Source organism: Mustela lutreola, chromosome 5 (assembly GCF_030435805.1).
Source record: "Mustela lutreola isolate mMusLut2 chromosome 5, mMusLut2.pri, whole genome shotgun sequence".
Classification (NCBI taxonomy): Eukaryota; Metazoa; Chordata; class Mammalia; order Carnivora; family Mustelidae; genus Mustela; species Mustela lutreola.
Window position 1 is genome coordinate 706,931 of NC_081294.1, and position 108,986 is coordinate 815,916.

The following is a 108,986-nucleotide window of genomic DNA, read 5'->3' on the forward strand; positions in this document are numbered from 1 at the left end:
GCCCCGACGGGCTCGTTCTGCGTGACCCCACATCCTTGAGGCGGCTAGAACTTCGTTCCCTGGGACACACAGACCCCATGGTTTCCCCCTCACCAAGGGCTGATGCCGGCGTCTGCACCGTTTTGGCTGCTGTGAACACGTGGGGACACCAGGTCTCCCGGCTGCAGGGAGTGGGAAGGTGGGAGTCGAGAGAGTCTTGGGGTTCAGGAACAGCGGTGCCTGCACACGCCCCCAGCCACGAGGGCGGGCTCCGGGAGAGCACGGACAGCACCCATGCCTGGGCCTGGACGCTGGAACAAGGGGTCCCCTCCAGTGCCACGCGAGCCCACCTTCTGGGAGGTACGACCTCGGCACATGGCTGCACCCCATTCTCTCGCTGAACGTCGACGTTCTCGGACTTTCCCGCGGTCCCAGCCTTGCTCTTCCCTCCTCTTGCACCAGCGACGCCGCCTGAGACAGCGGTGGTCAGACCAGGACACCCGCGGGCCAGGGACCCAGGCGCTGTCCCCGCCGGCCCGTCTACATGAGACCCGTCCACCAGTCCAGGTTTTGTACATTTATTCTTCTAATAACAAAACCATACAAAGCCAAGGCAGCTACAGAACCCCATGGGCCCTGACCAGAGGCTCACAGGCTTCCTCGAGGCTCAGTGTGGACAGGGGTGCATGCAGCCGAGTCCCCACCCCCACAGCCGCACAAGGTCTAGGTCATGGGTACAGGGTAGGGGTCCCAGGGGTCCCAGGGCCGTGCCTCCATCCCCGACACGAGCGGGACCAAGGGCCAGAGAGATGGGTTTCGCCACTGACCCCGGTACAGACCTACGGCGGGCGAGTATGGACTCCCCGAGCCCGGTGTGTTGGTTTGGCACACGCTCTGGCCATGGTCACTCTGACGCAACGAGGACCCTCCGTGCCACACAACGGCGCCTCAGAAGCATCTGGACACACACACTTAGCCTCCACCCAACCTGAAATCTAGGGACCTGGCCGACTTCCCTGGGGGTCCAAGGAAGCCAGGAAGAGCCCAGGACGCAGCCACGGGCTTGTTCACAGAACCAGTCTCCTTACAGACATCCCGAATTATCACTGGAGAACCCCGAGGTGCTTTCATGAGTAAGTACACTGCGCAGTGAGGCCCGGGCACAATGACCACGACTGTCGACAGCCTCGGACCATCCCAACAGCCCCTAGTGCCCTGCACATGGCTGTCACATCCTGTGTGCTGGCCAGAGGGGACAGGCATGGGAAGACAGGCACACAGGCTCCGGTTCAAGTCCCCCAGGACCTCACGCAGCCCCGCAGCCCCTCCCTGGAGCCTGGTACGTGGCGATGGAGGGTGACGAGTGTGTGTATGCCGGTCGGGGAGCCGTGGGGTGACTGCGCAGAACCGGGCACGATCGCCTGTGCAGGACGTGGCTCACACATCCCAGCTGCAAACCCAGCCTGGGCCTCTGTCCCTCAGGCAGCTTCCTGTACCCGGAACTCCCAGAACAGCCCATGCGTGAGGACCACCCGCGTCCTCCTGTAGACGCTCCTGCAACGGGCAGGCATGCTGACCAAGGCCACCCAGCTGAGCCCGAACGGACAGCTCTCCTCGGCCGTAACTTACAGGAACACAGACGGGCACTCACAGGGACAGGCACTGAGGAGGCTGACCGAGGGACTGAGGCCCTCCGCCACCTTCCTGAACAGACCCGTGGCCCAAGACGACCGTAAGTCTGAGCGGGATTTCTGGTGAACGTCCTGGGTGGGGCAGAACTTAACCGTAACCATAGCAACCAGGTAGGTCTGGCCACAGAAACCACTTTTGGAACCCACAGTCTGAGCGTGTGGCCAGTGTTACTGGTCCTGTTCCGCGTCATCGTGAGCCTCCCTCGGGGACGCACGGCATGCTGAGGGCATCCACGCCTCCCCTCCACACGAGGAAATCTCTGCAGCTGCGTGCTGGCTCTTGGCCTAGGGAGCAGAGCTGTGGGGCTAATCTGGAAACTTCTGTAGGAAGCCACATGTGGCGCGATCCCCAGCCTGCCCAGTGTGCTGTGGGGTGGGCTGAGGGTCAGGAGTAGATGGTGACCACCTCCCGGCCACTGCCCCGGACCAGAAGGACTCTGTCAAGCCCCTCGGTCAGGACCTCGAGGAACTCCATATCTGGGGTGACCCGAGTTAAGGACATAGCTGGCTGTGCCTATGGCACTCCCCGGCAGAGAGATCAGCACATGGGAACAGGGCCCCACCACGCAGCCTGCGACGCCAACCCCAACCCACCACGGGCCACAGCCAAGCGCCCCACAGATGCTCAGGGTCAGTGGCTCCCCCGCCCGCCCAACTGGGAGTGGGAGGCTGCTCGCACCCTGGGGCTCCAGGAGCAGACAGAAGAGTCTGCCAAGAACTCAACCAGCCTGCCAGTCCCAGTCTGGTCACCAACCAGGCGCAGAGTCCTCCAGCTTGTGGTCACATCAAGGCTCGAAGCCCAGGAGCCACCTGCTGGGCCCCTCCCCCACCTCCCGGTGTCCGAGGGGAGGGCAGGGGCGTTACCCCGGAGGACACACAGTTAAGGGCGGGATCCCAGCCTCCGGGTAGAGCCAACCTGTGACCTCCAAGGTCAGGCCTGGCAGCCTCCACCCAACCAGGAGGGACCCCACCGGAGAGAGGCTGTGAGCTGGGGAACCACGGGTACTGGGGCTTGTCTAGGACAAATGGGACCTGGGGCCCCACATCTCAAGGACGACGTCCAGCATGGGAGCCGGCCAGACAGAGCTTGAAGCCAGCACTGAACCCGTCCCAGGCCCAGAGGTCCTCACTGTGCCGTGGCGGGTCGGGTCCGGGGTCAGGGATGTGGTGATTGGCCCCACGGTGGGCATTTCTGGCCAGGGCTCTGTGTCTGCGTTCTGCTCACTCGTGGTCTGAGGCCCTGCGTGTCCCAGGGTCTCCACTGAGGGTCTGAGTGGCCCAGGACACCCCACAGTTAATAGACACTCGAAACCAATCAAGAACCATTCACCTAGGGCCCCCAGATGCTGCTTTCTGGCACCCAGACCAGGGATGGGGGGCCAGTCTGCTCCCCATGACTCCGAGGTCACAGGTCCAGCCCACGCGTGGAAGCTCTGGGCCCCCTGCCCCTGCCCCCACCCAAGAACCCTCGAGCAAGAGAAGCTGCGCCCCACACGCCCCACCCATCCCCAGGGAGCGGGCTGAAGCACAAAGGATACAGTTCTCGTCCCCCTGACGGTTCCGGGGAGGCCCCGGCATGTTGAGCAGGACCAGCTGTGCACCCCGGGACCTGCTGAGGACGACCCCGTTGAGCTTCACGGCCGTGTGCATTCTCCGGACATTGGACTGGTTCCTGCAGGAGAGGGTCACCCAGCGCTCCAGCCCAGCCCCGGGAAAACAGCAGTGCTGAGTCAAGTGGGGTCAGCTCCCCACAAAGACCCACGGGGGAGTAGCCTCCCCCGCCCATGAGAGGGCTCTGGTCTCTCAATGTTCTTGGGGGGGCATCACCCAAACCCCAAGCTTCTGCAACTACGCATGTCCCCCATCGGACACTGCGTGTTGCTGGGCATGAAGGGCTGTCACTCGTGCACCCCAGCCAGAAGGCCAGGCCCAGCCCTGCCGCGCATGTGGCCTTGAGCTAAGCTCCCCAACAGAGCACACAGGGGCTTCTCACTGGTCCCAACAGGGGCGGGAGTCCCAGGAGACCCCCAATGCATCACGCAGAAACAGGCCAGGGGTCCCGTCAGAAATGAAGCCACGAGGGTCCACACCGGGTCTTGGCCACCTGGACGCTGCTGCCCTCGGCAGGGGAGGGATGGACAAGCCTTCTAACCCCTTGTCACATGCTTCCTGCCCCTCGACCTCGCCAACTGCGTGGTTCTGCGCACCTGGCCACGCAGGCCAAGTGCCCGCTGTGCACCAATGGTCCTCCAAGCGTGCCGGGCAGACTCCTGACGGCTGCCCGCACTCCCTGGCGCTCAGGCACCCAGGGGGCCTCGTCCTGGTCTATCCCACGTGCACCACACGGCTACGGCTCCCCGCGGTGCTGAGCGTGTCCCAGGAAGCACTCAGGAGACGCTGCCATGGGGGCCGACTGCCCCCTGAGCTGGAGAACCCTGGGAATTCTGCCGGTTCCCGGGGGAGCCGCACGACAGGATCCACGGGCCCAGCTGCAGCCCTGCCGAGAGCAGCTCACTGCGCCCGGCTCCGGACGGGCGGACAGAGGCCACTGCACAGTGTTCGTCGGGGAGGCCACACCCGGTCACCGGCTCGGCCATACACACCCGTCACAACCACCAATTCCCAGGAGGAAAACAGGAAGCCGGACCCCCTCTGTCCAGTTTCTCCTGATAAAATTACAGACTGGGCACCTGTCCACGGCACAATCAGGGACCTTCCGTTACAAGAAGCACGAGTTAGCTGCCTGGATAGACCACAATTACCAGTGTTTGGGGACAAGAGCCTCTCCAGAAATGAGCATCTGTGATACGGAAGGGTCCCTTATGGCCAAAAATCTGAGAACACATATAATCTTAAAATCAGGGGTTTGGGTCTGGCTCGAAGGGCCCTTGACTCCAGGATGACGTGCCCTGTTGAGGTCACAAGGGTGCGGAGATGGCCAGCATGGCCCTCGTGCTTCCAGAAGCCAGCAGGAACCTGCTTCTGCTCCTGGCAGCCGGCCGAGAAACCACCAAGTAAGGGGACTGGTCCCCCTCGCACTGAATGTGACATCGCAGCACTTTCAAAACAGCCTCCAAGTGGACTCTGGGGGTGCTGGGCCGCCTGGGGGGGGGGCCGGTGGGGGCCGTGGCGGATGAGCAGCTGTGTGCACAGAGGCCCCAGAGCACGGCCAACCACCCCGCCCATCAGTCCCGTGCCACCTTACAGGCCAACCTCTGCTCCTCCTGAAGCTTCCCCCAGCCGAGCCCTCAACCAGGAGCCCCCACGGACCCCGGCGACAGCGTCAGCAGGCCCCCAGCTCACACGGTGCTCTAGGGAAGAAACCCTGTGCTTTTGTTCCCTTGAGGGTTCACGCAGGGAGCGCGCCTGGCTTGCAGGCGACCAGAGCAGACGGGGAACCGGGCGCCCGCCCACCCTCCAGATCCCGCCACACGCACGGCTTCACGCGCTCCACGCCCACATGCGCCCATCTGCGGGGTGCGTGCTCCATGGGGGCTCCAAGGGCTACAGAAGGAAGGGCAGCCACCCACCGCCCCTCCGCAGGGGACACGACTGCAGGTGCTGGGGGCAGGGGCACGGCAGCCTCAGGCAGGTCCCCCGCGGGCCCGCCCAGCTGACCCCGCCGTCGAAGCGTGCACGCGGTCTGCCCACGCCCCTCCTCATGCCCCAGCCAGCAGCTTCCTGGGTGAATAGGACCCAGGGCTGCAAGCAGGAGGTTCTGCCCCTCCAAAGTGGAGAGACTACCCACATGCTCCAGCTCTGGGGACACTCAGCACCCCAGATGCGGACGGAGCCGCCAAACGCACCCACTCTCTGCTCCAGCGCCGGCTCAGGACCCGCCCTCCCCACGGCACCGTCCGTGCCCTCCTGGCAGCGTGGAGCCCGGCTGTGCCCTGAGCCGTCGGGACAGACGGGAGCCAGCGACGGCCCAACTCCGCCCCAGGCACATGCACACATGCACACACGCACACACGGCTGCACACGCGTGCACACATGCTTCACAAGAGCCACGGGGGCTGAGCATGCGAGGGAGCAGGTCCGAGAAGCACCCTAAATAAGCAAGAGCACTTACAGGCTTCCCCATTCTCTAGGCAGGAGAGAAAACACAAAGAACTGGTCACTTCGGGAGTGGACGTGAGGAACGCTTGTGAACACCGGGCACATCCCCGCTGCCTCCCCCAGCCCTCCTGGTCCTTCTCCGGGAGGGGGCCTGACCCTCAGGGCCCTCCCCCTACCTGGGCCAGCCCTGGTGGTGCCACGGGCCAAACTCTGACCCCCGTGGGCAGCTGCACAGATGGCGGGGTCACAGCTGGGAGTCCCCAGCCCCCATGAGCCCTGACCGCCAGCTGCTGGGACCCAGCAGAAGCAGACGCGGGGACCCCCGTGAATGCTGTCCCCGGGAAGTGCCTGCAGCCAGTGACCCTGAACCGTGAACCCTCCCATCCCCAGCCCCCGGGGCCCGTGGGCCAACACTCACGGCTTCAGGCTGAAGAGGTCCTTGAACCCGGAAACGCCCGGCTCCTTGTTCTTGTACTTCTCCGCAATCAGCTTCTCCTTGGTCCAGGTCATCTGCACCTTGTCTGGGGTGGACGGGGCCTGGGTTCTGGTGACCACCACGGCATGGGATGCGGTATTCCTGTCGTGGATGAGCTGAGCCTGGCGGGAAAGCAGGGCACGGGGACAGGACCCATCTGTGACCTCTGCGCTCTCACTCACTCCCAAGACGACACAGGAAGAGGCGATGCCAGGACCCAGGGAGCAGCCCTCCCTCGCAGGGGACACGATGCCACTCCCGCCGCTGGTCCCCCTCCCCTGGGCACCAAACTCAGCCCTCTTCCTGCCTCAGCTCGGAGGGCCACGGAGAACAGCCCACGCCGCCGTGGCAACACGAGGGAACACCTGCCCCCGAAGTCTGTACTTTATACAGCGCCACACACACAACCGCCTGACCTGTCCATCTGTCCCTTGGTCCTTTGTTCCCGCTTTTCCGTCCACCCACCTCCCATCGCCCCCGCCCCCCGCCCCCCACCCCCTCACTCGTCAACAGCACAGGCAAAGTCAGGGCACCCCGGTCCCGGGTGGGGCAGGCGCGGGATGAAAACGCTGGCGTCGCCAGGACAGGCTGGACAGGCCACGTGCAAACAAGACCACGACCCAGAGGTGCACAGAGGCGGTTGGGGCCGAGGGGATGACAGGAACCAGGACAGGGAAACCGTGGGGTGACGTAAGGGAGGTCCAGGACGGCGCCCGGAGGAGGCCTCAGCAGGCTGGCGCTCGGGCTCACTGTGGCTCCCGGCCAGACGAGCGACAGGAGGGAGGAGGGAGGCCAAGTGGGGGCCGCTGCGGTTTGGGCAGGAGCAGGGCTGGGATGGCCAGAGGACACTGACTCTGAGCAGACCCATGTTGAGTGGACAGGGGCCCCGACCCTAGCCTGGGTGTGGATCACAGGGGCCCGGGAGCACACGGGCAGGGAGAGGTGGCAGGGGCAGAACCGAGCCTACCAGACATTCAGAAAACCAGGTGCGGGGACAGACAGGTTCCGGGGCCCCCAAGACCTGGTCCTGTAGGTCAGGCCTACGCGGTACGGCTGGGCACTCCAAGGACGCGGCTCGGGGGGGGCTTTCGCCGCCGTGTGTGCGTGGGGTACCAGGCGCCCATCCCCACCCTGCACGCACCTCTCTCTCCTGCTCCGTCTTGGACAGCTGCATCTGCTTCAGCATCTGGGACCGCTGCTCCATCAACAGCGTCTTCTCGTACGTGAATGCCGAAATGTCGCTTTCAACCTTGGCAGTGGGGGAAGCGCACAAGCGAACATGTGCTCGGGCTCCCAAGCGCTTCCGCAAACGTCCGAGCTGCACCCAGTGTCTCCTGCCCCCACCCATGTCCGCGGCTGCACCTGGTGCCTGTGCCGGCTGCCCCCCGCCCTCAGCCCCAGTGGCCCCTGAATGGTGCGTGTGGGTGACCACCATAGCTGCACCCATGTCTGCTCCTTCGTCCACTCCCGACGTGCGCCACAGCCCGTGGGAACCCCACACCAATGTGCACCCCACCCCATCCCACATGCAGGAGGCACCACGACGGACAGACGCCGTCTTTTGCACAGGGCAACCAACGGCCTGCACAGGATATGCCTGGCGCTGGGTGTACCCGGGGACCACAGGGCCAGGATCCTCTCCAGCCCCTGGCCTGATCCTAGGCAGGTGGCCCTGAGTCCTCCTCCCTGTCCTGGGTGGGGTCGGTGTCGGGCGAGCACCACCTCAGCCCTCTTTGGCCCGAGGGCATGGAGTGCCCTGAGGCCCTCCGCGGAGCTCCGAGCTCCGGTCCAGCAGGGCCACCCACCATGATCTGGCTCCCGTGCCACAAACGTGAGGGGAGGGGCTCTGACATGTCGTTCCCGCATCAGTCCACCTTACTGAACTCAGTATCTTCTCGGGTCTTCCAGAGAGTTGCGGGACATCGTCCGCACAAACATATCCTGCCTCCGACACTTGGGCTCCAGCACCAGCTTTCCAGAAAGGGAGATGGGCATGGGCAGCCGCCTACTGCCGACCTCTGGGGACATTCGCGGGGGCTGGTTGTGGCCCAGGAAACCAACTCTGCCGGCCAGAGAGCCACAGACCCGGACTCCCCAGGAGCTCCGTACGAGATCTGCGAACTCCGCTCGTTGGGAAGCAGGTGTTAACGAGAAGCCCAAACCCTTCCTGCCCACACGCCCTGGTTCAGACGGGTTTTTCTAGTCACGCTGACCAGAGCCATCCCTCATTAGGGGCTCCGGCTGGCATTCGACACTGGCCTCCCCTTCACCAAGGGGCTCCCTGCCTCCCAAGAACAGCGCCCTGGGCCCCCGCTATCCACGGAGGTGGGCGGGCTGTGCAGGTGAGCAGGGCCCGGGGTGGAGGCTGGTCCAGAAGCAGCGCAGGGACCCTGCCCGCCTCCCAGTGGAAGGACCTGGAGAGGCAGGTTCCAGCCACGGTCTGCTCACGGCTCCCACAGCCATGTGTGGCCTCGTGCGGCAGGACAATGGCCCCGACTCACGAAAATAATTAACCCGCAAATAATTAACGCACCAAGTACAACTTGGGAACCTGAGTGAAACCAGCAGCTTTAAAACCCAACTACAGGGCGCCCCGGGGGCTGCAGGGAAGTGTCTGCCTTCGGCTCGGGTCCCGGTCCCGGGGTCCTGGGGTCGGGCCCTGCATCAAGGAGTCTGCCCCTCTCTTCTCCCTGCCCGTGCTGCCTCACCATCTCCCTGCCCGTGCTGCCTCACCAACTGTCTCTCAAGTAAAAAAAATCTAAGTCTTAAAAATTAAAATAACAACCACCGTTACTGTAAAATCACGCGAGTTCATGCCCCACGCGATCCGGTCACACCCACCCCACAACTGCCTCCACCTTGGTCCTATCCAGCTCCCAGGACCCAACGTCACGAAAGACACTGAACACAGACAGGAAGGGCTAGCAAAGTGACAGCAAGGGGCAGAGGGGCATGGAGCCACCTCGAAGACGCCTATGAGATCCCGGCAGCACAGCGCAACAGAACTACCACATGGTCCAGTGTAAGGCCTGACGTGGGGAGGTCGCGTGAGTGCACGTGGACATGACCAGGGGAGACACCCTGAGAGACGCTGCTGGCAGGAGAGCACGCCCCTGCCCCAGGGGGCCCGCTCCAGGGCACCGTCTACAGGCGGGGACACTGGGAATTTGCAGACCAAGAGCCAGGACCACAGGTTCACGACCTGCGATGGGCTGGCTGCCACGGCTGCCACGGTTGCCCGCAGGACACGCTGAGGAGGGTGCGTCCCTTCAGGATCCCTCTGCCCTAAACCCGTCAGCCCAGGGCAGCCCTGAGCCCGGCCAGGGTACACAAGGCGCCACAGCTCTGCAAACTGGCCCAGAGGAGCCGGGGAGCGTGGGTCCCGGCTAGCGCATGAGGGCAGCGGGCTTGGAACCCCTGGGAACCCTGCAGACCGCCTCACCATCTCCACCACCTCCACCTCCGCGCTGATCCTCAGGTGGTACAGGAACATCTGCAGGTCCTTCTTCATCTGGATGCTGTTGTCGTCCACCTGGGCCACCGTGAAGATGCGCATGCGGCACTTCCTCCACACCTGCGGGCGGGGCGGGGCGGGGCGGGGGCGGGGGCGGGGTTGGCATCCACGCGGCTGGCGAGCCCCGCCCCCCGCCGCAGACCCCGCCCCCAACCAGTCCCGTCCCCCGCCGACCCCGCCCCTGGCCTGCCGTGGGACCCCGCCCCCGTCCGCCCCGGCCCCGCCCACCTTGTGCTGCCGCAGCAGGAAGGGCAGCAGCATGAGCAGGCCCCCGTCGTGCACGACCCACCACACGTCGATGTCCCCGTCGCTGAAGCGCTCCTGGTTTTGCGGAAACAGGTCCACGTTTTTGGCCACGAGCAGGGCCTGCTGGGCCGCCGTCGTGTCTCGGACGGTTTCTGTGGAGAGGCAGGTCGCCCATGGACTGGCGGGCTCCGGCCGGCAGGGGAGACCGGCGAGGCCACCAGGTCCCCGTGAAGCCCCAACTGGCCGCACGCTGAAGGCAGCCCACCCCCGGCCGGCCACGGTGCCCCCGGCCCGAGAGCGGCGGGAACCCCGGGATCCGCACACCGCAGGGCTGGCCCAAACCACGGGGTGCTCTCGCACGGGACCCCACGTGGCCCACGGGCCTGAGCGCAGTACCCACCCACGAAGTTCTTCCAGGAGAAGGTGTTGTCCTCCTGCTTCCAGGACTCGGGCCAGGCCATGAGCACCGTGTTGTGCCTCATGCCCCCCAGGCCGGCCGACTGAATCAAGTGGGACATGCCGTCCCTCAGGCTGGAGGACACCACCAGCTGGCAGAAGCCCTTGGTCTTCTCCACGCCCATCAGAGAGCGGATGTTCTGGGGAGACAAGCTGGGTGGGTGCCTTCTCGGGAAACTGGGGGGCCAACCGCATGTGGCCCCAGCCTCCGGAAGACCACCTCGCTCGTACCCCCAGGGGGTGGGACGAACTCCCCCTCCCCCACACGCTGGCTGGTCCATGAGCCAGCTCCACGGAGGCCACATCCCAGCAGGAACCAGCCTGGCCCTTCCCCGAGAAGCGCCCGCTCAGCCAGCAGGGACACCAAACAACAGAGGGCAAAGTGGGGGACAAGGTCAGGCCCGGCCAGCTGCTGCCACTTATACAGCGGAATGAATGCCATGTGCCCCCCCACCCAGCGGAGATGCTCCTGGTCAGTCCGGGAGTTGGGCCAGGTGGCAAGCCTGGGTCCTCGTCCCGAGACAGCCACTGCTCCAACAGGCTCACGGACGGGGCTCCCCTCCCCTCGGGGACACCATATCTGGGGTGAAACCCAGCTGGACCACCTCACACATGCTCTCTAGACTCCCGACGCGGGGACAGGGCCAAGACACAGCAGAGCGGGGCCACAGGAGTCCCTTAGACGTGCTCACACAGACTGCCAGGTGCACCAGAAAATGGGAATCTGGCGCAGACTCCGGAGTCCACGCCACCACTGACCCCACAACGTCCCCCTACAAACAATCCCGTGGCAAACGCGACGAGTCCACGGGCTACTTACCACACCACTCACACGCAGAGACCCCAGAAACCCTCCCAGCACAAGCGCAGGGGCCTCGAGGCACAGAAGCCCGGACATGCACACGACCCAGGCCGCGAAGCTGACGCCAATACACGCGGCCCTCACGGGGGAAACCGGCGTCTCACGGCAACGCCGCGGGAAACACGATTTTGTGGGCAAACCAGAGACGTCCGGGACTGTGCGTGTGCACGGACAGCAGTCCCTGGTCTCAGGGGGAACGGACGGGGAATGCAGCCACACCACAAGTGACCCAGGCCGCGGACTCGCCACACCCCCACAGCTGCCCAGAACAGCCCCCGCGTGGAGAGCTGCAGCCTGCGACCCCACGGCCCTCGTGCTCTGAACCGATGCCATGGCCTCTCACACCCCGCGGCGGCTTGGGGCCGGAGCTCGTCGCCACACGCACGAGGCCATCCACGTGGCCAAGGCACCAAGTGAAGTGGCCGTCCCGCCCAAGGACAATGTCTGAACCCACAGCTGTGGTCAGCAACCGCCAGGCCAGAGCCCACGGGCTTAGGGTCCCGCGGAGAATGCCAGAGCTTCGGGGACATGGAGCAGCACCGACCACCCGGGACCGGGCTAAACCCGCAAGCCGGCGGCGCAAGGAGCTGGCTGTCTGGTGGAGGGCGGTGTCAGGAGGGCTGCATACCACCGCCCTGCACACCCTGCTTAGACCCAAGGAGCCTCTGGCTGCAGCCTGATTGGACACACTGACGTGGGGACACAGCAGCCCACTCCGACACGGGGCAGCTCCACCATCCACCGACAGGGACGCACCCGAGAGCAAGAGACTGAGCTGCGCTGCCTGCACGGTGAGAGGGGAGTGCGGGCCAGCAGGGGACAGAGTGCAGGCCGGGCTGTGGGGGGGGGGACAGGGGAGCGGGCCGGTGGGCGGACGTCTCCAGGGCCAGGGCCTCGAGCCTGTGGACGCTCTGCCCCACGTCTCCATGGGGCAGTCCTGACAGAACCCAGAAACCACGGTCCTCCATGAAACCAGACGGCCAACACACAAGGCCGTGCTCAGCAGCGTAGAGCCTCAGACGTGCAGACCCTGCCGGTCCGACCTCCCTGCGCAGGGCAGGCAGAAGACGCCTCCCTCACCTGCTCACCGTCCCCTCCCTGCTGGCCGGCCCCACCGCGCCTGCCCACCTCCTCGGCCCGCTGGGCCTCCGTGTGCTTGTCCAGGTAGGTGCCCTCCAGCACGGAGCCCACGATGGTCAGGCCCTTGCCGGCCTTGAGCTGGGCGGTGAGCGACAGGAGGCGGGGGTGCTTCACGCGCTGCTCCTCATCAAGGCTCAGCATGACCAGCACCTGGGGCCTGTGGTCGGGGCGACGGTCACCCCGTGCTCTCCAGCAGGGGACAGCCCAGCCCATCTCCGGGCGCCTCTCAGCACAGATCTCCCCCATCCTCCCAGAAGCACGGACACGCAGCTGGCGGCCCACACGCTTACTTCCTTCCTTGGCAGGAACCCAGGGAGGGCAACTCATCCCGTGCCCCACCTACCACACTACCTGGGTCTGGCCTGGTGCCCAGAGGCACGCTGACCACGCCCCAGCCCACCACTGTGAAGTGAAGGAAGGTGCTAGAAGCTCTCGAAATAACCACTCCCCAAAAAGCAGCAGCAATGACTTCTGTCTCTGAAGCGTAATGCTACTAGAGACAACACTCCGTGCCTTCACAGGGCGTGAGGCCGGTCGGGGAGACTGGGGCGCTCACCTCCAGTTCTTGGTGTGGGGGGGGCCGTGCTCCACACGCAGCAGGGCATAGTGGGCTGCATTTAGGGACAGTCCCCTGATGCCATCACCCCACTCCTTCTCGGCCCTGTGAGGAAGGGGCAGCAGTGAGGTACTCGGGAAGGGACCCCAGGGCCAGGGCCCAGAGCTTCACTGGACCACAGGCCTCCTGGGGCAGCCTCCCGGAGCAGCCAGCGTGGGGTCTGTGTGGACACGGGTTCACTGACAAGCGCAGCTGGCTCGGTGGCCCTGGCCTCACCGGGAATGGTCACATCGTGACACTCCTTGACCAGCCTGGGAAGAGCTGGAGGGGGCCTCCAGGCAGTGGCCAGGACCCCTCCGACCCCGCCCCCTGGAGAAATGCCCCAGGGATGGACCGGTGCGCTGGGATGTGCTCTGGGATGCACTTTTGGGAATCCTGAAATCCATCACACGTCCCTTCTCTCGATGGATGGATTTCGAAGTTCTCGGAAGTGTCACAAATACCAAGGAATCCATTCAAAGTAACAAACGTGGGTCTCCCCCGCTGGGACAGAAGCATGCGGCTGGACAGAGCGGCCCAGCTGGGCCCTGGGACAGGGGTCTGACTCCCATGGTGAGGGTCCCCAATTCCCTGGGCTATGCTGACCCCATGGACACCCCGCACCTGCCCCCCCACGCCAGGCGATGCACAGCCCACGCAGACACCCCACAGGGAGCCTGGCCCCGGCCGCGGCGCTCACCCGCGGTACTCGATGTACTTGTAGATGCAGCCGGCGATGAGCATGGCGATGAGAGCGTAGTACCAAGAGCAGATGAACATGAGCGCGAGGCACAGGCTCATGCCCAGGAAGGACAGCGCCCTAGAAGGACAGAGTTGCACGCCTGCCACGCCCAGGACCCCTTGACGAGGACCCCACTCAGCTACGAAAAGGCGGCAGCAGTGACGGCGATGACCACGTGCCCCCTGCCCCCCTTCCCAGGGCGCTCGAGCACCCCACGGGCCACAACGCACAGCGGGCTTCCCACATCCGCTACGCACCCTGGTGGCACGGAGACCGAGCAGCCCACGGTAGCAGGTGCTGAGGCTGGCCCCCAGCGGGGACCTCGGCCCACTGGATGCTCAAGGGACCTGGGTGACCCACACGGGCCCTGGGTCCTCCCCAGCTTGGCTGCGGCCGGTTCTACAGAGACCATCAGGGCCCCCGTGGCCGGCGGACGTGCTCACCAGTGGTAGTATCTGAAGCGTGGGCGCCAGTTAGGCGTTCGCAGCAGGGTCTGCACGGCGCAGGCCAGGTTCACAAACATGTAGCACATGAGGAAAAACCTGGAGGCACAACGCCAGGACCACAGAAGCCAGGTCAGGTCCCACGGTCCCAGCCTGCAGGAACCATGTGGTCTTCCCAACCCCCACCACAGCACAACCCCTCTCATCCCCCTCCTGCCCCCCTCCCATCCACAGCACCGTTCCACGAGGGCCACGTGGCTCCCACGACCGTGTGCATCCCCTCTCCTCAGAGCAGGGCCACATACACCTCTTTGTGGACGAGCAGCAGCCCCACCTCCATGGCCCGTCCCCTCACACCTCCTGCTGGGCCCGCAGCCACTCACATGGACAGGATGGGGGCCACGCTGTCCAGGGAGGCGATCAGGATGCCCGTCTCGCAGATGAGGGCCGTGAGCAGCAGGGCCCACGTGGGCTCCCCATTGGCCTTCCCATGGCCAAACACCTGCAGAGAGAGAGCAGGTGGGCTGCGGGCACGGGACAGATGTCACGGGAACAACAACCCGCATTCCCGAAGCCCAGCATCTCACGTGCAGCCAGCCCCAGCATGGCTTGGACAGGACGGAGCTTCCTGGACCCTCCCCAGCCCAGGCAGCAGGAAAACCCAGCATCTAGAACCACCACCAGGCCTCCCAGCGCTCAGACTGGGGGTGAAGGTGACCCCTGCATGTGCCGGAGGGCAGCTTCCCGGGCATCCTAAGGCCAGCCTCCCAAGGGGAGATGCAGGGTCCCCATGGCACAGGTACTCAGGAAAACTCCATGAGGCCCCCCCCTGCAAGGGGCCTGGACCCTTCTCCATGGCCACAGGGCAGGACCGTGTGGAGGCCACGCCTGTCTCTAGGACTCCAGCTTCCAACGCTTTTCTAGCACAGTCCCTGCTGCCTGGGGGCTTTGGGGAGGGGCCTGCAGAGCACACTGCAGACACACATGTAAGGGCCCCAGAAACAAACATGGGGGGTGGGGCACGGGGGACACCACAACTGCCACCTCCCCTCCTGAGAGCGATGCCCGATCCAGGGTCCCGGGGCAGCCAGCACGTGACCTTGTCTGCGCCCAAGCCCACGGATGGGAACTGTGGAGTCCGCTGGAACCTTCCCGGGAGCAGAGGCGAGGACTGCACCCCAGCGCGGGGAGACCGGCCCCACACCCAGATAACAAAGGGGCCTTACGTGCCCCAGAGCCCCCAGAGAAACCCCGGCCCCAGCCCCTCAAAAGGGACTCGACTTGTGTTTGCAGATGTGAGCTTTACAGTGACTCAGCCCGCTGGGGCAGCCCTAATCCAGATGACCGCGTCCTTGTGAGAAGAGGCAGAGATAGAAGCACAGGAAGGCCAGGTGCAGACCAGGGGCAGGTGGTATCTATACACCAGAGACAAACTGGCCTTGCCCACACCTGCGTCTGGAACTTCCTGCTCCCAGAATGTGAGCAAATCCTGTGTTGTCTGAGCCCTACCTGTGGCCTTCGGGGCCCCAAGACACTAAGGCCTCGGCCCCTCGAGCTCATTCCAGAAGCCTCTGTCCTCAGGGGAGGACACTGCATCCCAGCAGGATGGACGCTGGCCCTGCAGGAGGCGGGGGCTCCCCGGGTTGCTCCCACAGCCCTGGGGGAGAAGGGCCATTCCCTGCCCCGCTCCCACACGCACCTGCACCCTCAGCCCGTGACCACCTGGGGCAGGGCTGCCGGGCGGGCAGTGGGGATGCGGGTCCGTCTGTTAACCGTGAAGCACGAGCTCGGCACACACTCAAGACCCGGAGACTCACCCCTTCCCGCGGGGCCCTGCTCACTGGCCGGCCGCCCCACTCACCTGCAGGAAGGGGATGATGCCGTCACGGGCGATCGCTTGCAGCAGGCGTGGTGCCCCTGTGAGGCTCTGCAGGCCGGCCCCGCAGGTCGAGAAGAAGGAGCCGATGACGATGACCCAGGGGGACGGCCAGGCCAGCATGCCAATGACCAGCTTCCCCTGCAGGGCCTCCCCAAACCTACAGGCAGGCAGACTTTCAGATACCAGCCGAAAACATAAACGCCCTCCCACGTTTTGAGCCCGAATGAGGGCACTACCACCCTAACAGCCCTCTCTCACGAGCAGGGAACCACATCGCTCCCGAGAACAGGCGCCGGCACAGCCCTGTTGTCTGGGACAGCACAGAACCCCCCAAGCTCTCAGGGAGAGCGCTCCCCCGCTCCAGGCTGAAGCAGGACAGGACACACACTGCGAGGCGAACAGAAGCCCCCAAGAGGGCCACGGGGCTTCCTGCTCCCCGCTCAAAGCCTCAAATCCTGGGGAAGGTCCCAAGGTCAACGCTACCACCCTCTACGAGAACCAGATGCTGACCCGAAGCTTGCAGACGTGGCAAACACAAACCAACATACTTATCTCGTAAGACCACGCCTTCGATGCAGGCCCCGAAGAGCACGATGCAGGACAGGTCTGCGGCGGGGGTCAAGGAAACAGCGGACCGACGTCACCCACAAAGCCCTGGCTGCAGACACGCCCGGACCGGCCCATCCCCCTCCCGCCCCCGCCCAGCGCACTGCTGTGACCCCACAGCCCTCGGAGGGACTTCGTCACGGCCCCGCCCTGACTGCCGTGGGTCAGGCTGCACACAGCCCGTGGCATCACCGCCATGGGCGCCCAGAAGAGACAGCGCCAGCCGCATGCCACCACCGTGACCATGCACGGGCCCCACGCACCACGCCCGCAGTCACGGGTCACCGCCACGTCAGCTTCGATGACACGGGGGCTATCCACGGTTTACAAAGAACGGCTCGTGCGCGGCCGGCCGAGACTGTGGCGTCCCCGTGGCGTCTTCGCTGTCCTCCAGCGGGCAGACGCCGGCCGGCTCCTCCCCCTGGGCGACAGCGGGCAGAGGATGGGCTCCGGCCCCTTGGCCCCTCTGAGGATACAAATGAAGGACGTCGTCACGATGGCCAGGATGGTCCCTGTGGGGATCGACTTCTGGGCGTCCCTGAGGTCCCCAGACCGGTTCGAGCCCGCCATGATACCTACAGAAACCGCCGAAGGGCCTACAGTGACCACAAACCCGCCAAACACTGCCCGCCAAGCCACAACTCACGGGGAGGGTGCTGCGGGACTGAAGAGATGCACTGGGAACCTGCACCCGCCCCTGCACCGTGGCGTTCAGGCTCGTGGAGGGGAAGCCCAGGCAGCGGCCAGAGGGCCCAGCAGAGGCCAGGCACGTGGATGGCTGCAGGCACCAGGCCACGCAGGGGCCGCTGAAGGGCATCCCGGTGGGGGTGAGGCACCAGGGAACGCCAAGGGTTGTCCCAGAACGTCAGCTGACTGTCGCGTAAGGATGACCCGAGGGTCCACGTGGAGCCACCACGGTCTGCGACTTTGAGTGACACCACTCCATGTGGGGTGCTCAGGACAAAGCTCCTTCCTGCACCCCAATCAGCATGCGGGGCGCAGAGACCCCAAGGCCCGCTGCCTATGGGACCGGGGCAGGTGTGCACCACAGAGGGACAGGGCGGGGCCTCACCGGTCACGGAGGGGAAGTAGATGCCGACCAGCATGGTGAAGTAGGTCATGATGTCAGTGAGGACGTAGGGCAGGCCGCTGGTCCTGCTCTCCTCCAGCACGGACACCGACGGCGAGCCCCTCCTCTCCACCAACGCTCCCTTGTCCGCGTACGTGCTCCACAGGTTATCTGCAAGCAACAGGCCAGTGGTAAGATTCCAGAAGGCGGCAGAGGCCAACAGCCGACCAGATCCCACGGGCTTCAACCCAACGGGAAGAGACACGACCTGTCCCAGAAGAACCAGACAAGCCCCGTCATCCCCACCACGACCCCGTGTGCACCCGGCAGCAAACCCTGAGGAAGGAAGGGTCGGCTGCCTGTGGCCCCACGCGGAACCCCAGGGCGCTCACCCAGCAGGACGCCACTGGCCACGCCAGGGATGCCCTGGATCTCCGTGAGGTTGTTCTGGGCGAAGTACTCGTCACAGGTGGCGTTGGGCATGGAGGTGTTGCAGAAGAGGCCCCAGAGCGCGGTGGGCACCGTGCCATTGTTGGCAACGTGGAACTTGGCACACACGTCGAAGCCGCGTCTGGACAAGGTACGGTTCCCCAGCAGACACACCCTAAGCGGGGGGGTCTGGTGTGAGGGGCGCACGGGCCCTTCTCGGGCCACTGGCATTGGGCGCAGCAAAGCCACTTCTGTCACTCTGCACTGGGCGCCGGGAAGGCCCCGTGGGCTGTGCGGGGCAGGGGCCGCAGCAGGACCCCAGCGTTCCCTCACAACCCTGCTCCTGTGCCAGGCTCGGCCCAGTGCGGTGCAGAGCTCGGCGCAAGCTGGGGCGTCTGATGCCAGCATTTCCCTCCGCACAAGGAGCCCGGGGGATCGGCGCTGACCACCACCCAGCTGGCCAGTCCCCTGCAGCGTCAGCCCTGTGTCTGTGGGACCCACATGCCAGCCTGACAGACCACAGCCCACGCCCCTGCTCTGTGACCTTAGCCCCCTTCCTTGGGACTCGGGCTCCACCTCCAGAGGACAGACAGGAGAACCACCCATGGGGGTTCCTGGGAGGACCAGGGGGCACCCCACGAGGAGCTCAGGGCTGCCTGACTGCCCTTGGGGTCAGCAGCTCCCGGTCACCTTGACCGTCACCAGACCCACCCACCCGTGCACACAGCACAGCCACACAAGAAGCCTGTGGGCTCATCCCAGAGCCGGGCCAGAGCAGGGCCGTCCGCACCCCCAGCACTGCCGCCCAGACTGCCCACACGGTCATCGGCGCACGCGAGGCTGGAGAACTCGCTGCCCGAGCCCCAGACTCACGGGACGTCTGGTGGGTCGAAGGCGGACTTGATGACGCCGGCGTAGATGGAGAGAATGGACAGCACCACGCAGGCCAGGAACACCAGGGCCAGCTTATTGACGTACTTGACGCCCACGAAGACCACCATGGCCATGAGCGCCAGCGTGCATGTCCCGTACACACGCATGTTGTGGAGCATGGCTGCGGCCTCGCCTTCCGCGGTCTCCGCCTGGACGATGGCCGCACTGGGGGAGATGTAGGTCTGCGGAGCACGGAGGGCGTCACGGAGGGCTGCCAGCCACCCACACCTGGACGGTGGCCCCCAGGGCCGGTGCCTGTCTGCAGGGCTGGGCCCTCCCCGGCTGTGGGCCCACCTGCCCGGACGCATTGACAGTGGGCCCGGGACAGCGGAGAGACATGGACGGCTCAGAGACGCTGCCCCTGCCGCCCATGTTGTGGAGGCCAGCCCCTGGGCAGCACCCTCAGCTCACCTTGCAGGCTGGGGGCCACCACGACCTAACAACCTGAGAGTGAGCTCGTCTCTGCGGGGGCCCTACTGTGTGCGTGCCACAGGACGGACGGATTCCTTGCTGAGGAGCCGTCTCCTGGCCGGCCCTCCACTCGGGCCTGCAGCCCATCACACACCCGGATGTCAGCCTGGCAAGAGCCCTGGTAGCCGAACCGAAGGGCAGCGGGGGGGCCCTGGGTCACTGCTACCAGCCATGGCCCAGCATGGAGAGTGAGGCAGCCAAGGGACTGACCTTGGGTCAGTGCCATCATCCATGGCCCGACCAAGAGAGGGACGCAGCCAGGCCCCCTGAGAGCCCAAGGAGGCAGGTGTCAGAGTGAGGGGGCCGGCTGTGGGGGCCCGTGTGCCTCAGGAGGGACCCCTCGGGTCCGGAAAACTACCCCAAAACAAGAACTTACCAAAAAAATCTCAATGGTCCCCAAAATATACATGGCCCCAGCGAAGGTCGTGCCCAGGTAGAAGCAGAGGCCCACGGCGCCCCCGAACTCAGGCCCCAAAGACCGCGATATCATGTAGTATGAGCCGCCGGCTGCCAACGGGACAGGGAGCAGCGGTTGGCGTCACCCCCTCTACCGTGATGCCCGCCCTGAGCCCCACACCGCGGTTCTGTGTGCTCTGCCTCATAAAGGCCACGAGGTTTGTGGCTGCTGGGCACCATCTGCACCAGAGCACGGCTGAGCCCAGACCCCCAAGGCCAGGCAGCTTGGCCAGTGGACGGGGACACGGCCACTGTGGATCCACACCGGCCACACTGGTGGCCTCCCCAGAACCTGGAGGAACAGCACAGTCCCTCCCTGTCCTGGCCTGCAGCTCCCGCTCACCCAAGCCCCCGCAGTCCCTACAGGCAGCCGGGCCTCCAGGGCTCCGAAGCCAAGACAGCAACCCACAGACCGAAAGCTGTCCCTGCCCACAGTGGGGCTTTGGCTGGTTTCTAAATAACAAGGGTCTGGGAGAAATTAACGCCAGGACCAGGAGCAGGAAGCACCTCCGACCACGGAGCTGATGCGAGATTTCAGAAGGAAGCGCCGTCCCCACGGGGGCAGAGTCCCACCATCATAGCAGCTCTGAGCGCGAGGTCAGGCACCGGGGACAAGGGTGCGCCTTGGTCTTAGGATGGCCCATAGTGCCCTTGGGGAAGACACCCAGGACACCAAGCACCAGCTCTCGGTGTGTCTGTGCGCCGCTGAGAGCTGGGGACCCAAAAGCACCTCCGCCTGGGTGCAGGGTCCCTGAGGACGGGGCATCCGGGAGAGCTGGCTGTGCTGAGGGTGTCCCCAGCCCACCTGCCTCTCCACAACTCTGCCAGCCAGACGTGAGGTCTGTGCTCCGGGCTGGCTGGCAGGCGGGTGAGGGCACGGGCTCACTGGGGCTCACTGGGGCAGAATGCCGGCGGCCTCAGCAGAGGCCACCGGTCGGGTTCCCAGCAGGGCTCAACTCGGGACCCCACGCAGCCTGCCCTAGCGCCCTTACCTGGGACCACGCCGTTGGTGGCGATGGCACTCATGGAGATGGCAGTCAGCATCGTCTGCAAAGACACAGGGGATCCTCTCAGAAGAGAGGCCACTTTGGGACCACACCTGGCCCCATCACAGATGGGCTGTCCCACAGGCAGGAAGACGGGCTCCAGGACGCTCAGGGCTAGCCTTGTTTCCCCCTCGGCCCCCAAAGCTGAGCTCCTACAGGACACCCAGGAGTACCTCACTCGGGACCCCACCTGGAATCAAGGCTGGGCACCCGTCCGCCGCAAGTACAGGGGACCGTGTCTGGGCACTGTGGGGTATGGGAAACCTGTCTGCGTGCTTACCCACCGTGGGGTATGTGGGGGACCCCATCTGGGTGCCCGCTGCCCGGGAGTGCATGGGGGACCCCATCAGAGCACCTGCTCTGAACAACGGATGCAGAACATCCGAGCTGTCCCGGGGGGCTGCCTCTAGCTCCCAGCCCGGCTCAGGAAGTGGCCCCAGCACAGGCTGGTGGGCAGTTTGCAACCGAAAGGCTGGAAGGAACGGCCTCGGGAAAGCTCAGGGCCTCAGTGGTCTCTGCGGTCCTGCCGGATACAGCCTTGGCCGCAGGTCCTAGTGGGCGTGACTGCTCTCTTAAGAAATCCCTGGTCTCCCCCACCCCTCTGGTTTTATGGCAATTTCTCCAGACACGTCCAGAGTACTGCCAGGGGACGCAACTGAGACGGCCCCACCCGCGAAGACGGCCCGGGAAGCTGCAGGGGGACGGGCCGTGGGGCCTAAACCCTTGGGCCGGAGCCCTCCAGGGGACGCCTGGAGGACGAGGTCCGCTCCCCACAGCGAGAGCGAGGCAGGAGAGCCCGGGACGTGCGGGAGCCACAGCCGACCCAGGAGCGGTGGGGGGGACGGGGAGCCGGTCCCGGGGCCACGGGTCGGGCAGGTGGGCGGGGGCCGGGGTCTCTGGCGACTCACACAGATGCAGCACATGGAGACGATGAGGAAGGACTCGAGCACGCCGGCCGCACCCACGATCCACGTGAGTCGCAGGAATAGGATCACCCCCAGGATGTTCTGCAGGCACGGCAGGTAGACGCCGATGCAGGTGCCCATGCGCGGGCTCTGGAAGAGAGCATGGCGGTGCCCGGGAGCCCAGGGGCTGCGGCTGGGGACACGAGCCGCACGCTCCAGCTGCGCTGGAGGAAGCCAGGCCACCCCAAAGGGAGGCTTTGGGAGAAATCCTCCAGAGCGTGGGTTCTGGAAAGACCGGAGACCACGACACTGCCGGGGAGCGGGACAGGGTGCCACGAGGGCAGCCACGGCAACGTCAGGGAAGCAGAGAGCAGGACGAGCCAGGCCCAGGGCTGCGGAGGCCCAGGCGGCCACTGACACAGGAGGAAGACGGGCAGCTGCTCCCCACCTGCGTCAAGGGCCCCGCAGAGCCTGCCCCACCCTGAACCCGTGGGGGAGAGCTCAGACGGGACATGCAGCTGTGTGAGCTGGGGGACTTCGGACGCGGTGCTGGGAGATGCCCAATGGGGTTGTCCCGAGATCTTGGAGGCCCCAAGGCTCGGCACACCAGCTGGGTGGGCGGCAACCAGGCCAGAAGCCAGCACAAGGGCAGACGGTGCCTGGTCCCAGCCTCTCCTGCCCTGCAGCAGGCGAGACACCACAGGCAGGGGGCATACCAGAGATCTCAGGCCGACGAGGGACCAGAAACTGGCGAGACGATGCTCCACAGGAAGGAGAACAGAGCCTGCACAACTGGGGTTTGCTTTGGGGACATTTGCTGCCAGCGAAGAGCTGCAGAAGGCATGGGGCGTGAAGGGTGCGGGACATGGCTCTGTGGGCTCGCCAGCCCCAGCAGGCTGCACCCACGCTCAGGGAAGCAGGCGGGGCTCCCGGGGCCAAGGACTGGGAACACCTGTCCCCACGCACCGGGACAGGGAAGGGCCACCGAGCACCGAGGGATCCCCCGTGTGGCGCTCCCAGGCCACACCTGCCCCTCCCATGGGGCACCGGTTTCTGTGTGAGCTCCTGGAGTGGTCCCAGGGGAGACCCAAGTCACCAGGCAGGCCAGGCCCCCCGTTCTCTCCTACAGGCAACTCTCATGGATCAGCCTGGCTGATGTGAGGAGCCCTGGAAATGGTACCTTGCAGTGCGGGCTGGTCTCTGGGCACAAGCTCCTGTGTCCGGGGGGCACCGCAGAAAGGAAGGGCAGTCCCCACGCCCGAGGACCTAGTCAGCCCCAAGTGCGGCGGCTGATTCTTCCTACCCAGAACCCATGTGCCTGTCTCCAGGATAGCTGTGCGGCACCGCTCTGTGACCGCAGCCCTGCCCCTGCGCCCCCAGGGAACAGAGACCAGACAGGACCCCTGCCCCAGGGACAGGACCTCCCAGTCCCAATGTGGCCATGGCGCCAAGCCACGTGCTCCGCAGATTCACCTGGGCGGACGCTTAGTAGGGGTGCACTTCTGAACACGGTGCTGGGCTGCGCCAGGCAACAAGGGACAGCAGGGGACAGCAGGGGGGCAGTTGGGGACAGCAGGGGGCAGCTGCAGGGTAGCGGGGGGGACGGTGGGGGAAGATGGCAGGCGCCACAGGAGGTTCCAAGGAGCAGGAAGACCCATTCCTTAAGCAGTGGACAGCGCCCCGGGACACAAGCTCCAGCACAGAGGGACCAACGTGTGCCCGCTGCATGGGAAAGGCCTACGCCTCCCAACATCTGGGCCCGAGAAGAGCCCAAGAAGCTGCAGGCCGTGCCCCAGACGGGGCAAAACCCCAGAAACACACCAGTGGGCATCTCAGCTGCGAACACGGTGCCCAATGCCACAGCACCCACAGCTGTCAGCTCCCCACATGGGGTCACCTGGGCCCAGTGTCCCCACAGCCTCTGCCCCAGGAAGGCGGCCAGGGCGAAGCTGTGCCGAAGTCTCCACGGCCCAGGTCTACCGCTCAGTGCCGAATGCAGAGCAAACACCCCCAGTGTCGGGAAACCCAGCGTCTGTCCTGCTGCATTTACAGTAAGAAATCCCTTCGACGGCCGACTTCCTAACGGTCAAGGTTAGGCTCAGGGAGCAGGCGGACCCCTGTGTGCGCCGAGGGCCCGGCACCTCGGGCACAAGGCTGGCATCCCAGGCAGGGTTGACCGAGGAGGCAGAGGCAGGCAGGGAAGCAGCATCAGACACCCAGGCCTTCACCAGCTCCCACGCTACCCCAGACAGCTGGTGGGGACCCCACAGAGACACGGACCCCTCAAGGCCAGCCATGCAGACCTCCGCTCCCCACTCTGCCTCTGCCTGCCCCTGCTCGTGGAAAGGAGTCACTGGGACTCTGGACGGCCCCAGGGATGGAACAGAGCTATGGGGGAGGGTGAGGACAGGGGGAGTGGGGAAGGCGGGGCGGAGCGGAAGGGATGGGGTGGGGCCTGGGGGGGATGGGGGGAGGATGGGGGAGGGGGGAGGCCAGGGGCAGGACCGGCGGGGGCAGGGCGCACCTTGACCTCGCGCCTCTTGCTGTCCTCCTCGTGCTCCTCGTGCTCCACGACGCCCTGGCTCAGGTTGGTGTAGTTGGCCAGCTTGTTGAGCAGCGAGGACACCATGGGGTTGCTGTCCATTTCCTCCTGTTCGGGGCCGAGGCAGGGCTAGTCCCCCGGGGCCCCACACCCACTGGGGCTCCCATGGGGCTCTTGGTGCTTCCAGCTCCAGAGCCATGATCCACGGGGCTGAGGTGCCCACGTGGATCCACACCAGGCCCCAAGCCAGGGGTCCAGGGCTCCCCAGACGGCCCATCCATGCAGGTGGTGGCCGCAGAGGCTCCCACGGTGTGCAGCGTCCGGTCAGGCGAGCGCCCCCGCCCCACCCCAGCTCCTCAGCAGACCACAAGGTCCTGCGTGTCCCATAGGAGGGAGTGCAAGTCACCTCAAAAAGCGCCATGTTCTTTCCCTCCAAGAAGCTCTCCTGGTCCACGTCCGTGTGGCTAATGAACGGGCTGTTCTCTCGTGGGTTTCCATCTCCTGGAGGAATGACCACTCAGATCAGTCTTACAAGCCCAAGGGCCTGAGAGGGGCCTGAGGGGACACTAGGACCCTTGGCTCCCCCAAGCCAGGTGCGGGGCAACGGGGGTGGCCGCTGAGCCCCGAGAACAGACGCACTGTCACCTGCAGACATCACCCCGTGCCTGGGACCCCGCCAGCGACGCTCCTCGGGGTCATGGGCCCGGCTGTTGGGACAGCTGCTTGTTCCCGAGCAACGCAGCCCTCCCTGCCTCAGTTTCCCCACCTATGAGACACGACTCAAAAACAGGGAAGAGTGAGAGCAAGTGACAGAAGGGTCACCCTGTCCCAGGTGGGGTGGGACGGGGCGGGGCAGGCTGCTGTGCCCAGGGCAAGAGGCGGCCGGCCGTGGATATGAGCCCAGGCCCACGTAGGAGCAGAACAGGCTCAACAAACGCAGAGCTCAGGGGCCCATCCCTGCCAACCGGTGGCCCAGGTGGGACAGATGGTGACAGCAAGTCAGGCCCCATGTCCCTGCCCCCCACATGAGACCCCCACAGGGGAAAGTCACATCATCCTGTAAGGTCTGGTACATTCATGCCCTGGCAAAACCCCCAACCCCAGCAGGACCTCCTGACCCCTGAACTGTGCTTCCCCATCCAAGGTGAGCCCCCACTGATTCTCCTGGAGACCCACGCCGGATGCCAGGGCCAGGGGTCGGGACGTTACCACCACACCCAGGACCCCCAGTGGGACAGCAGCCTGACCGCAGGGGGACAGCCTACCTTGTGGCCGTGGCGCCCACACAGAGCTGTCCACCAGGTCAGTAGCCCACACACGGGCACATGGGGCACCTCCCCGTGAGAGACAAGCCTGCAGTCTGCAGGAGCCCCACTGCCCAGGGCTGGTGACTGCTGACCCTTGTTCCCGAAGCTGGGGTCCTGGCCCCACCCCCCGGTGCCCTGCCGACAGGCACAGCCTCCCCCTCAGGATCCTGCATCCCCTCAACCCTCCACCAAGAGCCTGCCCACAGCACGGCCATCACCCTGTCTCTCTGAGCCCGTCAGGACGGAGGGGGTGACCTCAGTGTGGGCACGCATGGGTCATGCCCAGCCCCGAGGCATGGCCACAGATTCTCCCATTTCTGTGAGGTGGTTCCAGGCCAGCACGGGCTTGTAGCCGCCACAGCCTTGTCTGCGGACCCCAGAGGTGACCAGACACCTCCAGCCCGAGACACCCTGTGCTCATCAGAACAGGAACACCCTGGCACCTCGTGACCCATTAGTGGGCACTTGGGTTCTAATGTGGCTCGAGACACAGTAAGGCTCTGTGCTTATCTCTGACACAGGCCACGGTGGACACAGCTGTCAGGGTTTACAGCAGCAACAGGATGTGGTCCATCACGGGGGATCAGCCTCCGAGAAGCACAGGGCGCCCACTCCCGGGTGCCGGGCTCCCAGGCAGTGCCGGCATTATCCTAAGAGGGTCGGAGAGAGGGCCCCGGGAGCACCGCCCCCTCAGGAACATCAAGTCCTGAGATGTCCCCTTGGGTCCCACGGTGCCCCCTTACTCCTGGGGACTCACGGTCGCAGCCTGGCCAGAACCACTCCCAACAGGAAAGCAAGCGTGCTCACACAGGGCCCTGAGGAGGAGTGACGCCGGCCAGGCGCACAGGAACGCGGAGTGCTCAGGTCCCGAACCAGGCCGTGGGCTCCCGACCCAGACCCTGAGACCAGGCCCCGCATCATGGGGTCCAAATGCAAGCAGAGGGCCAAGCTACAACCCCTGGGTGACAGGAGCCCCATCGCAGCCGCCCCGTGTCACCCGGGACGGCGATGCTGCTCCACATCCAGAAGCCACGGTCGGGGGCCGGTGGTGTGAGCAACCCGGGGACCACACACTCTCGCTGGGACCCTCTGCGTCCCCAACACCGTACTGTCCAGGAGTCACCACCCCCAAGGAGAGGGGGCTCATGCCGGATGTCCAGAGTTCAAGGAGGCCACCCTACGCAAGGCCGGACACCCGCATGCAGCAGGACCCCCCGGGGTCCAGTCCTCAGTGAGGCAAGAGACCCTCAAACCCACAGCACCTGCTCGGGCCACCTGGGGCTCTGACCTGTGACCACTGATGCCAACTGGACGGCTCCCCAGCGAGGAGGGACAAGTCTCCACAACCAGCGTTCTCAGGCCCCGCGGCCCCCCGCGCTGCACGGACTCATGGCAGGTCCCCACTCCAGCTTCCCGGCAGAATTCCCACAAGGCCTCACAAGCGTGAGCGTGTAGGCCGGCGTCAGCGGTCCTGCGAGGGCCGGCCGTGGGTACGGCAGGTCCTCGAGGGTCACGTGTGGGCACTGTGCTTGAGTCTGGGCTGCACGGTCTCCGAGCTCAACCGAGCTCAAGGGTCACTTGAGTCACCGTCGGGTCACCGCCGGAATCTGGTCACCGTCCTCCCCGACACTCAGGGGTGGGGCTGGGGAGGTCCCCAGTGCATCCCCACAGCAGCTCAAGGTGACAAGGGTGAGCGAGAGCAGACCGCCATGCTGGGCACAGGAGAGAACCCCCCACCCTCCCCAGCCGAGCGGCCCCCGAAATCCAGGCACACCCCGTCCCTGACAGCACACCCAGCCGCCCAAGGCCCCCCCAGACCCTCAAGGTGGCAGCCGTGACACCCGCCCCCCAAACCCCACACCCGTGGCTGCCGGCCTGGTCAGCGCCACACGGCCTCTTCCCGACCTCAGCCCCTGCACTTGTCAGGACAGCGGCTCCCTGCCCGGCTCCCTGCCCGGCTCCCTGCCCGGCTCCCTGCCCGGCTCCCTGCCCGGCTCCCTGCCCGGCTCCTGGAACCGCACCCGTCTCCCACACCCAGAAGAGACCAGGAGCACAGACAAAACAGCGAGCGCAGTACAAACGACCCCATCCCAACGGACGGCCATCATCACCGCACGCGGGGGGTCAAGGAAGCGGCCCCAGCCCTGAGCGCAGGCGAAACCCTGCGGAACAGCGGGGCCCGGCGGGGGTGCCCCTTACAGAGACTCAGGTGAGCTCCCCCAAGACCGGCCCGTGTGCGAGCGAGTGCCCCAGGCGTGGCCGTGGCTCCCTGCCTAGCCAGAGGCCCTTCTGCCACCCACACCCCCTGCCAAGAAGAGGCCGGCCAAGAAGAGGTCTCCCAAACCCCCTGCGTCAGAGTGGAAGGTCACAGCACACACCCAAACCCCCGCCGCAGGACAGGGGCAGGCACAGCCCCCGAGGACCGCAGTGCAGCAGGACGCCAGACAACCGCAGCGCTGCATGCGCCACCCACAAGCAGACAGGAGGCCCAGGCCGTGGCACCTGCTCCTCGTCACCAGGCAAGCACACCCATCTAACCAAGGTCACCACCAGGGTCACAGGCCAGCCAACACCCAGAAGCGAAAATGTGCGACAGCAAAGACTTCAGGAAGCTTGAGGCGACCCAGACAGGAACCCACAGAAAAGCTGCACCTCAGGTACGCCGCACCCTGGCGGACAAAGACAGGCGCGGAAGGTTCTGGAAGCTGGAGACCAGCGTCGGGAAGGGGGAGAGCAGCTTGTGCCCAGGGTTCCTCTGATAAAGGACACCGCTGGGCCAGCTGGTGAAGCCGGAGGAAGAGTGGTCTCGCCTCCCGGCGGCTCAGGGAGGCCCTGCAGGGCAGAAGGGGGCAGAGAGATGCCATAAATGTCAGCCTTCGGGCAACTCGGGCCAACAGATGCACGGGGATCCTCTGAGCGCTCCCCGCCTCCCAACTCATGTTCGAGGCCAAAGTCAAGCTTAAAAACAACTGCTCAAACAGAAAGGAAACTGCCTCTAGAAGGGCCCTTCCCGAAGGGAAAGCCCAGGCCCTGGGCGTCGGGTGCGCTGAAGATCGTGTGCCCAACAACAGGGGCCCGGGGACAAGCCTGGGCAGACGGCAGCCCAGGCCCACGTCCTGCCAGGACCACGCAGAGGGACAGCGGCACATGCAGCCCACTGGGCCCGCCGCCGCGCGAGGTCACAGGACCGGTCCCCCGCACCACCCGCGGCAGGCTCCTCTCCGTTCCTGCCGCGGGGAGCCCGCATGGGGCTCGCCTACACCCTTAGGACTGAATCCGGTTCACGGAAACCCGCGGAGAACCTGCTTGTTGTACCCACCCGCTCGCTGCACTGAACTCCCAACACTGCTGAGCCCTGAGATCCCCTCAGAGCGAGGCACAGCGCCCCCGAGCACCACGAAGCCAGAGCAGGGCACGGTCCTCCGTGGAGCACAGTCTCGGGACGGGAGGGCGAGCCCCAGGGCCATTCCCCGAACCCTCCCCTGCCGCTCCTCTGCTCACTGGGGACAGAGTGGGTTTACAGGTCACTTGGCCCACACCTCCCATGGGGAACAAATGCACCCGGCCCGCGCGGGCTGCTCCCCACAAGCTCGACCGCAGACTGGGATGATGGGGGAACAGGGCGGTGTGGCGGAGCTGTGGGAACAGCGCACAGGAGGTGCCCAGGACGCTGGCAGAACAGAGGGCGCTCCCTTTAAGAGGGCGAGAAGTGGGGAGCCACCCACGGAACCGGGCCAGGGAGCGCGTGCCCGCATCGGCGGCACCACGAGGGGCAGGGCTCATGTGCCAGAATTTCAGAAACGCCAGCTCCCGCCCCGGCGGGCAGTGGGTTTGCGGCTGCGGGGGCTCCTGCTGCAGGGACTTGGAGGTGGTCCCACGTCAGACCTGCTTTCCCACGACCCGGCAGTGCTTTCCCAGAGGGGACACTGTAGAGCCCCACAGCAGCCCCAGCCCACATTCCTCCACTGCCCCACGGCCACCGCCCTCTGAGCACTTGGGTCCCGAACCCGCAGCCTCATGAGAAACGGGCACAGGCCGGATCGCCCTGGGGACCCCTGGGGCAGGACAGACACGGGGATGGACTCGGGGCACTGGCCACGCGGGACCAGGGAACGTGGCATCTGACCAGTGCATGTGCAGGTCCAGAGCCGTGCCAGACATAAAACTCAGCAAACAAAGAGGTAATTTTTATCCCAAAGAAACAAAGAGAACACTTACAAACAGGCCTGGAGAACACGACAGGCAGGCGCCGTTCATGAACACGGAACACGCGCGTCCAACGACCACGTGTCACCAACACGTGGAGGGACTGGGGCAAAAATCCACAAGATCCTACAGCCCCTGGGGGAGAGGCAGAGGGGACGGGTCCCCATGTTGTCAGTGCGAAAGGGAGGGATCCAGTACCAGGGTCGCCTGAGATCACCTGGGCAGGAAGACCGTGAGAGCCTCCCCCCCCCACCCCGTGTTCCTGCCACAAAGCGTTTCTCCTGCAATTTATACCCATGACCACAAAAACGGCCACGTATAAATTCTATGGCAGTCTACGAGGCTCCTGACCCACACTGCTTAAGTGTGCTGACGGCAGGACAGCACGTGGAGCACCAAGCACTGCGAACATGTCCAACGGCAAGGCCGGGTGCCGACAAAACTTCACTGACACACAGACAGCCAAGCCTTGGCTTGCAGAGCCCAGGAGCAGAGCAGGTTCTCAACACACAGCTGTTTCCGCGTGGCCACAGCGCAGGGAAGCGGCCATCCTCTCTCTGCCCGCCCCGCCACGTCCCCAGCCTTGGTAGCGGTCTCTGCCCACCTCACAGCGTGTAGGACAGGCCTTTCAAAGCTCCTCAGCCCGGAGACCTCTGTGGAGAGCCAGTGCCTCCCGCAGCACGCCTCTCTGAACCCTGAAGAGACCGCAGGGGCCGGGCCTGGCTGCCGGCCTCCCCGGGTTCTCAGGGAAGGCCGGCGGCACACCTTCTGCACCTGCTCCACGCCCCCCACCTCCAGGACCGGGACCCAGAGGCCATAGACGGGCCCTCCCAGGAACAGACCAGACATGATGTCTGCTGGGTCCAAAAAAGGTTTCAGGAAGGAAATGGAGCCCAGAGGGGGCACCAGGGGGCTTCGGGTGCGAGGGCCTGGATGAATCACCATGGCTTTACCTTGCTCTGTTACAAAACGTGCACCACACATTCCGTGAAAGCCCCAGCATCCGGAGCGTGGACACACATCGTGATGCCTGTCTGCACTCATGGCAGTGACCAGTGTCCTGTGTCCCTGACGCCGGGGAGCCGCCTATCAGTTCTGATGCCCATCTCTGACTCCACGAAATGTGAACTTCACCGTGAGGGCCGTGACCAGGGGCGAGGTCATCCTGGCCAACCGCACCCCCCTTCCCCAAGCCTGACTCTGGGCACGCTCCAGACTCCAGACTTGCTCTCTGCACAGCCCAGCGGGGCCGTCTCTGAAAGCAGCGTGTGCATCCCTGCCATTCCCAAGCAAACACAGCAAGTCCGATGCCAGGAGGGAGGCAAGGCCCCGGGCAGAGCAGGGGGCCCGCAGAGGCCGGGAAGCGGCCGTGACCCTGGCGGTCTGCTCCTGAGGCCCATGCAGAGCCCACATTCCCGCAGAGGGCTACGGCCCCATGCAGCCCCAATCGCCCCCATCTCGGGCCGTCCTCAGGTTACAGCCTCCGTCTGCCCGTCCGGCCACGCCGCCTCCTCCGGAGCGAGCCAGACATCACTCCCCGGCTCCTTCCGCTTCTGCGTGTGAAACTGGACGTCCCCTACCTCTCCCTCAGGCAGCGGCAGAAGAGACCTCAATAGGACAGCATCCACCCGCCGTCCTGCCCCCGCAGGATGGAATCCCATCAGGTGACCCCCTGGTGCATCCAATGGCCAGACCCCGGGGCAGCCCTCGTGGCCGATGTCTCTGAAGTGGTTCCAGCCGGAATCAAGCGTTTCTAGGTTCCACGGCCCGAACAGTGGACTTGTGCACCCCCACCCCACTAGGCTCCACATCCAGGACCACTGCTGGAGTCTGAAATGCGGGCCAGCGGGATCCCCCGTGCCCCTGTGGTGCAGAACGACGCCTGCCTTCAGGCCAGGAAACCACTGCCAGGCTCAAGGTCAGAGTCCCCATGGCTTTCAGGGCACATTTCTGGCTAAAACAAATACTGTGTCAAAATCAGAGCAAGTACCATGAGGACAAGAGCCTTCAGAGGGCCCACTGCAGAGACGGCGCTGACACCACGCAGCCCCTCTTCAGGGAGGAGGGACGAGCCTTTCCCATCCCGGGGCTCCGGGACAGCAGAAGGACGGCCGCCTCCGGAGCGTGCCTGGCCAGTGAAGAAGCAGAGAGGAACTGGGCTGATGGGAAAGGGGACGCCCTTCCTGCTGGCCCAGCACCAGCCCATCCCAAGGCCTCCTCAGTGCCCAGGACCTGCAGGGCCACCCCTGGGGCCACAGGGAAGGGCAGGACGCCAGAGTCACTCTTCTCCAAGTTCCATGCAACGGTCTCAGGTCAGCATGTTAAACCTGGTCTCCTCTGCCCCACACCCCACACGCTCCCCCCGACACGAGGCCCTTTACTTAAGGCCACGTCATGCTTCTGCCCTGGGGTCCCTGATGCGGAAGGACACACGGCTTGCCCTAACGCCAGGGTCCACCCACGCGTGAGGGATGTCCACGTGTGCACGGCATCTCCCAAAGCCCAGCACCCCACACGGGCGCATCCAGCCCGCAGGGGCAGCTGGGCCTGCGTGCTGCTCCGAGAAGCCTCCCCGCAGGGACACAACCTCACCTGCAAAGCATCAAGCGCTTCCTGACCCAGCACGCTTGGGACGGCAAAAGTGACCTGAAACCACCACCCGCCAGCAGCCTCACGGCCATAGGGCAGCGCAGCCTCTGGCTCCAGGCCCGCCGCGTCCAGGGGCCCCCCGGTTCTCCACCTTCTCCCACGCGCCCCCCACTCCAGAGGGGAGGCTCCCTCAGGAAAACAGCTTGGGGACCTCTAGGAGAAGGGGTCAGGCAGGTTCCAGACACTGGAGGAACACAGCCACCGGCCAACAGAAACCAAAGCCACCACGGCAATGCACTACTGCCATGTACAGGGCCCTCGGTCCCCAAGACCAGCCAGTGGCCCCATGTGCAGCACATTTCCTTTATATCGGACTCGGTCCAGAGAAGAAGGGGCATCCCAGGACAGGCTCGGTTACTGAGAGGCGGCAGCGCAGAAACACCGGGCCCGGAAGATCTCACGGGCTGGACACACGCGCATATGTTCACACAGCAGACACACATACACTCGCACACGTGTTCTCATACACGTGGACATGGGGCCTCTCTGGGGACCTGCACCCTGAAGGCTTCACCAGACTCTCCCCCAAAGGGTGTGCCCCCAGCGCCGGGAACGGGGACCCCACCCCCCAGTCAGTCCCTCGTCTGCACCGGTTCTGGTCCAACCTCTCCCATGACCTCTCCCGCATCGGGACCCACTGCTGGCACACTGAGCCCCAAGGAGGGGGTGGTGAGTCTGCCATGGGCACTTAGCCCTCCCCTGCCTCCTGGGGCAGCTCCTGTTCCGCAGGCCGGCTCCCGTCTGGCGGCCACCAAGCCGGGCCCCTGCGGCAGAGGGAGGAGGAAACCCGAGACCGGCCTGCGGCTCCTCCTGGTCTCCGCCCCACTTGATCCCTCCCCAGTGACCGTCCGGGCTCCCTGGGAAGCAGCAGGCCCGCGGGCGCCACAGACAGAGGGAGCGGAGAGGTCACAGCCACCTAGGGGACAGACCTGCTCCTGGACGGGAAAACTGAGGCACAGGCGCACTCCTCAGGGCCCCCGGGAGCACCGGCTAGTGCACGTGAGGCGCACGTGGGGCACGGGACTGCCAGTGCCCGTAAGGGAAGTCCCCACTCTGCCAGTGCCCGGCTACCCCTACCTCGCAGGTGGTGCCAGGCCACGGCCACCAAGCGGACACAGGCTCAGCTCCCAGCTGTGCACACGGCCCACAGCAGCCCCCGCTTCGCGGAAGCGAAAGCAGCTCTAAGTGGCGAACATGCCGCAATGGCCGTGTGCTCTCTTCCCCTCCCCCAGAGCCGCCAGCCATGAGCCACTTGGCTGAAGGGGGCCACACCCCGGGACGACGCTGCTCGGTTACCCAGCCCAGACCACACAGGGCTCAGGACAGCACCTCCGCCGCCTCCAACTGTTCCTCAAGAAACCACCCAAGAGCAGAGAAGGAAACAAGCCCCAGGCACGCCAGAGACCAGGGCCAAGGTTCCAGCCCGCACACCTCCCCGCCCAGCGCGGACGCAGCCTCCCAGGAGGTCGCCCCCCAGGACACAGGGCCACCTGCTCACCGGGACTCCTGACAGGAGGTTCAAGGACCCACATCATGGCAGCAGCGGGGGTGCCAACAGGACAGGTGCCAGGGGACCCGGGTTCGTCTGTCCCCGATCTTGGTCCCGCCGAAGCTGCCTGTGTTATCTGCACAGTCCAGACCTCTGCTCCGAACAGAGGGAACTTCCCTCTTTCTCCTAAGGGGATGACATTAACCCTCTGTGCTCTGCTGTTTCAGCGACAACACTGGCCTCGAGTCCCCCCGGGTGCCCCCAGGTTGCTGCCTGACAGCCTGGACGGCCCCAGGCCCGAACTCCCATGGCTCGGGACACGCGTCCCACTGGGCTCTGGTCAAAGGCTCCCCCACCCAGGCTCGTGCTCCCGGAGCCGTGTGGACACAGCTGCCCTGCCCAGCTCCGCTGTGGCTACAGCAGCAGTGGACATAACTCGAGGAGGGCTCGGCTCGCAAAGCCAGCGGAGATGGAAAGCGCCTGGCCCTGGGATCAGGAATTAACGCCCAACATCAAACACTGCTCTCTGGGCACGTGTCTGCAGCGGCTGGTGGCAGAACTCATGTCCCAACATGGGGGACACAGGAGACCCCGACACGGGCCGGCACACACACACCAACAGAACACGGCCCCATGTCCCGCGTCCTCCCCACCCGCCGAGCCCGGCCCGGCTGCTGCCCCCGCGGGTGCCGTGGTGAGGATGGCGGCCCTGGAGGTGTCCCTGGCCCAAGGTCACCCGTCCCTGATGCAGGAGCCTGGGCCAACCCAGGAGCCACTCTGCCAGTGACCCTGACAGAGGGGACTGCACTGGGCTGGGACGGAGGATGGTCGCCTGCAGGTCCCACCTGGCACTGCACCACCGGACCCGGTGCCGCCACCCTGTGCCTCACTGACCGGCAGCAAAGACCCCTGAGCCGGCCGCCTTGCCCGCGCCCAGTGGCTTCAGCCCTGACCAGCTCCACGCTCACATGAGGCAGCACCCTCTGCAGCGCCCCCAAGAACCCGTCCGCACCCCCGAGGCACGCGGTGCACCTGCCCCACGCCTCTACGAAGGAAACGTCTGGGGCCGTTTACTTGAAAGAAATCCCCTGAAACCCACAAACCCACCATGGAGAGAGGCACGGGCCACGCCACGTGGCTCCCAGACCCTCAGTAAGGGTGAGGAGGGGCTCCTGCCCCCCAACAAGACCCAAGGCACCCACCACGGAGGCACTGCGGCGAGTTCCCCAGTTCCCCACCCGCGCAGAGGAGGGCGTGTGAGGACACACAGCACGGCAGCCCCTCCGCACGCAAGTCCTGCCGCTCTGGAAACGGGCATGAGGGGCCCCAGAGGCCTGGGAGCTGCACACCCCATGCCCCTCACGAGGCAGTGAGGCCCCACCCCCGCTGGCCCCTCCGCGGAATTCCCCTGGGCCACCTCAGCGTCCCGTGGCTGCAGAGCCTGACTCATGGCGCCTGTCCGGGGCAGGCTCACCCCACCGACCAGCGCTCGGGGGCTGCTGGTCCCCGTCACCACCCCACAGTCTGACTCCTGAATGCGGGGACAGCCACCCCCGCCCCGTGCCCACGTCACCACTGCTGAGGGAGCAGAGGCTCCGTCTGTGGGGTCAGCTGCTCCCCGCTCCTGGCCACAGCTCCCCTTACTGAGAGCAGCAACTGGTGGGTGGTGGGGTCCCCAGGACAGCCCAGTTCCCGGCTCCGGAACATCCCCACCCTACGGGCAGGCTGCAGCTTAGAGACGTCCCCGAAGTCTGGAAGCCACATAGCCAGGTGCCACAGAGGCCCCAGAGCGCAGGGTCTCCAGAGGGGCCTTGCCCTGCCTCCTGGCCACCCTCACTGCTGGCACCCCCGTGCGCAGCACCTCATGGCTCCCCGTCTTCCCCAGTGCACCATAAATCACGTGCCGGTCCCTGCAGCCTCTGTGCCCCCAGGAGAGCACGGACTGCTCAGCTCACTGATAAACCCAAGGCCATGAGGGACCTGCCAGGCTGCAGACTCCACAGGCCCGAAGAACAAACAGCCGTGGCCGGTAACCAGCACCCAGCAGACCCCAAGGAGCCGGCCCCCGGAGGCGTCACCGCACCGTCCCCCCGGCAGTGACCAGCACCACTGGTGTCCACAGCTCAGCTATCTATGTGCTCCAGCACAGAGGAGGTGAAACTCAGAAGGTCTGGAGAACTTTCCAGAACAACACAGACCTGATCTATATAGCAAGTCTCCTCGTCCACGTCCTGGGAACAGATCGCAGATCAGAAGCACAGACGCTGTCTCACCACTGCTTCCGAAGCCTGACCCGAGCCCCTGGAGGCGCACCTCCAGCCACTGCGTGGGACGGGTCCACCGCGCACAACAGCCGGACACCGTGTGACCATCAAGCCCCCGTACCCACCTCCATGGGCCCACACAGGCCCACACGCGCGCGCGCACACACACAGGCCTGCGTGTGTACACAGCAAACATACGTGCGCCCCAAAAACTGGTGTGTGACACAGGTAAACACACAGGCACACGTGTGCACACGCACACACCCGTGGGCTCTGAGGAGGATGTTCAAGAGGAGCGCCTGCCCCCAAGGGACCACCTGGTGCTTAAGGACAGGGGAGCCAGCGCCTGGCCGCACGCTCGGCTTGGTGTTTCCGCTCCCTGCTCCTCTGCCTCTGACAACCGTGTCTGGTACCCGGGACGCTGCTGTGCGGCCCCGACCCTCCCCCGCGGCCATCACAGACATCTCCCCACACAGCCCGGGGACCACCGCAGCTCTTCCCCGCAGCCGGGCGGCCTTCCCTCCAGCACCCAAGGCTCTGTCAATGGAACGGCAGGAGCCAGTCCCTTCTGCTCCCAGGGCCGCTGCGGCACCTCCTGCCCTTCCCGAAACCTGCGTCTCGCCCAGCGGACCTCACTGCTCCACCGCGTCCTTCGCACAAGCCCTGCCCAGCCCGTCAGCGGCCACCCACTCACAGAACCAGAGCGTGAGGTCTGGGGCCGTGACCTCCGAGTGGCCCGCACTGCCCGATGGCCGGCCTGCCACACACCCTGGCAGTGCACGGGCAACACTCCCCGGGACCGTCTGGGTCAGTGCCTCCGGGAAGCACGGGCCCACTTCAGAGGGTGAGGGAGAGACCCCTGGGTGCCCAAGGGGAGCCGAGTCACAGAAAAGTCACCAACAGGACAAGGAGGCTAGAGTCTCAGCCGGGGACAGGGGACACAGGACGGTCAGTCCAGCCTCCACGGGCTGAGCCCCCCACCTCCACCCGGACCCACAGCCTGTGGCCACGCCTCACTGCACACCTGCCCGCTCCAGGGCCCACCCACAAGGCTCAGAAGGGCCTCCACCCAGGCCCACCAGTCACACGGCTCAAAACCCCACGCGTGGGACTCAGGAAGACAACCTACTCCTCACCACTCCTGCTCCAAAAGGCGTTTCTCCGACAAACACAGCACAGAGGGACGCAGAGCCCCTCCCACTTGGTATCACTAATCGCCAGCAAACGCAGGACGAATGTCCCGGACGACCCACGGGACCCCAAGGAAGGCCAACCTGTCACTGCAGAACACACCCCACCCCACCGGCCCAGAGTGGGGAAGCCGCTGCGGACGCCGCATCCACCCCCGTGCGCGCCCGGCCTCCCTCTGCACAGGTCTGCACCGAGTACCACTGGCTGCTGCTTCCCATCTTCCCGGCTCTGAAGCACCAGCCTTGGGCCTGCGGAGGCCAGTCAGGGTCAGTGCTAGGCTTCCTCCGGCCTCGGCACTGAAGGCCTGTAGCTGGGGGGGGCCTCCCACGGCCAGGACCCGGCCTCACCCTGCGCCTGACACACCGCGCTGGCCTGGGGTGCGTGGAGGAGGAGCCTGGGGATGGGGGCAGCGTTTGGGCTCCTTCCAGCTCTGGTCCACGGTTCACCAGTCCTCACTGAGGCCGGGCAGACCCCACGGTCCCGCGCAGCTCTGCCAGGCTCCGAGGACAGCGGCGCTCCTGCCAACCGGTCAGTCACTCTCCGCACACCCTGCCCAGGAGGGCCTCCTGAACCTTACTTCACTGTCACCAACTCCAGGAAGCCCATCCGGAGAGCCAGGACCTTCCCCGGGGTACTGGCCGAACCTGCGACGGGGCCAGATGTGACCGCTGTGGAGACCCTAGGGTGCACGGAGGGGCTCCAGCCTGGCCTCCCCAGGCCCCTAGTCATGCCGGGGACTCGGTGCCAGTCACAGGGTCCCTCTGAGCCCCAAATGCACTCCGGGACCTTAGAGGAAACGGCGATGCCCACCCTAGCAGAGGCCCCAAAACACAGGACACCACACCCCCCAACCCCCGTCCGGGGGACAAGAAAGAGCGCAGCATACAAAATGTCAGACCCAGATGACCTCTATGCAGGCTTCATGGGGGGCGGGGGGAGCATGAAGCCGCCGTCCGCATGTGCCCTCGCTCTGGGCCACACATCACGCGGGGCCGTGAGATCCCAGGAGAGCCCTTGGCAGGAAGGGAAGGGGCGAAAGCCGAGAGCGCGGGCGGCACTCAGTGGGGCCAGCCGGGGGCTCAGGAGCCCGGCCGCCCACCAGCCCAGATGGGCAAGCCGCCCAGCCCTCCTGGCAGCCGCAGCGCCTGGCTGCAGGCCCACAGGCCCCAGAGCCCAACCTAGAGCTCCTAAGTGCAGAGACAAGGAAAGGAGCAGAAAGAAAATTACCCCGGCTTCAAAACAAGACCCACTGGAGAGAAGTCTGGAGAGAAAGGACCCCAGTCGCCCGAGGAGGAGCCAGCGGACGGGGAGCGGGGCAGGCAACAGGGAGCCTCCTCTGGAAACACGAGGCACGTCTAGAGGCTGCTGGAACACGGCACATCGCAGGACGAAGCCAGAGCGGGCCCAGAAGCAAGGAGAGGCCGTGGGCACAGACCCTGCTTCTTCGCCTGCCTCCTGTCAGCAGCCCTCAAGCCAGTCCGCGGCCGCCACCTGTCCCAGGCCCCAGGACACACACAGAGAGCTGGATGGAGGCCTCACCCCACAGGCGGGAAGAGACCCCTGGGGGGGGGGGGTGCGCCTGACGGTGGGTGCTCTCAGAAGGGCCGGCCTCGACAGCCAGGGCAGGGGACCTGCAGGGGTCTGGGCCATGGGAATGGGGAGCCTCTGACCAGGCACAGTGGAGACCCGCGGCTGTGGCCTGCTCTCCCACGACCCCCAGTTCTAGAGAGTAGCTACCGGAGGTGGCCCAACGGTTTGGAGCCCAGATAACAGAAGAAGCGGGCCTGGGGGATCCCCCCAAGAGAAAGTGAAAGCGCTGGGCACCTCCCCAGTCCAGAAACAAAGGCGCGGGGGAGAAGGACCCTTGGCCAGAGCACGGCTCCGCTGGGATGGGCGGCCCCTCTCCCAGCCCCGCCGGGACCGGCCGACCATCCCGCGATGACCCCGCGGAAGAGCGGGTCCGAGGGCAGTCAGGCGGTGCCCACAGCTGGGCGCTCGGCCGGAGCTTATCGGCCGGAGGCCTTTGCCCCAGCGCGCAAGAGCAGAGCAAAGGCAACAGGAAGGAAGCAGGAAGGCACTGGGGCCGCCCTGGCCGCGGCCGCCCGGGACCCGGGGAGCCCGGACGTTCTCACGCAGGGGGAGGCCACTCCCCGTCTCCATAGCTACTCCGGGCGTCCCGGCCCCGCTCGCGTCCCACCCGGCGGGCGGGGAGGAAGGAGCCGGCGGCGGCCCCGCGGGAGCGGCGCTCGGACCCGCAGCCCCGGGAGCCCCGGGCGCGGCAGAAGCCCTGCGCCCCCGGGACTAGCCTGGGGACGCAGCTCTGCAGGCCGCTGCAGGGGTGCGGGGGTCGAGAGGGGCTCGTGCGGGTGAGACGTCGTGCGCAGGAACAGGGGCCGCTGGGGGGACCCCGAGGGAAGGGGGTGCGGACGGTGCGTGGAAAGTAGCCCTCTCGGGCCGCCCCCTCCCCAGACCCCGCCCGGGCCGCCCCTCCTCCCGGCCGTCCCCGGGCCCCGCGCAGCCCGGCCCCGCCTTTGTCCCGCGGGCAGGTGCGGCCGCGCTCACCCGGGCTCTGGCAGTCGGGCTCGCCCTCGGGGGGGCCCGGCGTCTCGCTCCCCTCGGCCCCCTCGGCCCCCTCGGCCCCCTCGGCCGCCGCGGCCGCCTCGTCCGGGCCGCCGTCCGCCCTCGCGTCCACCGGCACCACCGTGAAGTTGGTGGGCATGGCGCCCCGCTGCCCGCGCGCTCCCCGCTCGCTCCGCGCTCCGGCCCGCGCTCCGCCGACGCGCCGCGGGACTTGGGCGCAGGGGCGGGGTCCGCGCGGTCCGCCCCCGGCCCGGCTCGCTCCGCCCCCGGCCACGTGACCTCACCTGCCTGCCCCTCGGCCGCCGGAAAAGTTTGCGCGCCGCGGGGCGGGGCGGGCACCTCCCGCAGAGGTCCCCTCCCCCCGCCTGCGCTCCGGGACCGCCCGCGCCCCCAGGGTGCCCCCGCCCCCGGCGTCGCTCCGCCCGGGCCAGGCCCGCGCCCGCCCTGTCCTCTCCAGCACCGGCCCCCCACCCCAGCTGGCCCCTGTCCGCAGGGTACCCCCCACCCAACCAAGCGGGGATCGCCTGGCTCCCGCGCCCCGACGCGGGGGTTTCCAACCCGAGGGAGCCGTGCTTCGGGGGGCGGGCCGAGGGCGGGGAGCGGAGGCCACTGTGCAGGCGGCCGTTGGGGCTGCTGTGGGGGTTCCGTCCTCACGAGACATAACTCAGACAAGTTACCAAGGGTCTGAGACGGGTCCTGGCCCACAGAGGACCCCAGGCCTTTCCCCTCCCCAGCCTCTCTCCTGGGGAGCCCTCCCTTTCCTTCTTCGGGGCCAGGCTGGGGCAGCCATGGAAGGGAAAGGAGGCCAGGTGAGGGAGGGCTCCGGACCCCAGCCACTCCCCCCAAAACACCTGGCGCGCTCCTGAGCACAGGACACATGGAAAGGAGGGAATCATAATAGCAGGTCCATTCAAGTGGAAGTCAGTTCCGGCGTCCGAGCTGTGACGAGCCCAGGCGCAGTGAAGCCAAATGCAGGTCAGGGGTAGGGTTTCCCAGCCAGAAGCAGAGACAGGGGAGGGCAGCAAGGCCACAACACACCAGTAAGCAGATGACCAGGAGGAGCCGATCCCTAGGCAAATGTGCCGAGGCCAGCCAGCAGGAAGGCCCACGGCTCTGGGCCTCGGCGTTACAGAGGCCTGGGTTCACAACAAACGCTCTAAAGCCAAACTCACAAAGTCCATCCTCAATCAAAGACCAAAGAAGCCGGTCGGGTGGCCGGGCTCCCCCTCTGTCCCAGGCTCCCGCCCCAGCTGCACCAGAGCCCTAGCCGGCACCAGCACCAGCTTCCCCAGGGTCCCAAGCCAGCGGGACTGCTCTCGGGAACCCTCCTGCCCCAGCCTCCACGGAGAGATACGGTCCCGTGGCAGGGGTTGGGAGTGTCAGATGGCAGCGGTGCCCTCAGCTGCCCTCCTGGGGCAGCAGCAAGAAAGGTGGGGAGAAGGCCACCCCCCCCAAAGTACAGAAGGTTTCCAGGTGTCCTGCTCAGGGAAGGTCAGCTTCGTTGAAGAAGTCTGGGGTCCGTCCGCAAGACTGCAGAGCGTGGTGCTTAAGGGCGGGCGTGTGCGAATGGAGGTTTGCCTGGCCCTGAGCCCTGGTGACTGCAGGAGTGTCCCAGAGGGGCCCAGCCTTCACTTTAGGATGAGGACGTGAGCCCCAGAGGTGCAGGGTCATTCTCAGGGGGCTGGGGGGCTCTCTTCTCTTTTTCCTAGCCTATGGCAGAGCCTCCGACTTTCATGGCCCCAGAGTTCCACTCATCCTTCCCGCTGGGAGCTGGGAGCTGGGAGCTGCCCCGGGGTCCAGGGCAGACAGCAGCCCTGGGAGGCTGAGACCACCTCTCCAGGAAGTGTGGGCCTGGGCCAGTCCTGAGGAAAAGGCTACCTCTTGCCCCAAAGGGAGAAGATGCCCCAGGACACTCCTGTACTGATAGCGAAGCCCACCAGGAGGGCGGGGGTGGGGGGGGAAGGGGGAGGGGAGGGGAGGCAGGAGGAAAGAGGGAGACCCTTCACTTAAAACCGAGTGTCTTCTTCCAGCCGACACGCGCTGAGCCGTCCCTGGCCGGGGCAGTATAAGGACAGCAGGGTACAGAGTCCGGGACGGGAGAGGTCACTTCAGGAGCCCTTCATGGCTCTGTGGCTACTGGACTCTCCTGGCTGGCAGGGCGGGCTGCGTTCTCTCTGTGGCGCCACCCAGGGCCAGCGGGGCCTCTGAAGGTCCGCAGTCGGCCCCCCTGCTGAGGAAGGCGGCGGCCAGCAGTGCGGGCCGTGGGAGTGGACGGGGGCAGGCCAGAACCGGGCATCTGCCCCTCCCCCGCCCCGGCTGCCAACGGGAGCCCTCAGCCCCAAGCCGCACCCTGTGACCAGCCCTGTGACCACCCGCATCTGGGTGGCTTCCTGGCTCAGAAGCCCTGCGGCCTGCCCTGGGGACTCGACTCGGCCCTGAGGGGGGCGGGGCAGGCTCTTTGTCCCAAGCACGGAACTGGTCTGGGGTTCTGCAAACAATGGCCCGAATCCTCCAACACGTCATTGTCACCTGAGGACACAGAAGCTAGAACCGGCCAGGCCAGTGAAGGACGTTATGGGACGTCCTAGGTGGTGTGATGGCCCTCACACTAGGCTTGCACTTTTCTGAGGCTTGGAAATCTTTCAAAATAAGATAACTTTAGGGGCACCTGGGTGCCTCAGTGGGTTAGGCCTCTGCCTTCGGCTCAGGTTATGATCTAAGGGTCCTGGGATCGAGCCCCGCATTGGGCTCTCTGCTCAGCGGGGAGTCTGCTTCTCCCTCTCTCTGCCTGCCTCTCTGCCTACTTGTGGTCTTTGTCAAATAAATAAAATCTTTAAAAAAAAATAAGGTAATTTTACAGCTCTAGGAAAATCTCCTGGTTTTTAAGAGACAAATGGCTGTATGTTAGAAACACTAAGCTATGCATGACCTCCACTACCCCCTGGAAGGTTCTCATGGCCACTGCCAGCTGTCCCCACCTCAGGACGTCCTGCGGGGGACTCTGGGGCCACTGGCCCAGGCGGTGCTGAGGGAGGGCCTGCAGCCTGGAATGGGAAGCCAGGAAGCCGCCGTCCCACTCCTGAGCTCCGGAGACCGTGCTGGGCTGTGTTTTGTGAGATAAGCCAGTAGCAGTAAGAGGCCCTGGAAGTTAGAAAGCGCTAACCAGGCTTTATAAACCTTTCACAGAGCACGGTTCCCCCTCAGCCACGGCCGAGCACCCCACCATGGCTGGCTGGCGGGGGCCTTGCTACTGCCCCCAGGGCTCCCCCCCAGGGCTCCCCTCTGCTGGGAGCCGGTGGGAAACCTCTGCCTCTCTTCCCACCTCGCTGGTTACAGAACAAAGGCTTCCTTCCCACTCTCTTCAGAGCGAGAGACGCCAAAACGCGTCTTTGGCCTCACACCCTGTTCTGGTTTCACACGTCACTTCTTTTCAAATAAATGTCACTTCTTTTCAGATAAATCTTGGTGGAAACTCGAGAAGCCTCTTGTAACACAGGTGGGGTGTGAGAGCCTGTGGACAACCGAGCTGCGATGCTGGCCCCTGATGGCCGCGGCCACCTCCTCCCACACCCCAACACCGCAGCCTGGGCACAGGGCACTCCCCAGGCCCCCGGGGGCCGTCGCTGGGCCGTGCAGGGATCCCACCCCCACCCCAGAAATGTCTGAAGCCGCGTAGCCTCAGCGTGACCTCTGTATCCATTCCTGCCCTGCCCGTCTCCCCACAACAAATGTCCTGGGAACCACGACGGCCAATGTGCTCGCCTCAGCCCCTCCCGCGGAAACCAGGAAGCCCGGAAAACAACAGGGCTTCGGACCAGGACTCTCTTGTCCGCCCCTCCCCCAGACCCTGCTCCCCGGGGCCCTTCACCCACGCTCCTGGGCACTGCCATGTGGCTCCCGCATGGCTCCTGCTTTGGGGACTGTCAGGGAGCCAGGAGAGCCCCGTTGCCCTGGACGTCCCCCAGGGAGTTCCTGGGAATGGGCAACATGGGGACGAGAGTGTCTGGCTTTGGACTTTTGGGCACTCCTGACTTCCCTTAAGGCACAGACGCCTCGTTGTCACCCCAAGGTCCACATGCAGGGGACACTGCTCCCTCTGAAGACCTCCCACGTGACTCCCAGGTTCCGGAGTGACTCCCAGATCCGTCAGGACCCGATGAGGCTGGCCGGGGTTCACCCCTCAGCCTGCCACAGAGCCCCCTGCAGACCCGCAGGACACGCCAAGGGACCCCTGCGCTGGACTGGGCCTGGGTATGTGGGGTCGCCACCAGGGAAACCCCAAGCTTGCGGGAGCACAGCCTAGAGTCAGGGGCCGCGGGACAGATCTACCCTAAAAATGGTGGCTGAGGTGTTCCCTCATGGCCTCGAAGGCCTTCCTGAAGAAAGTGCCAAAGTGGTTTCTGACCCTCACAGAGCGGAAACGTGGGCCCCGCGGCGCCCAGACTGCTGTCCTCCAGGCGGCCGGCCGGGCGTGTCCAGATCCCGCAAGGACACCCCACAGACCAGTAAGAGGCGCAGAGGGCAGCCACTGCTGCGTGCAGGGACATCGGCCCGCGGCCGCCCGGCCCGAGTGTGCACATGGAAACGTGCAGCTGTGTTGGGAGACCCCCACACGCCTTGGCGAGGACCCCCAGTTCTTCTCCCCGCAGGGAGCTACAGGCACCAAGGACACGTGCTGGGACGCTCGGGGCAGCTCCTGTCGGCCACGGTGCAGGCGGACCACGAGCCCATCCACACGGTGGGAGGAGGGACAAGAGTGTCCATACGGGGGCCGAGCACGTGTCGGTGGGAGGAAGCTGCGTGACCTACGCCGTCGGCTCGGGGCAGGCAGGGCCCGTCCAGACCTGCGCCAGGACGACAGCCCCGGGGCGGCTGCTGGGGCGCGGGGCACAGAGCTCGCCAGTGCAGCCCCAGGAGCGCCCTGCCGTGCAGGCCACGCCTCGTGGGAGAGAGAACTGCTCTTCCTGATGCCCGGGGACGCGGCTGCACTCCATGAGGGCAGGGGCAGCAGCACCTGGCCCCGGGCCCCCCGGCGCACCCTCATCGGCCCGAGTCCCTCAACTCCCCACGCAGGGGTCCGCCCGGGCCAGGCCTCCTGCACCTCTGCCAGCGCGGGCCAGCGGAAACAACTGTCCAACCACAGCACGTCTCCGAAGAGCTCCATCTGGCCCCACACGGTCCCAAGGCGTGGAGATCCCCGGTGGGAATCCTGCAGGCACAGGCAATGGGCTCAGACCCCCACAGATGGTCGGCCCGGACGGGGGCCAGCACCGAGGCCAACGGGACAGCCAGGCACCTGCCCCCTCAAGTGGCTTAGAGCCTCGTGGGGGAGGGGAGGCCGACGTCCGGCCTCCAGGTGCTCATCTCCCTCATCCTGACCCGAACCCCGCGTGGGGACTCGCCCAATACTCACCATACATCAGGCACCACTTTTTCTGTGTGGCCCCAATTAGTCACAGAGACAGAAAAAGACGGCCCTCTGTGGGCATGATAATGACCTCCGCTCCGGGGGTCCCAGAGAAGCCCCTCAGCATACTAGACATCACCCAGCACCTGGCGGCGCCGGGACCAGGGGAGGCAGCAAAAGCTGGTGTATCCACAGCCCCGCAGGAGTGAGCGCAGGCCCAGACGGAGCGCTGCCTTTCCTGGGACGCGAGCCCCTGCCCACCCACGCCCAGCCTGGGTCCCGAGGCAGGGAGCCCCAGACAGCCGTCCACAGGCCGCCCTTAGAAGCTGGGCGGGCTCTCCCAGGAAAGGGTGGTGGTGTCCCGACAGGCGGAAGAGGGTAGGCCCCCAGGGCAGGCCAACTCGTTGGCCGACCAGTCCCTCCATGGGCTCGAGGCTCCATCCCTGAGAACCGCCGTGCCAGGCCCTGTGGCCATCCCCGGACACCCACAAAGTGGGCGAGTGGGCCCGCATCCCAGGCTCTGTCTGCGCAGGCCTCAAGGAGGGAGGTGGACAGTATCTAGGGCTTCGGAGGGCGGCCCCATGGGGGAAAGACGCCCTGGCCACGGGCCTGCAGGGGTGCCGGCTTGGAGACCAGGCCCAGGTGGAGCCGACTTCAGGGTCCCCCTGACCAGACAATGGCATAAGGAGCTACACAGGAGGCCCCTGGGGGTGCAGGGAGGCGGGGCACACCAGGCCCTAGAGGAGGTCCTAAAGGACCTGATCCCTCGGGGGTCTGTTCCGGGGACCCTCTTCTCAGGGAGGCTGAGTACGGCCGGAAGTCCTCACAGAGCCACCCCTAGGGAGCTGTCCAAGGCCCGCCCCCCCCATGACCAGCCACAGGAGGAACCCTGCCGCCCGACCCCCAGCCCGTTCCTTCTTCAGGCTCGCTGTACACCGGGAGGGCCAAACTGCCCTGGGGTCTCCAGGCAGCCCCGGGCAGGGGCCATCACTTCGGAGACTGCTTTGGCACCGCACCTCGGCCCTCAGGCCCACGGTGAGAGCACCCTGTTGCCACGAGCCCAGCCCTCCCGAGGCTCCCAAAGGGTCTTCGGGGAGGCCAAGGGTGGGGCAGCACTGCCAAGGAAGGGCCTGGGCAGGCCTTGCCAGCCTCCGGCTATCGTCCCTAGGAGCCCATGCTGACCCCTGCGGTCCCCAAGTCCCATGGGGGAAGGTCACTAGGTCATCCTGGAGTCCCCGGGACCACACCAACGTCCCCTCTGAGGACAGGATCCCGACGCACTGTGGTGACGATGGGGTGAAGTGTTCTTGGGAAGGGAGCGGCCTCGCACCACGCCTGGCATTGGAGCCTCAGACAATGTAGTCAGGGGGGGTGGAAGCCATCCCCGTGGCACCGAGACCGTGTGTGGGACACCCAGCCCCGTGGTCACAGGGTTTCTGAGTCCTGGCGCCATGGGGCTGCTGGGGCTCCACTCAATCTCGGGTCCTTGACAAAAATGTCACTGTTTTTGACTTTTCTTTCCTTTTCTAGAAAAAAATCTGTTTTTGTGGGGCACCTGGGTGGCTCAGGGTTAAGCCTCTGCCTTCGGCTCTGGTCATGATCTCAGGGACCTGGGATCGAGTCCCGCATCGGGCTCTCTGCTCCTCAGGGAGCCTGCTTCCTCCTCTCTCTCTGCCTGCCTCTCTGCCTACTTGGAATCTCTGTCAAATAACAAAAAATAAAACTGTTTTTGTTTAATTGTGGTAAAACGTACAGAATGGTAAATTGGCCATTTTAGCCGTATTTAGCTGTGTAGTTGGGTGGCATTAGGGAGGCTCACAAGTGTTAGCACAACCGAGGAAGCTGCTGGCCGGTGTGGCCCTGAAGCCCGGAGGGGACAGGATCTGTGAGCAGCCTGCGGCCTTCCTAGACCTGCCAGCCGCTCAGGCTGCGGCCAGTGAGGCCCTCTCCTTGCGCTGTCGTTTCTAAAAACCCATCTCTCGCTCCTGGGGAAACTCCTAAGCACTTCTGCTTAATCAGGGTTTGCTCAGATGAACTCCTAAAACAGTTTAAAAAATAGGAATGTGCCTCAGTTTACCTTTGAACACACGGTTGTGCAAACTGTCACCATGGTCCGTCTCTAGAATGTTCCCTGTCTTGCAAGACAGACTCTGTCCCCAGGGACACTAAGCCCCGGCCCCGGCCCGTGGAAGCCACCACTTGCTTCTGTCTGACCGCGGTGACTGAGCACGTCATAGACACGAAACCGCCTGGTGTTTGTCACGGTGACCACCGGTTTCACCGAGGCCTGGCCACGCCACAGCGGGTGTCCGTGTCCTTCTCCCTAAGGATGAAGGACAGTCCAGCCTGGGCCGGGCCGGGTTTTGTTCACCCAGTCGTCCCGGGTGGGCTTTGGGGCTGTTTCCACTTCTCCGCCGCGTGCACACTGCTGGGACGCCTGCGTGGAGCGGGGCGGAAAGCGTCGGGGCCACAGCAGACACATCGGGGGGACGGGTCCCACCCCACGCCAGCCGGCCAGGAGGAGACGGACAGACATGCTCACTGGACCTTCTGCTTCGGTGGCCAAAGCCCCCCGCCTGGACAGAAATACTTCACCATCATTTCAATTAAACAGCTGCTGCCCAGAGATAAGCAGGTCACACTCCTGCGCCCCGGGCAGTGATTTCTATCCTATTATTATCCACAGCACAGATAAGGGGACCTACAGCCTCTCTCAAGGTCACAGCAAGCGGCCCAGGAAGGTGGGGACCTGCCCAGGGCTTCTGCAGTCCCTGTGGGGGAGGGGGGGGACTCTAGGACGCCAGCCCCAGGAGAGGGGAGGGATCCCCCCCTCCCGCCCTCAGGCTAGGCCCTGGCCACCCCCCACACCAGCCGCCACGCCCCTGGCAGCTGACCTTGGGAACCGAGGCAGAAGGACCCTCCACGTAAATGATTAAAGCTTCATGGCCCGTGCGCCCCTCTGACCCGGCACAGCAAGGCCATGGGGCTGAAGGCCGAGGCCACCCCCAACCAGGGACTGAGAGACGTCTCCGGCCTGGATGTCAGGGGCCCGCAGAGCCCCTCCCCCCACCGGCATCTAGCTGGACACGGCGGGTTCTGCTCCGCAACCGGAACCCAAATCCGAGTGGTGCTCTGGACTTTCTTCCACTCCGCCCCGAGGAGAGGGGAGGGGCCGCGCGTGTGAGCCGAGCTGCGGAGTGAGATAACCATCTCCGGGCTGAAGTGCCTCGTTCCAACGCTAAATATTTGGCCTGAACTGCGGGAGAGCCACGGAGGAACGCGCTCGCGAGCCTGGCCGCCGTCTACACAGAACTGTTTGTGTAAATACCGCAATCGTTAATTTCTGTTTTCTCGGGGCAATGAGTTAAAAATACATTTTAAAAATAAGCTTGAAGGCTGCAGAAATATACCAAGGTCACTTGGGCCTTACAGCTCAAAACTGCAGCGTCCGTGGCCCTGGCAGGCGCCACGTCCTCCTGGAGGCAGCCGTCCCCGGCCCCAAACGTGTGCAAGTGTGATGGGCACAGAAAAAAGCCACAAAACATGGGCTGACGCGAGCGTGGGGCGCAGCGCTCTGCTTCTGGGAACGAAGGACTCGCACATCCAAAGGGCAGAACCAGGAAAGTCTGCCACTCTGGCAAAGCGTGCGAGGAAATGACTGCCCGCCTTGACGCCCAGGCCAGCAAACACAGTCCTGGCACACGGGGCGGCGGAACAGCCATTCCAGGGGACAGAACCTCGCCTGAGCGGCCGGCGGACGGCCCTGGGAGACGCCCAGAGACGCGGCACCGGCAGGCCGGTGAGGAGGTCGGCGGGGTTCTGCCACCTGCCGGGCCATGGCCCTGAGGCGCGGCCCGCTCGTGCGCCAGATGTGGGGGGTCCTGTGTTGAGTGGAGCCCCCCCGGCGGCAGCGGCCTGAGGGGCTCCCCGGCGGCCACACAGCGCCGAGAGAACAGGGAGCCGGCGGGCGGGGAGAGCCGGGGCCACGAACACGTGCCGCGCCCCAGAGGGCGGGAGGAGGAGGCCCGGACTCGCTGAGCCGCCCACGGACCGGCCCTCCTGAGGGCACGGGCTCCACGCCGTCGCCCCGCACGGCCACAGCGGACACCACGGCCTCGCCGGCAGGGGCTCAGACGTGCCTCTCAGGAACCGACGGGACAAGTGCACGAGGGAAAGGAGCCTGTGGAGGTAAAGGAGCGGCGCGCACCTGTCACGAGACTGACTAGACTGACGGCTGCTGGGGACGCCCAGCCTGCCGCCTCCACAGCCCTGCGCCGACCCAGGGCCTTCACAGAAGTGACCGAGGCATGGTCACGCCAGGTACGTGGGCCCTGCGCCACTACGGCTGGTGGCATCGGAAGGAGAGACGTTTGAAAATGCACAGGGGACAGGGGCAGGCTTGTGGTGGCCGCACAGCCATTGCCTGGGGACGCCCGGGGGCCCTGGGAGCTGGAAGAATCCAGGCGAGACGCCCTCGAGCCTCTGGAGGGAACGCCCGCCCGCCCCTTAACGCAGGCCCTGTTGCTTCTGGAAGGCCGGAGGGGAACTTGCTGTCGTATGAAGCCACGGGTGTGCGGGGACTGGGGACAGCAGGCCTTGACGGAGGTGCGGGTGCCAGGAGACGCTGGGAAATCACACTTTTAAGTTGTATGCAACAGAGACCAGCTCCTGGGGGGAGCCGGGCACATGTTCCCAGGGCACAGCCCACCCAGGTTTTCAAAAGAACGAGGCGTTCTGAAAAACGCGCTGTCCCCCGGGGAGACCCAGACCTACCCCCGCGCCCTCGCTCGACCCAGACGGCTGGCCGTGCTGGCCTGACTTCCCAAACACGGGAGGATCACAGTCAACTCCTCCAGACGGCGGGAAGAGAAGAAGGAATGTTGCCCAACTCGCTTTCTCAAATCAACATTTGTCATCAAGGAACCGAAAGATGCAACCAGAGCGAGTCGTCCTACACCGTCCTACACGGGAAGACAGCCGCAGTGCCGCCGCCCGGGGCCACGCGGCCCTTTTGTCCTGGGGCTGGTTTCCCAAGAGATCACCTTGTGCTCATTCACGAAGAAGGGAAAGCAGGATTTGTGCGCTTCTGATCACCTGTGTTACCTGTCCGTGCACGTTCACTGAGAAACGGATGTGTCCAGGGACACGCGCGTGGCTCTCTGTCAGTTAAGCCTCCGTCTCTCGGTTTTTGGCTCTGGTCATGATCTCTGGGTCGTGGATTTGAGCCCGGCATCAAGCTCCACGCTCACTGGGGACGCTGCTTGTCCCCCTCCCTCTGCTCCCCCAACTCACGCTCATTCTTTCCAAAATAAAATCTTAAACAAAATGGATGCGTCCCGGGGGCAGGACAGATGGGGACAGTGGTCTCGCCACTGCAGAGCTGAGCACGGCTGACAACCTGTCCCCATGCCAACCAGCTGCGCCGGGGCAGGAGGTCAGCGGCCCCAGGCCCGTGAGTCAAGGTCCAGCAGGTCCTGGCTGCCTGGGTAAAGCTGTCCCGCAGCAGGAGGATACCCGCAGGTCCACGCCGCTCTCGCGCAGAAGCCCCCGGGTTTGGGGGCCGTGGAGACCTGCCCCAGCTGAGGAATCTCACGACTGCCCGCCGATCCGGGGCCTGCGCCCGCGGCCAGTCCCCAGCGACAGGGTCTCCCGATGCCAAGGTGCGCCCACGTGTGGGCGCCTGGGACAGTGGTTTCCTTTCTCCTCAGCCTGCTGATGGAAGGTTCTAAAATTAATTCTCAGATGCAGGAATGTGTGCTGCCCTCCATCACCCCACGCGGCCCCTGGCAGTGCTCAATAGTTATCCACTAACCGATGAGCCTGGCTCTCCAAGACGGGTTCTGCTGGAGGTGGCGGGGGCAGCCCACCCAGCTCTCACCGATCCCTACCTGGTGTGTGCGCGGTGTGTGCGCGCGCGCCGGAGCGTGTGTGAGCACGTGACTGAGCCCACCCGGGCTCTGCCCTTCCCGGTGCACAGCCGCATCTTCTGGACATCAGGCACCATCCCGGGGCCTCCAGGCACCTCGAGCCACCCGCTCCCCACCACCCTCCTTGCTGGGGTGCAGGCGGCGGCTGGTGTGGAATCCACTGGATGCCTCACGGCCGCGGGAGAGCCCTGCCTCTTGCCTCCCAGGTGGAGACCCTGCACCTGGCTTGGACACACCCAGGTGGCCCCAGGTGCTGCTGCTGGAGGTGTTTGGAGAGTCAACAGCTCTGTCTGAGCTAACACGGCTACGGCTGGGCTCTGTGGCCACTACACCAGCTGCCGGGCAGGGACGCTGGGTCCCGGGCCAAGGAGCAGCCGCAGCTGTGGGTGGGGGAGGGACACAGGGGGACGGTGAGGTAGGACGGGGCCATGGAGAAGTGATGCCGAGCGGGGGTGTTTCGTGTCTTTTGCCACGATTCCCTGTAGCTCCAGCTAAGCGGGTCTGAGCATCGGGAGGGCCGCCCGGCTGGGCAGAGGCCCTGCAGTGAACGGCAGAGCGCACCGGCACGCGTGCCCTCTCCTCCCCAAGGAGGGAGGAGCCCCCACCCCCGCCAGAGGCCATCAGGAGGCACCTGGGGACCAAGCGAGGTCAGCTGGAGACCCCAGGGATTTCTGGGGCTTCCCATGTGCCCTCCACCCCCTGGGGAATGCAGGCCCCACCAGCCCAGGAGAAACCGCAGTGCCCTCAGGGTCCCACCGGCCTTGACCAGGGGCCTGGCCAGAGCTGCCAGGCCCCACAGGGGTACACCTGCAGGCCCCCAGTAGCCCACGACAGGGACGCTGGCCTGGGGCAGAGCTCCAGCCTGGCCCCTGGTGGGTGTTCTGCGGGAACAGGAGGGCCTGGGGGTGCCTCAAAGACCCCGTGGAGCCCTGCCTGGGCCGGGGCTGCCAAAGGAAACCCCACTGGCTCGGAGGCAGGAGGCCCCGTGCTGCCCGTGGTCACCCGATCCTCAGCGCCCTGGGCTCCCGCCGCGGGGCCCACAGTACGGGGGTCGGATGCCCAGGGAGGGGCTGCCACGCAGGGGCAGAACCCTGGCCGGGGAGGGTGTTCTGGGGGTGGCACAGGCCCAGTACCCTGGGGTGGGGGTCGGAGAGATACCCAAGCACAGTGTGGGGGGCGGGGGGAGGGGAGGCTGGCCCAGAACTTTCTGGAACTCCTCTTCGGACCCCCGGACCCCAGCAGGATCTGAGACAAGCAAGGGCACAGTGGGGTCCGGCATGCCGACAAAGTCTCAGAGGTGACCCAAGGACAAAGAGGCCTCAGGGGAGAGCAGGCCCCTAACGCAGCGGGCGGGGAACACGGGTCTGACGCTGACCCCACCTCCCGCAGTCTGTGCCTGCCCCCTACTGGCTGCCCTGCTCCTCGCCGGCACGGCCGGGGCACTGCCCTCCGCTTCCCCAGGAGCCCGCAGGACAGGCAGAAGATTCTGGAAACCCAGCCTGGGCTACACACAGACCCGCCCGGCCCCGTGCCGGTGTGGACCGACACCACAGACCCTGAGGGCCGCAGAGGGGGCCAGGCCCACGGTCTCCACTCTGCAGAGCCCCGACGTCTGGGGAGACGGGCAGCGTGACCCCCACGGCACCAGCTCCTGCCCCTCTCTTGCAGTTCTGCGGTGACACCGGGAGGAGCCCCTGCGGGCTCTGTGGCCGGGCCCTGCTGCCCACGCTCGCTGGGCTGAGGCTGTTCCAACACCCCCGCACGTCCCTCACTTGTCCAGCTAGCTTCCGCCGCGTGGGCTCCGGCCTCCTTCCCTTCAGGACCCAGGGGCATCACCAGCCCTAAAACCAGGTCGACAGGAGCCCTGAGGTCGGAGGGTGCCCGGTGGGGGGTGTGCGGCCAGCACAGGGCACTCGGTCAAGTTGGGATTTCAGATTGACACTGCACTTTGCTTTGGTGAGGTGGCACCTCTTGCTTATGCCAAACATTACTCGTGCCTGCCGAGATGGCGACGCCACAGCGTCCCGTGCCGGCTGCCGAGTCGGGCCGCGCCGTGCTCGGGGCATGAGGTGAGCAGGCTTGGCCTTCGGAGGTGGCCTCAGGTACCCGCCAGCCTGCCTCTCCCAGCGAGTGGAAGATTTTCAGGTGCTCCCTGGACACTCTGCCCTGCAGGTCCCCTGGGGAGGGAATCAGGCAAGAGCCCTGCGCGGCCCGACTGGCAATTACGCTCCTGTTTTCCTCATGGTTTAGAGTCAACAGAATCTCCCATAAGACGGGCAAAGCTGCCCCAGCAAATGCTTCCCGGGCGGCTCCGGGTGCGAAGGACGGGCCGCAGCCGTTGCCGTGGTGCTGCCTGGCCAGTCACCTCGCCCGTGACTCAGCATCCAAGCAACCTTTCCTCAGAAGAGAACCCCTTCCCACGTCCGGCGATCTGAGAGAGGCCATCGGGGCCCGGAGAGGGAAAGGGAGCAGGAGGCCCCTGTCTGTCTGCATGTTTTTTGTTCAGACAGAGCACGGGTGGGGAAAAAAGAATTCGCCAAGCCTGGAGAGCGAGCCCCTGCCAGTTTCTCCTACTCAGCAGGTGTTTGCCTCCTGCAAACCGTGCCCCGCACTGGCGGCCACAGGGCCTTTGCTCTTGGAGAAGGTACTTCTCTGGGACGACCATGGGCGTGCTCCCTGGCGCGCGGCCGGCCGCTCTCCACCATGTCCCCTGCATTGCAGGCTCTGTCCACCGGCTCTCAGGAGCCTGAAAACAAACCAGCAAACAGAAGTCCGTGTCCAGGAACGACCCAGAGCCTGCGCCCCTCACCACACCGTCCTGGACAACAGGACGGTGCCTACAATCTTGACAGCAATCAGCCCAGATAATCAAGACTTGGTCAGTGACCGCCCCACCTCCGACTTAGGACCAACCACGAAGCCAACTCAAGCCCTAACCAACCGCACACCTGACCAGACCCAGTCTCTACACCGTGCTCTGCCAGAACCCACCCCAGGCTGTCTGCACACCCTGGTCCCATCTGACAACCACATTGCCCCGGGGCCTTTGCATGGCTGCCCTTGGGCCGGACATCTGGGGAGCTTCAGACACATCTTCCTGGAAGTGGCCTTTGCACTCAGGGCCTTTCCTGGCGCTCCAGCCCATCATCTGAGCTCACGGTCGGGGCTGAGAGGGAGGGGCTCCCCCCATCCGGATCGAAGCCAGGCCTGCCCCCTGGCACTGGGTTGGTAGGAGATACACACATCTGAGACCATCGAAGGGATTCTGCGGGGCCGTTTCCTGTGGCCACTAAAGCCACACGTCCTTCATTTGGGGTAGGCGATGGTTGCCGCCTGAGGCTGAGAAAACCTGTCCAGAAGGCGACTTGGAGAGAGAAGCCCCGGCCCCATTCTCCAGGCGGCGCCCCACACCCGACGCTGTGACCCAGACCCACCAACCCTGGGGTGATGGGCGCCCGCGAGGGCCTCAGCCATCCCCAGGGCCCTGTGCTGTGCCCTCCTCACCTGGCCCTGCTCGGACTCCTCAGACCACCTGCCGCCTGCGGGGGCCTCCCCTCCCCCGCCTCTCAGCCTGGGGGGCCCATCCAGGTGCCACCCTCTGCAAAGTGGGCCAGAGCCCCTTGTGGGTGTGCAGGCCCCTCCCAAGACAACCGCACACAGGGCCCCTTGTCCCCGGAGCTGGGCAAGTTCACACCTCGACGGGGGTGCCCTTGCTCTGCCGATGGTCCTGGCTCTCCCCCAAAGAGCCCCCGAGCCAGGCAAGGAGGGAAGAGCGCCCACCGCCGCAAACACGTACGTCGGTGCGCCGAACCCACAGACACCCTTGGCTCCAAATACAGCGAGAGACGCGCACAAGGTGTGCCGTGCCCTGTCTGCCAGAAACCACCACAGGACTCTGGGCGGAGCTCGTGTTCTCCAGTGCCGGCACGCGAACCGGGCTGGGCGTACAAGGCTGCGAGGGACAGGTGGCCTGCGGCACGGCCCCGTGGGCTGCCGGCACCCTGCATCCTTGGTCCTGCTCGGGTTCTGCCACGGACTCCACGCCAGCGTCCCCACCGGGCGCTCCATGGGGGCTCGACGCCGCGGTCCCGGCCAGACCATCCTCGGGGGAGCATGGGGGGAGGAGCTGACTCTGCTGCGGGGAAGGCGGTGGCTGACGGGCCGACCCGTGGTGGCCCCCATTCTGGAGCACGTCCGTGCAGGTGCCCGCGAGGGGCAGGCGGGGCCGGCCACGTTGCTTGTGCAGGGAACCCCATCGCGGGTCCTGTGGGGTCTGCATGGGGAGGGGACTTTGGTTGAGCCGGTGGGGGTGTCTCCGCGGTGGCTGCAGACCCAACACGGGTTCCCGGGCTTCCCAGGAGGCTGGAGGGCAGCCTGCACTCTGGGGCCGGGTCCCAGCCTCTACAGTCCCCCTGGCCCCTCGCCCCATTCTTCGCCAGCCACTTGCTGCAGGACACAGTTGTCACCGCTCCTCCGGCTGGGGCCCAGCCTGCCCCTCCAGGGGCTGCCGGCCACAGCCCTGCGAAGCCCAAGAAAAGGTGTCTCCACGGGCCTGGGTGCTCGCGGGGACAGCCCGGCTCCCGGGCTGAGGGTAGACGCTCCAGGACGGGCTGGGGGCGTTTGCCGTTCCCTCCCTGCGGATGTGGACAGTGGGGCCGCCGGGACCGGGGCACACTGGGGGTCCGGAGAGGGAGGGGTGGGGCTTTCTTCTGCTCTCCTTCCTTGCCCGCAGCCCCAGGGCCCAGGGAGCATTCCAGAAACCGCTCCCAGGTGAGCCCAGCCAGCCCTGCCAGCACCACGGAGAACCTGGACCTGTACCCTGGGGCAGCCGTAACCCAGAACCACAGACCGTGAGGCTCTGAGGGCCCTGGGGCCCTGCGTCTGACAGTCAGGTGTCACAGGGCCCCACTCCCCCTGGAGGCCACAGGGGACGACGCCCCTGCCTCTGCCTGGTGGCCCCACTCTCTGCCCTCTGTCCCCCATGCATCTGTGCCTTCCTCGGTGTCTCTTAGAAGGACATCTGTTGTTGGACTTGAGACCACTGGGTAACCCAGGATGACCTCTTCACCTCCACGTCCCTAACCTAGTCACGTCGGGAAGGACACCTGTTCCAGACCAGGTCCCGTCTGCGGGAGCCGGGAGTCAGGACGGGTGCGTCTCTTCTGAAGGTCACCATTCAGTCCACCAGCAGCCTCCACGCTTGCGCAGTGGAGATTAAGGTCCAAACCTGGAAAGACCTGGTTCCCAGGGAGGGGGCTCGAGGAGGGTCACACCCCAAAGTCCCTCCGCGCCTTCTGCACACAGTGGGGCCATCTTGGACAGTGATACAGGCTGGCAAGACCCCCCGCTGCTGTTGCCTTCCGAATAACTCGCCCGGAACGCAGGGCTCACGGCCACATCCTCATGGTTCTCGGTCATAAAACATGTGTCCTCAAGGGACCAGCTCCCAGGCAGGAGGTCCGCGGTGTCCTGTCCCCAGTGGGCCCCCACCCACCATTGGGCCCTCTAGAGGGGCACAGCCAGGAACCCGAGTTGGTCAGGGCTGCCGGGGTGGACGGCCTCAGGCCATGGCAGGTGCATTCCGGGACCACAGATGGTCCTACAAGCCGGGCTCCACCCCCTCCCTCATGGGCCAGTCCCGTCTCACACATGCACAGTCCGTGGCAGGAAGAGCAGGAGGAGCACCTTCCTGGGCTGCGGCCGGAGCCTGGAGAGTCTTCCCATAGCGGGGGAGCCAGGCTGGTGACACCACCGTCCCGGGGACAGTGACCCGTGGGCCCACACACAGAGCAAGGGCCGAAGGCAGAACATGGGGAGGGAGGAGGGGCAGGGTAGAAAGGCAGCCTCATTCTCAGGAGTTCCCAGCCCCTGGCCATGAGCGGGGAGAGCAAGGCTTGGCCCACGCGGGACAGTGGCTCGCTCCGAGGTGGTCCGCAGAGGCTGGGCACGGAGAAACGGGGGTCGAGAAAGCTCCAGCGCCTCTCGGCAGGCGTCCACTCAGCCCCTCAGCAGACGGCAGACGGCCCCTGCCCCTCGGGCAGCTGTTTGCGCAACCCCGCCCCTCCCACCAGTGGGCCTGCCTGGGAGGGAGAGCGTCCCGTGAGCTCCCCCAGCTCTGTCCTGAGATGCATCTCATTCCGGCCTTCTGGAATACCAGGCTGGGCTCTGAAGCCTCCAGAGCGCCTTCTCCATGACCCAGAGCCGCTTCTGATGCGCATGGCTCAGGCCACCCGTCTTGGGAAGGGCTCAGCAGGGATGACCTCCGGCCGCAGGTGCCTGGAGGCCACTGTGTGCCTGAAGACGCCCGCCTCTGCCTCTGCCTCCACCTCCCAGGATGACCCTGAGTCCTAGCATGTCCAAGGCACGGGGCAGGATTAATGCCCACGGAGCAGTTTCAGCCCAGGGGGCTCGGGGTGGTCGGCCAGGGGGTCCTGCTTCTCTGCCCCTGTCAGCACCCCCGAGGGAGCCATCCTCACAGGCCCTCAGGAACAGAGTTCTGGACCAGCGTCTGGCCACACGGACCTGAGGCCTACATCTGTGGTGGGCGGGCGAGCTCCCAGGGCTCACTGGGCCCACGCCGGATTCACAGGCACCTCAGAACCCTAAAGAGACGTGTGCACGTGGGAGCAGGTCCACACTTCCTGTGGGCCAGTGTGCGGGTCTGGGATGTGACCGCGAGATGGCTCCAGGGGACACCCAGACCCACAGGACCGTACGCCCCGTCCCCCCAGAGTAGGGAGCCACAGGCCGGCGTCAGCGCAGGCAGGTGGCTCTCCCAAGGAGGCAGCCCCTGATCTCAGCCAGCTTTCCCTAGGTGGTGGCACGGGGTGGGGGGGACGGGGGGTAGCCTCTGAGGGGGGATCCTGACCACGAATCTGCCTCCCCAGGCCCCTCTGTGTCTGGTCACGCCTCAGGTCATTTACACCCCCAAGCCTGGTGGACAGGCCCAGGGAAGGAGGCCGGCTGCTGGCATCACCTGCTCCCTTCAAGCCCCTCCCAGCAGCCCCCCAGGGAGGCAGAGGAGGGGGCTGACCGGTGTGTATAGGGGGCTCACCGCGCTCTCCGCTCCATAATCCAGGGGGACGAAAACAGTCAGGTCTCCAGGCAACAAGAGGCAGCGAGCAGGAGCCCGGGGCCCTGGGGAAGGCTCAGGTGGCCGGCGGGGGGAGGGCCAGGAGAGCCAGACACAGGCGGCTGTGGGGGTGGGGCCTTGGTCCAGGTGAGGCAGGTGAGGAGCCCCTGGCCAGGGACGGCCCAGGGACGTGCCAGGGTCCCCGCACGGGCGCCGACGGACCGCGGTGGGGAGGCTGCCGCTGGAGCGTCGTCGCCGGGGAGGCTGAGCTGACGTGGGTCCCCCTGTTGGGACGGGGGCTGGCGTGCCCTGACTGCAAGAGCCCAGAGGCTTATCTCAGCCGCAGCGGAACAGCAAGCACCCGCTGGAGCTGTGACAACATGCATGCATGGTCTCAGGTCCTGCTTCTCCCGAGGCCTCTATCCGTCGCCTGTGTCCTCCGGGGCTCTGTTCATCACCTCTTACAAGACCATCTCTAAGTGGTCTCGTTCCGAGATGCTGGGGTCAGGACACCCAGAGCCTTCAGCTGTCTGGGCCGCCCCACCTCCCCACACCCCTGCTCACGGGCCGTGGCCTGGAGCACGAGCTTGGGCGCGTGCTCCCCTCTGCCCGCAGCATGGGGCCTGCCGTGCACAATTCAGCAGCCACTGAGCACATGTGGTGTGGTGGAGTTTAAATTCAAATCAGTTAAAAATTCAAAAAAATCTAAACCCACTTCTTCGTGGCACCGGCCACATTTCACGTGCTCCACAGCCCCCGTGGCCAGCACCTGCCGTGGGAGGGGTGTGGGACTGCTCAGGCCCCCGGGCAGCAGCACCACACAGTGAGAAAGAAGGAGCTTAGCTCCAAGTCACGGTCACTTTGGGTGCCATGGGGAGACCACGTGGGTCTGGCCGGAGTACGTGGCAGCCAAGGACTGTGTCGCCCCAGAGAGACCGCCGTTCCTCCCGCCCACGTAAGCATACCTGTCGCGTCCCTCCTGAGCCACACCCGCGCTGGCCTTCCAGCCCACGGCCCCACTGGCCCCCAAGGACGGGCCACCCCACGCTGCCGACCCGCATGACTCCACACGCTCCCCAGTCAGGGGTGACTCTGTCTGTCTCCCCCTCACTGAGCTCATGGCCCACAGCCCCTCCACGCCCCCGGCCCTTCTGGGCGCTCCTGCTCGCTGGGGTACGTGTGCTGAGACCAGAACACAGACGATCGGACTTCACCGGCCCATTCTCCGCCTTGGCGGGTGGGTCCCGTGGGTGAGCCCGGCGAGGCAAGGAAAGTCCCCTGCCCCATGCGGGGCGCGGGGTGCAGGCAGGAGACAGCCGCAGTGGGACACGTGCACCCCCAGAAGCGATTCCTGGATGGCAGGGTCTTCCCCCGCCCGGGAAGGTGAGGCTCTGGGGAACACCCCACAGCACAGCACTCGACGGAAAACAGGAGACGCACGGGGTGAGGACGCCCGCGTGAGCTCCGCTGCCCTTCTCTGGTTCTCGCTGGCACCAGGCCTGCATGCCCACAGGGCATTTCCCGAGCTCGGGCAGCGTGGCCAGCCCCTGCAGACCAGGTCCTCACAGAAGGCACCACCACCACCCCCGAGGGCAGTGGAGGGGTGCCGGCGGAGGAAGCCGGACATGCCCAGTCCCACCTGCTCACCGTCACCTCGGCCCCCAGGCCAGCCCAGGGCCGTCTTCAGCCATCCGGCCGCTGGGACCCACGAACGTCCCCCATTCCCACCTGACTTTGAATGGCCTCCCAGCCAGGCCCTCCGCAGCCCAGCCCGCCGGCGTGCGAGCACGGGTGTCCCGGGGACTGAACCAGAGAGGGGTGTGTCCAGCCTCCGCTGCGCAGGGGTGGAGGGCAGGTGGACTTCCCATGGGCACCTGCCGAATGTTGCCCAGGGAGCAGGCACCACAGCCCCGCGCGGCTGATTAAGTGCAAAGGCTCACCGTCCGGCGTGTGCCCGGGTCACGGCGGCGGGGCCGACAGCTCATGGCAAAGACACGTGGCAAGTTGCCCAGTGGTGCTTCCGAAAAGACCGTCTGAGTAAACAGGAAAACAGGCCCTCGTCCTGGCCTCCCCCCGGCAGCCCTTGCCTGTTCTGCCACGCGTGCAGCCCCCCGGGCCGGTCTCCTCGCTCAGCCTCTGAAGGCAGCAGGCGTCCCGAAGCTCAGCCACTTCAAACAGACTCCACGAGACTAGGGTCAGCCGCAAACAGGTCGGGGATGCAGGACAGGTCAGGGATGCCCAGGCCCAGGGCACAGCGAATGTGCCACCACCGCTGGGGCACACCTGCCAGGGCCGGGGGTGGCCCCGGTCCCACGCGGCCTACTATGCTGTCTCCGAGGTGCCACAGGTCTCAGCCGTAGCCAGGGACACGTGGGAGTGCCCTCGGCAGGGTTCACGGGGCGGAAGCTGATCCCTCCCGCCCGGCAGCCGGGGAGACACAAACATGGGTTTCTGTTTCTCCAAGGGAACAGCCAGCAGCACGGTGTGTGGGGAGAACCAAAAACACCTGGCAGGGCTGGTAGAGAAGCCGGCTCGGCCGTGGGCGCACTGGAAGCCGGACGTCTTCCTGCCTCAAGCTTTGCGTTCTGCTGGTTTTCTAACACCTTCCTTTAAAAGCCAGAGCCGGAGAATAGAAATAAAGGCATTTTTACCCAGAAAAAGCACTTCCAATACCCTAAGAAATAAGGCTGGAGATAGCACGGACACCAGGAGACAAAGCCACGCGTGTCCACATGCATGTGCACACGGACAGGCAGAGACAGCGGAAGAGGCTTTTTCACGGGGCCTATTTCTTTCCATCATTGTGACGGTTCATGGTACGGGCCGGCTCCCCTGGGCCTCGGTGCCCAGGTATGAGGTCAAACATCATCCTGGCTGTTTCCGTGAAGACGCTTCTTAGAGGCGATACCCACCGAAAGTGACAAGCTCTGAGTCCCCCTGACGTGGGTGGACCTTATCCAATCAGATGAAGGAGCAGGGGCTGACCTCCCCGGGCAGGAAGGAATCCTGCCGGCAGGAGGCCATTAGCCACAGCAGCCCTCCCCAGGGCTGGCCCAGCCCGCAGACTTTGGACTCACTAAGCCACAGGCGTGAACTAAGAAGCCAATCCTTGGAGTCTCTCTGTCTCTCTCGGCACATGTCTCAGTGGCTCCACTCCTCTGGGTCTCCCCTAAATACAGCACTTCCCCCATTTTCTCAGACTCACATCACGGCTCCATCACGGCTTCCAGGGAACTTCCTACAGCCCCTGACGCCCTGAGGCACCCGCTCAGCCCCCCCAGGGAAGCACCGGGCCTGGGCCTGCTGCAGAAGGAAGGGCTCCCTGTGCCCAGCGAAGACAGGGGCCCTTGTCTGCCAGAGAGAGGCAGAAGGGCAGAGAGCGCGAGCAGGGGCAGGGGCCGCGACGGCGAGAGACAGTCCCAAGCAGGCTTCATGCCCAGCGCGGAGCCTGATGTGGGGTTTGATCTCACCACCCTGAGATCACGACCTGAGCTGAAATCAGGGGTTGGACTGTGGCACCCAGGGTACCCTGTCTGACTCTTTGGACACCGTGCAGGAGCAGGCTCCCCCGGGAAGCAAGCCCTGTCCCCTGGCTCAGCCAGTGGGGGACACACACACTCCCGGCTATGGCTGAGTCGCAGCAGGACCACCTACGAGGCCGTCTGGGGCCCCTGCTGGCCTCGCCCCCTGTGCGGGACTCAGGTCCCTCCAGGGGCAGGAAGCAGGGTCCCCAATCCCCACTAAGGCCAACTCAGGCAAGAAGCCACTCCGTGCTGCGTCTGGAAGGGGGAAGTGTGGCCAGTGGCACCGTTCCCACGTCTAGGGACTGGACAGCACACTGAGCAGAGGGCCGACCCAGAAGCCCTCGTTGGGGAGGACCCAGCGGCTGCGGGGTCACCCTGCTGCCCTGCATTCGACCCTCCTTCTGACCAGAGGGCTCAGCCTCCCATCCTTCAGGAGGGGACAGCAAGTGACGAAGGTGAGAAGGGCCACGGGCCCAGCAGCCAGGACAGGTTGTCCCCGGGATGTCCAGGGAGAAGCCGGGGGTGTGTGTGTGTGGGAGGCGGGCTTGGAGTCCCAACCCCAGCGCGGCAAGCCCGGCCCACAGCCCCTCTCCTGCTCCAGGACCGGCCTGGAAGGGCCACACCAGGGCTGCCTGAAACACAAGATCCCCGGACAAACGTATCTCCCACGAAAGGCCGGAACTCACACCTTGCGGAGAGTGATTAGACGGAAAGAACCCTGCGAGGGGCCGTGTGGCAAGAACGGACTGAATCGAAGTGGCCTCCTCGTCCTCGGGAAAACTGGACCCAGGTCGCCTGCTGGCCGGAAGGGACAAATTCGCTTTCCTCGCACGCTCCTCTCCTGTTAGCTCTTTTGATTGCCGTAAAATCCATGTAACCTAAAACTTGAAACTTTCAGCCACTCTGTGTATACAGTGGCACTCAGCACGTGCACAGCATTGTGCAGCCGTCCCCTTCACCCCTCTCTGGGACTTCCATGCTCATGAAAGCCTCTCTCCCAGCTGGTCTGCAGCCCCTGGCACCCACGTCCCCCCTGTGTCTCTGTGAACAGGACGCCTCCCGGGACCTCCTGTGAGCGTTCCTGGTCCCCCGTGACGGCCCCTGTCTCCAAGCACAGTGTCTGCAGGTCCATCTCTGCTGGATGGCCATCCGTCCTTTGGAAGGCGGGACAACACTCCAGTGCGTGGAGAGACCACGTCTTCCGTCCACTGCCGCGTCCCCCCACAGCCACACGGTAGCCAACACCTGTGCACGCACGCCGGGAACCCCCAGCCCAATCCCACGCTGGCATGGGGCAGCCCCCGCTCCTGAGGATGGAGGCCGGGGTGGCAGGAGGCACAAGCAGGGTGACTGGGGGCCCCGGGCAGGCCTCGCACATGAGGCGGTCCCACCGGGGACCTGGGTCTGCTGCGCAAAGCCCCGTGGGTCCCGGACGGCTGTGTGGATCGCTGGACACAGACTCACCGTGTAACTGTTTATGGGCATTTGGGGCCTCCACTGTGGCTTTACCCCATGGAAAAGCTGCCAGCGAGGGACGTTGCGGATGCGCCCTCGAGGGTTTTTGTCCCGGAGCGAGGACCAGCAAGGGAGAGCTCCCTGGCCGAGGGTCGGGGCCCAGGAGTGAGCGCTGAACAGAGTGGCTCCGTGAGAGCCAACACGAGAGTCACGCTCCATGAAATATTTAAGTAAAAGGAAAACCAAGTCTGCCCAGCCAGGTGGCGGCTTCTCTGACACCAGAGCTGGGCAACCTGCACCCTGGACACCGGCCTTCCTGGGCAGCTGGGAGCTGTGCGGAGCCTCCCTCCAAGCAACATCGGCCAGGGGAATGGGACTTGGCCCCGACGTGTGAGGGGAGCAGGAGTGTCCGAGCGGGGAGGGGGCCACTCCCAGGGTTCACAGACCCCGAGGCTGAGCCCGGGAGCCAGTTCCCCGGGGACAGCAGTGTCGGGGGCCAGCGGCATGCCTGACCACGGCTCCCGGGCTCGTCCCTCATTCCCAGGCCCCGAGGTCCTGGCTTGGGAAGGGGTTTCCCGCGTCAGAGACACGATTCCCCTCTGCCCGAGCAGGTACTCAGGCTCGGTGGCCAGCCCTCCCCTCCCCCCGAGCCATGAAGAGCCAGACATGCAGCGACACACAGACAGACAGGAGACACTCACAGGCACGCGGCTGTGGACACACACACACACACACACACACACACAGCAGTGTTCTGAACAACAGGTCTGTGTGACCGGCCTCCCAGGTGTCCTCTGTCCTCTGAGCATCTGTGGCACGCTCACGTCCCCGCCACGTCGGCTCTAGAGAAAGGGACGTCCCACCACGGGGGCTGGAAGCAGGCCTCTTCCCCAGTGCCGGGCAGGATCCAGGGGCCACGGGAGGGCCCGCCTGGCTCGGTGCTAGGCTGCCCCGGCCTCCCCGGGAGCCTGGGCTCACAGCGCCCGTGGACACAGGGGTGGGTGTGAGGTCCCGTCCGGGGTCAGACCTCTGTCCGATTCCGCGGACCCGCCCAGACCTAACACAGGGAGGGGCTGAGGGGAGTCTGGCCTCTGGGGAGCTCCTGAGGAGTGTGGCCCTGAGGAGAGGAGAGGGGCAGGTGTGACCTCCCCGATGGTCACTGTCCTCACATCAGCCTCCTCTGGGGCCAAGGCTCCCTCTGCCTGCCCTCCCTCAGGGTGGTGGGGCGGGTTCTCTGGGGTCCCTTTGTGAGCCCACACAGTACTGGCACCAGGACCCAGCACCAGCACCTTCTTGGGAAGAGGGGGACAGCCACGGCTCAGCCCCTCGCCTTCTGGGACCTCCCAGGCTGGGGGCAGTGCAGCTGCCCACCTAGCCCCCTCGGCCCAGGCTCGTCACCCTTCCGCCAGGCACCGCCGCAGCCAGGAGGGGCAGGCAGGAGGCCGGGGACAGCACCCCGCCTCCTCTGGGCCAAGAAGCCTTCCCCTCCCCCCAGCACAATCCCGCCACCCTCGAAGAAGGATCTGGCGCAGCACAGAGTGCCCTGCAGACGGGCGTGTGCCAGGGAAATGCAGGCTCCCGGGGACACCGTGACTGGGACCGGAGCTAGGGTCAACACCGGTCCCTCTGCAGAGAGAAGGGACGTCCCACTCCGAGCACTCGTCATGCACAAACGCACAGCAAGCAGACTCCCGGAAGGGCAGCTGGTCTGAGGGCAAAATCAGCGCTCAGCCTGGCTGGTCCCCCCACCCGCCCCCCGGCCGCGACCCCGGGGGGCGGGGGGACCCTGACGCAGCCTGAGGAGCCTCTGTGCCAAGGGGCTACACGTTCCCCGGCTTCGAGAGCCCCCTCATTCGCACACAGGCAGGACAGCCAGGCAGAACGGGGCCCCACCACGCAAAGGCCACAAACCCGAGCTGCTAAACTTAATGCACGTTGTCTTGTCGGCAGCGTCTCATCACAGAATCACATAATCGGACTTTTGTTCTGCAGCGGGCGCGGCACACAACCCGTTGACTGATTGCTGGCTGGAACCGTGCCCCCCTCCCCCGGTAAGTGCCGCCCCACTGGGTCAGCCTGGGGCGAGGGCACAGCGGCGGCCCTGGCTCAGGACGGTCCCACTCCCGAGGGCTGGGGCTGCCCGAGATGGGGGGAAGGGGGAGGGAGGGAGGTGTGACGCCCCCAGGCCGCCCCAGCCCCCTCTCTCTGCAGAGGGGGCGGCTGCAGGGTCAGGCGGGCTTCCCTGGCCCCAACAGCCCCCGCCCCCCATGCACCACCTCGAGGACCCTGGAGCAAGGCCCTTCTCCCGCGTCAGCATGAGCTCGGAGGGCAGAGGACAAGCAGAGACCTGAGCGTGTCTCCTGGCACCAGACCCTTTCCCAGGGGCACGGGCTAACATGCTGGAGGCCCAGGACAAGCAGGGCAGACGGGGCCAGAAGGGGGGGATGAGGTTCAGGGAGGACCTGGAGGAGCGGGACGCTGCGCCCCGCTGCGGAGAACAGCTCCACGCCGGACAGGGCCCGCTGAGAGCCCGCGTTCCTGCAGGGGAGACCATGGCGGGGCCGCGGGGTCCCCCGGAGCGGGGAGAGGAGAGGCCGCTCTCTCACTGCTGCGGGCCCCATGTCGGGAGGACCAGGGGCTCTTGCTCATCCACGCTCCCCGGAAATCTCCACTGACCTCTTCCGCCACAGCCACTTCCCTCACAGCAGAGGGGCCGGCAGTCCCAGAAATAATTAGTTGCTTTGACTCATGTAATCGATTAACAGCAGAATCACTGCTCACAGAGCAAAACAAGAGGACGGCACGCCCAGGGAAGGGGGCAGCGGCGGGAAGGTGTCCCTCTGCCTTGCCCGCGGCCACACACAGCCCTCCCGGAGCGCGACAATGGCTCCCAAGGTCAGGAGGGCGATGGAGAGGGGGCAGGACCTGGGAACCAGGTGCCGGCAGGTGACAGGTGCCATGTCCACACCAGCCTGAGGCTCAGAGACACTCCCCCAAGTGCCCACCACGTGTCTGGACCAACACAGTCCTTGAGAGAGGGTGTGTGCGGTGCGTGTGCACGTGCACACACACATGCACCCCCAGTGCCCCAGAAGGTCTGCTGCTCGGAAACCTCGGCTCAGAGTTCATCCCCACGTTAAAGAATTTCCCAAGTAAGTCAACAAAAGCCTTGTTAGAGAGAGTCTGAAACCCCTGGAGCTCTCAGCTCTTCGTTTACAGCAGGTCCTCACTGCCCGCACTGGGGCCCCTTCGTCGGGGCTGGGGGGCAGAAGGACAGCCACCGACCTCGCTGACCTGAAGGAAACAACAGGGCTCCTGAGAAGCTGCGGGTGGTTGAGACATCAGCCCAGCGGTGAGGGCTCTGGCCCCCAAAGGCACCGGCCGTCCACAGACCAGGGCAGCTGCAGGACCGGCTGCCCCAGGAGTGGCCCGAGGCTGGAGGACAAGGGCCACTCAGAATCCAGTCAAACCCGGAGCTGCTGGAAACCCGTCGTCGCCTGTCCTCCTGTTTGCACCTCCCCCACCCACGCTGTGGGGCGCAGACCTGCGAGGGGCCAGGTCCTGCACGCCCCAACCACTCCCAGCACACGGGCTGAGGGCAGGGGTCCCCGAGGTGCTGGCGGGCACTTCTTAGTGCCTTTGGACTACAGTCCTCAAAACCAAAGGAAAGTCGGAGTGAAGGTTTGGCGATGAAAGGCGTGGGTGTGGGAAGTGCACCGGGGGCACAGAGGGCTGTCGGGGTCCCACCGCCTCACTGAGCCCTGGGCGTCTCCCCAGACTGGAGGAGCACCACCGTTTGGGGGGGTCTCCCGCACACTGGCAACGTGACTCGCACTGGACGCCCCGGGCTCCAGGGGCGATGAGGTCAGACGGTGCCCGGGAGCTTTCCCAAGGGCCCAGGGAGTCGAATCCCGCTCCAGGGCGCAGGGCAGGGCAGAAAGCGGGCCAGGGTCCGTCGGGGCCGAGGCCGCGGTCCCCAGAGGAGCCCCCAGGACACGCCCCCCACCAGCTCGACCCAGCGCTGACGACGCAGCCACCGCCGCGGTCCGCAAGGCCAGGGACCCCGGCAGCGCTCGCACCAACGCCCCTGCGCGCCCGCCCCGCTCCGCCGCACCGACGGGGAGGCCGCGCGCCCTCGATGGGCGCCCCGCGTGGCCCGCACCTACCGTAACGGCTCGGCTCGCGGCAGTAGCGCAGGATGGGCAGCGCGTCCACCCTCGGCGTCTCGGGGGCGCCCGCGGGGTCGGGGCCCGGGGCTCGGCCGGGGCCGGGGTACTGGCTGCCGCCGCCCTCGGTGATGGGCCCCGCGTCCCCCGCCCCGCTCGCCGCGGGGGTCACCACGAAGCGCTGGGACATGGTGGCCCGAGCCCAGCCCCAGCCGCCAGGTTCCCGGGCGCCAGCAGAGCTGCAAGGCTCGGGCTGGGCGGGCAGGGGCGGGGCCGGGGCCGGGGCGGGGCCAGCGGCGGGGGACGAGCCTGCCCCTGGGACCCGGCGGCGTCAAGCACGGAGGGGCCAAGGCGCGCGAGAGAAGGGGAGCCGGCGGGGACCACTAGGAGAGCGGTTGGGGTCAGTCACTGGGGAATGGGGCACATTCCCTCCGTGAGGCAGGAAGCCTCCCTCTCCAGGCCAGAGTGTCCCTTCAGAAGAGCAGGGTCTTGGGGGCCTCGCTCTAAGACCTTGGAGACACCCCTCCCCCAACCCAGGCAGCCGGGGTCAGTACTGGGGCCTGGGACACCATGCCAGCGGATGCTGGAGACCTCTCTGGTCTGGGACAGTGACCACCCCCAGCGGCAGAATGGCAGCCAGGGACCCGTTACAAGGAGGCAGGTGCCAGAGTTTCAGGGAGTGAGTGAGGGCAGCGGCCTCCTGGACCATGGGGTCTGGGCTATACGCACCCTCTGCCGGGCATGTTCTCATTCCCCCGACTCTGGCCTCTTGACCGTTAGGTGTTCAGCAGTTGGCCCCAGAGGTCAGGCAGCTGGCCTCAGACTTCTACCGGATGGAGGAGCGGTCGGGAAGGAGTGGGTGAGACCAGGAGGTCCGGGAACGACGTGCCAGACAGGAAATGTGGCCAAGAACTAGCCTACTCTGTCTATGGGCACTACAACACAAGTCCCAGCCCCAGGCTAGCTTTGTGTTAATATTGCTACTCCTTCATGATTTCGGTGTAGCAAGAACTTTACAATATTCAACATTTTTGCACATTCACTTGCTCAACAAATATTTACTAGTGCGTAGCTACGCCAGACCCTGCCGGTATCCGAGAAGACAGAAAGCCCTGCCTCCATGAAGCATGCATTCTGGGAAGAGCGAGAGACAAGAGCTGTGAGGGCGAAGCAGACAAAGAAGGGGTTTACCGAGGAGAAACTGTGAGTGGGGTGTCCAGGGTGCTCCCAGGAGAAGATGATCTTTGAGCAATGACTTCAAGAAGGTCAGTAATCAGCTGTGTGACTTTCTACTCATTTGCCTCATGGTGCCTGAGGGCTGCTCCTGGTCCAGCCATCACAGTCACACTCTGGCCGTAGAGAGAGGAGACCGGAGAAAGGCAGTTAGGCCCCACTTTCAAGAGTGCAGCCCAGAAGCCACACACAATACTTTCGCTTGACCCATTAGCCAGAACTTAGTCACATGGCCATGCGGGCCCATGAAGAAGGCTGGGAAATGTGCCTGCTGACGTGTGGGGGCTCTGTTAATGAGGAAGCACGAGAGGTCGGGTATTAGGCCACATGGAGCACAGGAGGAAAGGAAGACCCAGGGTGCTGGATGCTGAGGACTCCTTTCTGCACGCCCCTTGCGTACCCCACCCCCACTCCCACAGCGCAGAGGGAACAGCCAGGGACCAAGCGCTCACGCACACCTGGGCACACCTGGCAGCCCCCATCTCGCTCCTGGACAGCCTCCTTGGGTTCTTCTGGGGGCTCTGGAGGCCGTCCAAGCCCGGGGCGCTCTCCAGGACGGATGGGGACGGCGGCCCTGCATCTCCCCTGCCCATTCACATACAGTGCTTTCTCTGCCCTTCCGCCCAGTGCATGTTTGCCCAGGATGACATGTGAGTTATTTTGGGAAGGTTCCCCCACCCGTGCATTTAGCCTTTTCTTGGAAGGGCCCGGACCAGTACAGAGCCCTGCTGAGAGCCGGCAGCTCACGGTGCCACTTCGACCCAGGCCGCAGACAGGTTGTTGGTGGACTTCGTGTGCACGTGCTCCCGTCTCACTGCTGTTGTAAGGGATCTGGCGACTCTGCTGGTGTGTAAAACCAGAGCACACAGCGAGGACGCAGGTGCTTGGAGCCTGGCGCGGGGCAGAGCCCCGTTCTGCCGTCCAGCCGGCTCTCAGTCCAGCCCCTGAGTTCCGCGGGGAACCTGCCCGCCTGGAAATCACCAGTCGTGTCCATCCTTGCTGCGCCTGCTCTGCTTTCTCTCCCTGGTTTTGGTCTTGCCTTGGAATTTTCTGGACATTCCCGGACCACATGGCTGGAGCCGCTTGTTCGGTCTGAGCTGAGACAGGAGCAGCCCGGAGCCTCCCGGCGAGGCAGGGTGCCGGCCAGCGGTGTGGAACAGGGTCTCTTGCTCCCCCCCGCTGGGGCAGGGCTGGGACCAACAGCACTGGTGGCCCTCGGTCGTCAGAGGCCCCCGGGGTTCACAGAGCAGGGGGAGGGCCCGAAGCTCCAGTCTGTCCCCACGAGACCCTGCGGTAGCAGCGGACGGGCCTGAAGGACAGCCCGGAGCAGAGCTGCGGCCGAGGCTCCTGCTGCTGGGTTCTCAGCCCCTGACACGGGTCTCCCCGTGCCCGCGCGGCCACTAGGGGAGTCCCCCCCCAGACAGCCCTGGCCTCGCCCTGACGGGCAGCCTCTTCTGGGGACTTTCTCAAAATCACCATCTTCTACCGAGTCTCTGATCTTAATGTCTTCGGCTAATAAAGCGTTCACAGTCTGTAAGTTTCACATTGATGTGCGTGTGTGTGTATGTGTGTGCGTGCACGTATGCGTGCATGTGTCTGTCTCTGTGTGAGTGTGTAACGTGTGTGTGTATCTCCACGTCCGTCCGTGTGTGTTTCCATGTGTGTGCGTGTGTTTATTTGGTGGGTTGACTGTTGGTTGAGGTCTCGGGCAAACCGTCAGACTCACCATTTCTGGGCAGAGTTCTGTGGTCCTGCCCAACAGCACAGCGGGACGGCGCACTGTCTGCCCCGGCCCTGCCCCCCCGCAGCACCGGCCACTTGGTTGGTCACGGAGGGGAGGGCCACGGCTAGGAGGACACGGAGCAGAGACAGAAGTGGGGGCAGACAGAGAGGGGGAGGCAGGGCCCCAGCGGCCTCTCCACCTCTTCCCGGAGCCAGGCGCGCACAACTGCCAGACGCCTCTCCGCCTGTGCTGGGCCGGGCTGTGCCGGCGCCTCGGGTCAGCTTGGGCCCTGGCGGGACTGAGATGTGGGCAGCCACGTGCGGCCGGAAGCTGCCCGGCGGGGCGTGAGGCTGTGCCTGAAAGCTCCACAGCAGCATCTGCGCGGCCGGTCTGGGTGGTGGGCTCCCATGGCCCTTGTCTTCCTCGGACGGACTGATTGCGGAGCACAGTGGCCCCTGCCTGTGCCCAGGTCGTTGCAGCGGCAACACTTCTCTTGTGGAATATCGCGTCGCGTCCAGACCGCGTCTTCGTCCGTTCACGTCGATGGGACTGCGGCTCCTTCCGCATCTTGGCTACTGTCGAAAATGTGGCTGTAAACATCGGGGCATGTGCATTCCTTCAAACTAATGTTTTTGTGTCTTTGGGTGAATAGTGGGTGTGGAATTGCTGGTCGTAGGGTAGCGCTAGTTTCAACTTTATGAGGAACCTCCATGCTGTTTCCCAGAGTGACCGCACCAGCTTGCATTCCCACCACCAGTGCAGGAGGGTCCCCTTTCTCCGCATCCTCGCCAGCGTCTGTCGTTTCCTGACTGGTTAGTTTTAGCCATTCTGACTGGTGTGAGATGGTATTTTATTATTATTTTTTTAAGATTTTATTTATTTATTTGTCAGAGATAGAGAGAGGGACAGACAGACAGAGGCGGAGGGGGAAGCAGATTCCCCGCTGAGCAGAGAGCCCGATGCGGAGCTCGATCCCAGGACCCTGAGATCACGACGGAGCCCCCCAGGCGCCCCTCACTGTGGTGTTGATCTGCATTTCCCTGACAATGAGAGATGAGGAACATCTTTCCATGCGTCTGCTTGTCGGTCATCTGGATGTCTTCTTTGGAGAAATGTCTCTGGTCTGACCATTTTTAACCAGATTATTTGTTTTTTGGGATGTTGATAAATTCTTTGTATATATTGAACACTAACACTTTATAATATGGGAGGGGAGGGGTGGGGGACGGACAGCGGGGGCGTGGGGAAGTGTCGGCAGCTCTCCTTTTGGAAGGGTCGGCCGTCAGTGAGTGCGAATTCTCACTATTATTTGGTCTGGCAAGTGTCGGAACGGCTGCCGGCTCATGGCTACTGCCTTAGCTTCTGCATGTCTCACGTGAATTGTGTGCCGAGGTAGATTAAACCCTCACGGAGTCTGGTCTAGACGAGGAGAGGGAGAGAGAGAGGTGAGGAGCCAGGCACACGGGAGGGTCCGTGCGGAGGGGGTGTGCCGGGGAAGACGCAGGGACGGGCAGCAGACACGGCAGCTGACCCCGGGGGCTGGGATCGTGCAGTGCGGTGGACAGAAGCAGGGCCGTGGAAAGCACCGCCTGGGGTGTGTGTGGCGGCTGTGGGCCCCCAGCCTGCGGGCCCCCCACCCCGCGCCGGCGCAGCGGGACGCAGCCCCGCCCTTGTTTGGGCTCACTCCGCGGTGGTCTGCTGCTGTGGGGCAGGTCGGGCAGGTCACTGCAGACTCTGAGATAGTCTCAGAGGATCCCTCGCTCGGAAGCCCAGACGCCCCGAGACGGCACCTCGTGCCTTTCCTACCCGCAGGCCCCAGTCCCGTCCTTGTCCGTGTGGCTCCCAAATCCCTGGGCCGACCTGTCGCCACGGGCCCCTCCCTACGGCGAGACCTGCCCCACTTTGGACATGTAAACACGGAAACTTGGGCCACTGGAGCCGCTGCCTTCCTCGGTACAGTGACCTGACCCTTCGAGTTCTCTTGGCCCCTCAGTCCCCTGGGAGCTCAGGTTTCCTGGGCTGGGCATCTCAGTCTACTCAAACGAGGCGTGCCCAGGGTGATTCTGGCCCTGAGTCTCTCTGGGCCACCTCCCAAGGCTTGGGGGCACAGAGTGTATCAGACTCAAAAGGCGGCAGCCCCCAGCTGGGTCTGCTTCCCGTTCTCGGTGGCCTGGGTGCTGTCCGTGGGCAGCTAGCCCGCATCGCAAAGACCCCTTGTGTCCTAGACAGACTGCTCGTGGAGCACGGCTGCGACAGAACGTTCAGTGCCGTCACCACGCGCCCGTCGCCACGCGCCCGTCAGCCGTCCGTCCGCTACTTCCCTCCCTCCCTCCTTCCGCCCAGCGCCCGCCCAGCGCCCACCCGCCCAGCGCCCAGCGCCCAGCGCCCGCCCGCGGCTCTGTCGTCCTTCCCCACGCAGCCCGCGTCCCTCCACTCCTCCGTCCAACCACGGTATAGGGAATGTGCAGGATCCTTTGCTGCACAGCTGGGGACACAGTTGGGAGCCCTGTGGTGCCGGCGGTCAGGAGGAGAGCCGAGGGTTTGTGGGAGGAGCCCAGAGAAGGGCCGAGTCACGGTGGGCGGTCCAGCGGGGAGGGAGCATGGCCCGTCCTGCCCACCAGGAGAACGACGGGGTCGGAGCCGGAGCCGTTAGGAAGAGACAGAAGCTGCAGGCGGCTTGCAGTGAAGGGAAGACAAGAGACGGGTCCGGCTCCCCCTTCCCAGCCGCACTCTGCCTGTGAGGCTCCGGAGCTCGCTCTTCTGCTGTTGAGAAAGGGCCGGTCTGCGCGTCGGCCGCGTAAGGTCCCAAGGGTGTTAATGAGAGCGAGTGAAATGACTTCCTCGCTCCAGGGCCTCCTTTTCCTCCGTCAGGCCGCCCACCACCTGGAAACGTCAGGGGCTCCCATTTTCCAAGTCGAACCACCGTGCGGCTGTCAGGGCTCCCTGCGGCTCCTCCTCACTCGGCACACTCACCCCCCACCTCACGCCCCCCTGAGAATGCCCTGGACTGCCAGCCTTGCCCCTGAGGCCCGCTCTAACCCCCGTTCGCCGCCTGCGCTGCGGCGCTTCCTCCTCCAGGGTTGGCTCATGCCCAGCTTCCCCTCACTCCTCCGCAACATCTGCTGTTGCTCCGGCAGCCCTGCCTTGTCCCTGTGCTCTCTCGGGACGTCCGACCCCTCCGTCGGCTCCGACACGCCGGGCTCCTGCCTGCACGGACCCCGCCTCCTGCACAGACAACCCACGGGGAGCAGCACAAACGGTGCCGCCGCAGACTGACACGCCCGGGCTCGTGGGTGCTCCGAGGAAGGGCCGGCGCTGCCAGGGGACAGTTCCAGGCAAGAGCAGGGATTTCTGCCCGAAACACCTGCCTCCCCGCAGCCCCGGCGACACCAGGGTGCATGCGGCCGCCAGGGGGGCTCCGAGGCCAGGGCTCCTCTCTGGCTGCGGTTTACGCGAGATGATGCACACAGATGTGTCACTGAGCTCAGAGCTCGGAGGGTCCCGTGCCTGTGCGGCTGCCACGGGCATGGGGCAGAGACGCACCGCCGCCTGGAAAGTTCTCTTGACCCCAGGTCAGTGCTGCCCGGTTCCAAACTCCATGGGAGCCGGGTCACGCCGTGTGTCACCAGACGCACCTCCTTGCTTCCTGTCTCCGAGCGAGGCGCTGCGCTGACGCACCACAGCGGGTTCACCGGTTCTCCCGTTGATGGAGGCTGGGCTGTGGCCCCGGGGGGCTGCCGGGACAAGGTCGCTTCAGGACTGTGTGGGCCAGCGTCCAGGGGCCCTTTACCGGGTCCGTCTCTGCTGGCGGACGCCTCGGAACGGAGCCCGTGGACTCCACGTCTGTTTGATCTCCCGAGAGGGGCCAGTTTCCCGGAGTGCTGGTCTCCCTTCACAGCTTGGGCCCCCCGCCCCCGTTCTAGGAGGCGCCTCGTCGTCCACACCCGCCGTTGGCCACTTCCCGGTGTTGGCACTGGGTCGATGCCGTCGATCAGGAGCCCCACTCAGCAGTCTGGCCGGACAGGAGCTTGCCGCACACTGTGCCGCTCTCACGGAACGTCTTGATTCGCAGACGGGGAGACTGAGGCATGGGGGGTGGGTACCTCGCCCGTTCCCAGCCGGTCGGCACGGAGCAGGCTTGTCCTGACCGTCTGACCTCAGAGCCCGACTGGGAGGGGTTTGTTCTCCTCAGCCTGGGATCGGGCCTTGGCTCTGCTGCTTGCTTTGTCCTCGAGGGCTTGGAGCCCCTCGCCATGGACTCGTGCAGTCCCTCTGGTTCGTCTCCCTTAGGAAAAGCACCTCGTGTGGTCCTGGGCTTGCTGGCGGTTGTTTGGGCGACGAGCGCATCAGCCCGGGGCAGCCACCTGCGGCCACATTTCTCCCTCCTGTCTGTGGGGAGGGGTCCGCTCCGCACGCACACACCGAGGGAGGCCACAGGCAGAGTGTGGGCCACAGCTGCTGGCTGAGGTTTTCTGTCCTCTTGCTTTTGTCCAAGGACCCCAAATGGCACTGTGAGCCCGCGGCCCCGGGGCCTGGAGGAAGGCTCGGGAGTGGCTGGGGTCGCCCAAACCAGGAGAAACGGCAGGGATGGGCGTGGCGGCCAAGAGACCCTGCCCAGGTAGGGTCTGGCTGGAGGGGTCAGTCCACCTTCCAGGGGACCAGCAGGGCCTCCAGCGGCCCTCAGAGCCCTGGGCGTGCGTGCCGAGCCCCTGGGATGCTGTCTCCCTTCCTCCCAGGTGGGGAGGAATTGGGGGCACCAGCCTCCATGCAGCCACGAGCGTGGTCCAGCCCCTGAAGAAAGGCGCCATTGGTGGCCTCAGGCAGGTGGCAGGTTCTCTACCTTGTGCCCCCTCCATTCAGCCCTAACACCGACGGGGGCACAGCAAACTCCGTACCTATCCCCCCACGAGAGGCCCCAGGCAGGGCAGCTCCCACAGAATGTCCGGACCCCGCCACAGGGCCTCAATGGCCCCATAAGCCCTGCCACTCGCCTCCCACCCCGACCGCAGGGCCCCTCCCGGAGCCGAGACCGGCAGGAGCCCCATGTCCAGCCCAGGGTCGAGCACCTGGGCCCACGGAGGTTCTGGATTCCCCTGTAGGGCCTGGGGGGCCGCATGTGGCCGGCACTCGCCCTCCCGCTGCCCCTCTACAGAGCCCGGCTCTCTCTCCCCTGCGTCAGCCCAGGGCTCTGGCCTTGCTGGCTTCAGGGGTGGGCTGGCACCCAGCCTGAAAACAGGGATGGATGGACGGACAGGGGTGCAGCAGCTGGGGCTGAGAGGCCCGCCCAGCCCTCTGAGGAGGGGTCAGCTCCCCGGGATGAACCCGTGGGACCTGGTGAGCCGACCGATGACGTTTTGCGAAGGTGACTTCTTGTTTGCAGTTTTTCAACTTGAAGGAGTCCTTCCCGTGTCGAGCCGCAGACGCTGAGCGGAGGCCGCGTCGTGTTCAGGACAAGGGGCCTCTTCTCGCCTTCTTGCCCTGGTCCGCTGCATCCCGCGCACACCTGTCCGTCACCTCCAGTCCACCTGGGAACAGAGAGGGATCTAGAAGCTGCCCAACCCCCTCCTGGCCCCTGGCAGACGCGGCGTGGCGGTGGTCAGCACTCACCAGCCTCCGGCCTGGCCGCCAGGGCGTCTCGGCGAATTCGGGGGCCCAGACGGTAGCTCTGCAAAGCCGCCTGGGCAGAAGGTCCTGCGGGACATCTTGGCCGAGCCCCGCAGGAAGCGGACGACAGACGCTCCTTACGTGGTGACAGAGGCGAACGCATTCAGTTCTTGCCGGAGAGCGGGGGCTGAGAGGAGCCCCCAGTGCGGGAGGGTCGCCTGACAGAGGGCCATCCACCCGAGAAGCCAAACCCTCGCAGGTCGGCTGGCCAGTCTGGTGGGGAGGATGGGCCGTATCCCCGCCTGCCGCAGCCCAGGCAGAACCAGACAAGCCCAGCGCGCCCCACCCCACACCGCGGCCAGTCCAAGGGCAGGGACCTGGGGCTGGTGCAGTCCCCTTGGTCGGTAGGGCAGGGGTCCCCCTCCCAGGACGGGTATTGGGTTACCTGGCATCATCTGAGGGCTTGTGAGAACTCTTGCTCCCAAGAGGGGATGGAGGGCTTGGGCCCGGGACATGAGGGGCCCCCCGGGAACTTGGAAGGACACCCAGGAGACCAGAACATGTGCACTGGCCCACAGTCGCCCGACGGAGAGCTCCCACGCAGGCGCGGCAGCCGTGGGAACCGTCACGCTGCACGTGCTGGGGCGTCTGCGAGGTCGGAGTAGTCGGGCACGAGCACCGGGCGCTCGAGACATCTCAGCCCCAAGCAGGGGGTCTTGCCAGTGAGCGGGACCCAGAGCCCCGGGCGTCCCTCCAGCGGCTCTGAGCAGGTCCGGGAGCCGCGGGTGCTGGGTGCGGTCGCTGCCCTCACCCTGGGGAGGCACCAGTGCCCAATGGGATCACAGGTCTTCCGTGGAGTGAGTCGGAGCTGCAGATTAACTGGCGGCGAGAAACCTGTCTCACAGGCATCACCGCCCAACAGCTGCTCCCCCAGTCCACAGGCTGTTTGGGGAGGGGTCTTGATGGAGATCACTGGGCCACAGCAGGGTCTTTGGGTGGGTCTACTCCAACGTGGAAGAGGCCGGGGGTAAGACCAGATTGCGCAGGGAGGGCGGCGGGGAGCCGAGGAGAGACGGGGCACAGGCCCCTCCTGCTCCCAGCCGGCTCTGCATGGGTCTGGGGGGCTGAGTTACCCGTGCCACAGGCGGGGCAGGCACACAGCGGACGCCGTCCCCAGGGCCCTGCACAGTGGGCGCCGCACTGGAGGTGCCCCAGCCTCCGGGGAGCGCTGTGGGGGTCCTTCTGCCGGGACGGTCGGCCGTCGGCATTGCGGGGCCTTCACGCCCATCCCCAGGACCTACTGATGCCCGGCCCCCGACCAGCGGGGCCGCCCACTGGGTACTTGGTCTGGGCTAGCGTGCGCTCCCTCCCCCCTGACCCGGGCGCACCTCCGCCACCCGCAGGCTCCTGACTCTGCCCGCACCCAAGCCCCCACACCCGGCCTTCCCCGGACGGTCCTGCCTGCAGCCTTCCTTCCTCCGGGCTTCGCTCAGTGTCTTCGGTCCAAGGCCTCAGCCCTGGTCTCCTGGTCTCCTGGTCTCCAGGCCGGGGGGACAGCAGTTGGCCTGAGCCTTGTCCCACCAGCCCGGGGTGGACCCGGGCCTGGGGGGGGGGCGGTTCCCAGCCTCCCCATCTGCACGTTTGTTACTGAGGAACCTGCGTCCATGGCACACACCGTGTCCCACCAGCGGGTCACTGCCCTCCGTCCCCTCTGTCCCAAGGGATCTGACTCCCTTCAAGCTCAGACTTTGTGGGAGGCTGTGGATGCTCTCTAGAGCTCGGGACACCTTCCTTAAGGTGGAATATTCCAGAATGCAAGGATCCTCAGAAGGAACTGTGACCCCTGGGAGCGGAGGGCGGAGCAGAAGGGTCAGACAGGCATGGGGAGCCAGCACCTTCAGGCGCCACCGGCTGTGGACGCTGCGCCCCCCCGTGGCCCCCTCCCCCAGGCTGGGGAGGCCAGGGCAGCCCCCACCGCAGGGCTCTTGCAGCAGGCCTGGCTGGTCTTGGACATGAGCCCCGAGGCACAGGAGCGTACTCGGAAGGCGGACGGAGAGGTCACAGGAATGTCCCTGATGGCCAAGGCCACATGTGCAAAGGAGGTGGTGTCTGTCTTCTGGCCCTCGATCAGTGGCTCATGCCGTGTTGGAAGCAGGAGGGACAGGCTGAGGGCCGGCTGCCTCGCAGTGACTTGTGCCCAGACTCCCTCCCACCGCCCCCCGCCGGCCCACTCTCAGGGGCCGCCCTGGCTGACCTGCTTCCTGAGAAGGGCCCTGGGTGTGTGCTCAGCTCCGGGCTCCCCTGTCCACCGACCACCCCTCCCCTGTCTCCGGGGGCTTCGGACGGCGGAGGACAAGGTTCGGTAGCACCTCCCTACACTTGGTCGCCCTCCGGAGCCTTCTCTGCAGCCCCTGACACGTGGCTCTGGAGGGCGCGGGGGTCTCTCAAAGACGCACAGCCTGTGCAGGGCCAGCGCCCTCTCCCAGGACACGCGGAAGCCACCCTGGGATGAGTGGGGACAAACCCTGGAAGCATGGGCCGCCGCCCCGTTCTGGAGAAGGACCTGACCAGGCCCTTCCAGGTCTGTAGGCCCTGAGTCCTGCCCTGTCTCTGTGACGTCCTGGGGGAGGCAGTGAACACAGGCTCCCTCCCGTGCCATCAGTCCCCACCGGCCGTCCCCACAGCAGCTGCTCGAGGCCCCCTCCCCGTCCCATTTCGGGGAGTCTGCAACATATCGCTGCCTGTGGTCCACCCGCCCCGCCCTGCCTCCAGCACCCACCGTGGCACCGGCACGGGAGGGAACGGCAGGGGCCCTCAGAGCCCCTACGTAGACAGAGAGAGGCACCCCATGCAGAAAGTGGGCCCGTCAGGGACGGGCCCGTCACCCCATGCAGCCTCCCCAGGTGCCGGGCCCGTCCCAGAGAGCCTGGGAGTGGAAAGGGACCAGAGCGGGGCGAGGGGGAGCCCGTGGGCCGCAGACAGGGGGCTTCACCCCTGCAGGAGCTCCCGGAGCCCACCCTCTCCTGCCTCAGCCCCTGCTTTCCCTCCCTGTCTCCCCAGGGCCCAATGCCTGAGCCTTCCCTCCGCGGGGACCCTGTCCGGTCCATTGCAGCACCCCCAATCTCTTCCCAGGAGGGCTGGTTGTGAGAGAGGCAGAGACAGGGACAGAGACGTAGGGAGACAGAGACAAAGATAGGTGTAGAGGGACAAAGAGAGACAGAGACGTAGGGAGACAGAGAGAGACACGGAGACAGAGATGTAGAGAGACAGTGAGGCAAAGAGACAGAGACGCAGAGAGACGGAGAGACAGAGACAGAGACAGAAGCTGAGTATCATTTCATAACGATCTTCAGAAATACTGGAACAAGGGGCACCTGGGTGGCTCAGTGGGTTAAGCCTCTGCCTTCGGCTCAGGTCGTGATCTCAGGGTCCTGGGACCGAGCCCCGCATCGGGCTCTCTGCTCATCAGCCTGTCTGCGCACTTGAATGTGGGGGGGTCGTGGGGACGCGTCAGCGCGCGTGTGCTTGTGGATCACGCGGGCCAGCGTGACCTTGTTTTCTCTGCCCGCTTGTGCCCTCTGCTGGTGTGTCCGGACATAGCTGTCGGCGAGGTGACCTTGTTCCCGGGGAGCAGAGGCTCACACAACACCTCCCTGCTCCGCCCCCACCAGGGCCTTCAGCCCGACCGGAGCGGATTTCTCTCCTGCTCCCCGTGAAGCCACAGAGGGGCCCAGGGCTGGGGCAGGGCTGCAGGGTCAGGGACTCGGGCCCCTCCTGAACCACAGACTCACTGTCCACCCACAGCAGCGTCCTCGTGGCCCAGGATGGCTGCTGAGGCTCCATTCATCCCACTTGCCGTTCCATGAGGGTGCGGCGTGGGCGCTGGGGGCCCAGAGTCAGGGTCAGAGTCAAGGTGCTTCCCTGCTCCCCGGGAAGCCACAGAGTGGGTCAAGGCCCTCCCTCCCGGGCTGCTTCCCTCCTCCCGGCAATAGTTTAAGAACCAGCCAGCCAGGGGTCCAGAAGGGAGCGGGAAGCCAGCCCTCCCTCCCCACACCCCCAGGCAGAGGACCTGAATGAGACCAGGCTTATTTCGTCCAAGTCTCTTTTTTCCACTCTGGGGATCTGGTCACCCGCGTCACACACATCTTGTTCTAGGTGTGGCTGGGCTGGGGTGGGGGTTTCTGTCCCCACGGGGTCTTCCTGACGAGCCCTCTCCGCGCCCCCCCTGGAGGGGGCAGCCCCTCTGTGTCCGCAGAGGTCTAGGACTGCCTCTCCCTGGGGACAGGGCCCAGGACCCAAGGCCGATCTCCAGGACCTCTATAAGCACTCTCTCCCGAGTGTCACCGCTGTGACTGACACGGGACTCCCTCGGGAGCTGGGACTGGACGTCTGCAGACTCGTGACTCCAGCAACGCCGACTCTCTCTGCAGACTTGGAACCACAGCAGTGTCGCTGGGGTTGAGACTCTCACCCGTGGGACTGTCCCCCGTGGGCCTCCATTTGCCTATCTCCTGCTAGGGACTCCAGGGTGGCCCCCCGGACCTGCCTGGGCGGTGAGGTCACCGGCAGCTGCCCACTCGCCTGGGGGCTTCTGGTTCTACTTGTTCTCCTGGGACCAACTCCAGACCCTCCCATCACTTATCTCTGCCAAACAAACCATCCCAAGCTGGAGGAAAACAGCTCAGAGCTGTTATTCCTTCTGACTCAGTGGTAAGGAATTTGGGCGGCCACAGCCCTGCACCCCCCCACCCGTGGGGGTCACCCACTGGGAGGCGTCGTTAGCATGTATGGCACCTGGGTTCCTCGGGACCCCCTCCCCCTCCTCGGGTCCCTCTTCCCCTCCTCGGCTGGGCTCCCCTCCCCTCCTCAGGACCCCCTTCCCCATCCTGGGGCCCCTCCCCCTCCTCGGGTCCCTCTCCGTTCCACGGCTCATCACGTGGTCCCTGCAGGTTGCTGGGATTTGTCGGTGATAAGCCCGAGACCCTCCCTTGGTGGGGGTGTGTGGAAGCCGTGTCCTCTGTCTCCACGGTCCCGGGTTCCACCAGCGGGGAGCTGGAGGCCGCGGGAGCCCCCTAGGGCCCCTGTGGGAGGTTCGTGCCCGTCACCGCGCAGGCCGTCCCTGCGTGCTCGGGGTTTCACCCGCTGGCTCTGGCATCGCGGCTGGGCCTCCCAGGGCCAGGGCTCCGAGCTGTGCCCACAGGAACCCCCGCGTCCAGGGCGCAGGCAGGAGTGATGGCCAGAAGTGCAGCCCAGCAGCCCGTGCCTGGACCCGAGCGAGACTTGTGTCCCCAGGCTCCCAGCCAGTGCTGGGCCTGAGGACCTGGGCGGCGGAGACCAACCGGAGTGACGCCTGCCCACGCCAGCCACGGTGCTTCGGCCACGACGGTGCTTCGGCCTGCGGTTCTGGCCTTGGTACCCCCCCCTCCCCGCTCGGAGGGCTGGTCCCTGTTTCCACGTCAGCCCATCGATGTCTCCCGAACGAACGGCAAGCACCAACGCCCGGCTGAAGCTGGTCCTTGCTTTGCTTTACGGTTTGGGCTGGGTTTTGGCTGAAGTGACTTAGCGTCTCCTGTGGGATCAGGCCTTGCCTTGAGGCCAAGGTGAGGCAGCGAGTCGGGCTTGGACAGCCGACCCCAGACAGAGCCGGGGCCAGACCGCATGGAAGGGGAGGCCGCACCCGTCTCTGGGCGGCGGAGGGCCCGGGGCCGCTCTGGCACCTCTCACCTGAGGCGAGGCCAGCTTGGAGCCTTGTGGCTGCACCTGGGGACAGGGCTGGGGCTGCTGACCGTGCAGAGAGCTGGGGCGCGCCCGCTCAGGGCAGCGTGGCTGAGAGCGTGAGGAAGCTGTGTCCCCGGAAGCTGTGTCCCCAGACACTGTTGCCCTCCAGCTGCTTGGACTTGAGGATGGAGCCTCTGCCTTGCTCCCCCGGCCGTCACTGACCTGCCTTCCCAAACCATGGCCCACGAACCCCTCTTCCTTCCTCTGACCTCCGACCCCTGAGTCAGGTCCCTCCTCAGGAGACAGTGGCCAGGCCCTCGGACTAAGGGACAACTGTCCCAGCTCCTCCCATGGCCACGGAGCAGACTCGGGCCCACCCCGCCCTCTGAGCCCCCTGGCCAGTGACCTTGCCCTCTGAACCTTGGCCACCCTCCAAGGCCACACCCGACACTGGTCCCGCCCCAAGTCCAGCCTCCGCTCCTGTGTCCAATCTGACCCCCAGCCCAGGTCCCACCCGGAGTCCAGGACCAAGTCAGCCTGGCCCGCTCACGGCTTCAGTGCCCTTGGCCTGTCCCCAGCTGGACCCCAGCCAGCCTGCCTCAGGGCCTGACAGCCCGGATAGACTCTTCTCCATCTCTGACCTCCCGCCGATGCCCTCCCCTGTCCTCGTGCTCTAGAAACTTCTCCCAAGCCCCAACCTTCGATCCAGACTGGCAGAAGACTAACCCCCCTCCTGCCTCCCTCCTCCGAACTTCCTGAACATGCTGGGCCGGTCCCATGGGTCCCCCAGGGGTGCTCCCTGACCCTTGGCCTTGCACGAGGGTCCCCAGGAGCCCTGCTTCATTTCCCTTCCCCTCCTCTGCCTCAGCCTTTCCATGGAAGACACCCTCACGCCCTGAGCGGCTGGCAGCTCCGACAGCCTGCTGGGGCATTTGGGGTCTGAGCTCTGGATGCCCAGCACCCCCCGTCCCCCCAGCTCTGAGCAGGTGGGCAGAGCACCCGGCCCCCGCCCGTAACCTGACCAATTCCCGGGTCCTTCCCTCCGCTTCTGGGAGAGGGCCTGTCTCATGCAGGCAGCGGGAGCTCTGCCCAGAGCTCCGCTCCCCCTCTTCACCCTCTGCCTTTGCAAGACCCGCTCCGGCTCCGAGTCGCCGGCACCCTCACCCAGGTCACCCGAGCCGCCTCCTGCTCTGTGTGTCCAGCAGCCATGGGCAGCCCGCGGGCGGCGCCTGCTGCACCTGCCGCGGGGGCCGCTGCATCTTCAGGGACAGGGAAGTCTTCTCAGCCCACTCCTTTGTCCGTCTCGGGTCTCATCCGCACCCCCAAGGAAGCCCACCCACGGTGCTCCCTCCCTGGCGGCTGCGTCCCTCAGGGTCAGGCTGGCTGGCCCCGGACTGGGACCTGCGCTCATTCCTCAGGGTATGAGGAGGGATTCAGGGCATCACTGAGCAGCTCGAGTGTGGGAGGGGGCTGGCTTTTAGGGGTGGGGGAGGTGTAAGGCCTAAAGGCCCCCAGCCTGCTCCGCGGAGGGGCAGGAGGTTTGGGGAGGAGGGGTCTGAAACGGGAGGGTGTGTCTCAGGGTGCTACGGGGGGGTCCCCAGAGGGCTACCAGTGCAAAGGTGGGATTGCCGAATGTCCCACGCAGCCCGGCTCCTGCCTCGGCACCTTGGGGTTTTTCCTTGGGGACACTGGGTGGGGCCCAGCGTCCGGGCCTGTTGGAAAAGTACCGGCCAGCAGTCCACTGAGACATCGCTTTCTCAGGTTGATGGTTAATCCCGGGTGTCCCTGGACAACAATCTGGCTGGTTTCTGGGAATGCCCTGAGTGGGAGGGGTTCGTGGCCGCAGGCTGGGGCCGAGCATGGAGGCTGCTGCTACCCCCGAAGGCCCTGGGGGCGGGTGGACGGATGTGAGGACCCCCCCCACACACAGGTCAGGGTTCCCTGGACCCCGGTACTGCTGTCTGCTGCCTTTCCTTGGGCTGCAGGGGACGGCTTGGAGCCCCCGGTTTGGGGTCTGGGCCCTTTCTCCAAGCAGCATCCCCGCCCCCCGCGGGTCCGTGATGGGCCCTGAAGGCCCTCAGGGGGGAGAGGCGGAGCCTCTGGGAGCATGGCTGGACGTCCTTGTCAGGACAGCAGGGCCTCATGGCAGCCACGGGGAGGGAGGAAGCCAGAGCTTGGTCCCAGCTCTGCCTCCTGCCTGGAGGCTCCACATCCCCAGGACTCAGTTTCCTCAGGTGCAGGGGAGGGGCTGACCCTGCCACCCTCCTGCAGGGGCTCTGTGTGAGGGGAGCAGCGGGTGCAGGGGGCCGACGTCCCTGCCTCTCTCCTCACAGCATCCCAGGCTTTGGAGACTGAATATCCTCACTAAGCCTCATTTGAAATCCCAGAGGAGGACGAGCTGCCGAGAAGCTCCTCCCTGAGATCTGGGCTCCGTCATCCGTGGCATCCCCACTGCCCTGCACGGGGCGCCCCAGGCAGACCCTGCCTTTGCTGGCGGTGTCCAGTCTTTCTGAGCCTCCGCGCAAGGCCCAGTGGCCACACGGGGCAGCCCCGGGCTCTGCCTTCTCCACGGTCCCCATCTCTGCTGCCCGCTGCCTCTGGGTCCGAATTTCCCAGCCCCCAGGGGCAGGTGCCACTCCAGGCTAGCCGAGGGTCTCACCGAGGGTCTCATCCCTCCCTGGGGCCTGGGGCCCTGAGCAGCTCTCACAGCTCGCTGCGTGCTGTCGCCGGACCGTGCTGCTCTCCCGCGGTCCTCCCATCTGGCTGGGCCTCCCCTCCGTCTGGGTCTCCCGCCGTCCTCAGACCCAGACTCCCCCCGTTCTGGGCCTTGTTCAAGGGGCCGATCAAGCTGAGCTCCAGCGGGGACGAGGAACTTCCATGTCCACAGCTGAGAGTCCCACTTTTCCAGCCTCGGGGTGCTTTCCCGCCGAGCAACGGTGTCTCCCCCGAGAGGCTGGCCGGGCGAGTTGAACCGCAGCTCAGGGAAACCCGCCACAGAGGACTCGTGGGCTCATCGTGATGTGCCGCGAGGTCGGGAGAGGCTCCTCCCAGAATCCAAGCCCGCGGAGGAGAGATTGAGGCTCAGAATACTGCCCAGGGACCCCCACCTGGAAGAAGGGGTTTCTGCGATGTGTGACGGAAGCACTCGAGTTACCAAGGTCCCCGAGAAAATTAGGGTCAGCAGGAGCCAGACGCACACCCGACGCCAGTAGCGTACCGCTCCTACTGCTACACCGGCGAAAGCTAAGACGATGCCCGGCCCTGCCAGGCGCTAGCGAAAGAGCTGCTCCTGCTTCAAGATCTTCTCAGAACGCGGCTTCCACACTCTAATCTAGTAAGTTCCTTCTAAGAAACTCCGTCCACAAGTTCAGAGACGGGGACCGCGGCAGCATCGACAGAACCAGCCCGACGCCAGGACGGCCGACTGGAGGAAAACGGGTGACGGTCCCCGTGCGGCCCCTCTCCAGGGCTTGTGAGTCTGACGGGCTGGGACGCGCTTGTACACGAAGTGCACTGTGCCCACCGACCCCGCTGGGAGTGGGGGTCACCACAGATCTGGGGTCCCTGGGTGCATATGCGGGTGTCCGAAGAAAATGCCTTTTTCTCAGCTCCTGTGCCTTTTCCAACTATGTTCCAAAAACGTGTTACTTTCATAATCACGATAGTTCTCAGAGTACACACGCGCGTCCTGTCACCTGACAACAGGACCTCGGTCGTCCAGCGAAGGCCTCCTCCGCTGTTTCCCACTCAACAAAGGGGAGGGTCTCTGCAGGGTGGACCCTGGGCTCCTCCCCCTCTCCTGGAGGTCCTGGAAGCTCATGCCCTGCCCACTGCCCCGCCCAGCTCCTGTCACAACAAAGGCCCACTCACCACCCCCCTAGCCGATCCCCCTGACAGGTCGGTGAAGACTCAGCAGTAAACAGGCAGGTGGGGAGGGGGCTCCAGGGTCACTGTGCTGGCCGCCTCCATGGGGAGCTGCCCTGTGGTGGGGGCGGAGCTGGGCGTCCCTGCTCGCGTGAGTGTGGCATTCGGAACATGGGGCCTTTTGCCAGTGGCGGCAGGTGCGAGGGACAGGACAGCTGGGTACCCAGACTCTGTCTCTCAGTCTCTCTCCCCGGCCCCCCAGCTCCCCGTGGCCGCCTGTCCCCACAGAGAGTGCCCTGCTCCCCCTTCCCCCTGGGAAGACAGGGGCAGAGGAGACACGGAATATCAGAGTGGGGGGTGGGTGGCTCTTAGAGCTTAACTCCAGGCCCAGACGTCCATGAATGCAGGCTTGGGGGCGGGGGCGTGGACAGGAGGACATCAAACATCCCCTCCCGTGACTTCTGACTACTCAGTAACTCTGCTCCTTCAGGAAAACAAACAGCCCCAGCCGCGTTGAAGACAAAGGTTAATGACTTCGGAGATCACGGGACAGCCCAGCGCCTGCCCTGATGTGCCCTCCCACACCTGCTCCCTCCTGAGCCCGCCCCACCTGCTCACCTGCTGGGCCCGCCCTCACCTGCCGCCTGCCCTGAGGACTTCAACCTGGGGGGGGTGTCACTGATAACCAATCCCCAGGCTATGCATGCTGTCCCCGGGCTTTGGGGTGCTGTCCTGTGCCCTGGGGGATACCCAGGAGCAGGGCTTCTTACTTTGGCTCCCTGCCCCACACGTGAGGAGGCCTGAGCCATTCTCCAGGGATCTGGAAGGTGGGGCAGCCTCTCCTAAAACTGATGTGAAAAATACTTAATGCGGAACGTGTTCCCTGCTGAAATAAAACCTGGACAGACAGCCCCCAACTCTGAGGAAGGACGGAGTCCGTGCTGCAGGGCCCACGTGGGCTGCACGTGTTTAACCCCAGCACAGTAGCAGAAGGTGAGGCAGAGTCTCCGCTGTCAGCGTCGGCGCCGTGAGAAGGTTCTTCTTCCTGTGGGCGCATGCGACACTCGGCCGTCTGTGGAGCCACGTGCGGCCCGCGTCTGTGCCGGGGACCCGCGCCCCGGCCGCCTCACTCCAGCACCGCCATCCGCCCGAGATGTGGAGTCGGACCGCGGATGGACTCACGTGGCCAAGGACGAGACAGAAACGCACCCGGTTCGTCTCTGAGAACCGAATCAGGGGTACGGAGGATCACGCGGGACGGACAGCTCCAAGGAGCAGGATCCTCCCATTTTTAAAATGTACTGTCGGGAGTCTGGGGCTCCGTCGGTTAAGCGTCTGCCTTCAGCTCAGGTCATGATCCAGGGTCCGGGGATGGAGCCCCGTGTCCGGCTCCCAGCTCGGTGGGAAGCCTGCTTCTCCCTCTCCACTCCAGAATGCAGGATAGCATGTCCGCGAGTGCACACCTGATCCTCACAGACAAAGGACCCCAAAGGCCGCGGCCTGGCTCGCGTCGGAAAGAAGTGGGGGTTCCGCGGGGAGACCGACGTCCGGGGTTCGCTGCCGCGCACTGAGAGCTCCCTGGACAGGAAGCGTGTCCTGGGCTGTGGCGCTCATCCCTCGGGGATGCCGTTTTAGGGAACAGAAAGGGCCCCTCGGTCCCGGGAGGGCAGGAGCCATGTGCACGGACGTCTGTGCGCCCTCAAGGGCCACGGGGACACACCGGAAGCTCCTCCCGGCACGAGGGGCATCGGACCAAAACCCGCCCTCCCGGGGTCACCTTGTACTGAGGCTCTCTGTAGAACTCAACCCCTGAGAGGGTGAGAAACAGCTGTTGCCATAAGGTCAGGACTCGGAAGCTGTCGGGAGGCTCTGCCGCTGCGCAGGAGCCAAGGGAGGGCGACCATGACCACCGCGGCCCCGAAGGGAAGGCACAGGCTTCAGGAGCGGCATGGGGAGCGTCCGCACTGCGGGGACCTTGCCGTGAGGCCGCAGGACGCAGACCCCTGCCTGTGCCCCATGGGCTCAAGCGGCTGACGGACCAGTGCGGGAGGCAGAGGGACGAGCAGCTTTGTGGCGACAGTGGCCCGAGGACGGTGGGGACAGCAGCGTTCAGAGCAAACAGCCCCACGTCCTCATGCGACTGGCGAGCTGCCTCGTTAGCGAGCTGCGTGAGGGCGTCTTCGAGACCTGGCAGCCGACGGGGCCGTGCGAGGGCAGGAAGCAGGTGCAGCTGTTAGTGGCAGATGCCGGGGACCGTCTGGGAAGGCCCGTGGCTGCGAGGAGCAAGATGCTTGTGACGCCCACGTTCTGGAGGCTTCCGAGGCATCCTGAAGATTGACAGGAAGGGTCAGCCTCCGGATAGAGGGGATATCTGAAGGGGTGTTTTGAGGGAGGTTTAGCCAAGGCCCATAAAGGTGGGGTCGGAGCTCTGTGTCAGGCCACCAGGGAAACGCAGGCACCGGGCGAGTCCCCAGGAGAAGGGCTGTGGGCCGGGTGCAGTGGGCGCCTCTGCGGGCCGGAGGCACAGACCTTCCCACCCTGGTGTGCGGTGCGGTTTCTCTGGGGAGGGCGAGAGTGCCTGGAAAGGGACAGACGCGGGAGGGTGTGTGTTTCTGGAATGTTCTGTGTGCCCGCTTTCCGGAAGTTCATTAACCTGGAAAACAGTGATAGATGTGCCTACAGGTACGTTCGTCAGGGACAAAGGGAGCCGAGAGGAGCCGCGTGGAAATTGTCTACAGCGTTACCGTCTCCCCAGCGCACTGCATACTCGTGTGTTCCACAGAAAAGGTGCTGTTTAAAAGGCAAATTTAATACAAAGTAATAAAAAATGAAATAAATAAAATTGCAAATTTAGTTTAAAATCTTAATTTTTTTTTAAAGATTTTATTTATTTATTTGACAGACAGAGATCACAAGTAGGCAGAGAGGCAGGCAGAGAGAGAGAGAAGGAAGCAGGCTCCCCGCTGAGCAGAGAGCCCGATGCGGGGCTCGATCCCAGGACCCTGAGATCATGACCTGAGCCAAAGGCAGCGGCTTAACCCACTGAGCCACCCAGGCACCCCAAAATTTTAATTTTTTTTAAAGACCTGCACTTGTCTAGATGGTTGTAGACAACTTTTTTTTTTTTTTTAAGATTTTATTCATTCACTTGAGATAGAATGAGAGAGAGAGTGAGCACAAGCAGGGGAGCTGCAGAGGGAAGCAGACCCCTCGCCAAGCAGGGAGCCTGATGCGGGGCCCGATCCCAGGCCCCTGGGACCATGACCTGAGCCGAAGGCTGATGCTCAACTGACTGAGCCACCCGGGTGCCCCTAAAATTTTAAATTTAATAAAATGCTCAAAAGATAATATTAGGTAAAAGTCATGCACAGTTCAACTTCAAGCAGGGAGCGAGTGTGCCGGGGTCGCTCGTACGCACACGCACACTCTGGTGACCTGGACACAACCTGGGGGTTAGGGGCACCGTCCCCGCATGGCAGAAATCCCGCCTCAACTTTTGACTGAACCGCAGTCGCCCGCAGGTGACCGGAAGCTGCCCCGATGGCCTGAAGCGGATGACGACGCCCTCCGTGGACGCACGCCTCCTACCTGGTGTCCCTCGGAGCCACGAGGCAGAGAACAAGCCCCACGGCGTCGTGTGTGTCGCACGCTCTGTGCCAGCTGGCCTGGCCGTCCCCCGTCAGTGGGAAAACCGTGCGGACCCTCGGAGCCATGCGCGCGTCTCTGCAGGCACGGCACAGAGTCGGGCCTCGCGAGCACCCCTTCTCTGGTGGGAAGTGTTGCTACGGCGGGCGCGGGAGAGCGGGCTGCCACGGAGGACGGGCTGCGGGGACGGGCCTCTGACCCGGCGCTGGGGAGGCCGGGTGCCATCCCCGTCACTGGTGGGGACTCTGTCCCAGGGTCCTCGCCGGCCACAGGACACGGGCCCGTGGGGGGCAGCTCCCGCTGCCCACAACATCCCCCATCCCCCGTCCACTGGGAGGGAGGCACGTGGGCCCTAGGACCCGGACGGGGCTGGGGGGGAGGCGGCCTCGGCCATCCTGACTGCTTCCAGTCACCACTGTACTGAATGCAAAGGCTCCTTGAGTCTCTCCACCTGAGCCACTGGGCCCTTTGGTCACCAAGACTGTGGAGCGTGGCCCCGGGGGAGCTTCCCCCGTTAGTGGAGTGCGGGGAGGCCCCAGCCTCCGTCCCGCTGCCTCCCTGGACAGGACCCTCTTGGAGTGGCGCCGCAGGGACCCCTCGCTGGGTCGATGCTGAGCGTCCCGGGGCCTTGGGTGCGGTGGGTAAGCAGGAGGCGACGTCCTGCCCGTGGATGTCCCCTCCACTGCGAGGACAGAATGGAAGCAACGAGAGAGCAAATAAACTGCGTGTTCGAAGGAAACGATGCTACGGAACAGGGGAAGGAAAGTAGAAAGGGCACAGAGGTGGGGCAGGGACAGGCCGGCCAGCCGCGGTGCTGGGAGGGCCGAGGCCCCCGTGACAGGAGGTCGGGGAGAGCAACCTGGTGGATGCTGCAGGAGGACGGGTAGGAGGTGCATGCCGCGCAAAGGTCCTGGGGCAGATGTGGGCCTGGTGGTCAGGGGTGACCAAGGGGAACCTCGGGCTGGAGTTGAGGGGTCAAGGTCAGAGTCCAGGCAGGTCAGGTGGGACCTTACGGCCACTGAGGCCTTTGCTTCTAGACGAGCAGGAGCTGACATGAGGGCACAGGCGGGAGCAGGGGGGCAAGAGCCCGCCACCTCAATGGGGCTGTGGGAGCCCTGCCTGCACCCCGCATCTGCCCCCCAGGTACACGGAGCATGAAGGTCACCCAGGGACTGTGGCGCCGTCACCAGGCACCCAGCCTTGTTGGCACTCCGCTAGGACCTCGTCCCCCACGCGTGAGTGGGGGCCCTCCGCAAGGTCCAGGGCCAGGGAGCCTGGGGGCCCACAGCAGCCCCTGTTCCTGCTTCCGAGACCCTGGTCCGGTCAGGCTCAGCCCCAGGCACCTGGCCTTCCGGACGTGCTCCCAGCAAGGAGCCGCGGAGCTGCGGGGGACGACTGTGCTTGCGGAGGACAAGCCCCTTCACTCCCGCCCTTCACCAGCCCTCGGGTTCCAGGCCACACCTCCCTGCTTCCGGAGTGTGCCTGCCCCCCCCACAACCCTCCCCGGGGCCTGGGCCAGCCTGGGACACCTCTCTCCTCTCTCTCCTTCTGTCTGTCTTGGCGTCTCTCCCTCCGTCTCTGTCTCTGCGGTGGCCTGTGCCTGCCCGGCCTGCATTGTTATCTCGGAACGAGACGCCCCTAAATTCTGACCTGATCGCTCCCTTGCGGTCTCCACCCCTCCCTAGTCCCCTGTCCTGGGGCAAAGGTCAGATTCCCGAGCTCACCCCTCTCTGAGTGGCCCTCGCCCGTCCTCACCGTCCTCACGCGAAGAACCCTCGGATGTCAGTGTGAACGGTCTCACGGGGTGGGGTCGGGGTCAGGGCATCCCGTGCCCAGCCTTGGGGATGTTATTATCCGGTGGCACAGGTCCCCGGGGAGCCTGACAAGCAGACAGTCGCCGTGACGGAGCCCGTCCCCCTGGGAAGGACCAGGTGGCAGGGAGAGCTTGGTGCCCCGCTGACCCCAAAAGCTGGTCGGAGGCCGAGGACGGGCGTTGCCGGGGAAAGTCCTGTGGGCGGGCCGGGCGCTGCGTGGCCACTCACCAGAGGCGCGGCGGCCGGCGAGCAGCTAGGACTGCGGTGGGGTTTCGGGAACTGAGTCGGGAGGGGCCCCCGTCATCCCTGCACACAACCTTCACCCCGAGGTCCCTGCTCTGTCTCAGTCTCTGCTCAGACGCCAAACCCTGGGCGGGGTTCTCTTCTGGCCCCCCAGCCTTGCCCCCGAGGGCACCGAGTAGAGGCCACGCTGCCGTCTGCACATGCAGCTGGCTTCTGTGTGTCTCCCTGCCTGACCGTTCTGGGGGCCAAGACCCCACTTCCCACTGCAGGCCTCGCCCCCCAGCTCAGGGGTGTGGGGGGCTGCCCCACGCAAGGCACTGGACGCAAGGGACTCCAGCTGCCCCAGGGAGAGGCTGGGTGGCGGACGAGTGATGCCTCGGGGAAGTCCGTGGACCAGAGAGCCCTGGAGCCCAGTCTGGGTCCCCGAGTCCTAGAGGCCCTGAGTCCACAATAGCTCTGGGTCCCCATATGCCAGAGCTTGGCCCAGGAGGGGTCTGGGCAGCCCCAAGCTTGGTGTGAACAGGGCAGTGGGCTGCTCCCAGGGCCCAGGGTCCCCCTCATGTCCTGGACTGGGATGGAGGCTCAGGGATGCCCCAGCACTCAGCCTGCTGGCAGAGAGCTGGGGAGACAGGGCCGCTCAGGGCTGCGCTCTGCTTCGGGGTGGGGGGTGTGGCCACGAGAGAGCATCCCGGGGTCGGGGAGGAGCAGCGTCCCGCCGAGTCCGCCAGGCTATTGAGCTGGGGGTGTGGGTCTGGCCCAGGAGCACCCTGGGGGGTGGGGGACGGCAGACTCGGGCGTTTACACAGCGGGAGGGGCTGGCTGGCACCTGCAGAGCTGCTTCCGAGGGTCTGCCGAGCCTCCGCAGATAAGGCATTAACAGCTGGGGCGGACTGGCCGTCAGATCTGCTGACGCCAGGCGCCTGGGGCAAGGTGCCAAAGGTTCCCTATAAAGTGCCGGGGCTCTGGGCCACTGGCCACTCACCCTCCGGCTGCTGGCCTGCCTCGTGTGGAGGGACCTGCCTGGCGACCACCATGGTGAGGCTCGTGCTGCCCAACCCGGGCCTGGAGGCCCGGATACCCTCCCTCGGCCAGCTGGAGACCATCGAGGCGGAGGAGGCCAGCTCCCGGCCCAAGTGGGACAACAAGGCCCAGTACATGCTCACGTGCGTGGGCTTCTGCGTGGGCCTGGGCAATGTGTGGCGTTTCCCTTACCTGTGCCAGAGCCACGGCGGAGGTAGGCCACGGGGCTGGGGGGACGGGGGACGGCAGACAGGGGCCTGGGTGTGAGTGGCACCACGTTCCCCTGGGACGCCAGCACCCCCGGGCCGCGGGCAGGACGGCACGCATTTGTGCCTTCCCTCGGAGCGCCACGTGCCTCCACGCGTGTGCCGGGGGCCGGGCCGGGCCGGGCAGGGCTGGGCTGGGTGGCCCGTGGTCCGGGGCCGTCTGTTCCCAGCTCATGGCAGGAAGTGAGGGATGTCCACGGCCCTGACCCTACGCGCCCAAGTGTCCAGGTGTGGGGAGCCCTGCCCTGTTCTCTGCATGTGGGGGTCTAAGAGGAGCCGGCCACTGCTCCGGATGGAGCCCGCCCCCCCGAGTCTGGCAGGGCAACGAGCCCAGCTGTCTTCGTGTCCACCATGGGGCCCCATCTCAGCTCTCCCTGTGTTTGGTGCGTGTCCTAAGGCCAGAGCTGGTGCCACCTTCCTGGAGGGACGGGGGCAGGCGACCCGCACAAGGCCACCCTGGCCTCGACCCCTCCTCCCCCTCCAGAGGCCTCCGGGGGCCTTGCCTGCAGCCCAGGGGTCTCTTTCCACAGGTTGAGGCTGCCCCTCCCCCACCCACAGGTCCCCCAGGGATGCTGGGTCAGTGTCCTCATGGCCTTGTCCCCTTGCCCACCCTCCCAGTGTCCGTGGGCTCCGGGATGTCCGTGTGTCCATGGCTCCTGCCTGCCAGCCCTGACAGGGGTGAAGGCAGAGGGGTCTGGCTCTGTGAGCCGGCTGGCGGCTGCTCTGCGGACACAGGTGCTCCGGGGACGGGGGTCAGCAGGGGCTGTCTTCCTTCTGTCTCTGAAGGACCTACAGGCTCTTGCCTGGGCTTTGGGATGTGGAAGTTTGCTCAGGAAAAGCAGAAGTGGTTCCAGGTCAAGCCCAGCAGCCCTGAGCTCCCACGCTTTGTCTTTCCTTCCTGTGCTACTGGGAGGCGGGGACCGTGGCGCTGGGGGCAGGGGGTGAGAGACGGGTCCCCAGGAACAGAGCCCCTGATGTCAGCGCCGCTTCCTTCTGAGACTGCCCGGTAACCTGCCCCCCGGGGTGAGAGCGGGCACTGGGCCGTGTCAGGAAAGGTCCTCCGACTGGGAGCAATTCTTGTGTGTGGCCCCAGGCGGGGGATGTCGGGGATGTCGGACCAGAGGACTGCAGAGCCGGAGTCCGTGTGGCCTCTCGGCCCCTCCCCTGAACTCCCCGCCCTGGGCCGCTGGCTCTCTGGGCACGGGCTCCCCTCGCCGAACACATCTCGGGCTGGGCTTTGCTTCAGGAGATCCCCATGAGCTCAAAGAGCACGGTCCTTCTAGGCCTTGGCCAAGGGGAGCCCGCGCTGGCCCTCCCGGGCCCTTCCCTTCGCAGCCGGCAAGCTCTGGAGGGCTGGGCCTGGGCTGTACCCTTGCAGCCTTAAGTCACACTGGCCACCCTGACCAGGAGGCCCTCGGGCTGGAGGCCACTGCGCTTCCGTCTCTGGCCCCCAGCCCCATCCTGGCTGCCGGGAGCAGTGCTCATGGGTGCGGGACCCCCAGCCTCCTCCCCAAGCTCTGTCTGTAGTGACCTCACGGCTCCCTGCCGACCGGGGGTGCACCGGGGCTTGGTGGGCCCAGGGGACGGGGAAGGGGTGGCAAGGCCCCTTTGGGCAGAGCCTTCTGGGCCTAGAAGGGCCGCGTTGTGAGCTCCAGGGTGCAGGCCCCAGGGGAGGAGGGCCCCAGGAGTCAACCCAAGGTGGCGCCCCTCCCAGGGTCACGACCTCCAGGTCCTGGTCAAGCTGCCGCCCCTGGGTGCCCTCCCCAAGGCCGGCTGAGAGCGGGGCCCCGCCCCAGGGCACTCTAGGTGCTGATTGGGACCCCCAGAGCAGACAGGCAGCTGGAAGGGAGGCCAGGGGTGGGCCAGACCCAGGGAGTGAGGAGCTCACGGCCGCAGCATCTTCCCCGCACAGGACGGCCGTCTGGCCCGCGGGTCTGTGACTGGCGCCGGCTGCTCAGAGCTGCGGGCAGGAGGCCAGAAGGCCAGGAAGGCCCTGGGGGAGGGGCCGAGAGGCCATCCTCAGCTGCCTTTAGGGACCCGGTGAGAGACACGTGAGAGAGGGGCCGTGCTGGTCTGTGGGCCCCTGGGGGAGGCGGCCGGTGCCCCCAGCACACCTGCTGCTCAGCCCATCCGCAAGGATGCCATGTTTCCCGGACTGCTGCGGGTGATCGGGAAAAGCCCAAGTGCGACCTGCACCACGGGCGGCCTGTCGAGGGTTTGCGATCAACCCTCCAGCCTCCCGGGCGCCTCCACAGCCCAGCACATGTCTGCCGGCCGTGACCCTGCGCCTGGCTGGGGGCTCACAGGGCTCCTCTCTGGCAGACCTGCTCAGCGCCCCCCTGCCCCAGTCTCCCCGCCAGGGTTATGTGCTGGCAGGTGCGTCTCCTGCGGGCACCAGCGGCTCCTCCTGCCCCGCCCGCCGCCTCCACCTGTCCACCCACCCAGCGGGCGCCGGGCCGCACCAGGAGGCCCGTCTCCCAGGACCTTTGGAAGCACATCTGGGCGCCACGGTGCCCGCCTCTGCTCCCTGCTTCCCCACCTCGCCCCAGGCGCTGGTTCTGAAAGGAAAGCCGTGTGTCCCTGGGGCTTTCTCTGGACCAGGTATTGCTGGAGAACATGCTTGTCCTGGGGACGAGCAAGGGGCCGAGGTCCCGGGGCTGGGGGCGCCAGTGGGGGCGGGCCTCAGGGGACCCAGAGGGCTCCGCTGGGGGGTGGTGTGGACGCGTCCCCCAGGCTCCCACTCTCTTCCTCCACGGCCGTGCCCGCTGCAAGCCAAGCCTGAGGCACAGGGATCCACTGGTCTGTGGGCCCGGAGGGGCTCCTGTGAGGGAGGGTGCCGGGAGCGCAGGCAGTGGCAGACGCGCCCTGGATAAGGGGGTCTCCCAGTGAGGTTTCCAAGCATGAATAGGAGTTTCCTGCCGGCGATTGAGGGGCAGGGAGACCGGTGCACGAGACAAGCCACGGGATGGAAGGGCGTTTGCAGACTTGGTGTGCTGCCGTGCGCGTGTTTTCTTGGTACTTTTGCTCCAAGGTTTTCAGATCAAGCCCCTAAGGAGACGTTGGAGAGGAAAGTCTTTTCTTTTTGTAACTAGACCCTCACTGACATGGGGACCCAGCGAGCAGGTCCTGCTGGGCTCTGAGTGGCCCGGGCTATGCCCCCATACCCAGGGGGCATCTAGCTGGTGGCTCTTCCTCTCCTGGTACCTGTCCTTGGATTTGCTTTTATGTCATTGTCAAGCCCACACCCATGAGTTCCTGGAACTTGGACCCCTGCCTCTGACGCAGCCCCAGCTTCTGAAGGAGCCTGGTTCTGGAGCCCCGGCTAGGGATTGAGGCCACTCGGGCAGTCCTATGTGTAGGACAATGACCCACGGCAGGAGGCCTGGCGCTCCCAGCACGAGGACCCCACAGACAGAAGGACGGAGACATGTGAGAGCGAGGAGAGAGAGGGCTGTGGCTCTGTCCCCCTCACACACCCATGCAGGCACCGACACACGCACACATGTGGACACGCCCACCCACTCGCGCACCTGCACACAAGGACACTCACGCCCGCAGGCACGTACGTGTGGACACACAGTGCCCCCGCCTGCCTCCCCCGGGGCCCTCTAGGTCAGGGTCTGAGCCCCACCCTGACCAGGAGAGCAGCACCCGAGGTGGAGGCGGCTGGCGCAGGCGTGGGTGTGGGAGGAGTGGAGTTGGGGTGAAGGGCATGACAGATTCGAGGAGCAGGACAAGCAGAACGAGCAAGTTGGGCAAGGAGCAGGGGGCGGTGTGGCTTCGGGCCAGGGGCTAGAGAACATGGGAGAAAGGACGCGGGGGCGGGGGGTGGGGAACAGAGTGGCCTGAGGCTGTCCCAGATGCCCCTGCTCTTGGGACGGGACCCCAGGCCGGGCAGGGGCCAGTACCGTCCCTCAGCAGGTCATGGCCGGCCCCCATCAGCGCGGACCGAGAGCCATCCCGGCGAGAAAACAGCCCAGTTCAAGGGTCTCGGTCCACAGGGGTCTAGGGAGTCCAGCGCCTGTGGCTACCAGGCAGGGACCCAAATCCCCTGTCAGTCCTGAAGCAGGAAGCGTCCGGTCTCCGCCACAGAGCCGCATCCTGGCCCGCGTCCAGAACGGGGGGCACCACGGATGCGCTCATCACTGCTGGGCCACACTCAGCACCGTCCCCCGCCGTGGTTGCGCCTGGAAAGCCTCCTGGGCTCCCGGGCAGTCTGGGGACCCCAGTGGTCGCCTTTACAATTTCCCTCCTCGACCTGCTCTCCAGCACCAAAGCTGGGGGTTTTGTGAGATGCCGGGGGTCCTGGTGACTCCACGAGGGCGGTGAGGCCCCTGCTCGCGCGCGTCCATGCTGGCTTCCCGAGGCTCAGAATGACTCCCTCTGGTGCGCGACCTCCGGGTCAGCCTCGGAACCCTGGGCTCGCGGGACCTGTGCCCTCTGACCCTTCCCCACAGCCCAGCGGAGGCTGCCGAGCCCCCCCACGCTCCGTCTAGCACAGCGACCCCGGCGCTCATTCCCAGGGGCCGCCGTGGGCTGCGGACAGACGCTACCGCGGGGCAACGGTGCAAGGCAGCTCCGTGGCAAATGGTGCCTGTGGCCGTGAGGTCCCAGGCCGGTGTTTGTGCTGCCATTCTGAGGCGCTGTCAACAAGCACCGTGTCCCCAGGGGCCCCCCCGTGCTGCCCCCGGCCCCCACTGCCGCCTTCTCCCTACGCAGGCGCCTTTATGATTCCGTTCCTCATCCTGCTGGTCCTGGAGGGCATCCCCCTGCTGCACCTGGAGTTCGCCATCGGGCAGAGGCTGCGGAAGGGGAGTGTGGGCGTCTGGAGCTCCATCCACCCGGCCCTGAAGGGCGTCGGTGCGTGTCCGGGGCCCTGCCCAGAGCCAGGGTTCACAGCGGCACCCCCCTTCCTTCTCTGCCTAATTTCAGGGACAGGAGGGGCCCAGGGCTCCATGCCCAGGCCTGTGCAAACCCATCCTTGGGATCTCAGGGGACCGTGGGCCACAGGTCCAGGCCCCATCACTGCCGGCTACCAGGGACCAGCCGGGCAGCTGAGGCCATCCTGAGACCCAGGTGCCCAGGGCATGAGGGTACAGACATGCATGGAGTGTAGAGCCCCTCCTCCCCGCCCAGATCAGGGCTCAGCAATGGCCAGACTGACCAGGAGGGGCGCTGACCACGGAGTTCCTTCCTAGCACTGACCCCTCCCCCAGTGCCGGCCCCTCCCCCCCAGAGTGGACCCCTCCCAGTGCTGACCTCCCCGTCATCCCCGCAACGCCCCCCACTCCTGAGCAGTGACGGTCTCGTCCCCCAGGCATTGCGTCCATGTTCGTGTCCTTCATGGTGGGCTACTACTACAACACCATCATCGCCTGGGTCATGTGGTACTTCTTCAACTCCTTCCAGGACCCCCTGCCCTGGAGCGAGTGCCCACTCAACGCCAACCGGACGGGTGAGACTTGGCGGGGCCGCGGTGGGGGCGGGGCCCCGGCGCTGGCGGTGGGGGGAGCCGCGCCCTGGGACAGGCGGCCCACGGCCCATGAAGAGCTGTGATTTCCAAGTTCCGGAGCCGCCGTAGCTCAGGTCTTGCAAAACCAGAGCCCGTTTAAGGCTTCCCTCTCGGGAGGGGTGGCAGCACCTGTGTTGTTACGGAGGAGACGGGACACCTGCCCACCTGTCCCCGCCAAGCAGGCAGTGGATGTGGAGTTCCAGGTGCCCCAGAGAGCTGCTCCCCAACATCTGCAGGGCAGTGTCCCGCTTCCCACTGGCCTTTCCTGCCCAGTCCCCAGAGGCTCTGCAGAGCGCTCTCGCCCCTCACTGTCTGCTCCTTCTGGGGGCGGAGGGCCCTCAGGGAAAGGGGGAGCGGGCCCTAGGCTGTGGCCCGTGAGGGCATGGGGACGCGTGAGAGCAGGGGCGGGGCTATGGGCACACACGCCCATCGGGACGTGGGCAGCCTGTGTTGTGAGCGTGGGTTGGACAAGCAGATGTGGCCAGTGCGGTTCGCTGCACAGATCCCTCCGGATGTGCTGGGGCGGGAGCCGGCAAGGCAGGCCCCTCGGAGTCGAGAAAGGACAAGACCCACCCCCATGGCCTCTCTTGCTGCTTTCAGGGACCTTTCAGGTCACGGTCCCTATCTCGGGAGATGGGGTCGGGGTCCTCCAGGACTGATGGCTTCCCTCTTCTCGGGGTGTCAGGCTGGCCTGGAAGGACACCCAGGACTCTGGAGGCCAAAGGGATGAGACCGTGTGAGATTGAACACTGTGGCCCGGGGTGGGCCTCAGCCAGGGAACCGGAGAGACCTGTGACCCGTGCGCGGCAGAGCCCCTGGCCGAGGGCCGACTCCCAGCTCAGCCTGTGGGTCTCTCATGTGCCTGTAGCGGGGCAAGAGGGAGAAGGGAGGCAGCGGAGGCCTCGTGTGCACAGGCGCGTGGGTGTGCGTGTGTGCACACTCGTGCCGCGAGTCGTGTCTGCGTGAGGTGCACGTGTTTGTGCGAATGTGCACGTGTGCGGGCGTGTCTGTGTGCACGTGTGCGGGCGTGCACAGGCATGCTTGTGTGCACAGAGGAGTGTGTACGTCGTCCCTACTGTCACTGTCCCGAGGCACAGCTCGGGGCTGGGCTCCTGTCCTCTGCGGCGGCTCGCACTCCCTGACCCGCTCTGACTGGTGGGGACGCCCGCCCCAGGCTACGTGGACGAGTGTGCCCGCAGCTCCTCCGTGGACTATTTCTGGTACCGGGAGACCCTCAACATCTCCACCTCCATCAGCGACTCCGGCTCCATCCAGTGGTGGGTCCTGCTCTGCTTGACCTGTGCCTGGAGCGTCCTCTACGTCTGCACCATCCGCGGGATCGAGACCACCGGGAAGGTACTGGAGGGGGTCACGCTCAGCCGCTGCGAGGGCCCCGCGTGTCCACTGTCGGGGAGGGGCCTCTGCTGCCCCTGAGCTCAAAGGGCTGCAGGCAAGTGGCTGCGAGAGCTCGGACCGGGGAGCCGGACCACCGCAGTTTCAGGACGTGGGTAGCGTGGGGAGTGGGCGCCTCTTCCTGCTTGCAGCCTGGGGCCGGGCACACAGGGAGGGGCGGGCCGCAGGTCCCACACTGTCACCCCTTCTCCTCGGGAGCCTGCTTGGCTCCACCAGCCCGTTGGCCCACACCTGCCCTGTCCGCAGGCCGTGTATATCACCTCTACGCTGCCCTACGTCGTCCTAACCATTTTCCTCATCCGCGGCCTGACGCTGAAGGGAGCCACCAACGGCATCGTGTTCCTCTTCACGCCCAACGTGAGTCTCCCACGGTCGGCCCAGGCCCAGAGGGCCCAGCAGAGGCCAGGCTGGGGGACGGCCAGCTCTGGGCCCCTCGTGGCATCCAGGCAGGGCCTGTCTGCTCGATGGTGACCATGTGGACTGAGGGCGGCCACCACGGGCTGTGCACCAGCTGTCCCCTCCAGGAGCCCTGCGTCCCCGTCCCCAGACCTTCCAAGCATGACTGAGGGTCTCTGTCCGGCTGCAGGTCACGGAGCTGGCCAACCCCGTCACCTGGCTGGATGCGGGGGCTCAGGTCTTCTACTCCTTCTCACTGGCCTTTGGGGGCCTCATCTCCTTCTCCAGCTACAACTCTGTGCAGTGAGTGTCGGGGGCTCTGCCTGCCCGCCCTGTGCCTTGGCTCCCCAGCCCCAGGGCGGGTGAGTGGAGGAAGGCGTAAGGGTGGCCCCGCTGACCCCGGGTCCCTGTAGGGCTGTGCCCGTGGGTGCAAAGAGGTGTGCTGCAGCCTCAGGAGGGCTTTCAGGAGTGAGGAACCCCAGGGAGACCCGTTTACGACCCGACCTCCCCTGGTGTCTTTGCCCCAGCGATCACGAGCGCTGGTGTTCACCACCCCTATGCCCCGTTGTGCCTCAGCACCCAGAACCCCAGGAGGGCTGGCCCCTGCTGTCCACCACGGCCTGACACCTTTGTGGAAGGGGTCCAAACTGCAAGGGCCCTTCACCTCCACAAGCATTATGGGGCACCTCCCTGTGCCCCACCTGGTGCACCAGGACCGTCCTGCTGGGACCCGTGGTCCAGCAGAGAGACAGATAAGCCACGGGAGTAGACGGGACGGGCGTAGGGCCAGGTGGGCTCACCCGCTGGCTGTGGTGTTGGCGGGACGGGGGCAGCCGAGGGGACGGACCTGACAGCAGGTGCTTCTCAGCCGGGGCCGTTTGCCAACTCAGTGCTCACCAGCGACTAGTGCAGTCACATTCCCGGCTCTGCCAGCCCCGGCACCAGCCCCAGAGCACGCCCTCGCCCCAAGGGAGACCTGCGCCCGTGTGCCCTCGCACCCACCCCTGCCCCCCGCCCGCTCCCTTGCTGGGCAGACTGGCCTGTTCCCAGCCTTTCACCATATGGACGGCCAGGAGCCGTCCTCCGTGCTGGCTTCCGTCCCTGAGCAGGACTTCCTCGGCGTCCACCCCTGCCGCAGCCTGTGTCACGCCTCCTGCCCTTCGCGCCGAGGATGCCCAGGCGTGGACGGGCCACACGGTTGCCCTCCCCCTCCCACGATGGACACAGGAGCTGTTTCCACCTTCTGGCGATGGCGAACATTCGTGTCCGAGCTCGGGGGCTGACGTGCCTTCGCTGCCCGTGGGGCGCCGGGGCGGGGCTGCTCTGGAGTTAAGGGCTCAGGGAGTGGTTTCCACGAGCCCACCCCACCTCCCGCCCCCAGCCATGCAGCAGCGCCCGATCCCTGCTCGCCCTTGCCAGTGCTGGTCATCGGCCCCCGACGCCGGCGGCCAGAAGCATCCGAAAGGGTGTGGGTCCTGGCGGGTGGGGTTGGGGCGTCGGGGCTGTGTTCTCGAAGTGCTGAGCCAGGGTATGGGCTTCAGGTGTCCAGTGCAAGGGGCAGGGCCCAGCCCGTCTCCTCGAGGTCCCACGACCCGGGGCAGGTCTCCAGGGCCAGCGTGGCGGCGGCCTGGGGACACGGCGGGAAGGGAAGCACGGGGTGGGCTGCGTCCCTCGTGGCTGCACCCTCCCCACTGGGCACCCCGTGCCTGTGCCGATTGGGTGCTGACTCCGGCGGGCGGGCGTCCCCGTGGGCCGTGACCAGACGCCATTCTCACACAGCAACAACTGCGAGATGGACGCTGTGATTGTGTCGGTCATCAACGGCTTCACGTCCGTGTACGCGGCCACCGTGGTCTACTCCATCATCGGCTTCCGCGCCACGGAGCGCTTTGACGACTGTTTCAACACGTACGTGGTGGCCCCCTGCCCTGGAGCTCGCGTATGGTCTCCGGGGAGCCGCCAGCCTGCAGCCAGCCCCCTGTCTTCCCAGGAACATCCTGACGCTCATGAATGGGTTCGACCTGCCCGAGGGCAACGTGACGCAGGAGAACTTCGAGGAGATGAAGCTTTGGTGCAACAGCTCAGATCCCGAGGCCTTCGCAAGGCTGCGCTTCCAGACCTGTGACATGAACAGCTTCCTCTCAGAGGTTGGGCCCCCGGGGGGTGCTCTGGGGATCCCCGGGCTGGGGCAGGGGGTGAAGGCGCCGCGCTTCCCCGTGAGCCGAGATCTGACAGGCCCGGAGTCCCAGCTGCCACAGAGCCTGTGCCCCAGGCCTAAGGCCAAGGCTAGGCCCTGGGGCCCCAGCGGCCTGGCCCCCTGCAGTGCCCGGCGTCAAACACGCCAATACCCCCAGGTCCACAAGTGCTGGAACTCCACCGACAAACACACAGACGTGCGCTGACCGAGCCCCCGCCCAGCTCTCCTCGCGGGCCTGGCTGACTCCGGGCTGGCTGACCCTGCCCCTGTCCCAGGGCAGAGCTGTGCTCTGCAAGCCGTCCTCTGAGGCACAGATGGCTCTAAACGCCAGGCTCGATGAGCAGCGAAGCTGGCACGCGGTCAGGATTTATGGGTCAATGTGACTTAAATTTTGAATTTTCTACTTTGGACTCATGCGCTATCTGGGGACATGTCACACATGTTCAGGGCCTGGCATGGAGTCCAGTGGCCAGGGGGCGACAGGCTCCACAGGAGCGAGGTGTGCCAGAGAGAGCACAGCCAGCAGAATAGGGGGGCGACCGGAGGGTCCCCTCAGCAAGTCTGTCCCCCGATACATGCTGGACAAGGGGTGGCGTTGTCCGAGGGCACCGGAGCCTCTGAATTCCTTCTCCTCTGGAAGCCGAGGGAGGAGTCAGTGCTCGGGGCTGTGCACGGAGCATCCCCGGGGCGCTGAGTCCCAGCCCCACCACCCCGCACCCTGCCCAGGGTCCAGCCGGTGCTTCTGCCCTGGTTTTGCCTTCTCACGAAGTTCTGCAGGGAGAATGGAGAGTTTGTGTCCCGGGGCTGGCTGGCCTCTCACTCCCGTCCACCCACGGGGGTCGAGCTGCTCCCCTGTGCGACGCACGGATGCTGGCCGCTCCCCTTTCCTCCTAAACTCCCCGCGCGGCCCCGGGGACGATCCGTGCGTGGAAGGCAGCAGCCGTGTCCTCTGAACTTGCAAATGCTGTGAAGTCGCTTTGGGAGCCCTGACTTGGGAGCGAGTCCCGGGGACAGGGGCAGCCCGGCAGGGAGCGCTGGGTCCAGGGCACCTCACTCAGCCGCCAACCCCGCTGGACACACCTCGGGGGAGGAGCTGAAACAGGGGTCTCGCAGACCCGCGTGGGGCTTCTGCCCCTGTCCGGCGTTGGAGCCCACGCCCCGCCTGCGGCCGCTCAGCTGGGCCCACTGGCCGCAGGTCCGGGACGTCTGCTCTGGGCACTGGCTCAGGCCTCGTGGAGGTCACCCCACACCCTGAGCCCAGCTGTGCGGCGTGCGTCTCAGCGAGCAGATGGTCTCTGCAGGAGCAAGGGTCTGTCTGGGCAGCCCGGGGCCCTGACGGCCGCTGAGCAGGGCAGCCCTTTCCTGGTCGTCAGACTAGTTCAGCTTTAAAAATACAGCGGGGCCTAGAACACAGGTTCTGTTTTTTTCTCCGAACGGCTCGGCTCAGCCCTCTGCTTGCCCGGCAGGGCTCTGCGGCTGCAGCGCTGTCTGGGGAGGATGGGGCCTGGGAGGGTCCCTGGGGGACCTCGTTCCTCTGTGACACTGCCCCACCCCTGCAGGGCGTGGAGGGCACCGGGCTGGCTTTCATCGTCTTCACAGAGGCCATCACCAAGATGCCCTTGTCCCCGCTGTGGTCCGTGCTGTTCTTCATCATGCTGTTCTGCCTGGGCCTGTCGTCCATGTTCGGGAACATGGAGGGCGTGGTCGTGCCCCTGCAGGACCTCAGGATCATCCCGAAGAAGTGGCCCAAGGAGCTGCTCACGGGTGCGTGGGGCCGGGGCTGCGAGCACGGCTCCCGGGGCGCGGCCAGGGCACGGGGCCTCCGTCCGCAGCGGCCTCATTCTCTGCCCCACAGGCCTCATCTGCCTGGGGACGTACCTGCTGGCCTTAATCTTCACGCTGAACTCCGGCCAGTACTGGCTCTCCCTGCTGGACGGCTACGCAGGCTCCATCCCCCTGCTCGTCATCGCCTTCTGCGAGATGTTCGCCGTTGTGTACGTGTACGGCGTGGACAGGTAGGAGGGAGGCTGTGGCGGCGGGCGGTTTCCAGCGGGGGTAAGCGGGTCAGGTTTTGGGGGGGGCGGGACAGCCCCGCCGGGACTCGGGGCCGAACGTGCACGGGCCTGACGCCCGTGTGGCCGAGGGCAGAGGGGCTGGGCCACGGACGGATGTCCCCCGGAGCAGTCCGCACAGTGTGCCCTCCAGCTTCCAGACGCTTCCGGACCCAGCAGACGGGGCACTCGCCGGCATGTCGGGGGCGGAAGGAAAGCAAAGCGCTCCCGTGGAGGGAAGTCGAGACCGTGTGGCCAGAGCCGCAGGGTAGGAAAGGTCGTCACTGAACCACCAGTTGAAAGTGAAGCACTACCACGTCCCGTGCAGGCGGCCGGAGTCCCACACAGGCCGCCCGAGACGCGGGCGCTGACGGGCCGGGTGGGCCGACCAGCCCCGGGGCTGGGGTACGGGCAGCAGATGTGAGGGCCAGGTGTGGGCAGCAGGGGCTCCCACAGCAGAGATCCAGGCTGCCCCATGGGGTCCCAAGGAGGCCACCAGGCCCAAGGGGAGGGGGCTCCAGGCCTTTCTAGACAGAGAGAAGAACAGTGGGTGAGCAGGCTCGTCTGAGGTCTATGTGGCCAGACACTTAGGACATCAGGCCCTGATCAGAAAGGACCCCAGGCCCAAAACATGGCACCTGGGCTCCCACTGGGAGATGGGCTCCCCAGGGCCTCAGAGACCACCTGCCTGCGTCTGTTACTATAAAGCACGTACAAGCCGTTGGAGGGCCTCCTCCACCCACAAGAGCTCCCCGCGCGAATGCGGATTTCCACAACACACTGTGAACCGCCTGGGAGCCAGGGAGTGGGGGGGGGCTGCGGCCACGACACCACCAGATGCTGCGGGGGAAGGCTGCTGTGCCCGCCGCAGGTTGTGACGCAGACCTGTGACAGCCTGCACGAGGGCACGGCCGTCTGGGACCGTCTGAGGACAGTCTGAAGCCGGACGCTGGCAGAGCTCCGTTCAACACGCCGTAGGGAGGACATCCCTGTGCACAGGAGAGTCCTGCTGGGTCCCACCTGGGGACGAGGCCTGGGCAGCAGTGTCCCTTGGACTCTCTGTGGCCCTGGACAGCGCGTGGCCACGTTCTGCGTGCTCCATGCCAACATCTAGAGACAGTGGACTCTGGTGCAGAAGAGTCCAGCCCGGACAGGCGGGAGACGGTGCAGGGCCACAGCCCTGGTGGGAGTCTGGGACGGGGCTGCTGGCCGGGCCACCCTCCACCCTAGATGCACGGGCTGCAGCTCTGCATGAGTCCACGCGGCGAGTTTACAGTCTGGAGCTCCGGGCAGCGGCACTGCGGACAGTGGAGCGTCCCGCTGGCCTCCTAAGGCGGCTTCTGACGCAGGAACTGGGCTCTCCTGGAGGGGCGGGTCTCTGGGCAGAGGAAGACCGGGCTGCGGCACCGGAGATGGCGACGCCGTCAGGGTTGCACGGCCGGCCGCCCTCTGCTGCGCCAGGGTCGCTGGCCTGTGGAGAAACCCCTGATGGCTTCCTTCCCGCCTTGTGTCCAGGTTTAACAGGGACATCGAGTTCATGATCGGCCACAAGCCCAACATCTTCTGGCAAGTCGCGTGGAGAGTGGCCAGCCCGCTGCTCATGCTGGTCATATTCCTGTTCTTCCTCGTGGTCAAGGTCAACGAGGAGCTGGTCTACAGCGTCTGGGACCCTGACTACGTGAGTCGCCGGGCTGCCGGGAGGGGCAGGGGGGGTCTTGCTCCTGCAGGGTGGGGAGCCTGGGGTGTACCTCCCCTCCACCACAAGGGCCAGGAGCTGACCCGCGGGGGCGGGGGCGCCTGCCCCGAGGGAGACCCTGCGGGCTGCTCACTGCCGCTCTCTCCGCAGGAAGAATTCCCCAAATCCCAGAAGGTCACATACCCCGGCTGGGTGTACGCTGTGGTTGTCATCGTGGCTGGGGTGCCCTGCCTGGTCATCCCCGGCTTTGCCGTCTACAAGCTGCTCCGGGACCGCTGCCAGAGGCCAGGGGACCGCCAGGGGCTGGTCAGTGGACTGTCCACGGCCTCCATCAATGGGGACCTGAAGTCCTGAGTGGCCCAGCCCGGCGTGTGCGGCCGTTGGTGTTGGGGAGGTTCCAGGCCACACACGTGAGAGTGCTTGCACATGTGAGTGTTTGTGTGTTTATGTACACTGCAGGATCACACATGTGTGAGTGTGCACAAGTGTGTGTGTGTGTGAGTGTGTGTGAGTGTGCTCGTGCTGCCCAGGTATGTGGGGGTGTGTGTGTGTGTGCAGAAGTTCGTGTACACGTGTGAGAGTGTGACATGTAGACGGTGCATGGGGAGCTGTAGGGAAGTGTGTGTGATGCGTGTGTGTGCACATGTGTTTGAGGACGTGGTGGGTGTGTGCATACATGTGCCGTGTGCATGACTGTGGTACATGGGTGTGTTATATAAACATGTTTGTGCACACACGGCCATGTGTGCATGTGTGCGTGTACACACATACACCTGCTGCACACACACACACACACACCTGCTGCACAACCCTAGGGCCCTTGCACCTGCTTTGTCACGGGTGTGGTGGGGCAGGTGCCGCTGCCGGGTCCCGCCACGTCGGCGCCGATGGAGAGTCCCGGCTGGGGTGCCGTGGGGAGGCCGTGCCTGCCGAGCGGCCAGCGGGAAACGGAGTGGGTGCTCCCTCGGCCGCTCAGCTCCAGTCCTATCGACCCTGGACCCAGGAGCTCACAGCGAGGTTGGGGTACTGGTCCCCCGCGATGAGAATGGCCCTTCTCGAGCCCCTAGCTGTGAGCTCTGGAAGACTCTGCGGAGTCCCTCGGAGGCCTGGCCGCCCGCCCGCCGGCCTTGGCAGGATACGGGCTCCGAGACCGCCGACCCCATTAATCACTGCTCCTGGCGGCCGCGGATGGGTGAGCGCTCGACAAAACTCAACTCGGCCTAAGTGAAGGCGGAAACCAGCCTTTGAGTTTTCGTAAGAGGGCATATTCCCTGCATGAATTTTTAGCTAGGTGCTGGAAAAGGTGAGTTACAGGGTAACTGGGCCATAGCCACCAAGGTCGAGGACCGTCCGTGTGTCCCGAACTCAGCAGGGACCGGGAAGCCCACGTCCTCGGCGTCCCTCGGTGAGGCTGGTGCCGGCTCTCCCCTCCCCGTCATGGGAAGGGTTGTTTTCTGGGATTCGACAGCCTGTCTCAGCCAGAGTCACTGGGCACCTAGGGTGGCCGTGTTAATGAGCTCACCTCCGCTCTCCTTGGAAAAATCTCAGTTTATGTAGCTGGGTTTTCTGATCATCCGCTAGGCCGGGGTGGGGACCTGGGCGGAGCATGGATCCCTAAGCCATGTCCCCCCTACTCGGTTGCCCCAGGGCCCTGTCCCTGTCCCCCTGCCTCCCGCTCCTCGGTGACACAGAGTTCAGACCTGCAGCCCCGCTGTGAACCTCCAAACACCGGCGTCTGCTGTCCTCTTACGCTGCTGGTCGCCTGGCTGCCTACAGAATCCTCAGGGGCTAACGGCCCGCCGTGCAGGGTCCCCCGTCCCGCCACACTCCAGCCTCCGCCTTCTCCCAAAGCCCCCCCCAGTGGAGAGACCAGCAAGCAGCCCCCCAGGGGTACACCACCCGCCCAGGGCGTGTGAGGAGGAGACGGGCGGGGGTGGCCCCGGGAGCCCATCCAGTCATTCTGTCCCCTGAAGAGCGCCTTGTTTTGCAGACCTGGTGTATTTGCAAGTTGTTGGAAATGCGGGATTTGTGGGCATAACATGCACCTGTCTAAGTAAATCACTATTTCATAGTCTCAGCCTAAGTGTTGTCTAGATGCAGAGGGTTGAGTGCCCAGCAGGGCCCCGTCACTCAGGGGAGCGCAGGACCGCGGTTCGGGGGGGGTCGTTTTCTCTGGAGAAGTCATGACACAAAACTGCTGCGTCTACGGGGCCCTGGGCGTGGCGTGTGACCCTGCAGAGGCAGGAGGAGCGTGGGCGGTGGACTCGGTCATGGTGAGGTCAGGATCCCTAAGTGAGGTCAGGTCCGCGGGGCTGGGGGCTGTACTCCTGCCCTCCCCATGCTTCTCTTCTCTTTCTCCCATTCCTCTCCCACCCAAGAGTCAGCGGAAATGTGTCCACCACGGCCCACACCTCTGTGACCCACATATTCAGGCCCATGTGAGACCAGCGTCCTGGGAGGTGGGAATTTTACATCCGGGCCCCAGGCTGTCCCGCAGGCATCCACTGGGGGTCCATGGGTCCAGGAGACCCCGCGGGAGGCCCAGGCTGAGTCTACTGCGTCAGCCCATCATGGGCCATCCCACTGCAGGAGGACCCCATGCGGAGGGGACGATCTGGATGTCCCCCCGCCTGGCTGAGCCCCTGTGGCCACAGGTGCCTTGCTGTCCCACCGCTGCCTGAGGGCACCCTTGGCCACGGGGGGCAAGAAAAGAAGCCCCTCCTGCCCCACCCTTGCCCCTGCCCCATCAGGGGAGCCCCCCTCCTCCCCCAACCTGTGTCCCTGCACGTGGTGGGTGCCTGTGGGGGCCTGGGACT

The 108,986-nt window shown here is 65.5% G+C and overlaps 2 protein-coding genes across 6 annotated transcripts; one reads left to right on the forward strand and one right to left on the reverse strand.

Annotated features, from left to right (window-relative positions):
- Nucleotides 1-541: 541 nt before the first annotated feature.
- SLC12A7 (solute carrier family 12 member 7) lies at nt 542-67,980 on the reverse strand. 5 transcript variants are annotated; one of them, XM_059173568.1, is made up of 24 exons: nt 67,776-67,980; nt 24,945-25,039; nt 24,521-24,646; nt 22,000-22,146; nt 21,038-21,092; nt 19,966-20,096; nt 19,059-19,300; nt 18,149-18,360; nt 17,760-17,927; nt 17,164-17,262; nt 16,630-16,687; nt 16,064-16,238; nt 14,586-14,704; nt 14,203-14,301; nt 13,718-13,837; nt 12,979-13,083; nt 12,411-12,579; nt 10,365-10,560; nt 9,947-10,116; nt 9,647-9,778; nt 7,346-7,453; nt 6,148-6,326; nt 3,209-3,342; nt 542-2,147 (listed from the first exon to the last, which is right to left on the reverse strand). In XM_059173568.1, exons 1-24 carry the CDS (start codon nt 67,963-67,965, stop codon nt 2,056-2,058), a joined length of 3,321 nt encoding a protein of 1,106 aa, XP_059029551.1. In that variant the 5' UTR covers nt 67,966-67,980; the 3' UTR covers nt 542-2,055. The 5 variants fall into 5 exon arrangements, with proteins under 5 accessions (XP_059029551.1, XP_059029552.1, XP_059029555.1 ...); XM_059173569.1 differs by lacking the exon at nt 67,776-67,980 and adding an exon at nt 40,207-40,421; XM_059173572.1 differs by lacking the exon at nt 67,776-67,980 and adding an exon at nt 39,574-39,684.
- A 24,585-nt stretch (nt 67,981-92,565) lies between these two features.
- Nucleotides 92,566-108,247, forward strand: SLC6A19 (solute carrier family 6 member 19). The gene is made up of 12 exons (XM_059173573.1): nt 92,566-92,853; nt 97,625-97,765; nt 98,223-98,360; nt 99,592-99,773; nt 100,077-100,187; nt 100,417-100,529; nt 102,006-102,134; nt 102,217-102,373; nt 103,983-104,187; nt 104,279-104,438; nt 105,990-106,152; nt 106,321-108,247. The coding sequence occupies exons 1-12, from the start codon at nt 92,652-92,654 to the stop codon at nt 106,522-106,524; spliced, it is 1,905 nt and encodes a 634-aa protein (XP_059029556.1). The 5' UTR covers nt 92,566-92,651; the 3' UTR covers nt 106,525-108,247.
- Nucleotides 108,248-108,986: the final 739 nt, after the last annotated feature.

What these genes read in the sequence shown, in the direction of transcription:
- SLC6A19 (XM_059173573.1), top strand. Translation starts at nt 92,652, where the DNA reads ATGGTGAGGCTCGTGCTGCCCAACCCGGGCCTGGAGGCCCGGATACCC. An exon ending in TGTTCCTCTTCACGCCCAAC is followed by an intron (nt 100,188 to 100,416) that starts GTGAGTCTCCCA and finishes GTCCGGCTGCAG; the next exon opens with GTCACGGAGCTGGCCAACCC. An exon ending in GCCCAAGGAGCTGCTCACGG is followed by an intron (nt 104,188 to 104,278) that starts GTGCGTGGGGCC and finishes TCTGCCCCACAG; the next exon opens with GCCTCATCTGCCTGGGGACG.
- SLC12A7 (XM_059173568.1), bottom strand. Translation starts at nt 67,965, where the DNA reads ATGTCCCAGCGCTTCGTGGTGACCCCCGCGGCGAGCGGGGCGGGGGAC. An exon ending in CCGCGAGCCGAGCCGTTACG is followed by an intron (nt 25,040 to 67,775) that starts GTAGGTGCGGGC and finishes TCATTCCTCCAG; the next exon opens with GAGATGGAAACCCACGAGAG. An exon ending in GCAAGAGGCGCGAGGTCAAG is followed by an intron (nt 22,147 to 24,520) that starts GTGCGCCCTGCC and finishes GCTCTCTTCCAG; the next exon opens with AGCCCGCGCATGGGCACCTG.